Source organism: Lactuca sativa, chromosome 9 (assembly GCF_002870075.4).
Source record: "Lactuca sativa cultivar Salinas chromosome 9, Lsat_Salinas_v11, whole genome shotgun sequence".
Taxonomy (NCBI): Eukaryota; Viridiplantae; Streptophyta; class Magnoliopsida; order Asterales; family Asteraceae; genus Lactuca; species Lactuca sativa.
This window is the reverse complement of record NC_056631.2, coordinates 113509918-113654096: the sequence shown is the minus strand read 5'-3', so window position 1 is coordinate 113654096 and position 144179 is coordinate 113509918. Positions and strand designations below refer to the sequence as shown.

Sequence of the window (144179 nt, the reverse complement as noted above, 5' to 3'; positions counted from 1 at the left end):
AAATGTTTAATCATAGAGTATCATTTGAACTATGCAAAATCTCATTAATAACAAATATACCATTAAAATAAGATTTTTTTTTTCAAACGTGGTGAGGCTGATTATCTACCAATGGGTTATTTACATCAAAAATTTATCAGACACCCCATAGGTTTGATTTTGTGAAGTCGATATTGATCACTGTTGAAAAAAAAAATACCTTTGATTTCGAATTATTTAAGCAAAATCGAAATAGAATGCAGCAGAAAGTGGAAGAGGGAGACAATATACAAATTTAGGGTTCCTGTGAAACCAAAATCAACATACCTATTATCCATAGGATGGCAAGGGATGAGCAAATGCCTCTCAATTCTGTACAATGGAAAATGGCTCAAAAACATCGACAACAATCCCAACATCACCATCCCAATTATCAACAACCTCCCTTCATCTTCAACCCCCATATCTAACGCCCTCATTTGCGACAAATACTGTTGCCTTTCACAAGAAGAATTAATTTGCTTCCTAATTGGATGTCCTGGATCCCTATCCCCTCTTCCTTTCTCCTCAATTTCATCTCTCGGTGCAATTAAACCTAATTACTACTCAATCGACGCATAGGGTTTCCTGTGAAACCAAAATCAACATGCCTCCATTTTCGATCGAAGTACCTGATCAATAGCATTTGATTTCCATTTTCGATGATCGATTTGGTTAACTTGTGATGAGCGGATAGGAAATCGTTGCTTGTGACGAGGGCATTCCATGATTTGCAGAATGTACGACATTGGAGAATGAAATTGAGAGGGGACCACACTTATTTATTTAGGTATACCACGATTATAGGGATTATTTTTGGAAGTTACTAAGCAAATTACTAAATTACCTCTATTTATTTATTTAATTTTTTATTTTATTTTGATTATACCACATTGATGCATACAATAACATAATCTTTACTTTTAATACTTGAACGTAGCTCTCTCTCTCTCTCTCTCTATATATATATATATATATATATATATATATATATATATATATATATATATATATATATATATATATATATATATATATATATATATATATATATATATATATATATATATATATATATTGCTCACAAAAAGATGAAAACTAAAAGATTCTAAATTTCAAAAAAAAAATCCATTATGAAACAACATTACGATTTAGTGAGCGTGGTGCAGTTATTAGCCAAAACCTCATCACTAACCGTAAATGCGGTTAATCCATTTTCAAAATTACTTGGTGCGGTTATTTTTGCGTTGTGGTTTTGTTTTTTCTATGTTTCGGTTATTAACCGCATGAATTTGGTACAATTATTTTGTGTGATTTTTAACTATAGTTTAGAACTCAAACGGTTTTAAGGGTTATATTACGTATAATAAAAATAAAACATAAGGTATAAGACAATTAACTTAAATTACAAACAATTAATATCTTAAAAACGTAAAATCAATAGTAATTAAGACTAAATTTCATAAAATTGTTTAATTTCACCATTTTTCAATGTTATACATATCAAAAAACAAACACTTTTGTCTTATAATATTTTAATCATCTTTCATTCAACAAACTTATCTTTTTTTTATATTTAATATATAAATAATTAATAAAAAAATTGTATATAATATATTCGGAGCGGTGCGGTTTTTTTGCGGTTTTGGAAAACTAATAACGGCACCGCACCTCAAATTTGCGGTTTTTGAAAAACAGAAAACCTCACCATCGATGTATTATTACGGTTGCGGTTTATCGATTGCGGTTTTTACGGTTAATTTTAGTTGCGGTGCGGTTTTTGCTTATCTTTTATGATTACCTTAAACACGGTTATGATTTAAAGGATTTCTAGTAGGCAAATTAAAAAATATAACGATGAGGAAATTATACAAATATCACTACGAGGTCTTTTAACGGGAAACTTGTCAGTACTTATAAAGTTGTAATAACTTTTTATAATTTGTAACGCACAAAATTTGAAGCTATAAAACAATGTATTCTTGAAAAATATTACGTAAATATATTTGTGTATTTTAAATGTGGTAATTATTGGAGTGGGTAAAAATCTTGGGAAAGCAATACATTTAGGTAGTATTCATATTCGACGATAACAGTAAGTATGCAGTATTGGTTGTGTAGTCACTTACTCACATGGATTCCCTGCAGATACCCTCTCACGCTTCCATGTATAACACAGACAACTTTTTTCAACATCTTCCCTACGCTCGCATCCCAAATACATAAACCCCACGTCTTTTGCGGACAACCGTTCAACTTTTCTTTACCCAAATGGTATTAAATGAATCACTTGAAAATATGATTAAGACTTATAAATTCGAACAAAATATGTATTTCAAATATTGAAAATGAAAACAAGCTTTTATGTTGTTGAAATCATCGCAGACTTGGTTGGATTTGTTAAATTATTAGAGTATATTCGAAATAATTTGAAGTTAGGAGATCGTATTTTATTTTAAGTGTGGCTTGCGAACTTAAAAACAATTTTGTCAAAAAGCTCAATGTAGGCATATGATTACTTGCGTTTTTTTAAAAAACGGCAATAGTGATATTATATACAAGACTAGCTGGAGGTTATCAACGCCGATTATAAGGATGGGGAGATTGCCGTCAGAGGGTTCCACTCCCAAAACGTAAGAGGGTTCCACACCCAAGCAAACAGGTTAATAGTCATTTAAAAGAAACACATTAGAGTCCCTAAGTGACATAATCTACTTCTTATCGGTGATGGTGTCACTTCTGGGACGATTAGATTGGAATACAACTTTTGCTAACAAAGATAAATGTGGGCTTAAAACTCTTTGTTCTAGTGGTATGAGGAGTCTGCGGATAGGTGTCTCTCAACCAAAGTTGAGGAGTCTAATCCGGATGTAGATGAAATGTGTAGATTTATAAGTAGAATAAGCTCCATAAAGGCCGAAAAAGCAACGATGTGGGTTTCGATAATATGTATTGCGAAGTCAATGGAAAATTATAATATCCCTTCACGGATCACATTTTATTAGACCGGTGGATCGGTACCAATAGTTTGACGTCCATTTTCCTTCAAATATGTATTTTAGACATGACTCAAAACTATTTTGTGCGTTAAAGAATTCTGTAGCATCCTCAGTTTTGGTATATAATTTTTGCCAATTTTTAATAATAATAGATTTAAACGCAAGTAAAAAATCGATATAGGTCACACCAAAAAATTATAACCATATACCTTCAGTCACATGTTTCTTTTCCAACTCAATTGACCAAGGGTCGATCCTTTCCCTTTTGGATATCATACAACCACATTGACATTTAGTGGCCTTAGCAACCGGAGAATATGGTCGTATCATAAAAATGTGACTAACGTGTACCAATATGCCTTATTGTAATCAAGTATTTTGGACGTTAAGTGTAACTATAAACAATTTCAAGCCATACAAAAGGTTTTTAATAGTTACTGTTGTTCATCAAAGATCCATTCGGATCTTTTTAGTGTGACATTTGCTATTATTTAGTTTCTAAAGGTTTGTGTATTAAGTTTTTAGTCAACATGGATTTGAAAAAACATGGTAAGAGTATTGTTATAGTAAAACATTTTGTCGAAAAAGTTTGGCTATAAATTCCTGCTAAACATACATGTGTTTTTTCTAGTGACTATTGTTCATCTAAATGTCACAATTTTTTTTGTTAGTGTGACATTTACTATTATTTGGTCACAAAAATGAATATTTGTTGAGTGTTCAGTCATATTAATTTAAAAAAAAAAAAAAACTGTGACAAAAATGTTCATTGTTAGCAAACGACCTGTCCTAAATGATGTATATTTTAAGAAACATTTCATATACTTTTATGAACATTTTAATAATAAAAATATGATATAAGGTGCCTAATTGATTTATAGTTATGTTTTGCAACTGAAAATAGAATGTTGATAAATAGAAACTAAAATGGTTCTTTTGGAACATATTTTCGTGAGGTATATAGTAAGAAAAATTGTTGGATATTAGACTAGAAAGAAATTAGACGATTCTAAAGATAATTAAGAAATTTATAATTTGACATGACGATTTACAGCATCCATGGTCCAAAGCACCTGCTCTTGGAAGCGAGTTTCTGAAACCAATTCCAAGTCCCTTGAAACAACTTCAAAATTTGACTTTTATGGGTGACATTCCGATCCACACTTATTCAGATACTCCTGTATCTCCATTTTCGTCCCTTCAAGAGCCTGGAAGAGGATATTAATCCCTGATTCCTATGTTCAAAACAATCACTGTCATATGTCCCGATTCCATGAAATTTCCGCCTCTGATATCCCTAGACTTGAATCAATCTCAAAATGTTCCACTTCTTACAAGAGGCACCGAAGTTTATCTTCCGAACTCAGGCCCTCCAAACAATTGTGTTATTGAGGAAAACATTTATAAGATAGTTGGTCTTGATCTTAAAAAGCCTACTGAAAATGACAATTCAATTTGGGCTTCTCCAAATAGTGATGTAGATGAAGAAATTACGTGTAATAACGACTAATCGTTCGATTCCTCCGTTCGAAACTCTAGAGTTGTTTCAAAGTCTACCTTAGTTTCGATTAATCATTGTTTCAACAATCCATCTGCCAGATAATCTTCTAAGTCAACATCTAACTATAAGAAGAAACCATGGCTGAGGAAGAAGGATATTGTTCATCCGAATGTAGAGGCTAGAAAGGCATTATAAAATGAAACTAGGTCTAGAAAATGCTCTAGCTTCCATGAAAATTCCCACCCAAAATTGTCTCAGAAAGTTGTCAGTCCAACAACTAGGAATCACAATAATCTTGTTCAAGTTAAGAGTCTTAAACAACCATCCATTCCTGCTGGATTGGAGAATCATTGACACTCTGGTCAAAAATAAAGGAAAATCTAGTAATATTGAGACCTCACTTGCGAAATGTAACTATGCTCAAAAAGTACCCTCTCTAGTACTCAGTGCTACCTCGGAAGGCAACATTTTCAAACCAAAACACATTCTGAAACCAAATGTGCCAAGAGTACAATAAGTTAAGGAAAGGACATTGAGAACTCCCGTGGAAGAAATTATTCAAAACGTTCAATTCCTAAGTTTGAATGGAAAATTAAAGGGAATGTCACTAAAAATGAAGCTCAGAAAACAATTGTCCCAATACCTTCTCAAAAAACTATCATTCCGAAGAATGTTGTGTCAATGTCACGAAAAGTAGAGTATGATTTTTGGATCAATGAAAGGACCTTCCCATTCTGTATTTTCCCAAAAGAATATCGAAAAGAGAAATTTGACATCCCAACTGTTCATAAATCCAAAACCAAGTCCGAAGCCCATGCTAAAGTCCTTCGTTCTAACTCGGAGCCTAAAAACTCCAAAACTCATTGATTTTATAGCCTTTTGTGCTACATAACAAGATACAATATGGTATATCGATAGTGCTTGTTCCATGCACACGACTGGGCAGAAGGATTTTTTTCGAGATCACAAGTTAACTCCAAAATTGGTTATGTTACCTATGACAACAATGCAAATTCTCAGATACAAGGTTATGACGTCTTGACCAATGGAAATTCCTTTGTCTTAAATGTGGCTTATGTGGCTGATCTCAAGCTTGATCTGATTAGTATACCCCAACTTACTAATGCAAATCGACAAGTTGAGTTCTACAAAAAGCACATCTATGTTATGGAAAAAGATCGGAAAGAATGTCTCATCAAATCAGATCGGAATAAAAACATGTATGCTTTCGATATTAACATGACTATCGGAAAGTGTAGATATGATTTCTCACAAAGGTACTTCCTAATATTAGTTGGTTATTGCATCATAGACTGGCTGATCTAAATTTTTGATACATGAAGGATCTAGTTTCCAGAGAAATGGCCTGAGGCTTGCCACTCCTTGAGTTTGAAAATAACCATCTTTGTGGTAAATGTGAGTGTAGGAAGCAAGCCAAGAAAGGTCATCCAGTTCTGCTCGAAAACTCCATTTGCAAACCACTTGAACTTCTTCATATCGACTTGTATGGTCCATCTACCGTTGAAATCTTACACCCCAAGAAGTATATTTTTGTTATTGTTGACGATTACATAGGATTTTATTGGGTTTTCTTTTTAAGATTGAAGTTGGAAACAACTTTCGAGCTTATCAAGTTTTCCAAGGGAATCAAAGTTCTCACAAAGTTGCATGTCCGAAGAGTACGTGGTGGCAATGAAACTGAGTTCAAAAATCCCACTCATGAAGTATTCATGGTTGACAAAGGCGTTGAACACAACTTTTCTACTCCCTACATCACACAACAAAAATGTGTCCTTGAAAGAAGGAACCGAACTCTTGTTGAAGTCGCTGGGTCGATGTTGAACTTTTAAAATATACCTCTCTATTTTTGGGATGCAGAAGTTTTAACAACATGCTTTAGTTAAAACCAAAGCAACATCAACTGGCGAATCAACATGACACCTTATGCGGAAATGAATAGTTGGAAGCCCAATATCTCATTCTAGACATCTTCGGATGTAGATGGTTCATTAAAGATAATCATGATCAACTCACCAAGTTTCAAATAAAATCTGATGAAGCTATCTATTTGCGATACTAATCATAGTCTTACTAGGTTCTTAATCGACATATCCATATGATTGAATAAAGATTTGATTTAACCTTTGATGACAAATTCATTCGGAACTAAAAACTAACCTTTGCTACAACCTACATCTTGGATTCTGATGCTCTACCTCCTAGGTCTCTGAATCCTCAAATCATTTATGATGTTGACTTCAAAAGTTTGTTCAGATCAATAGAAACAACTCTTGACTCAAAATGTCAAGCAAGATTGTCTTTAACTCAAAATCCACCTGTTTGTTAACCCATTTCTAGTTAGATTCCAACTTTTCCTCCATTTGATTTTGAAGTCTTCCCATCTCGGGTTTAGGTGGAGAACAACTCCACTTCTATGCATCAAGGGTAAGGATGTAATCCAACTTGCGAATCAAAGTTTGAATGATTTCAAGACGTAGCAGATCAATTTGTCGAAATTGATCCAATTGGTAACAATGAAGATGATGCAAATTTATTTGACCTTTCGAACGATGATGAAGATAACTTCGGTTCAGAAGTTCATGGGGATAATTATCCTTAACTTCAAATTGTTCAGGGGGAGCAACACAACCCCGTCATTGACGTCAGATCATCTGCTACCAACATTCAAGAAAAATGTCACTTCTCTGCTATTATTTCAACTGTTGAAACCAAATTCATAAAATAAGTTTTAAAACATTTAGATTGGATTATAGAAATGCAAGAAGAGTTGGGCAAGTTTGACAAAAATCAATTTTAAAATCTTATCCCTCTTTCTTAGGATCACCTGATAGTTAGAACTCGTTGGGTTTTCGACAACAAGCTCGAAGATGCATTAGTGATTATTTGAAAAAAAAGCAATATTGGTGGCCAAAGGATTCAAACAAGTTGAATCTCTAGATGATGAAGAGACCTTTGCACATGTCACTTGTCTTTAATCCATCCAAAGCTTTCTTGCTTATGTAGCTCGTAAGGGATTCAAGTTTTACTAGATGGATGTCAAAAATGTCTTCCTCAACTATGAACTCGACAGTGAGGTGTATCTCCAACTAGCTTGTGGTTTTGTAAATCTAGCTTATCCAAACTATTTCTACAAACTCCTGAAAGTTGTGTATGGCCTTAAGCAAGCTCCTCATTCCTAGTACGAGACTCTCACTTGTTTTTCTGAAGCGTTCTGCTTTTCATAGTGGAGTTCATGATCCTACACTTTGTTGATGAACCAATGGGAAACATCTCAGGTTCATCTAGATATATTTCGACGATAACATATTTGGGTCAACTGATCGGACAATGGTTGCCGAATTTTCCAAGCTAATGGTTAGTCAATTCCAAATGAGCATGAATCGTGAATTCAACTTCTTCTTTGAATTCCAAGTCAAACAAACAAATCGAGGAATCTTTATTCACAAAGACAAATACATTTGTAAACTTTTGAAGAAATATTCAATGTACTTATGTGCCTTTGCTAAAGTTCCCATGGGATTTAGAGCCAAGATCTTTTCACACCCACCTGGTGAAGCGATTGATTAAAAGAAGCTTAGGGGAATGATCAGATAATTACCATACCTCACTACAAGTCTCTGAGACATCATGTTCTTGACATTCATATGTGTTACATTCCAGGATAATCCGAAAATGTCTCAACTCATGGCTATGAAACAATGTTTTTGGTATCTCAAAGGAACAAAGAGCCTTGTAGTTTGGTATCCTGTAAACAAAAGCTTTCTATTGCAAGCTGATTCAAATTCTATTTATGGTAGCCTAGAACATGATTGGAAGACCATGTCCGATAGTTGTCAATTCCTGGGTGGAAGGTTTGTAAGCTGGCTATCCAAGAAGTAGAATAGTATTCCTATCTCTAGAGTTGCAGCAGAATAATACATCACTGCTGCTATCTATGCATCACAAGTTCTTTAGATGAAATCATAGCTTTTGGATTACGGTTTCCGATTTCAACAAATTCCTATCTCCTGCGACTCACAAAGTGCTATTGGGATTTCTTACAATCTGTCAAATCCCAAAACCGGAACGGCAGAAACGTTCTAGGGCGGAGGACGTCATGTACAGTATCACAACAATGCATAATAGTAAACAAGCAACAACATCATCCATTGCATTAATAATATAATTTTAATAAAAATGTGTGATGTATATAGTTTATAACATAACAAAAATGAATAATCAAAATAAAGATGAGTCTTGAAAGCTCTGTCTTCTTAAAAACCTGGTCATCGGTACCTGTCTACTGGTTACCTAAGAATATAAGTTATTTTGAAAGAGTAGATCAGCATTAAAGCGGATGAGTTCATAAGTATTTTAGTGTCATTGTTTGTATGAAAGTGTTTATAAATGTTTGATGTAAATGTTTGTAAGAGTTTGTAGTAAATGTATGTATATCCTAGAAAATCCTATATTTTCTAATAAAAAATAGCCTTCTACCAAGGCCCGAATGTTCTGTGTGATGTTTGTTTCACGTTTTGGTAATGACTATCATTACCAAAATATAGTTTACATTTCTGTTTATGTGAGAAGATCACAATGTGAATGCAATGGGAAAATAACGATGTACTGTAGTATTGTATATAAGTAACTACCAATGTACTAACTACCTTAAAGCAGTTTGTTTTATTAAGGTAAAATGTGATATGGTCGAAACCATACTTGATTGACTAACAAAAACACGACACTCAAAGACTTTGGAATGGTATGACATTCATCACCCGTAGACCTACAGGTCCCACTGTAGCTAGCAGCAAGGTGTAGGATGGCCAGTCCCGTATAGATCTATACACAAATTTACACTCTCCCTCCAGGAGACTCTGGTAACAAAACATGAAACAATAGTAGATTGTCATGCCATGAAGTAGTGGCTCACATTAATGTTATAGTATTATAGTGTTTCTATAGTATGTTCTAGTGTATAGTATGTTCTCTTTGTATAGTGTAGTGTATGGTCTCTTAGTTTCTCATCATAGTATGCTTCTATTGACTGATTAATGAACTGACTATTGTATGTTTCATTGTACTAGTAGTAGTGAGTAGTAACCTCTAATCTATACCTGTTATAGTTTACTAGTAATGTTGTTTGAATGAACGAGTATGTTGGTAGACGTTTGCTACCCAAAGGTGCATAACTGATGTAAGAAATTTTATATCTATGCATATATACACAATATATAACTAAGATTTAAACGACATTCAGACAAACAACCTGATAACCTAAGTCCACAACCAAACATGGAACAGGAAATAAAGTGAGTTATCAGTCCTAAGTCCCTTAAACCTTAATTATATAACTATATCTATATAGACATGATTTTGACAATATACCTAAGTTTAAAAAAAATTAACATATAAAAGAGTTTTAAACCATTTGAATGGCAACAGACGACTTGATGTCAATTTATAAAATGTTTTGAAGAGTTTGATTGATAAAACAGTTTGAAGTATAAGAAAATCCACTTGTTTGATAGTTATTAATCACATGTGATTGATATTACAGCTATTATATTTCTACTTGTATTCTCCCCCATAAAAGCAATTAAAGTCATTTAAAAGATAGATTATGAACTCACCTGTAGTGAGTGATGCGAATGTAAGATCGATATTGGATGCTAAGTGTCAAGTGAAACCTTGAGCACAAACGGGTCCTAATAAGCATATAATGATACATATATGGATAGAATTAGTGCTTATACAACTAAGCAATAAGAAAACTTCTCTAGGAACTAGGAAACACTTAGATTCAAGTGTTAGAAGTACCAAGGATTGCATAAAATGGGTTTTAAGGCCACACTAGTGTGTGTACGACCAAGGATGTGAGGCCATGTCGTGTACGGTCGTACACTTCTTGAAGAATATGTCAAAAAGGATGGTCTAAGGCTATATCTATCATCCCGTAAGTGTTATTGACCTTTTTTGGAGTATATCATGTGTTTGAGGACAAATATGCACTAAACAAGGGGTGTACGACCATATAAAGGGTGTACGGCTGTAACACCATGATTTCAAAAAACAAAATTTTCATTTAAATAATCAAATTAATATTAAAACACTTGTTTAAAATCTTATTCACATTCAAATTACAAAACATATTTCCATTTTCGTTATAATAGAAGACCAGGATCCTCCAAAACACAACTCTCTCTTCGGTGTGTACAATCGAACCGTTGCCATCCCGCGTTACTGTAAGATCCTGAAACAACATAACATAAACGACGTAAGCACGAAGCTTAGTGAGTTCCCCAATATACCTTACGCACACACGCCTTCCGGCCCGGACCTTTCGATCCACATAATATTGCCTTCCGGCCCGGACCTTTCGGTCCACATAATATTGCCTTCCGGCCCGGACCTTTCGGTCCACATAATATTGCCTTCCGGCCCGGACCTTTCGGTCCACATAATATTGCCTTCCGGCCCGTAACATAATCGCCTTCCGGCCCATAACAGTATAAACATAACACATGTAACATAACGCACATAACACATAAGTCATACATCATACCGTTCTTCCTATCACATGAAGTCTCGCCTTCCGGCCCGTATAAGTATACATCATATATAAGCATACATCACATATAAAGCATCTATCTCTCTAGCCATAGCATAAATATCACACATACGACCTTCCGGTCTCACAATCAAACCCTTCCGGGTAAAGTATAGTGAGAAGACTCACCTCGCGGACACTGGAAGATAGCAACTCCTGAAATCCCTTGCACTTGATCCTCCGAGCTACAAGCTCCCTGAAACATCATATATCCCTTATTAATACTTCTATCTCCCACGTTAACTGACCCTAAGAAATCACATCGGTCAACTCTGGTCAACAGACCATTGTCAGCTCGACTGGACTCGGCGAGTTCCCTGGCGACTCGGCGAGTCTGGTCGTCCTTCAATCCTCTACGAGTCCCCTTCCACTCGTCGAGTATCCTCTTTGACTCGACGAGTTACTCCTGGAGGAAACGCGGGGCCACTCCGACTCTACTCGCCGAGTCTGAAGAACCAACTCGGCGAGTCCCAGTAAATCTTCAAGCTACTCGCCGAGTCTGCTCATCCGACTCGGCGAGTCCACGCCATGCAGTCGATCGAACTGCTTCCTGAGATACATATATTCCCGAATATACAAACATGGGACCTTCTGGACCTCTAAGGGTCCTAATACAAGGTTGTAAACATTGGATAACGACACAACAATCCATCTAATCTCCAAATGGGTTCCATAAGCCCTAAATTCGTGTACACATCAAAATAACAGGAATGATCCGAAACATAACCTGAAAACGTACTCTCTGCGTCCCCAACCTCAGAACTCGATCCCCTTGATCTTCCTTTGGCCAAAATCCTTCCTCTTCTTGCACCACGATTCCTTCAAAGTCAATAATGGCCTTCAAGCTTGCTCTAGATGCCACAGTCGTCTAGGGTTCTTCCCAATCGATCCCAAAGTCGTGAAATGACGGCATAATAACCCTTATATACGACCCCATACCGAACGGCTAGGGTTTTCCACTGAACAACGTCGACTCGCCGAGTCCATACCTGGACTCGTCGAGTCCAGTCGCGAACCCGCGACCCAAGCTGCGACCCCACTCGGCGAGTCTGGCTCCAACTCGCCGAGTCTCCCCTTAAAAACACCCAAAAATGCAATTAGATAATACTTGAGATTTTGGGCTGTTACAATTCTCCCCCACTAGAATTTGACTTCGCCCTCGAAGTCTCACTCTGAAAATAGTTCTGGCTGCTGCTCCCGCATCTCACGATTCGGCTTCCCTAGACACAACCGATCTCTCCCGAGGCCGCTACTGAACCAATACCAGAGGTACCTCCTTGTTCCTCAGAACCTTGATCTTCCGATCTCCGTCGGCCACTGGCCTCTCGACGTAACACAGGCTCGTATCCACCTAATCGTTCTCTAGTAGAACCACTGCTGACTCATCCGCTATACACCTCTTCAATTGCGACACATACAAGTGTCATGGATCCGTCCCAATTCCGTTGACAGCTCCAACGATAGGTCACCCTTCCTACCTTCGTACCTTCACGAAAAGATCCAACATACCGGGGCCCCCCATTTACCCCTCTTCCTAAATTGAAACACCCCGACAGAAATGCGAGGTCGCCGACCGGAATCACATGCTCGTAACGGCGTCTGACTGCATAACCTTCCTGTTAACTCTAGACGATCACTAACTCTCTTTAACCTGTTGAGTCTGCTTGTCAACTAACGTACGAACTCTGAACTGCTCATCACTCTCTGTAATCGGAAATTACCCAAGATGCACTCTGCTCCAAATCTCAACGATCACTCAACCCATAAGGATTAGGAAATCCTAAACCACCAGATCCCCTATCCAAAGCCCACTTTGCCCATTCCGGTTCGACTGAGAGATCCATTCTCCCTCTCAGATCAATTCTCACAAGTTCCCTCTTGCCATCACATACACATACTGAACTAGTCCCAACACCCGCAGGTTGAAAAACCCGATACACTGATGATATCCTCGAACATCTCCCAAAGGGAACCACTAATATCCGTACTATACTCTGATCAGAATCACACTGAGAATTCAAGATTCTCCATTCTCTTGCATCTTCCTGAGTCTCGTCAGTCATCCCAACCCGGATGGTTCCTACTTCATTGCTGCATACACGATGCTCGAAACCGTACTTGAAATACTCCAACCATAACCCTGCTCTGCAGATTTCACTTTCGTGAACTTGCACCCCTTCGGAGTTACACACCTTCCTCTTTTCCTTTTTCCAAGGAACCCTCTTGGCCATAATGCCACTCCAACCGGTGCCACGGTGCTCGCCCCAAGCGACACCACCCTTTTTGCATAACCGCTAACCACATACTCTGGTTCTCATTGCAGGGGCTCTCAATCTCATGCACTCTCTCCACTCATCAAGATCACTGCCTCAGCCAAACAAGTTCACTAACCCGGGGCCAGACCTTCCAATGCAATCACACTGCAACATACGCAATCCGCAATCTCAAACTGATCCAGCAATACCAACAGAGTCTCCAGCATGACTGGACCGACTCTCATAACACATACTAGCCACTCGAGGCTATGTCTCTGTGGGTCCGTACACCCAACTCTGCGAACCCTCGGTTCTAACTCTGGAACCTTCCAGTTCCCGCTCTAGAAACATGCACAACATAATCCCGTGGGATTAATGCAGTACAACCCATCACGTATCTTAAACATACCAATACTCTGATCACATAGCCCCGGTCACTTACTCAAGCTTGATCCTGACCTTCTCTCAGGCCTCCACAATAGAATGCCCTAGGTCTGTATCCCGCTCTGCATACCCGACACTCGCTCTCGTCGGCCTATACTCTGCGCTGACAACCACTGTTGAATCCCAACAGCTAAGCACCCTCACATACTCATCGATCTCCCGGAGAATTTTCTAATTCTCCCCCGCTAAAACACTGACTAACTGCCACCGATCGTCATTAACGACTTTACCGAACAATCCTGTACAAAGAGGACAATTACACACTGACTGCTTCCCACAAGCACAAGCAACCCCCAGCAAAACACACATCCTCCCTGATCAACCCACTCACAAGAATCTAGTCCTTCAATCATCCACTCCACGACTGTAGATGCTACCCGACAATCAACCCAGTGCCGCATCTCCCCTAACAACCCCCACGGACGATAACCAAAGGAATCCGCGACAACAACCCATAACCAAACTCACAATCTGCCCAAAGGATGAACACCACATCGAAAACCGCACAAGACTACTGACACTAAAACACCAATTATAACCATACTCAACCATCAGGGAACAACGAATGCCAAAGCGAAAACCTGAAACACCAATCCATCACCATGCCAGACCCGCGAAACAACGAATACCGCATCGAAATCCATACAAGATACCAGCACAACCAATACGTCAAATCAATGCAAGACAATTAAGACATCATGAAAACATCATACCCGCTGCCTCCGGCACTGCTCCGCCTCCCTCTGTCGTACGCAGATAAACACGACCCTGAGCCCTCTGGGGCTCTGCTCCATCTTGTCCTCCTCAAGTCCCGAATTGGCACTGACTGCCAACAATCCCGTGCACAGTGCCCCTCCTTTCCGCACTTGCGGCATGCACCACCGGACCCGCAAGCTCCGATGTAACCCCTTTTTACTCGATCGACGACACCTTTGGTCTCATGCTTTCCTACTGCATCTCTACACTCCACTTATTACTACTCCTGACAATTCTTGCTTTCTTACATACTGCACCCGGTTCTCCCCCACTAGGGTTCGAACCAACGCCAATTAATATACAATCAACCCACGACTATCCTTCACCAGCGAAATCGTATCTGCTCCAGAAAAGTGCTGTGCAACACCCGGTAGTCCCTCCCCTTATGGAGTCAAACAATCCCCTATACTCTGAACCTCTAGCTGACTCTCCAAGAACTTCTCATCACGGCTGCCTCTAATCGTTCCAAATCCCATACTAATCTAATACCAAGCGCCTGCACTGCTTGATAACATATCTGGCTCGCAGACTGCACCGCAGCATCATCGTTCCTCTCATCTCAGCCCATCAACCCGTATCCAACGCCGGATTTGTCCCAAGGACAGGGACTTACTCTCAACATAGACGACAACTCTCCGCACTGCGAAACTCGTCTGAACTCTTCACTGCTACCACTATAACCCAACCTATTATTCTCAATTAGGTGTGGTGTGGTTCTCGACTACCTCAGCCCCAACTGACTGTCTGTTCATGGTAAATCTCTGTCTCGCGGTACACCCGCTACCTGATGCTCTGAGGGAAGTCATTATCGATAACTACCTGCAGGGTGTACTCCCAAATCCAGAACTGAAACACCAGACCTCTCGCGTCTTGCACACGAGCATAAATGACACTACCCACCCAAAAGGTGACCTCTCCTCTGTCGTCTGATTGCTCAACTCAACTGAAATTTTCCCCTGTCTTTGACTCTTACCCAAAATACTCTGATAAGCACTCGCCTTTCCCCTCGAGGAACGCCTCCCCGTACTCAATCATGGTCTACAGGCTTGAAACCCATAGCGTCCAATCTCCACCTCATCGGTCATAACCAAATAACAAGATAGCCACAAGTATCATCCACTACGAACCATGGTACTCATCCCATGACATCCCTCCTTGACATGCTTCGGTGTAGGGTACCTGAACCCTAGCACCACTCCCAATCTGCTCCAACGTATAGCACTCGGACCACAACATCTATCTCAATCTATTCCGATGTATGGTGCCCGGACCATAACATCACTCTGTATCCGCTCCGATGTATGGTATCCGAACCATAACATCACCCCTCAATCTGTTCCTTAAGACCTTTAGGATGCCCCCTGTATCAAGTATGGGTCCTCTGCTTTCAGTAGTACGGGCCCATACTACCTGCCACATCTACCCATACTTTCCACACGGACCATCCCAGAGTTCCTAAGTAGCTGATAAACCTGCTCTTTTTCACCAATCCCATCTTGCATGCTCGCTCCCCAGTGAAATCCTCTACTCTACCCGCGCACCCATCTTGGCTAGGTTTAATCTCTAGCCCATTCCGCCGTCCTCCCACTTCTTTGCTATCAGCTGCTGAAGAGCTCCTAATGATGCCAAACATCTACCTCCTGAGTATCGTCATACTCACTTAGTAACTGTCTCCCATCATCGAGAACTCCACAAAGCACGAAGCAAGCAGCATTCGAGCATCGAAGCATACATAGGACTCCCTAGCTGTGATAGCTCCACCTTCTCGGCTCATCCTCGGAAGTACCACTGTACTCTGTAGCTCTACCCCTCGTGCGTTCTAACTAGATACTCTCACTCATCACATACACACAAAAACATAACGCACATATAACAGCAAACCCTAGACTAAGGCATCACAAATCAGGCCACTCTAGTCCTAAGATGTGAAATACTTAGCCTGTCTCTAGCATGCGATAATGTCTCATAAAGTGCATAATAGATATTTCATAATACAAAAGTAAAGGTATTTTGGGAAATCACCGTTTGGCTCTGGCTGATTGTACACACTGCTCTTTCTTGCTTTCTCTTTGAACTCTTATTCACTTTAGAAAACTATTTATTTGAAAACTTTTTCTTAATTCCTCAGTTTGAGTCCAGACTCACCTGTAGGCGCGTCCGAATCCCTCAAACCAAGGCTCTGATACCAATTTGTAACACCGTGATTTCAAAAAACAAAATTTTCATTTAAATAATCAAATTAATATTAGAACACTTGTTTAAAATCTTATTCACATTCAAATTACAAAACATATTTCCATTTTCGTTATAATAGAAGACCAGGATCCTCCAAAACACAACTCTCTCTTCGGTGTGTACAATCGAACCGTTGCCATCCCGCGTTACTGTAAGATCCTGAAACAACATAACATAAACAACGTAAGCACGAAGCTTAGTGAGTTCCCCAATATACCTTACGCACACACGCCTTCCGGCCCGGACCTTTCGATCCACATAATATTGCCTTCCGGCCCGGACCTTTCGGTCCACATAATATTGCCTTCCGGCCCGGACCTTTCGGTCCACATAATATTGCCTTCCGGCCCGGACCTTTCGGTCCACATAATATTGCCTTCCGGCCCGTAACATAATCGCCTTCCGGCCCATAACAGTATAAACATAACACATGTAACATAACGCACATAACACATAAGTCATACATCATACCGTTCTTCCTATCACATGAAGTCTCGCCTTCCGGCCCGTATAAGTATACATCATATATAAGCATACATCACATATAAAGCATCTATCTCTCTAGCCATAGCATAAATATCACACATACGACCTTCCGGTCTCACAATCAAACCCTTCCGGGTAAAGTATAGTGAGAAGACTCACCTCGCGGACACTGGAAGATAGCAACTCCTGAAATCCCTTGCACTTGATCCTCCGAGCTACAAGCTCCCTGAAACATCATATATCCCTTATTAATACTTCTATCTCCCACGTTAACTGACCCTAAGAAATCACATCGGTCAACTCTGGTCAACAGACCATTGTCAGCTCGACTGGACTCGGCGAGTTCCCTGGCGACTCGGCGAGTCTGGTCGTCCTTCAATCCTCTACGAGTCCCCTTCCACTCGTCGAGTATCCTCTTTGACTCGACGAGTTACTCCTGGAGGAAACGCGGGGCCACCCCGACTCTACTCGCCGAGTCTGAAGAACCAACTCGGCGAGTCCCAGTAAATCTTCAAGCTACTCGCCGAGTCTGCTCATCCAACTCGGCGAGTCCACGCCATGCAGTCGATCGAACTGCTTCCTGAGATACATATATTCCCGAATATACAAACATGGGACCTTCTGGACCTCTAAGGGTCCTAATACAAGGTTGTAAACATTGGATAACGACACAACAATCCATCTAATCTCCAAATGGGTTCCATAAGCCCTAAATTCGTGTACACATCAAAATAACAGGAATGATCCGAAACATAACCTGAAAACGTACTCTCTGCGTCCCCAACCTCAGAACTCGATCCCCTTGATCTTCCTTTGGCCAAAATCCTTCCTCTTCTTGCACCACGATTCCTTCAAAGTCAATAATGGCCTTCAAGCTTGCTCTAGATGCCACAGTCGTCTAGGGTTCTTCCCAATCGATCCCAAAGTCGTGAAATGACGGCATAATAACCCTTATATACGACCCCATACCGAACGGCTAGGGTTTTCCACTGAACAACGTCGACTCGCCGAGTCCATACCTGGACTCGTCGAGTCCAGTCGCGAACCCGCGACCCAAGCTGCGACCCCACTCGGCGAGTCTGGCTCCAACTCGCCGAGTCTCCCCTTAAAAACACCCAAAAATGCAATTAGATAATACTTGAGATTTTGGGCTGTTACAACGGCCGTACACTCTTTGTGTTCACGAATAATAGGATGTTTTTATGTTAGAAAAGGAGTGACTGATAAGCCTAAAAGAGGATGGAATAGGTAATTACAAATTAGAAGCCTTTAGGGTGTTTAAGGTCTAAGAACTAGTGCGTGTTCTTTGTGTTCTTGGTGTTTCTTGAAGATCTAACCAAAAGAAGTAATTTCATGGATGAAATCATGGATCTTCACTGGATAGTGTAATGGATCAACAAATCAAGGGAAGTAACACTTACATTTTGAAGATCTAGGTGAAAAATCCCATGATAGTTGAGAGAGAATCGATTTCTTGGCTTGATGGAGTGAAAAGTGATTTAAAAACCTGGTCATCGGTACCTGTCTACGGCCGTAGGGGGGGGGGTGTACGGCCACACACCCAAGTGTACGTCTGTACACTCCTCATCAAGGAGTTTGGCCCTTTCGAAAAGTGTTGAACTTAAGGAACTCAATTCTAAACCCTAACTTTGAAGGTACTAGGCTTAGAACACTCAAACAGACTCTAAACAATGCCAAAACATATCAGAAACGAGTCTTAAATTGATTGATTTGAACTGCTGTACAAAATAGAAGTTTCAGGTTGTCACATAATCCGATCCAATACTCTATCACTAAGCATATTGATATTTAGTAGCATTTTATTAAAGATCATGTTCTTAACGGTAACATTGAACTCATTTTTATCCATACTGATAATGAGATAGCTGATATCTTTACCAAGGCATTGGACAAGACCAATTTCAATAGCTTTCTGAACAAAATGGGATGATGCTACATGATCCTCAGTTTTTCCAAGAAGTCTGTACTCTCTGATGGCAACATCAGAAAGTCAAATAATTCTGAATTATATATCAAGTGTTTGTGAATGTTTTTGTTTCTCAGAAATATCTTATGTTTGACTGTTTTTCAAAGTTTATTGAAACCGACGTTATCCATTAAATAGATGCTTATGCTTTTGATCTTTAAAGATTTACATTTAATCTCAAGTTATTGAGTTACTCAAATGTTTTCTCCAACATTTATTTGTTTATCTTTGAGGTCCCAATAAAAATGCTTTCGGCACAGTTAATAAGAAATCGGCTGAATGTTTTCTAAGTCGAATGGACAGTTACTCTTTTTGTATAAACAACATCCTATCATCTTGGGATTCATTGTTAGTTTATGCGGTAATTGAGTACTAAGCATTAAATGTGACCCATTTCAGATTCGGGTGTCATTGTTGGTTCTTTGACCCGACCCAAAAGAAACCTAACTATAAAAGGATTATAAATCCATATTGTTACCTCTTCGAGATTTTATATCTCTTTTCTTAGAACATTTTCTCTATATTATGAATTCCTTCTGTTTTTCAATCTTTCATAAATAGCTTCCAAAATCATTAAGTCTCCATCGAAGAAGATATCCACAAAGGGATCTGCATCATCTTCTTCGACAGAACCAATTTTGAGGTACACAACACAACTTTTCTCTCTTGATACTAACGATTATGATAATTATATTCATGTCATGATTGATTTTATCTCCTACCATCCCATAATAGTTCCACTTACCAAAATTCCAAAACCTAACTTCCCACTCCGTATACGTCACAAAGCATTTTTCTAAATCAAGATTGAAAATGATATGCTGGAATGCATGATCTGTAAAGACAAGAAAGTCCTTTTTACGACAGATTCCTTCCTCAGAGTAATTGGGATTTCCCTAAATCCAGAGGATTTTTCATGTCGTTGAGCCATCTACTGAGTAGTTTCAAGCATTTTAAATCACATTGGGTTCAAAGGCATTTATGAATCAAAGGAATTTAAGAAATATGTTGTACATGTGCAATGGATGATCTTGATGCACTTCGTTATAAAAGGGTTGCCTGGAAAAGATGGAGGATATGAGTCCATAAGTGAGGACCGATTGTATGTCATCTACAACATCTTCACCGCCGAAACAAATGATGCAGATCATCCATATGTGTTATGGCAGGATTTTCAGAAGTTCCTTGTTCGTCAGAAGCCAAATTAGATATCTAGTTTGAGATTCTGGTCTCTCACCCTTCAGTAGATCCACTACGAAAGAGGTGAACTTATTGTTGGGTTTTGCGCATTCTAACACTCCTATGGTGTACATGCAACCCTATAAACCTTGGATCTATGTTTTCTCTATTATACATGCAAATAAGAACTTTCCAAGGCTTTAATCCTAACTAGCATATTATGATGTTCTTAATCTACAAAGTACTAGTTAGAGGACATACCTCTTGATGTAGCTTGATGTCTTCAAGCTTTAAGAGCTTAGCCCCAATAGTGTGGAAGCCTCAATTGGAATCACAAATCACCAAGACACCTTGGAAGACTTTAGAGAATATGAATACTTGGTTCTCTCTTAGTAAAATCGGCTAGCCCTCTTAGTGTATCCACACTAGTGCCAATTTCACCAACCAAAGACATCTTTATATAGTATGGAGGATTAGGGTTAAACCCTAATACCCATGACCTTTCATTTCCTAGGATCCATGGGTTAAACACTCCATGGACTATCCATGAAAGCTTATCCTAACCTAAATGAACTTGGCCCATTCCATATATATATAAGAGTCCATATTTAATTAGTTCCTTTTGATCACTTAATTAATTATAAATTAATTCTTGATCAATGCTAATTAAATAATATGATTCCATATTAATATATTAGAACTTATAATATATTAATATTAATCATAAACATACTATTCTCAAAAGATTATCCGTATAAATTGTGTCGGTGAAGTGCAACCCAAATGGACCATGCCGGGTCGGGTCAAGTACATACCAAATATAGTTATGGACTTAGACATTAATCCAACAGTCTCCCACTTGGATAAGTCTAAAACTATTATTGCATATGACTTCAAACCTAACTGGCAATCGTAGCTCTTAAAGCTGCTGTCGAACTCTGATCTTGTCAACGAACTTGTCCATTAGATAAGGGATCATATATTCCTCCATTCTAGATATCATATGGACTGAGACATGGATTATAATCATTCTCTCTGTCCATTTGTTGTTTCCCGATTTCCGATTTATGACGACTGACTAATTGAACAAATCAAATCAGTCCTGGCCTGGCCGAGCACTTCTATTTGTCATCAACAAATCATCGAGGGGCCCACATATATCGCTTTTATCCCGAAGGTAAAAGGAATGGATAAACTTCGACTCATATGGCTTGTTCTACTACTTATTGAATCATACACAAAGGCACGTTTTATAGCACCGAGTTACCAAATGCGTTTTCGTGCAATCAATGTACAACCAACTCATAGTAACAACTCATATCTCTAGGTTTGAAGAATATAAGATATTATCGTCTCATGATCACTCATGATAAAATCCATGAAGTGATTCCAATGAGCGCGGGTTGAATCCAATCCTCAGAACTTATGAGCACTCATGAGTGTTGTAGCCCTTTGTCCAACACCTTAGACCTCTACAAGCCAACCCATGACAGTCTTAATTCATATCTACTTCCAACATATGACCGACTGTGGATGGTTTGAATAACTTAGTCATTCTGGAAGAATAACCTAGTTTATTCGGAAAGTCAAAACATGCAAAATGAAACACAATAATAATTGAATCCAATATGGTATCAACCCTTTGAACATAAATAAAGCACCTTTTATTTATCACCATATGATTACACATTATTCATTGCATACTGTTTCAGCTATCAAATTTATTCTTGAATTTAAAACAATAGTTGTCCCATGCTCCAAGCAGGTACACTATGTTTTCTTAAACACTAGTCATGCCATACACCAAGTATGCATACTATGTTTGTCTATGATCTTTACTTTGTGAACTAGATCAATTGAACATAACTTCAATGATTCTTTTTTCACAGTCCCAAATCCTTACTGCAAATGCAAGAATTCCAAATTCATGCCATTTACTAAAATCTGTTAGATTCTAAACTTATATGCATTGATCCTCTTGTAATGATTATGCACAAATTCACAAAGACTTGGCAACAATCATTACAGAGTATTCCAAAGGAGATCAACTCCTTGGAAACATCCTTCTTGCATTAAGTTTCCTTAATCTTACACATATTGAAAATTCTAACTTTGAAACATTTCCAGATTCCATTTTGACTATCACTTCTGAACAAGAGTTGCCTCCTTACAGACTATGTCAATATGGTCCTTCCAGAATTATCACTATACTTCCAACTGTCCTTGAGCAACCAATCTTTGGTAAACCTTAGATTGTCCTCGACAATTGTTTAATCCTTTTAGTCATATCCAGTTCTAAACCTTTTCCCTTCTTAATGCCCCAGGCATCTGGAAAATTTTAGAATGGATGAATATAGCACATGTAATCGATCCTATATCCGAAGCATATGGGACACGATTCATGATGTCTCACATAAAGACTAAACCAGTCTTTTGCTATAACATTTCCATTTCTATTTGCCAGGTTCTCATAATTCAGATTATGAAAAGGGATGCCGTAATCATAATCGATTTTTAGAACGCAAATAATGGACCCATATACAGAATTTCCATATGTTGAGCCATTCCAACATGAAATTCATATATATATATATATATATATATATATATATATATATATATATATATATATATATATATATATATATATATATATATATATTTGACTAAATGATTAAAACCTCACGATCTAAGCTTATAGATTTGAGATTAAGTATAATTTCCTCTCCCTTAATTATAGCAAAACAACTCTTTCCCAATTGAAACTTTTGTTTTCTATAATTAACATTGCTAACTTGCAATACTTATCATAATTATCATGCTCCCACTAACATGATGATTATTAGCATAACACTTATGCTCCCACTAGCTTTGACATGTACTCAGAAATCAGCTGACATTCTTACCAAAGTTCAGATTTCTGACACTAGATTATTTTGATAAAACTTTATCAAAATCATACACCTTCCCTTAGATAGCACACTTGTGTGGCTAAACAATTATGAAGAGGTATGCCGTAATCATAATGGTTAGACCTTTTTGCCACTTCTCACAAGTCCAGGTTAGTGTGCCGGTAAACCACACACGCTCCACTAATGACTTTGAGAATGCAAATATCACAATTGCTATCTAGCTAAAATCTACTTAGTGAAAGTGTTTCCTCACCATCATTTTCATGAATCGGAGAGAAACCTTATGACACTTAGATTTAATGGTGTATGTGTTCTTATCCATGTGAATTGTCAAAACCATAGACACAAGACAAGGATAATGACAAATACAAACTCATATGGACTGAACTCAATCTTAATTTCTTGCCACCTGGCAGCTCAAGGGCCTGTCATTGCTTCCAAGAAGTTGTGCAACAAATTGAGAACTCTAAGAACTCATATGCAAAGCCAACTTTAACTGGAATTGGCACAGAATATGTCAACACGATAGGTTATAAACCTCAAGTCGTGTGCTAGTGAAGAACTTCAGGTTTATTCTTGATTAGTTCTTGAGACTTTCAAGACCTTTAAGACTCCCGCTGTCCTCTTGACATATAAGACTCCCTTGTCGAACATCCAAAAGATAGTGCGGATTCTAATCAAGACAAGCACTTCACACAATTGGCCTTAGTTGGTCTTTGTTTTATCCAAAACATCACAACTTACCAATTTCAAATGTACAAGAGTTTTAAACCTTCTTTAAGACATGTCACTCAAGTTACAATCTTAGAGTATTACTCAAAGAATTGTTTTTGGAACGAAGTATGAATCATCTTCTTGATTTAACCACTTCAACAATTCAAGTTCCTCTTCTTAGCTATAAGAAGGCTCTTAGAGGATGAATTGTGATAAGGTCTCTAAATCATCAAGATTATCACAAAACTGATACGAAAGTACTCTCCCATCTTTTCAGATTTGAGAAACTTTTATCCTTCTGCCTAAGTTGATTCTTCTTATTCGCCCTGCCATACATTGGAACCTTTTCCAATGTCTCAGAGTTACACTTAAGCTTGTAAGTATAATCATATTTACTGAGCTTTAGTAAACTATGACAAATAGTCTTATCAATCTTTTGTGGTGGACTTAATCAGTGCACAAGAATGTGTACTCGATCCCTTAGTCCTTTACTTGACTCACACATCCATGTGACCGAGTACGTAGTCTTAATTTTCCAATACTTGAAAGTTCTCATTCATCATGCTATACAACTTGCATGATTCCAAGTTCCGGTCCAATTGAAACTTGGGTGATGAGAATCTTTCCTTATTTGGTAAATCTAGACATTACCACAAATGAAAGAATCAATTTCATATTTCCACTCTTGCTCTTAACAATTTTTGCTTAAATGCCATTGTAAGGATATTTTAAAATAAATAAAATCAAAAAAATTTTCTTTTATTTTAAAACTTTGCGGAAAAACTTATCCTTACAATCCATATGAAAACTTGTTGTTATCTATTCCTAAGCAATATCTCATAACTCCTAAGAAGTAGCTCAAGAATCCGATCTTCAAACTATGCGATAGAAATCCATCTACGCCATCAGATTCAACATATTCTTTCTTTAAGTTTCTTCACTTTTCTTTGATTCTTAAAACATCACCATGTGACCCAGTCACATCATGTATCAGGAATCTCAGAATAGAAACTTAGCAGAGTTAGCTAGTGGAATTTACCTGAAGTAGAGTCAAACTTATTGACTTTAACATCCTTAGGTAAATTTGGCAGCTTCGCAACCAATGCCCCTTCCTTTGGCAATATAAACATATGGAGCCTTTGATAATGGTACACGGGACTATCATAGACTTAGCTTTTCTCTTTACCATTTGGTCAACCGAGTTGACTATGGCCAATCCCTTTCCATTGGGAAGAGAATGCTTTCCTGGATTTCCTGTGTCATCATTGTCAATGCCCATAAAGTTTTAGGAAGTTGATCTTAGCAAATAGATAAGATCATTAAGGGTCTTGTCATAGTCTGTTTCATAGGTGTCCCAAAGGAACTCACTATGTGACTTAGAAAGTGATTAAACCACCAACTTTCTCAGGACTTTGACACCCAACTCTCCCGGCTTGTCAATATGTGACTACATCTCCAAGATGTGATCACACCTAGACCTTGCCTTGCCAATAGGGCTTGAGTAACCTTAAATTTTTCAAGAACTTGTAGGTTGGGGAGAATAATTGGAGGAGGCGAAAGAAGTATGATTTCCATGAGACATCATCTTCATTTAGGAAAGCTTGTTTCAAGAGATTTAGGAAGATCATAAATGTCTAAACCAGACATCTTTTGGGAGATATTCAAGATAGTTGATCTTAAGTCCTTAATATAACACCCAATATGAAATATTAAGGCTAGGACCCAACAAACTATTTTATAACTTAGAAGAGGGATGCCGTAATCCAAGCTATAAAATATTTGAAGGTAGGTGAATGACGATTCACCAATTTCCACCAAGATAAACGAAATGTATTATTAGGTTTTAATTGGTTTTGAAACTCCTAGATCTATTGAGATTCATTGAACTGTTCAAAGGCATGTTTCAATCTCGAGTGTGCCCTTCAGGTTTTGTGACTGGGATGCCGAGGATCACAAAACAAGGTGTGAAGTAACCATGTAAATCACTTGGTACCCTTAATAAATTACCCCTCAATCGATGTGCCGGTTAACCACACACGCTCCATCGATACTATGATAAATATTAAGTCGCCCTTTACCTACCTTGTTAAATACGAGTTAGTGTGCCGGTTAACCACACACGCTCCACTAACCGACTTAAACAAAGTGCAAAGTGTAATTTCATGGATTAGCACCTTATTCACATTTTCCTAAGTAACTAAGATTGGGTATTTATAAGTGTTTAGTTACTTAGTATTTATCATTAATACTTTTAATGAAGGGAGAATTATAGTCCTGTCAAACCCGTTCGGCTAACGACCCTCCACCAGTCAAGCAAGCGGTGGGTGAGAGTGGACACCCATTAAGTTGCCATTTTATAGGCAACAACCTTATACCCACCTTATAGACCGGCTTCGTGAATGAGGCGTACTAGCGGTAAGACTGACTTATAATATTATAAAGTATAAGGGTTGAATTTTAACTCTTAAAATTCTAAGGGCTAACTTGGAATTAAAGTATTCATAAGAGAAAACTTTACAAATTCCAAAACTTGAGGGCAAGTTTTGAAACTATTCAAAACTAATTAATTCCATAACTTATGTGTTTAAAGTAGTTTTAATCCAAAACTCTTCAAGTTCCATAACATGAGGACAAGTTATGGAAGACTTTAAACTAATAAAAGAATTAACTTTTCTTTATTTTATAACTTATGGAATTAATTAAGGTTACACCTTTTTTTTATTTTTTTTATTTTATTAAATGAAGTGACTCTTGGTCCTCCATAACTTGAGGACAAGTTATGGAGTCATAAAACCATTTAATTAGAACTAGACTCTTCATTTTTGTAACCTTTGCCAATTTTTATGAGTTTTATGATTCTTAAACGTGACTTTCATATAACTTGAGGACAAGTTACAAAAACACATTTTAGAATCAATTCTTAGATTAATTTGGATTAAAACCAACTATCACATAATTTTATTCATTAATCTAAATTCACTCATAAAACAAGGTAACACAAAAAACTTTTGGTGATCCATAACTTATTCTTAAGTTATGGAATCCTTTAAAACATTAACACCAAATTTTGTAACTCCATAAAAACTTTGAATCAATTTTTTTAAAAACCTTTTCATATCCATAACTTATGGAGGTTTCAAAAAATAAAACTCTTTAGATCAAACTTTTAAAACTAATAAAATAATCATATCATTTTATCTTTTATTAAATTTGACCTAATTCAACTCATAAAGCAAATTATTCAAATTTTACAAATAATTAGTTTTTCACAAGAACAAGTAATTATCTTAAAATTTGACGAACTTCATGTTTTTTTTTTCTTTTTTTTTTTTTTCAACTTTGAAAATAAAATATTTGCATCAATATAACAGAAAACAACCCGTGGCTCTGATACCACTGTTGGGTTTTGCGCATTCTAACACTCCTATGGTGTACATGCAACCCTATAAACCTTGGATCTATGTTTTCTCTATTATACATGCAAACAAGAACTTTCCAAGGCTTTAATCCTAACTAGCATATTATGATGTTCTTAATCTACAAAGTACTAGTTAGAGGACATACCTCTTGATGTAGCTTGATGTCTTCAAGCTTTAAGAGCTTAGCCCCAATAGTGTGGAAGCCTCAAGTGGAATCACAAATCACCAAGACACCTTGGAAGACTTTAGAGAATATGAATACTTGGTTCTCTCTTAGTAAAATCGGCTAGCCCTCTTAGTGTATCCACACTAGTGCCAATTTCACCAACCGAAGACATCTTTATATAGTATGGAGGATTAGGGTTAAACCCTAATACCCATGACCTTTCATTTCCTAGGATCCATGGGTTAAACACTCCATGGACTATCCATGAAAGCTTAGCCCAACCTAAATGAACTTGGTCCATTCTATATATATATAAGAGTCCGTATTTAATTAGTTCCTTTTGATCACTTAATTAATTATAAATTAATTCTTGATCAATACTAATTAAATAATATGATTCCATATTAATATATTAGAACTTATAATATATTAATATTAATCATAAACATACTATTCTCAAAAGATTATCCATATAAATTGTGTCGGTGAAGTGCAACCCAAATGGACCATGCCGGGTCGGGTCAAGTACATACCAAATATAGTTATGGACTTAGACATTAATCCAACACTTATATCATTGATATCAGACACATCTGAGGGATACTGTACTTTTAAAATCAATAAGTCTTATCATTTACCAAGCTAGACTAGATTTGGTCTCGTCCATAGTTTACCTAAGCATATGGTAAACTCTCTCACTCCCGATTCAGCTTTTAAAGCACATCTTGAGGTTTCAAAATTAGTTAAAACAATTATTCCTACCCATACCATGGATGTGCATCCCTTGGAAGTTGAGAAATCTTCCTAGAAAGGAGGTCGCATCAAGATTAAGTCCAAAAAGTGACCTACCTCCTCCCTTGCCAAAGTTCAAGCCAAAAAGAGAACCAAAGAAGATGAATTCTTTAAACATGATTTACAAATTGCTTTCTGACCTCAATCTAGCTGTTATCCAACCCCACTAGCCTGTTCTTCCGATGAACCCATCAGGGCTTCAATATCACAAGCACACACACTCATGGGGAGTTTGCTCATAATCTGCTTCCATCCTCTAAAAAGAATGGTGTTGGTATTAAACAAAGTTTGTTGCCCCCTAGAACACACACACGATTCATTGTTAAACCTTTCTCTTCATCAAAGGCAAAAATTGTGGCCCTTGCTATAGTTCCTAAGCTTTCCAAACAAGAAGTAGTCCCTCCAACCACGGAAGCCTCAACCAAACGGGTACCCACCATGGGTAAAGGAGGTTTGGGTGATACTAATGAGGAATGTAATGATGTTCTTGACATGGATCAAATTCTTCATCCATATATCAACAAAGAATAGATTAAGTATGTTCTTCTAGGATGCACCACGGAGCACTCTAAAGTAAGATTACAATGGAGTGACTAACTGGTTTCGAAGTTGGAACTTTTCTTCCCGCTTCTAAATAACAAACCATCGATGATGTTCCTAGTAATATAGATGATCCATTGAACAATGATGTAAAGAAAGACCTGAGTCGATATGTAACCAATCCTCCTTAGATCAATGATGTAGAAGCCTATTTTGGATGAGACTCCTTGAACCAATGAAGCTGTCAAAGGAGATGTTCCCGAGTCTAAACATGGATCACATGATCCACCTCATAATGACAATAATGGTTATGGTGTTCAAATTCTCTTTGTCGAAGCTAAAGTTGATCTCGTAAGTATTCTCCCTCCTCAATACAAGTTATAGTTTCTTCAACCATCTTTCTCCAAACTCCAAACTGTCACACCCGAAAACCGATAACGGCGGAATACGTTCTGGGGTGGAGGACGTCATGTACAATATCATAAAAATTGCATAATAGTAAAAACAAGCGACAACAACCATTGCATTTATATAGTAAATTTAATTAAAAACGTGTTCTGTAAAGTTTAATAGACACCAAAAGTATAACAAAATAAAAGATGGGTCTTGTATGTGCTCCATCTTCTCCAAAAGCTGCACCTATACTTGTCTATCTTTGACCTGAGGATACAAGTTATTTTGAAAACGAGTATCAGCATAAAGCTGGTGAGTTCATAAGAATTTAGTGTCGTTTTCGTGTAAAGGCGTTTACAAACTTATAGTATAAAAACTGAAATTTATGTTTATGAGTAGTAGAAATCCCTAGAAAATCCTATATTTTCCAGAAAAGTACATTGATGTAGTGAACCACGATGACCTTCCCAGTCATGCGTAGTGTAGTGATGTAGTGCCACCCCTGGGCCTAGTCGGCTCGGACTGTAGTTACAGTCGGGATGTAATAGTGCCCGCCCCGTATAGATCTATACATGTAGTGTTGCCTTCCTTCCGGAAAGCCCTGGTCACATGGTGTAAGTGCGGTAGAGTGTCTTATAGAGGGATAATCTTTTATACTCTAGATTAGTGTATTCTCTTGTATTATAGTATAGTAATCTTTTTGTATAGTTTATAGAGTGTTCTCTTATACGTGTATTAACTTGTAATAATAGCAGTTATAGTGAGTATAGTAGTAGTAGAGGTAACGAGCAGTAGTCTTAACTATACCTATTATAGTTAACTAGAGTGTATGATTTCATGCCTCTGAATAAAAAAGGTATTGTATAAGACGAAGACTTTCATATCTAACACAAATATATATGATATATAACTAAGAAATCAACAACAGTCAGACGGACAACAGATACCCTAAGACCACATCAAACAAGAACAGGAAATAAGGCGTGCTATCGGTCCTAAGTCCTTCAAGTCTTACTTATATAAATATATTAGTGTAGATATATTTTAAAAGAAAACCAGTTTAAACGCAGTTTTTGAAAATAGTTTATCAACAATTATATCTTAAAAATGCATTTGATAATTAATTAAAATAGTTTCATTGGTAAGTAGCTAAAAGTGTAGAAAAATCCCTTTTTGATGATAAATTGTGAATCACATATGATTTGATAATAAAACTTGTAGCGTGATACTTGTATCCCCACTAAAACATGTAAAAACATTTAAAAAGATTCATTAAGGGGTATGAACTCACCTGCAATGAGTAGATCGGTTGGAAGTATCGGATGAGCGTTTGGTGTCAAGTGAGGATTTGTACACCCTTTAAGACCCTAGTAACATATGAAGACATATGTTTACAAGTAATTAGTGATTTAAACTCTAATTAAACACATTTCAACATCCTAATGTGAATAAAAGTTCTATGGTTGAGTGCTAGAAGGCTAATGGGTTGCTAGGAAGGAGTTTTAGACCTCACTATGGAGTTTACTCCTCACAAACCCATCCTTGATGAGTTTACGGCTGGGAGACCACATCCCCCATGAGTTTACGGCCGTAAACTCATGGGAGGAATGTAAGTGAGTGTTTTCAAGCCTCTTATGGTTCTAGAAGGGATTCTAAGGAAATATACCAAGCTATAGGGGTGTTTAAGGTTAAACGAGGGTACTCCCTTGGAGTTTATGGTCCAAGGACCACTCCTTGGGGGTTTACGGCCGTAAACCCCATGGTTTACGGTAGTAAACTCTTGGACACCTTCCATTCTTTGAATTCAAGGTCCTTGGCTCATTCCTAGCAAGTTCTAGTGAAGATATAACACTTTTTAGGAGGTTAAAGTTTCATTTGGCATGTTTTAGGGGAGTTTACGGTCTAAGCATATGCTTGGGCCGTAAACTCTTCTTTTCCCTTCAAATGATGATGTTTGGGTGTTCCATGTCCGAAATGGTAAGTCCCTAAGCCATATCTTAAGCCTAAATGAGGTTTGGAAGTGTTTTGGGCTTGATTTGCAAGCTTAGAGGGTGTTTATAGTCTAAGCATATGATTGGACCGTAAACCCTATTTCAAGCCCTGAAACTTGTTGATTCAAGGTTCAAACACTTCTAGGTTAAGTCCAAAAGTAGCTTCTAAGCTTAAAGGGGAGAATTTGGGCACTTTTGACATCATTTTAGGGGTTTACGGCCTAAGGAGGTTCTTAGGCCGTAAACTCCTTAATTTCGGCCTTCTTGCACAATTTTTGAGTTAAAACACAAATCAATGATGTCTAGAACAAGTTAGGGTAGGGGAACTTATGTTTTGGAGGCGGAAACTTGCGGTTTTGAGGTGAAATCGGACTTGAAGAGAGAGAGTAGAGAGAGAAAGTGGGTCTAGTGTGGTAAAAGGGTTCTAAGGAGTGTCCACCCTCCCTTTTATAGGGCTTGGGTGTTGTTCCCGGTATACGACTATCCGATACTTATATTTAACGAGGTTTAAAATTTTTACCCGGTTAAATGGTCGTAATTAAAAATAAACTTTTTCCAATGAAATGGAAAGATAATTTACGTGTTTTTATTTATTTTATTACGACGATATTAACATAAAATGAAAATAAAATAAAACATTTATTTATTTGTCGACCCTAAATTAACGGAACTATTATAAAATAGAATATTCCATTAACGGAAACGGGTTATAATGAAGGAATAAATTTTGGTTTGTCACACAAACAGATCTTGATTTTAAATCTTCATTGGAAGACATGGATCTGGGTCATGGTGAAAATGAAGAACCTCCCAAGGCAGCTCTACTCATGGTGAAAATGAAGGTCATCCGGTTCATAGAAATGGTGATAGTGATGACGAGATGAGCAAATCACGAGAAGGATCTGAGTATAATATTTGGTTATCGAACAAACTTATTGTTAATCCCTTTGCGCTTTTGGACATGTAAGAAAGTTTGAGAAATTTGATGCCATGGTTGACACCATCAATCCTCAAGTTGGAGAAATGGATTCCATTATCAAGTATCGTATTGAAGTCAAAGCATCTACTCCTTCTGTCCAACAATGCAAAAATCAAATCGATCGGTTTATTTCCTTATAATTCCAGAATTCCTTGGAAGAATTTGAACTAACGATCACATCCATCAAACCCACATCCGCCATGAGAAGCAAATTCAAATGACTCGACGAATATCATAATCCAACAAGTCCTCATCAAAGTAAATTGATCGGTTCAATATTTTGTGGACATTTCGAATTACAAATTTGATGAAGTTCTTTTGATTAGGGAAGAGAACCTTGATAGTCTTACAGCTCAAGCTCAAACTCCGAATACTAATACGTATGATAAACTCTCCAAGTAGATGAATTAGAGCTTCCAAAAGGTGTTTGAAAAAATTATGGATTTGAAGTCTGATGCATTGTTTGCAGCAGAAGCTAGGCCTTCCTATGCAAGAAGTGGATGAGTGATGACCGAATTGTGACAACCCGAAATTTCCATTATGAACAAACCATTTGAAGCCAATAGAAGTAGAACAGTTATCGTGAAAACTCAGATTTCGAGTATAAGTTTGGCAGTTTTTAGGATTTTATACTTAAGGAGATATTAGGAGAGTGGATGCACTAGGGTTTTGTGCAACACTGTTATTCCAATACTCTAGGACATTAGAATTCGTTTCAGGAATAAAAATATTTCTGCCAAAATATCTCAGGACTATAAATAGAATTCTGAACCAAATTGGTTCATTAGTTTAATTCCAATTAGAGAAAAGCCAAAATTCTCTCTCACGGATCTTCGGGTTTTTATCCCAAATTGTGAGTACTTCGATCTAGTTATGTTATATAGCTTAGATTGTGTTTAGAAACACCAATTACATATCAAATCTGTGAGATTCGGGAGTTTACCGCCCAAGAACATTCTTAGAGAGTAAACTCCGATAAGTGGCTTAAATGCTACCTAGTCGTTTCCCTGTGAATTGTAACTACCTCAGACTTGTATGCTAGTGTGTATGTGACTAGAAAACATCAAAATCGGAACAAGACACCAAGATTTGGGAGTTTACCGCCCAAGAACACTTGGGGAGTAAACTTCATTTTAAGGTCCTAGGGTGTCCCAAAGTCCCTCAAAGCTATAGAACTCGAACTAGAACCCACCATTGCATGTTAAGGACACCAAAAGCAATTAAAATCTATGATGAAAGTGAGTTCACGGCCAAGGAGCTTCTTGGGCCGTGAACTCCATGTTAAGTTCCCAAAATGCCCAAAATGCCTTCATTTAGCCAAGAGACTAGCCTAGCACATTACCTTGATATGTCTAATACCCAAAACAATCAAAATACCAACACCTAGGGGTGTTCACGGCCGCAAACACATGCCCAATTGGTACATGGGCCGAAAACTCTAGTTAGGGATGTTTTGATGCCACAAACACTACCTAAGGCTTAGGCTTCATTTTAGACATGTACCCTAAAGTGTTTAAAGCCTAGAAAACATAAGGAATCACAAGTATTACAGAGTTGATGGCCAAGACAAGGTCTTGGGCCGTAAACCCCTATAAAGGGGTCAAATGACACCCTAACCCCTTCCTTATGCCTAGAACCCAACATAGATCTTAACCTTGAAATGTTAGAGACTTGAAAACACCATAAACACCCTCCCAAGGGAGTTTACGGCCGTAAACTCCAAGGGAATATGATCTCTGGGCCGTAAACTCCTTAAAAGAGTTATTAGGAAGCCCAAACACTTGATTTAGCCTTGAAACAATTCACCACTAGAGTTGTAGTAATTCTAAGCTTCATTTAGTGACCCTAAGGAGAGTTTACGGCCAGGAGTTTACTCCCCTGGGCCGTAAACTCCAAAACATATGGTCATTAGACCTTAAACTCCCGTTAGAGGCATTTCACTCCTTGGTTGCAACCCATTAGCCTCCTAGCACTTGACCAAAAGTGTTTTCCTCGCGTTTAAATGTTTATACTTGTATAATTAGTGTTTTAATCACTAATTATTTATATACATATGTCTTCATATGTAATTAGGATCATTGTGTGTCTCTAAAGTCTTCACTTGACACCAAGCACTTGTCCGATCCTTCCTTACGATACCAGCCCGTTCAATTCCAGTCACTTACTGCAAGTGAGTTCATACCCCTTAAATAATGTTTTAAACTATTTTTAAATGTTTTATGGGGGGGGGGAGGAGGATACAAGTAGGATTATGCTAGTTATTATTTCAATCACATGTGATTAATAAGTAGAATTATGCTAGTTATTATATCAATCACATGTGATTAATATGCAGCATTCAAATGATTTACTACACATTAGCCGTTTTACCAAACAGTTTCCTTCAAATGATTTTTATAAACAGTTTATATGTTTTAAACTCCTTATTACATTGTACATTTTACTCTGTATATCACATTTCAAACTTATTTACAACTGTGTTTCAAACAAATGTTTCCTTATACTTAAAATGTTTTATCAAACCTATGCCTTCAAACTGTTTTATAGGTTGACATCAAGTCGATCTTTTCTGAAAATAATAATTATGTTCAAATGTTTTACAAAACTTATTTATGCTTTTATATTATAAATTGCATGCCTCTATATGTATAGTTATATAAGAAAGATTTAAAAGACTTAGGAAGGCTATCCACCCTATTTCCTTTTCGCGCTTGAGATGTGGTCTGGTGGGATATCGGGTACTCGTCCGAAGGTCGTTTAAATATTAGTTATATATCATGTGTATATATATAGTCATAAAAGGTCCTTCCAGTTCATCCCATGCCCTTGGGTAGCAAGGGTGTACATCCATGTCCATACGTACCAGTTAGATTACTAGTAAACTACCATATGGGTAGTTTAGGAAGATAGTACAACTATTACTAGAACACACTATCATACAATGAGTTAGTTCATTCATGAGTCAATACTTTCTAGAACATTACAGTACATTACTATACTTGCTAGATAGAGAGAGAACACTTATTACAGCTAGCACACGTAGAACATTCCGTACATTACACTTACATTAATACGTTAATAAAATTGTCATCCACTGTATCGGAGCATGCCTTAAATGTCATGGCCCGAGTTGTAGCCAGAGTCTCTTGAAGGGAGAGCATGAGTTTGCATATAGATCTATACTAGATTGACTATCCTACACCTTGCTGCTAGATATAGCGGGACCTGCAGGTCTGCGGGTGCCAAACGTGATACCTTTTTACGACTATACCTTGTGGTTGTTACCAGTCGATAGTATGGTGCAATTAATCACATGATGCCTTAATATAAATCCGGTTTAAGGTAATTAGTACAGCAGTAGTTCTTATAGCGCTATGTTTTAGTACAACATTAATTTTCCCTATACACATATTTAGTGATCTTTTCACTTAAACTAGAAATGTAAAAACTATATTTTGGTAATAATAGTTACACTTGGGAAAATTATACACTTTTACGTGACACGAACATTTAGAACAGTCAAGTCTTGGTAGAAGACTACATTGAGAACAGTTAGGTCTTGGTAGAAGACACCCTTATATAATAGTAGGAATCATAGGGATTTCTAGAGTTTTTCAAACGTTTACAGTTGTTTTACAAACATTTTTAAACTTACAGTTCATTTACATTTTCCATACTTACAGTTCATAAAATTACAAATTCTTACATACAAATTAAGCCACTAAAATACTTATGATCTCACTAGCTTCAAAGCTGATACTCGCTTTCAAAATTACTTGTATCCTCAGGTCATCATAGACAGGTACCGATGCAAGGAGAAAGGAAGATGGAGCTTGTTCAAGACTCATCTTTCATTTTGATTTATGCTTTAGTATTTATCAAAATTTGACAGAACACTTGTATAATAATTATATTATTAATGCAACGGATGATGTTGTTGCTTGTTTACTACTTTTCATTGTTGTGATACTGTACATGACGTCCTCCGCCCCAGAACGTTTCCGCCGTTCTTGGTTTTGGGGTGTGACGGATTGGTATCAGAGCATTGTTTATAGTGAATTATCAACCCATAAAAGATATACTAACTATAAATACATAAGGGATTAAAAATACTCTGACCAAGAGTTTATACTTTAAATAATAAAATATTTAATAAAGTATACGTGCCTACATTCATACTAAAATCAGTGTCACTAGGACAGTACAAAAGAATTACGATTGTTTGGCAACGCAAGTGGGCTTAGAGACATATGGTCAACGCTTGGATGATATAGCCTGATCACCTATATTATCCGAGGGTTGACTAGCATGTGCCTAAGTTTAATTGTGTGGTTGCAACAATGCTAAAATCTTACCAACCCTACCACAATGAGAACAATAGAACATAACATTAAAATTTAAAATACTATAGGAGTATTTGGTGTTACTATAAGTACTTTATACTTGAGAACTAAAATGGGATCTTCATTACTAAGTTGATAGTTGCTAAGTGGATACACTAAGGCTATATGTAATTAGGATGTTATAGACTTAGAATCCGTGGAAATTTTACTTCACCCCTATTCTGTGTGAATACGGAGTTATGGTCACTTATTCGAAGGTCTATCCTGTTTAGATTACACATAGCTGGTATGCACTTCACAAATAGCGATGTAACAAATGAAGGTTTTCTAAATAATTATCTAGATAGTTCGTCTAAAAATTATTCGCTTACCCTAAATTCTCGCATAGAAAACATAGCTGGACTCCATCCCCATGGCAACCAGTATCTTCCGAATGAAGTCATAGCTGGTTGGTTTGGAGAAGAACCAGAGAATGATCATCCTATCCCCTTGAATGATCACCATGATGAAGACCTTTCGTATGATGCTAACTCCGAACCAGAGGTTGAGAACCTACCCCGAGCAGCTCCCTTTCTAATTCCTAACCCTCGTCCGAATTTTCATGGCCCGACCCTAAGTGAGTGGAATGCTTGGAAACATGGAGCCAAGGACAAGATCAACGCATGCCATTTAATAGCGACCGAAGCATTTACAACTTGAGCAATGGGGGCTCAGCAGATAGAGTCTTGCCAATGTTGGTCCGCAGAGTGGCCCGAAATGAGATTCAAGGCAGGACAGCCCTACATCAGGTTACCGAAGTTGTCGCTGATGCGAGAATGCATACCCTCCGCACCATTAGTCTAGAAGATACTCGCAAGAGATCAGAGAGAAACCATGAAACCCTGCTGCAAGCACTAGCTGAATCACGAGCCGAAGTCATAGATCTCTGAGTACGCCAGAGAGTGTACGAAAGACACCTACTTGATGTAGAACGTCAACTGGCTGAACCGAGAGTTCACCTGAGGGATGACCGTCGTCAGTAGTAGATTCCTTACCTTACCTTCCTGGTTAGAAAGTAATTGTTTCCTGTGTTTGCCCGATGTGGCATTTGCTATGAAATATTCTTGTACCGTAGGTACTATGGTTAGGTCCTTATGCTGTCAAGAATTATCTTCTCTGGATATGATGTAAGACCTTTACAAGGTCATTTTCCCGAACTTTTACGTCATGAATATCAAAGATTTTGACAGTCGGCTAACTTCTGTGTCAATCTTCATTCAAGTACTTTCATCATACTTTCATTGGGGTCTATCTAAAACATGCTTTAGTCAAGTCATTGGACTATAGTGATTTATCTCCGGAGACATTTCCAAGTCTCTTTCAGTGGTTGGATCTTGCTATTCACCAACCCATGATACCTCGGCTTGTAGAACAAACGTTTTGAGACCATTCTACGAACTTACTTCTACTCATTACTAGGACTGCATCATAGAGATGTAGGTCAAACCTTCGCGAACATACTTCCATTCTGTACTAGGACTGCATCACAGAGATGTAGGTCAAACCTTCGCGAAGATACTTCCATTCTGTACTAGGACTGCATCATAGGGATGTAGGTCAAACTTTCGAGAACATAGTCGTACTCTTTACATGAACAATCTAAGTACACCTAGGGTCAACTAGAACCACTCACAAAATCATTATCTTTTGTATTACAGAATCATGCCGTCATCCGGAAACAATCAGTCGAGCAACGAAATCCCTATCCTCCATATCGACACCGCTACTTTACAAGCTGCAGTAGCAGCTGCTGTGACAACTTTCCTTACAGACATCAACTCAGGCAACACAAGCAAGACTGACAAAGGGATCGAGAGTTTAGATGGTAGTTCCAAACTGGGAAACCAACAAACAGTAACAGTCACTGGCTCGCAAAGCCGAAAGACAGAGAACAAGAAACGAAAGCATCAAGCCTAGAAAGAACGCAAGAAATCCCAAAGGCTGGCTATGCAACAGCAAAAAGTGGAAACCCCTGCCATCCTAGTACCGAGCAGGCCATACGAGGGAAAACTCCCGAAGTGTGATAAGTGTAGTTTCCATCATCATGGGGCTTGCCATGAGATGCAGTGTTGCAATTGCCTAAATATAGGACACCATGCTTGTGGCTGTGGAGCACCGGCACGAACCATCACTCAAGTCCTTTTCATCGGGACTAACCCTACACACGAGAGTAGTTATAACGCCGAACGCTTTAGGAAGCAATTTTCAAAGTGGAGTAACGAGGAAGGCACTCGTGTCCACATAACATTGGCTAAACACCGCAATCCCGTCACCAAAGCTAGTACTAGCCAGTCATGCCACCAATGCGGGGAAATAGGGCACTTCAAGAAGGATTGCCCTATAGCAAAGAACTCTGGCGCAGACGGGAAGATTCTCAGGATCACAGCTGCAGGAGAGCCTATGCCGGAACCCTTGTTAATGTAACTTAGGCGTGTTGTTGTAATAGATTTATAAACTATCCAGAACTAGTGCAACTAGAGTCTTACCTCTTGCGAGATCCTGCCTGTATCGGGATTCTCGTGCTGCGTATACTTGTCTTTTGTAGTATATCTTATTCGCAGCAATAGTCTAGTGGTAAATCTAAAGTACTGTAACTCTGTTCATGGTTGCACGGTTGTGTTTTGTCTGTAAACGTCTTATGTTCAAATCAAATGTATTTAAGTTTCAGTATGATTCCGACATTATCATACGACTCGATTCAATTTTTTCTTCACGAAAATAGCTTCATACGTACATCTCTTTCTTCTAGATCACTTTTTCAGCAAAGCCGTCATATCAGAACACCGAAGTACTCATGCCAGGAGTACCTCTTAGTTTTTTTCCAAAGAAACCCCCAAGTACCACTCGTGCAGTACGTCAAGTTTAATCCAAGGATCCATGGGACTGATCTATCACTGAAGAAGGTATACATAAGAGTGATATATAATCAAGCTTCTACAGGTTTAGAATTGATGATTCCACTTTGACTTCTTTTCCCCGATGGGATCTGAGCTTAAAGAAGAATCAGTTATTTGACTACCTTTTCAATCTTATTACATATGACTTGTATACCCGAAGTTGTGATTGTGAAACCAAGTATGAATTCTAATATGAACTTCAGGACGGAGAACTGCCTAAGCCTATGAGAAATCGCATTGTCATGTGAACAAACTTAGAACCCAGTACGACTCCCGTAAACGGATCTCCCATTTGCTTAAACACCAACAGAGACACAAGAACAGTACAGAAAACTTAGCGAACTGCACAACGATAGAATAAGAAGACTAGGCTTCTCACCCTGGAGAACCCCCGGTCTTATTCTCCCAGAGATCGACAGATTGCATCGTATGTGTCTCGGATATCGAGGACTTCATCAAGATTTTCATTAGAAATCGTTCTCTCTGCCTCGCATAGATGAAATGGTTGAGCAAACGCAAGGAAAGAATTACTTTCAGAAATGGATCTGAGATTCGAATATCACCAGTTCGAGTGTTAGGGAAGGTTGTCCGGAAGACTATCTTCCGAACTCGATGCGGACACTTCGAGTCCGTAGTCATACCCTTCGGATAGGACCAACACGCCCATAGCTTTCATGAGCTAAACAAATAGGGTACGTCTTTCTTACTTGGATCAGTTCGTCATTTCTCCATGTAATGACTTACTTATCTACCCTCGTAGTAAGAAGAAAACCCATGGAAACATTTCCCATAGAGGAACTTTTAGCGAAGTCCTCTAGGCACGAGTTTTGAAATTGAAGAGTCGAATTTCTATGACACACTGTTAGTAATGTGGGAAGTTTTGAGTACTTTTTCAATTTGTCAAAACTGTTGAGCATTGGTCGGCACCACAGACGCCGACATACATTCGCCAAATTCTAGGTCTTACAGACCTACTGTTATAGTTCGTCCATAACTCCTCGTAAATTACAGAAACCCGTACGACTTTGACCCAAAAAGGGGTGACCTTTGTCTGGGAAGTTAAACAAGAAAAAGAAACCTTGGAGATTCCAAGTGAGTGACCAAGTTCTTTAGGAAGTCTCACTCGGGAACGACTTAATATGCTTCGTAAAGCGTGGAAAGCTAAATCCAAGATAGAAAGGACCTCCGAGACTCTTATCAGAATCGGTCATGTGCCTCGCACAAACTAGACCTACTTCGAGAACTCAGTAACGTACATTATACACTTAGCTTCTCGATCGTGAAACCATACCTTTCTGTTAGGACTCTTGTAAGTCCACTCGTCGAGATCCTCGCTTTCGTATTAGAACAGTAGTGACTCTCGACCGAGAGGTCAAGCGGACGAAGCAACGCCGTCGCCAGTTAGTCAAGGTTAGTTGGATTGCCAACCGAGAACCCGATTTCACTTAAGTGCGCTAGAACCAATCGATTAGGAAGTTTCCTCCTCACGACTCGATCATTCGTACATACTTCCTTGCCTAAATTCTAATTTTGGGACGAAATTCCCTTCAACAGGGGGATTATGTGACAACCCGAAGTTTCCATTCTGAACAAACCATTTGAAGCCAATAGAAGTAGAACAGTTACAGTGAAAACTCAGATTTCGAGTATAAGTTTGGCAGTTTTTAGGATTTTACACTTAAGGAGATATTAGAAGAGCAGATGCACTAGGGTTTTGTGCAACACTGTTATTCCAATACTCTAGGACATTAGAATTCGTTTCAGGAATAAAAATATTTCTGCCAAAATATCTCAGGACTATAAATAGAATTCTGAACCAAATTGGTTCATTAGTTGAATTCCAATTAGAGAAAAGCCAAAATTCTCTCTCACAGATCTTCGGGTTTTTATCCCAAACTGTGAGTACTTCGATCTAGTAATGTTATATAGCTTAGATTGTGTTTAGAAACACCAATTACATATCAAATCTGTGAGATTCGGGAGTTTACCGCCCAAGAACGTTCTTGGAGAGTAAACTCCGATAAGTGGCTTAAATGCTACCTAGTCCTTTCCCCATGAATTGTAAGTACCTCAGACTTGTATGCTAGTGTGTATGTGACTAGAAAACATCAAAATCGGAACAAGACACCAAGATTTGGGAGTTTACCGCCCAAGAACACTTGCGGAGTAAACTCCATTTTAAGGTCCTAGGGTGTCCCAAAGTTCCTCAAAGCTTTAGAACTCAAACTAGAACACACCATTGCATGTTTAGGACATCAAAAGCAATTAAAATCTATGATGAAAGTGAGTTCACGGCCAAGGAGCTTCTTGGGCCGTGAACTCCATGTTAAGTGCCCAAAATGCCCTAAATGCCTTCATTTAGCCAATAGACTAGCCTAGCACATTACCTTGATGTGTCTAATACCCAAAACAATCAAAATACCAACACCTAGGGGTGTTCACGGCCGCAAACACATGGCCAATTGGTACATGGGCCGAAAACTCTAGTTAGGGGTGTTTTGATGCCACAAACACTACCTAAGGCTTAGGCTTGATTTTAGACATGTACCCTAAAGTGTTTAAAGCCTAGAAAACATAAGGAATCACAAGTATTAAGGAGTTTACAGCCAAGACAAGTTCTTCGGCCGTAAACCCGTATAAAGGGGTCAAATGACACCCTAAGTCCTTCCTTATGCCTAGAACCCGACATAGATCTTAACCTTGAAATGTTAGAGACTTGAAAACACCATAAACACCCTCCCTAGCGAGTTTACAGCCGTAAACTCCAAGGGAATATGGTCTCTGGGCCGTAAACTCCTTAAAAGAGTTAGTAGGAAGCCGAAAAACTTGATTTAGCCTTGAAACAATTCACCACTAGAGTTGTAGTAATTCTAAGCTTCATTTAGTGACCCTAAGGAGAGTTTACGGCCAGGAGTTTACTCCCATCGGCCGTAAACTCCAAAACATATGGTCATTAGACCTTAAACTCCCGTTAGAGGCATTTCACTCCTTTGTTGCAACCCATTAGCCTCCTAGCACTTGACCAAAAGTGTTTTCCTCGCGTTTAAATGTTTATACTTGTATAATTAGTGTTCTAATCACTAATTATTTATATACATATGTCTTCATATGTAATTATGATCATTGTGTGTGTCTAAAGTCTTCACTTGACACCAAGCACTTGTCTTCATATGTAATTATATGTTTTAAACTCCTTATTACACTGTACATTTTACTTTGTATATCACATTTCAAACTTATTTACAACTGTGTTGCAAACAAATATTCCCTTATACTTAAACTGTTTTATCTAACCTATGCCTTCAAACTGTTTTATAGGTTGACATCAAGTCGATCTTTTCTGAGAATAATAATTATGTTCAAATGTTTTAGAAAACTTATTTATGCTTTTATATTATAAATTGCATGCCTCTATATGGATAGTTATATAAGAAATGTTTAAAAGACTTAGGAAGGCTATCCACCCTATTTCCATTTTGCGCTTGAGATGTGGTCTGGTGGGATATCGGGTACTCGTCCGAAGGTCGTTTAAATATTAGTTATATATCATGTGTACATATATAGTCATAAAAGGTCTTTCCAGTTCATCCCATGCCCTTGGGTAGCAAGGGTGTACATCCATGTCCATACGTACCAGTTAGATTACTAGTAAACTACCATATGGGTAGTTTAGGAAGATACTAGAACTATTAATAGAACGAAATATCATACAATGAGTCAGTTCATTCATGAGTCAATACTTTCTAGAACATTACAGTACATTACTATACTTGCTAGATAGAGAGAGAACACACATTACAGTTAGCACACGTAGAACATTCCGTACATTACACTTACATTAATACGTTAATAAAATTGTGATCCACTGTATCGGAGCATGCCATAAATGTCATGGCCCGAGTTGTAGCCATAGTCTCTTGAAGGGAGAGCGTGAGTTTGCGTATGGATCTATACTGGATTGACTATCCTACACCTTGCTGCTAGCTACAGCGGGACCTGCAGGTCTACGGGTGCCAAACGTCATACCTTTTTACGACTATACCTTGTCGTTGTTACCAGTCGATAGTATGGTGCAATTAATCACATGATGCCTTAATATAAATCCGGTTTAAGGTAATTAGTACAGCAGTAGTTCTGATAGCGCTACGTTTTAGTACTACATTAATTTTCCCTGTACACATATTTAGTGATCTTTTCACTTAAACTATAAATGTAAAAACTATATTTTGGTAATAATAGTTACACTTGGGAAAATTACACACTTTTATGTGACACGAACATTTAGAACAGTTAAGTCTTGGTAGAAGACTACATTGAGAACAGTTAGGTCTTGGTAGAAGACACCCTTATATAATAGTAGGAATCATAGGGATTTCTACAGTTTTTCGAACGTTTACAGTTGTTTTACAAACATTTTTATACTTACAGTTCATTTACATTTTCCATACTTACAGTTCATAAACTTACAAATTCTTACATACAAATTAAGCCACTAAAATAATTATGATCTCACCAACTTCAAAGCTGATACTCGCTTTCAAAATTACTTGTATCCTCAGGTCATCAAAGACAGGTACCGATGCAAGGAGAAAGGAAGATGGAGCTTGTTCAAGACTCATCTTTCATTTTGATTTATGCTTTAGTGTTTATCAAAATTTGATAGAACACTTGTATAATAATAATATTATTAATGCAATGGATGATGTTGTTGCATGTTTACTACTTTTCATTGTTGTGATACTGTACATGACGTCCTCCGAACCAGAACGTTTCCTCCGTTCTTGGTTTTGGGTGTGACACGAATGGAAACCAAGATTAGATTTCAAACTACAAGATTAGTCCACTTCCAAAGAAGACAATGAGCCGATGATAGAATGTGGGAAAGGAGGTGACAATATAAAATGTGGCAAAGTTGAAGATGATGAAGACATGGCGAGTGAGAAAGTGGTGCTAGACCTTCCATCTGAAAAAGAGCTACCTTTGTTCAGAAAGATCATTTCCAACAAAGAGAAAAAGAAATGTTCCTCATGCGCTTGGCTATCCAATCTAGCCAAGTCTTTCAACATAAGAATGGATGTAGCTAGTGTAATATGTTGTTAGGAAACTGAGTGAGTCTATATTGTAATGTTTTGTCTTATTCTAATTGTATTATGCATGAAGTTGAGCAGGTTAAACCTTTACATGTCAGTTCGAGTGTTAGGGAAGGTTGTCCGGAAGACTATCTTCCGAACTCGATGCGGACACTACGAGTCCGTAGTCATACCCTTCGGATAGGACCAACACGCCCATAGCTTTCATGAGCTAAACAAATAGGGTACGTCTTTCTTACTTGGATCAGTTCGTCATTTCTCCATGTAATGACTTACTTATCTACCCTCGTAGTAAGAAGAAAACCCATGGAAACATTTCCTATAGAGGAACTTTTAGCGAAGTTCTCTAGGCACGAGTTTTGAAATTGAAGAGTCGAATTTCTATAACACACTGTTAGTAATGTGGGAAGTTTTGAGTACTTTTTCAATTTGTCAAAACTGTTGAGCATTGGTCGGCACCAGAGATTCCGACATACATTCGCCAAATTCTAGGTCTTACAGACCTACTGTTATAGTTCGTCCATAACTCCTCGTAAATTACAGAAACCCGTACGACTTTGACCCAAAAAGGGGTGACCTTTGTCTGGGAAGTTAAACAAGAAAAAGAAACCTTGGAGATTCCAAGTGAGTGACCAAGTTCTTTAGGAAGTCTCACTCGGGAACGACTTAATATGCTTTGTAAAGCGTGGAAAGCTAAATCCAAGATAGAAAGGACCTCCGAGACTCTTATCAGAATCGGTCATGTGCCTCGCACAAACTAGACCTACTTCGAGAACTCAGTAACGTACATTATACACTTAGCTTCTCGATCGTGAAACCATACCTTTCTGTTAGGACTCTTGTAAGTCCACTCGTCGAGATCCTCGCTTTCGTATTAGAACAGTAGTGACTCTCGACCGAGAGGTCAAGCGGACGAAGCAACGCCGTCGCCAGTTATTGAAGGTTAGTTGGATTGCCAACCGAGAACCCGATTTCACTTAAGTGCGCTAGAACCAATCGATTAGGAAGTTTCCTCCTCACGACTCGATCATTCGTACATACTTCCTTGCCTAAATTCTAATTTCGGGACGAAATTCCCTTCAACAGGGGGATTATGTGACAACCCGAAGTTTCCATTCTGAACAAACCATTTGAAGCCAATAGAAGTAGAACAGTTACAGTGAAAACTCAGATTTCGAGTATAAGTTTGGCAGCTTTTAGGATTTTACACTTAAGGAGATATTAGAAGAGCAGATGCACTAGGGTTTTGTGCAACACTGTTATTCCAATACTCTAGGACATTAGAATTCGTTTCAGGAATAAAAATATTTCTGCCAAAATATCTCAGGACTATAAATAGAATTCTGAACCAAATTGGTTCATTATTGAATTCCAATTAGAGAAAAGCCAAAATTCTCTCTCACAGATCTTCGGGTTTTTATCCCAAATTGTAAGTACTTCGATCTAGTAATGTTATATGGCTTAGATTGTGTTTAGAATCACCAATTACATATCAAATCTGTGAGATTCGGGAGTTTACCGCCCAGGAACGTTCTTGGAGAGTAAACTCCGATAAGTGGCTTAAATACTACCTAGTCCTTTCCCATGAATTGTAAGTACCTCAGACTTGTATGCTAGTGTGTATGTGACTAGAAAACATCAAAATCGGAACAAGACACCAAGATTTGGGAGTTTACCGCCCAAGAACACTTGGGGAGTAAACTCCATTTTAAGGTCCTAGGGTGTCCCAAAGTCCCTCAAAGCTTTAGAACTCGAACTAGAACCCACCATTGCATGTTTAGGACACCAAAAGCAATTAAAATCTATTATGAAAGTGAGTTCATGGCAAAGGAGCTTCTTGGGCTGTGAACTCCATGTTAAGTGCCCAAAATGCCCTAAATGCCTTCATTTAGCCAATAGAGTAGCCTAGCACCTTACCTTGATGTGTCTAATACCCAAAACAATCAAAATACCAACACCTAGGGGTGTTCACGGCCGCAAACACATGGCCAATTGGTACATGGGCCGAAAACTCTAGTTAGGGGTGTTTTGATGCCACAAACACTACCTAAGGCTTAGGCTTGATTTTAGACATGTACCCTAAAGTGTTTAAAGCCTAGAAAACATAAGGAATCACAAGTATTAAGGAGTTTACGGCCAAGACAAGTTCTTCGGCCGTAAACCCCTATAAAGGGGTCAAATGTCACCCTAACTCCTTCCTTATGCCTAGAATCCGACATAGATCTTAACCTTGAAATGTTAGAGACTTGAAAACACCATAAACACCCTCCCAAGGGAGTTTACAGCCGTAAACTCCAAGGGAATATGGTCTCTGGGCCGTAAACTCCTTAAAAGAGTTAGTAGGAAGCCGAAACACTTGATTTAGCCTTGAAACAATTCACCACTAGAGTTGTAGTAATTCTAAGATTCAGTTAGTGACCTTAAGGAGAGTTTACGGCCAGGAGTTTACTCCCCTGGGCCGTAAACTCCAAAACATATGGTCATTAGAACTTAAACTCCCGTTAGAGGCATTTCACTCCTTCGTTGCAACCCATTAGCCTCCTAGCACTTGACCAAAAGTGTTTTCCTCGCGTTTAAATGTTTATACTTGTATAATTAGTGTTTTAATCACTAATTATTTATATAGATATGTCTTCATATGTAATTATGATCATTGTGTGTGTCTAAAGTTTTCACTTGACACCAAGCACTTGTCTTCACATGTAATTATATGTTTTAAACTCCTTATTACACTATACATTTTACTTTGTATATCACATTTCAAACTTATTTACAACTGTGTTTCAAACAAATGTTCCCTTATACTTCAATTGTTTTATCTAACCTATGCCTTCAAACTATTTTATAGGTTGACATCAAGTCGATCTTTTCTGAGAATAATAATTATGTTCAAATGTTTTAGAAAACTTATTTATGCTTTTATATTACAAATTGCATGCCTCTATATGGATAGTTATATAAGAAATGTTTAAAAGACTTAGGAAGGCTATCCACCCTATTTCCATTTTGCGCTTGAGATGTGGTCTGGTGGGATATCGGGTACTCGTCCGAAGGTCGTTTAAATATTAGTTATATATCATGTGTACATATATAGTCATAAAAGGTCCTTCCAGTTCATCCCATGCCCTTGGGTAGCAAGGGTATACATCCATGTCTATACGTACCAGTTAGATTATTAGTAAACTACCATATGGGTAGTTTAGGAAGATACTAGAACTATTACTAGAACGAAATATCATACAATGAGTCAGTTCATTCATGAGTCAATACTTTCTAGAACATTACAGTACATTACTATACTTGCTAGATAGAGAGAGAACACACATTACAGTTAGCACACGTAGAACATTCCGTACATTACACTTACATTAACACGTTAATAAAATTGTGATCCACTGTATCGGAGCATGCCATAAATGTCATGGCCCGAGTTGTAGCCAGAGTCTCTTGAAGGGAGAGCGTGAGTTTGCGTATGGATCTATACTGGATTGACTATCCTACACCTTGCTGCTAGCTACAGCGGGACCTGCAGGTCTACGGGTGCCAAACGTCATACCTTTTTACGACTATACCTTGTCGTTGTTACCAGTCGATAGTATGGTGCAATTAATCACATGATGCCTTAATATAAATCCGGTTTAAGGTAATTAGTACAGCAGTAGTTCTGATAGCGCTACGTTTTAGTAGTACATTAATTTTCCCTGTACACATATTTAGTGATCTTTTCACTTAAACTATAAATGTAAAAACTATATTTTGGTAATAATAGTTACACTTGGGAAAATTACACACTTTTATGTGACACGAACATTTAGAACAGTTAAGTCTTGGTAGAAGACTACATTGAGAACAGTTAGGTCTTGGTAGAAGACACCCTTATATAATAGTAGGAATCATAGGGATTTCTACAGTTTTTCAAACGTTTACAGTTGTTTTACAAACATTTTTATACTTACAGTTCATTTACATTTTCCATACTTACAGTTCATAAACTTACAAATTCTTACATACAAATTAAGCCACTAAAATAATTATGATCTCACCAGCTTCAAAGCTGATACTCGCTTTCAAAATTACTTGTATCCTCAGGTCATCATAGACAGGTACCGATGCAAGGAGAAAGGAAGATGGAGCTTGTTCAAGACTCATCTTTCATTTTGATTTATGCTTTAGTGTTTATCAAAATTTGATAGAACACTTGTATAATTATTATATTATTAATGCAATGGATGATGTTGTTGCTTGTTTACTACTTTTCATTATTGTGATACTGTACATGACGTCCTCCGCCCCAGAACGTTTCCTCCGTTCTTGGTTTTGGGGTGTGACACGAATGGAAACCAAGATTAGATTTCAAACTACAAGATTAGTCCACTTCCAAAGAAGACAATGAGCCGATGATAAAATGTGGGAAAGGAGGTGACAATATAAAAAGTGGCAAAGTTGAAGATGATGAAGACATGGCGAGTGAGAAAGTGGCGCTAGACCTTCCATCCGAAAAAGAGCTACCTTTGTTCAGAAAGATCATTTCCAACAAAGAGAAAAAGAAACGGTCCTCATGCGCTTGGCTATCCAATCTAGCCAAGTCTTTCAACATAAGAATGGATGTAGCTAGTGTAATATGTTGTCAGGAAACTGAGTGAGTCTATATTGTAATGTTTTGTCTTATTCTAATTGTATTATGCATGAAGTTGATCAGGTTAAACCCTTACATGTCAGTTCGAGTGTTAGGGAAGGATGTCCAGAAGACTATCTTCCGAACTCGATGCGGACACTTCGAGTCCGTAGTGATACCCTTCGGATAGGACCAACACGCCGATAGCTTTCATGAGCTAAACAAATAGGGTACGTCTTTCTTACTTGGATCAGTTCGTCATTTCTCCATGTAATGAATTACTTATCTACCCTCGTAGTAAGAAGAAAACCCATGGAAACATTTCCTATAGAGGAACTTTTAGCGAAGTTCTCTAGGCACGAGTTTTGAAATTGAAGAGTCAAATTTCTATGACACACTGTTAGTAATGTGGGAAGTTTTGAGTACTTTTTCAATTTGTCAAAACTGTTGAGCATTGGTCGGCACCAGAGATGCCGACATACATTCGCCAAATTCTAGGTCTTACAGACCTACTGTTATAGTTCGTCCATAACTCCTCGTAAATTACAAAAACCCGTACGACTTTGACCCAGCAAGGGGTGACCTTTGTCTGGGAAGTTAAACAAGAAAAAGAAACCTTGGAGATTCCAAGTGAGTGACCAAGTTCTTTAGGAAGTCTCACTCGGGAACGGCTTAATATGCTTCGTAAAGCATGGAAAGCTAAATCCAATATAGAAAGGACCTCCGAGACTCTTATCAAAATCGGTCATGTGCCTCGCACAAACTAGACCTACTTCGAGAACTCAGTAACGTACATCATACACTTAGCTTCTCGATCATGAAACCATACCTTTCTGTTAGGACTCGTGTAAGTCCACTCGTCGAGATCCTCGCTTTCGTATTAGAACAGTAGTGACTCTCGACCGAGAGGTCAAGCGGACGAAGCAACGCCGTCGCCAGTTAGTCAAGGTTAGTTGGATTGCCAACCGAGAACCCGATTTCACTTAAGTGCGCTAGAACCAATCGATTAGGAAGTTTCCTCCTCACGACTCGATCATTTGTACATACTTCCTTGCCTAAATTCTAATTTCGGGACGAAATTCCCTTCAACAGGGGGATTATGTGACAACCCGAAGTTTCCATTCTGAACAAACCATTTGAAGCCAATAGAAGTAGAACAGTTACAGTGAAAACTCAGATTTCGAGTATAAGTTTGGCAGTTTTTAGGATTTTACACTTAAGGAGATATTAGAAGAGCGGATGCACTAGGGTTTTGTGCAACACTGTTATTTCAATACTCTAGGACATTAGAATTCGTTTCAGGAATAAAAATATTTCTGCCAAAATATCTCAGGACTATAAATAGAATTCTGAACCAAATTGGTTCATTAGTTGAATTCCAATTAGAGAAAAGCCAAAATTCTCTCTCACAGATCTTCGGGTTTTTATCCCAAATTGTGAGTACTTCGATCTAGTAATGTTATATAGCTTAGATTGTGTTTAGAATCACCAATTACATATCAAATCTGTGAGATTCGGGAGTTTACCGCCCAGGAACGTTCTTGGAGAGTAAACTCCGATAAGTGGCTTAAATGCTACCTAGTCCTTTCCCCATGAATTGTAAGTACCTCAGACTTGTATGCTAGTGTGTATGTGACTAGAAAACATCAAAATCGGAACAAGACACCAAGATTTGGGAGTTTACCGCCCAAGAACACTTGGGGAGTAAACTCCATTTTAAGGTCCTAGGGTGTCCCAAAGTCCCTCAAAGCTTTAGAACTCGAACTAGAACCCACCATTGCATGTTTAGGACACCAAAAGCAATTAAAATCTATTATGAAAGTGAGTTCATGGCAAAGGAGCTTCTTGGGCTGTGAACTCCATGTTAAGTGCCCAAAATGCCCTAAATGCCTTCATTTAGCCAATAGAGTAGCCTAGCACCTTACCTTGATGTGTCTAATACCCAAAACAATCAAAATACCAACACCTAGGGGTGTTCACGGCCGCAAACACATGGCCAATTGGTACATGGGCCGAAAACTCTAGTTAGGGGTGTTTTGATGCCACAAACACTACCTAAGGCTTAGGCTTGATTTTAGACATGTACCCTAAAGTGTTTAAAGCCTAGAAAACATAAGGAATCACAAGTATTAAGGAGTTTACGGCCAAGACAAGTTCTTCGGCCGTAAACCCCTATAAAGGGGTCAAATGTCACCCTAACTCCTTCCTTATGCCTAGAATCCGACATAGATCTTAACCTTGAAATGTTAGAGACTTGAAAACACCATAAACACCCTCCCAAGGGAGTTTACAGCCGTAAACTCCAAGGGAATATGGTCTCTGGGCCGTAAACTCCTTAAAAGAGTTAGTAGGAAGCCGAAACACTTGATTTAGCCTTGAAACAATTCACCACTAGAGTTGTAGTAATTCTAAGATTCATTTAGTGACCTTAAGGAGAGTTTACGGCCAGGAGTTTACTCCCCTGGGCCGTAAACTCCAAAACATATGGTCATTAGAACTTAAACTCCCGTTAGAGGCATTTCACTCCTTCGTTGCAACCCATTAGCCTCCTAGCACTTGACCAAAAGTGTTTTCCTCGCGTTTAAGTGTTTATACTTGTATAATTAGTGTTTTAATCACTAATTATTTATATAGATATGTCTTCATATGTAATTATGATCATTGTGTGTGTCTAAAGTTTTCACTTGACACCAAGCACTTGTCTTCACATGTAATTATATGTTTTAAACTCCTTATTACACTATACATTTTACTTTGTATATCACATTTCAAACTTATTTACAACTGTGTTTCAAACAAATGTTCCCTTATACTTCAATTGTTTTATCTAACCTATGCCTTCAAACTATTTTATAGGTTGACATCAAGTCGATCTTTTCTGAGAATAATAATTATGTTCAAATGTTTTAGAAAACTTATTTATGCTTTTATATTACAAATTGCATGCCTCTATATGGATAGTTATATAAGAAATGTTTAAAAGACTTAGGAAGGCTATCCACCCTATTTCCATTTTGCGCTTGAGATGTGGTCTGGTGGGATATCGGGTACTCGTCCGAAGGTCGTTTAAATATTAGTTATATATCATGTGTACATATATAGTCATAAAAGGTCCTTCCAGTTCATCCCATGCCCTTGGGTAGCAAGGGTATACATCCATGTCTATACGTACCAGTTAGATTATTAGTAAACTACCATATGGGTAGTTTAGGAAGATACTAGAACTATTACTAGAACGAAATATCATACAATGAGTCAGTTCATTCATGAGTCAATACTTTCTAGAACATTACAGTACATTACTATACTTGCTAGATAGAGAGAGAACACACATTACAGTTAGCACACGTAGAACATTCCGTACATTACACTTACATTAACACGTTAATAAAATTGTGATCCACTGTATCGGAGCATGCCATAAATGTCATGGCCCGAGTTGTAGCCAGAGTCTCTTGAAGGGAGAGCGTGAGTTTGCGTATGGATCTATACTGGATTGACTATCCTACACCTTGCTGCTAGCTACAGCGGGACCTGCAGGTCTACGGGTGCCAAACGTCATACCTTTTTACGACTATACCTTGTCGTTGTTACCAGTCGATAGTATGGTGCAATTAATCACATGATGCCTTAATATAAATCCGGTTTAAGGTAATTAGTACAGCAGTAGTTCTGATAGCGCTACGTTTTAGTACTACATTAATTTTCCCTGTACACATATTTAGTGATCTTTTCACTTAAACTATAAATGTAAAAACTATATTTTGGTAATAATAGTTACACTTGGGAAAATTACACACTTTTATGTGACACGAACATTTAGAACAGTTAAGTCTTGGTAGAAGACTACATTGAGAACAGTTAGGTCTTGGTAGAAGACACCCTTATATAATAGTAGGAATCATAGGGATTTCTACAGTTTTTCAAACGTTTACAGTTGTTTTACAAACATTTTTATACTTACAATTCATTTACATTTTCCATACTTACAGTTCATAAACTTACAAATTCTTACATACAAATTAAGCCACTAAAATAATTATGATCTCACCAGCTTCAAAGCTGATACTCGCTTTCAAAATTACTTGTATCCTCAGGTCATCATAGACAGGTACCGATGCAAGGAGAAAGGAAGATGGAGCTTGTTCAAGACTCATCTTTCATTTTGATTTATGCTTTAGTGTTTATCAAAATTTGATAGAACACTTGTATAATTATTATATTATTAATGCAATGGATGATGTTGTTGCTTGTTTACTACTTTTCATTATTGTGATACTGTACATGACGTCCTCCGCCCCAGAACGTTTCCTCCGTTCTTGGTTTTGGGGTGTGACACGAATGGAAACCAAGATTAGATTTCAAACTACAAGATTAGTCCACTTCCAAAGAAGACAATGAGCCGATGATAAAATGTGGGAAAGGAGGTGACAATATAAAAAGTGGCAAAGTTGAAGATGATGAAGACATGGCGAGTGAGAAAGTGGCGCTAGACCTTCCATCCGAAAAAGAGCTACCTTTGTTCAGAAAGATCATTTCCAACAAAGAGAAAAAGAAACGGTCCTCATGCGCTTGGCTATCCAATCTAGCCAAGTCTTTCAACATAAGAATGGATGTAGCTAGTGTAATATGTTGTCAGGAAACTGAGTGAGTCTATATTGTAATGTTTTGTCTTATTCTAATTGTATTATGCATGAAGTTGATCAGGTTAAACCCTTACATGTCAGTTCGAGTGTTAGGGAAGGATGTCCAGAAGACTATCTTCCGAACTCGATGCGGACACTTCGAGTCCGTAGTGATACCCTTCGGATAGGACCAACACGCCGATAGCTTTCATGAGCTAAACAAATAGGGTACGTCTTTCTTACTTGGATCAGTTCGTCATTTCTCCATGTAATGAATTACTTATCTACCCTCGTAGTAAGAAGAAAACCCATGGAAACATTTCCTATAGAGGAACTTTTAGCGAAGTTCTCTAGGCACGAGTTTTGAAATTGAAGAGTCAAATTTCTATGACACACTGTTAGTAATGTGGGAAGTTTTGAGTACTTTTTCAATTTGTCAAAACTGTTGAGCATTGGTCGGCACCAGAGATGCCGACATACATTCGCCAAATTCTAGGTCTTACAGACCTACTGTTATAGTTCGTCCATAACTCCTCGTAAATTACAAAAACCCGTACGACTTTGACCCAGCAAGGGGTGACCTTTGTCTGGGAAGTTAAACAAGAAAAAGAAACCTTGGAGATTCCAAGTGAGTGACCAAGTTCTTTAGGAAGTCTCACTCGGGAACGGCTTAATATGCTTCGTAAAGCATGGAAAGCTAAATCCAAGATAGAAAGGACCTCCGAGACTCTTATCAGAATCGGTCATGTGCCTCGCACAAACTAGACCTACTTCGAGAACTCAGTAACGTACATCATACACTTAGCTTCTCGATCATGAAACCATACCTTTCTGTTAGGACTCGTGTAAGTCCACTCGTCGAGATCCTCGCTTTCGTATTAGAACAGTAGTGACTCTCGACCAAGAGGTCAAGCGGACGAAGCAACGCCGTCGCCAGTTAGTCAAGGTTAGTTGGATTGCCAACCGAGAACCCGATTTCACTTAAGTGCGCTAGAACCAATCGATTAGGAAGTTTCCTCCTCACGACTCGATCATTTGTACATACTTCCTTGCCTAAATTCTAATTTCGGGACGAAATTCCCTTCAACAGGGGGATTATGTGACAACCCGAAGTTTCCATTCTGAACAAACCATTTGAAGCCAATAGAAGTAGAACAGTTACAGTGAAAACTCAGATTTCGAGTATAAGTTTGGCAGTTTTTAGGATTTTACACTTAAGGAGATATTAGAAGAGCGGATGCACTAGGGTTTTGTGCAACACTGTTATTTCAATACTCTAGGACATTAGAATTCGTTTCAGGAATAAAAATATTTCTGCCAAAATATCTCAGGACTATAAATAGAATTCTGAACCAAATTGGTTCATTAGTTGAATTCCAATTAGAGAAAAGCCAAAATTCTCTCTCACAGATCTTCGGGTTTTTATCCCAAATTATGAGTACTTCGATCTAGTAATGTTATATAGCTTAGATTGTGTTTAGAATCACCAATTACATATCAAATCTGTGAGATTCGGGAGTTTACCGCCCAGGAACGTTCTTGGAGAGTAAACTCCGATAAGTGGCTTAAATGCTACCTAGTCCTTTCCCCATGAATTGTAAGTACCTCAGACTTGTATGCTAGTGTGTATGTGACTAGAAAACATCAAAATCGGAACAAGACACCAAGATTTGGGAGTTTACCGCCCAAGAACACTTGGGGAGTAAACTCCATTTTAAGGTCCTAGGGTGTCCCAAAGTCCCTCAAAGCTTTAGAACTCGAACTAGAACCCACCATTGCATGTTTAGGACACCAAAAGCAAATAAAATCTATGATGAAAGTGAGTTCACGGCAAAGGAGCTTCTTGGGCCGTGAACTCCATGTTAAGTGCCCAAAATTCCCTAAATGCCTTCATTTAGCCAATAGACTAGCCTAGCACATTACCTTGATGTGTCTAATACCCAAAACAATCAAAATACCAACACCTAGGGGTGTTCACGGCCGCAAACACATGGCCAATTGGTACATGGGCCGAAAACTCTAGTTAGGGGTGTTTTGATGCCACAAACACTACCTAAGGCTTAGGCTTGATTTTAGACATGTACCCTAAAGTGTTTAAAGCCTAGAAAACATAAGGAATCACAAGTATTAAGGAGTTTATGGCCAAGACAAGTTCTTCGGCTGTAAACCCCTATAAAGGGGTCAAATGTCACCCTAACTCCTTCCTTATGCCTAGAATCCGACATAGATCTTAACCTTGAAATGTTAGAGACTTGAAAACACCATAAACACCCTCCCAAGGGAGTTTACAGCCGTAAACTCCAAGGGAATATGGTCTCTGGGCCGTAAACTCCTTAAAAGAGTTAGTAGGAAGCCGAAACACTTGATTTATCCTTGAAACAATTCACCACTAGAGTTGTAGTAATTCTAAGATTCATTTAGTGACCCTAAGGAGAGTTTACGGCCAGGAGTTTACTCCCCTGGGCCGTAAACTCCAAAACATATGGTCATTAGAACTTAAACTCCCGTTAGAGGCATTTCACTCCTTCGTTGCAACCCATTAGCCTCCTAGCACTTGACCAAAAGTGTTTTCCTCGCGTTTAAATGTTTATACTTGTATAATTAGTGTTTTAATCACTAATTATTTATATACATATGTCTTCATATGTAATTATGATCATTGTGTGTGTCTAAAGTCTTCACTTGACACCAAGCACTTGTCTTCATATGTAATTATATGTTTTAAACTCCTTATTACACTGTACATTTTACTCTGTATATCACATTTCAAACTTATTTACAACTGTCTTTCAAACAAATGTTCCCTTATACTTCAATTGTTTTATCTAACCTATGCCTTCAAACTGTTTTATAGGTTGACATCAAGTCGATCTTTTCTGAGAATAATAATTATGTTCAAATGTTTTAGAAAACTTATTTATGCATTTATATTATAAATTGCATGCCTATATATGGATAGTTATATAAGAAATGTTTAAAAGACTTAGGAAGGCTATCCACCCTATTTCCATTTTACGCTTGAGATGTGGTCTGGTGGGATATCGGGTACTCGTCCGAAGGTCGTTTAAATATTAGTTATATATCATGTGTACATATATAGTAATAAAAGGTCCTTCCAATTCATCCCATGCCCTTGGGTAGCAAGGGTATACATCCATGTCCATACGTACCAGTTAGATTACTAGTAAACTACCATATGGGTAGTTTAGGAAGATACTAGAACTATTACTAGAACGCAATATCATACAATGAGTCAGTTCATTCATGAGTCGATACTTTCTAGAACATTACAATACATTACTATACTTGCTAGATAGAGAGAGAACACGCATTACAGTTAGCACACGTAGAACATTCCGTACATTACACTTACATTAATACGTTAATAAAATTGTGACCCACTGTATCGGAGCATGCCATAAATGTCATGGCCCGAGTTGTAGCCAGAGTCTCTTGAAGGGAGAGCGTGAGTTTGCGTATGGATCTATACTGGATTGACTATCCTACACCTTGCTGCTAGCTACAGCGAGACCTGCAGGTCTACGGGTGCCAAACGTCATACCTTTTTACGACTATACCTTGTCGTTGTTACCAGTCGATAGTATGGTGCAATTAATCACATGATGCCTTAATATAAATTCGGTTTAAGGTAATTAGTACAGCAGTAGTTCTGATAGCGCTACGTTTTAGTACTACATTAATTTTCCCTGTACACATATTTAGTGATCTTTTCACTTAAACTATAAATGTAAAAACTATATTTTGGTAATAATAGTTACACTTGGGAAAATTACACACTTTTACGTGACACGAACATTTAGAACAGTTAAGTCTTGGTAGAAGACTACATTGAGAACAGTTAGGTCTTGGTAGAAGACATCCTTATATAATAGTAGGAATCATAGGGATTTCTAGAGTTTTTCAAACGCTTACAGTTGTTTTACTGTTGGGATTTAAACCCTAATTGAGATTTGATGAACAAGATGCGGAAAATAAGAACAAACACTAATATGAAGATTATGTCGAATGATCACTCGATTTATTCAAATATGAGGAATAAATTACACTTAAAGCATAGACTAAAGAATCTAACACTACATAAGAAACCTCACGTGGCGGCTACATTTTGCCTCACTCTTAACCCTAATTGTGAATAATACATGACTATTTATAGGGAAAAGACAAGTCTTGGGCTTTTAACCTAGAATTCATCAAAGGGGCCCATTGCCATCATCCATGGAGTGCTAATATGAAGATTATGTCAAATGATCACTCGATTTATTCAAATATGAGGAATAAATTACACTTAAAGCATAGACTAAAGAATCTAACACTACACAAGAAACCTCACGTGGCGGCTACATTTTGCCTCACTATTAACCCTAATTGTGAATAATACATGACTATTTATAGGGAAAAGACAAGTCTTGGGCTTTTAACCTAGGATTCATCAAAGGGGCCCATTGCCATCATCCATGGTGTGCTTTGAAACCCTACAATCTCCCCCTCAAAGTATGGAATGGATGACAATGCTTTAACTTCCCAAACAAGCATCTAGCAAATAAAAAGATCTGCAACGAGGAATATATGAAGCAATCCACGAATCTTGATTCTTCAATAGTCTTCAAACACGGGCTCTAGGATAAATAAATCAAGCACTGAAGTAATGTCTTTAAACTTCATTTTCGAATGTAATCCCAAAGAATCTTCATGAAAACCAAACCCGCCATAAAAACTCATTTCAGAACAAAGAAACTGAATCACTTCTTGTCTTTGAAGAGCTCCCCCTCCAAGTCACAATGATCTTCAAATAAGCTAATGATATAAGACATCAAAAAATATCATGTAATAACCCAAACTTTAAGATTCGTAACGCCACTTGATCGAGAAAATACAAGAAGTCGGAGATATAACAAGTCCTTAGCAGAGCTCGATAAAGAACTTCTGTTGTAAAGGATACTTCTCTGTAAAAACTTTAGCAGAGCTCGATGAAGAACTTCCGCTGTAAAAGCTACCTTCATAATTCTACCACAAGCTTTATCAAAAATCTTCAACTTTGAAAAGTCACAAATCCAATTTCGAATGACCATACCAAATTCTCCCCCGATTTATAATCAAAAACATGATTATAAATCCTTCAAATGGTCATGAGAATGATCTTGGATGGATAAAAAAATTACTAAGCTCCCCCGCGACAAAATGATATATACAATGAAGTATAAAATCCGAAAAAGTCGTGAAAAATTGTCGTTATCACGAAAAACGACTTTCCGAACCACCAAGACTTGGTGGAATCATTATTTTCCTGTTCACGAAAAAATATGAGCGTTGAAAAATCCAAAACTGTTCACCAGCCCTTAAAATTACAAATTTTTCGAAAAATGGGCTAAAATTGTCACTTGCTGAAAAACAGGGACTGAAATTGTAATTCTGCATCAATACTCCCCTTTATTTCTGACAAAATCTGGAAATCGTCCATAATCGCCAAGTTGTGAAAACAATAGGGACCAGAAGTGTCATTTCGTTGAAGTTTCAGGGACCATTAATGTAACTTGATATCTTCTTCCCCAATTTAGACGCCTTATAAAAGAAGAAATGATACCACACGATTTGATCATTCGGTCCGAGCACAAGCAACCGAAACCATGTTCGGTCCAAGACTGTTGATACAAAAACGGTGTTCGGTCCGAAATCCAACATTATGACAAGCGAAACCTTAGCCAAACTGAATCACAGGTTCGCTTTCGGTTCATCTCCTCTTTCGATCCAAGCATAAACACGCGAACCCAAGATCGTTCCCGGTTCGTCGATTATACCCCAAAGCGAACGTTCACAGGAAGAGCTTTCAAGGCAATTTTGACTTTTCTGAATGTGCCTTTGACTTTCTATTGCGAATAAGCACACAACTACCCAGATTACACTCCCGATTGTAGTCACGATTCTGATTTCATTCATTCACAGGTAACTCATCATGCTTTCGATTATGATTTACAGGTTTGACTTGGCAATTTCGTACATGGCATCAAGATAATTTTGGATGTATTTTCCATTTGCAAAGACTGGTTCTGTGCAGGTTCCGATAGATTCCAACTATTCTGATTCATATCATAGATGATTCAAGATCCGATCTTTGTTCCAACGAAGTGATTTTGCTGTTCCGATTGTATTGCAAATAAGCCATTTAAGCAGATAAACATTTCCAAATCAAAGGCTTGATTCTGATTGCAAATATAAGTCACAATATCAAATTCAGTTCTAGTTCCTTCCACATCGACTCATTCCGAGCATCAAATACGTCATTCCAAATCCGATCACAAGATCAGTTTCATCACAACAAGATATCCATTCCGGTTAGAAGACGATACACACAAAACCTCAAAATCAAATAGTCCACCAGTCAAGAGAGAAATACTTGAATTCGATAATCGATGAAAAGAAAATGCTTGATTTCGATTCTTGATAATAACTTTTTTTTTTATGGATTCGATTCTGTGAATAAAGGATGCGACGAGGACTAAAGAACAGAAAATAGGAAACAATCGTCAAAGCTTTAGGTCAACGAAAATTGATACACCCAGTAACAGATTGAACAAATGGACAAAATCGATTTCGACCCAAGAAAAAAAAACGATGAACAGTAACAAACTGGACTTAATATCGATTGGAAAATTTGAGTTTCGTATCCTAATACAAGCGGTGAACAGTAGGAACACGTGACTTAGAGTAAAACAAAGATCTATTAAATCAAAAGATTGTGATCAAAAATCATATTAGATCCAACGGAAAATAATGAATTGAAAAGAGAATTGGATCATATTACCACGAAGAACAGTAAGAACTTTGTAAATCTTCATGAACAGTAGCGTTAACATAATTTTGATTCCATACCACCATAACACCAAAAAATCTTCAAAATCTTGTGTAGAAAATCATCAAATCAAGAACCGATACTTCAAAAGTCAATAGATCTTCAAAGACCCGCTCTGATACCACTTGTTGGGATTTAAAACCTAATTGAGATTTGATGAACAAGATGCGGAAAATAAGAACAAACACAAATATGAAGATTATGTCGAATGATCACTCGATTTATTCAAATATGAGGAATAAATTACACTTAAAGCATAGACTAAAGAATCTAACACTACATAAGAAACCTCACGTGGCGGCTACATTTTGCCTCACTCTTAACCCTAATTGTGAATAATACATGACTATTTATAGGGAAAAGACAAGTCTTGGGCTTTTATGTCACACCCCCAAACCAGAACGGCGGAATCGTTCGGGGGCGGAGGACGTCATATTTAGTATCATAACAGTTCATAGAAAGGAAAGTACACACCACCATAATATAAATATGTTTGAAAAGTTTACATGATTGTAGATGTTACATATTTGCAAAAGAAATCAAATATAAAATGGTGATCCAAAATATGTTACTAACGCCAGTGCGTTAGTCTTCAGAAGTAGTTGCTACCTGGCTAGCGGTTTCCTGTGAATACAAGTTATTTCAAAGAAAAAGTGTCAACATTTAAGTTGGTGAATTCATAAGTGGTGTTTTGAGAAGATGTACGCCATTCGAAAGTGTTTGCATGTTTTCTAGAAAAACCCTTATTTTCCTATAAAAGTATGAAATGCATATGAATGTTCGTGATGTAAATTGCAACTAATTGTACCGAGAAAATCCCTTATTTTCCTATTAGTTGTTTGGTTTGTATACAGGAAAAACCCTTATTTTCCTGACATAACTGGCAGTCTTTAAGACCGAAAATCGCAAGCAAGCGACGTGCTTGTAAGTCGTGTCATAGTTTTACATAGTAAAGCTATACGAAAATCGCCCTCATTAAATGAAGAATAGTTTTAATGACTACTTGTTCATAAAAGCATAATACCATAATAATTGTATATCCGATGAGTTTTATAACCATACTAAACATAATATGCCTGTAGCGACGTTCTTCAGGCGTCGTAGCGTTATGACAACTGTCACCCTAAAAGACGGACTGTAGCTAACAGTCAGGGCGCGGGATCATGACTTCCCGTATAGATCTATACACATTTGACACATTCTCCGAACGGGAGACTCTGGTTATAGACAGGACTTGCAGCATTATTTTCTAATAAAGAAAGTAACGTTTGAAGATATACACGACTCATGGATTCTCAACTAAGTCTGTAATAAAGTAGTAGTTTGTATGCAAAGTTTAACCTCTTTTACAATGTTTGACAAAGCATAAATCGTAAGTTCTTTTAAATGCATAAAATGACTTAGTAAAGAATGTTACCCTTGATATGATGTTTTTGTATGTAACGTATAAATAAAACATATTTCTATTTATAAACATATTATATCCCAAGAGGGTAAAGCTGTGTTGTGAGGGGTTTTGTATCATAATAACTTCACAAGATAGTTAAAACAACAGTATGAAAAGTATATCAAAAGGTTAATGTTTCACACGATTTTAGTCATGTGTTTACTTGTATTCCTCCCCAAATAGAGTATAAAACATTTAAAATGTATTTAAAGAGTGTTCGAAGGGGATATGAACTCACTTGATAGTTTGAAGATTGCAAGGTGGAAAACCGGTCAGAGTTTCGACTAGGGAAACTGATTTTTCTCGGGATTCTCGGGAATCTTGGGAGTAGAATCGAGCCTCGGGATTTGAGCAAAAAGACCAGAGCTTCGGGTTTGAGCGGACACGTAAAACGAGGCAAGGCTGTGAGAGAGAGAGAAGAAATGAGCCCTTTTCTTGGAAACCCTCGCATCCTATTTATAGCAAGGCTGGTCTGCCTCGGTACGCGGGGCGTACGCTCGTACGCGTTGCGTACGCGTACGTCATGCATGACCGAAGCCTCGACTGCCTCGGTTCAGATGGGACGGGTTCTTGGGTTCTCGGGTCGGATGGGACGGGTTGCTGGGGAGGTGGGTCGGATGGGACGCCGGGTCGGATGGGACGTCGGGTCGGACGGGTCGGACGGGTCGGCTTCCTCGGATATGGCGACGTGGACGATCCGAGGCCAATCCTCTCGGTTACGCGGGGCGTACAGGAGTACGCAGCGCGTACTTCGGAGAAGGACGCTGACTCCTCTTCGGATAATATCCGAATTTTGAATTAAATAAATAATTAATTTATTTAATAAACTTCAAAAATCCATATCTTCTTCATACGAACTCCGTTTTCGATGGTCTTTATATCCACGCGTAGGTGAGACTACGATCTACAACTTTCGTTTAGACTCCGTTGGCAATTTCCAAAATTATTTTTATTATTTATTTTATAACTAATCGATTTTAAGGAATTTCTTTGAAAAATCATAACTTCCTCATGCGAAGTCAGATTTGGACGTTCTTTTTGTGTACGCTCACGGTTTAATGTTATCCATGACTTTCATTTAGATACCTAAGGCTAAATGTTATCGTATTGAAACTTTGCATTTTTCGTTTGATCGGTGTTGTCGGTTTTGACAGAAATCTTAGAATGGTCATAGCTTCTTCGCCATAACTCAGATTTTAGTGTTCTTTATATATTTGGAACCTTTAAGATGATATCTACCACATAGCGTACTCCAAATCAGAGCTTTTGAATAATTCATTTATCGATGATATTCCCATTACATTCAAAAGGGGTTACAAGACTCGGTTTATAATGCTTGGAAATAACGGGTTGTTACATTTTAACCTAGAATTCATCAAAGGGGCCCATTGCCATCATCCATGGAGTGCTTTGAAACCCTACATTTACAAACATTTTTATACTTACAGTTCATTTACATTTTCCATACTTACAGTTCATAAACTTGCAAATTCTTACATACAAATTAAGCCACTAAAATAATTATGATCTCACCAGCTTCAAAGCTGATACTCGCTTTCAAAATTACTTGTATCCTCAGGTCATCATAGACAGGTACCGATGCAAGGAGAAAGGAAGATGGAACTTGTTCAAGACTCATCTTTCATTTTGATTTATGCTTTAGTGTTTATCAAAATTTGATAGAACACTTGTATAATAATTATATTATTAATGCAATGGATGATGTTGTTGCTTGTTTACTACTTTTCATTGTTGTGATACTATACATGACGTCCTCCGCCCCAGAACGTTTCCTCCGTTCTTGGTTTTGGGGTGTGACACGAATGGAAACCAAGATTAGATTTCAAACTACAAGATTAGTCCACTTCCAAAGAAGACAATGAGCCGATGATAAAATGTGGGAAAGGAGGTGACAATATAAAAAGTGGCAAAGTTGAAGATGATGAAGACATGGCGAGTGAGAAAGTGGTGCTAGACCTTCCATCTGAAAAAGAGCTACCTTTGTTCAGAAAGATCATTTCCAACAAAGAGAAAAAGAAACGGTCCTCATGCGCTTGGCTATCCAATCTAGCCAAGTCTTTCAACATAAGAATGGATGTAGCTAGTGTAATATGTTGTCAGGAAACTGAGTGAGTCTATATTGTAATGTTTTGTCTTATTCTAATTGTATTATGCATGAAGTTGATCAGGTTAAACCTTTACATGTCAGCTTTGAAGTAAAATTGTCCTAGCACTCTATTGGTCTTATGTTCGTCTAAATAGGACCTCCCCATGTAATTCAAAGTACACCTTTTACCTTGAGGAATCTAACTAAAATCATTAAGTTAAATCTTAACATTGTTCTTGTTTTTATTCATTACTGATACTTTATAATTTATCATATTATTGTGAATACTTCGCTGGGTTGTCATCTTTAAGGCTTGGCTAGTTTACCAGACTTGACTGTAAATATTGTTATTAGCAACCATTGTCGTGTTTAACTCAAGGTTTGAGTTTTCAAACCTTGTCTGCGCAATCCTTGTTCTCGCAAAACCTTAAAATGGAGAACGTGATGGAATTAGGAAAGATGGTTAAGAACTTAATGAATTAAATTTTATAGAAACTTAATTCATGGAATGTAAGCTAGTTAGTAATGAAAATGAATCAAGTGATATGGATAAGCTAAATTATGATAGTTTTGTGAATGGAAATGTAATTTAAGCCCTTAGCGGATTAGAATGTAATATAAAAGATATTAATATGATGATTATTAAGTATTAGTCAAGAGATGGAGAAAGAAAATTATAAGAGTAAATACTACAAATTTGTAACTTCAGTTATTCTAATAGAATAACTTAATAATTTAAGTACTTAATTGGTAGTTTGAATTGATGAATTAATCCCTTGGATGTTATGTTATAATATTGAATATCATACAAATTTGATAAAATAAATGTTGCTTGTTAGAATGTGTTATTTCCTAAAAGGATGTTGCTTTCAAGATGTAACATCCCCCTCTGGCGTATAACCTAATATTGTCCACTTTAGACTCCTGAAATGAAAACCTCCTAGGGTCGCCTATCCTGGAATTGCTCTCACCCGGGAACACTTAACTACAAATTTCTTATGGGATTTGTTGCCCTTATGGCTTTAAAACATGATGTGATAGGGAAGGTATCCACATCCCTTACAGGGAATGCTCAGTTCTCCTTCGCAATTGATGTAGTATTAGGTGCAACCAACCTTCACCCTTGGTGTTTGACGTCTGTGTCGAATACATCAACTCATATCCTAACTCTGATAACAATTGTAACATCCCAACGCTAACACATATCATAATATTGTCTGCTTTGGGCTCCCTACATGAAAACCTCATAAGGGTCACCCATCCTGGAATTCCTCTCGCTCAGGCACGCTTAACTATAGATTTCTTATGGGATCTGTTACCCTTACGACTTTCAAACGTGTTGTGACAGGGAAGGTATCCACACCCTATAAAAGGAATGCTTAGTTCCCCTTCCCAACCAATATGGGATCGGGCGGAGGTTGCCACCCACCATGTAACGACCCAAAATGCGACCCAAAAATTTTAGTTTTAATATTACTAAAAACCACAACATCAACTGTTATATAAATAAAACCATGAATCGTATGTCTCAAAATGTCGTAGCAAATGTATCAATTCAAAACTGAAGTTAATTTCATATCAAAATATCTAAATAAAACTCCCAGCAATGAACTGCAACTTTGGTGTGTGCCATGCCATCAACCTGAGCTCTTCCCCCTACTAGCGGCAATACCTGAAACCAAAACTGAAACTATAAGCACAAAGCTTAGTGAGCTCCCCCAAACTACCGTATACCATACCATAACATATAAACAACTATTGGGCCTCTCCCACTGCATCGGACCGAAGTCCAGAAACTGCATCGGACCAAAGTCCAAAACTAACTGGGACCTTGTCCTCTGCATCGGATCGATGTCCGGAGCTAACTGCATCGGACCGAAGTCTGGAATTGACTGGGACCCCGTCCCCTAAATCGGACCGAAGTCCGGAACTGACTGCATCGGACCGATGTCCGGAACTAGCTGGGACCCCATCCCCTGTATCAGACCGAAGTTCAGAAGCTGACTGAACGTAGCATAACATAAACATCTCAACTAGCACGACTACATATACTACATAATGCATCGGACAAGAGTCCGGAACACACAAAACATGCTTGAATCACGAAGACATCAAGCACTCTAACTACTGCATTGGACCGAGGTCCGGAACTACTCCTAACTAAACAGGCCGACATTGTGGCCGTAGACCTGTTCTTACTAGAAGGAAACTCACCCCGGAGAACTGACTACTTAAAACCCTCGTGAAAGATCCCGACTGTTGTCCTGAATGCTCTCCAGCTATCATTACAAATCAAACTCTTAATCAAAATGAGGATCTTTCTATGTGTAAAACGAATATTTTAACCCTGCTATGGTGTGGGTCATAATCATGGCCCAAACCCTTTAATTCCTTCTAAGTTCACCACTGGCCATAAAAGGCCCAATAATGGACCAGTTAATCTATATTGGGCCTACTTATGTCCAAACTTCCCTTGGCTCATAGTCTGACTCCTGTTGGCCCACTAAGGCCCATAGTCCAAAATACAGCCCACACCGAGGCCCAAATACTTAAAGGCCAACTGACTGTGTTACGCTGGGCGTGCTCCAAAGTACGCTTAGCATAACTGCTTGATGGCGAGTATGTTGGGCGTACCTACACATACGCTTAGCGTAATACCCTGATAAGTCCTTCTTCTATTAAGTGCTTAATATTTTAAGTCAGAAGCTACAAATATAGATCCAAGTCTTATTCCTTGCCTTAAACCATAAAGTTGCTTACTTGATGGCTTACATGACTCACACAAGCTCAAAACTAGAAAAACTATAATCTCTTTCCAAGGAAGTGACTAGATCTCATGCATGGCTTCATGAAAGCCCCAAAGATTGAAACTTTATTGCTAAGAAGGTGTTCTGAGCCTTAAGGATGGCAACCCAAGCTCTAAAACGGATTCACAAAATCAAGGTCCAACCTTTGGACCTTAAGAGGTCCAAAACTTCCATAACCCTAGATCTAGAATATAAGGAAGAAAGTTCAGTGCTTTATACCTTCCTTCGATGAAAAAGAGTGATTTTAGCCTAGATCTCTAAGATGAAGCTTCTTCTCCAACCTTTACCTTCCTTCTCCATAACTTCTTTCACAAAAAAGAACACTCACAAAATAAACTTCACAAAAAGGAGAGGGTAAGAGTGATTTAGGGTTTTCTAATGGGTGAGGAGGCTGATAAGAAACCAAGGAGGGAGGCTATATGGGGTTTATATAGCTCTTAAACCCTGAAATTAGGGTTTAGTGTCTGATCATGTACGCTGGGCGTGCCTTATGGTATGCTGCGCATACGCCTCCCACAGCCCGCGCATCCAAAGCCACTACGCCCCGTGTACGATGGGTTACGCCCCGTGTACGGCTTAAAGGTGGCCTACTTCTCGGCCCAAAAAATCTAAATGTCCAATCCAAGATGTCAATTTCAAACATAGCCCAACTTATAACTTAAGAAAATCTAACTAATTATTACCTTGAAAGTCGATCGTTACACACCATCACTTGATTGTACATCGAAAGGAAAAGTGAAGCTTTCCTCATAAAGGATGTTAATACTTTCCCTATCACAATGCGTTTTAAAGCCGTGCGAGAAGCAGGTCCCATAAAAAATTTCATTTAAGCATGCCCAGGCAAGAGCAATCCAGGGATGGGTGACCCCCGAGCGAAGTTTTCATGTCTGGAGCCCAAAGTGGACAATATTGTGATACGTGCCAGAGGGGGCTGTTATAAATTGTATCAGAGCTATGGCATGGGTCGATTTGTTCGACATAAATGTCAAACTCTATAGTTGGGGTAATGGTCGGTGGCAACCAGCAGCTGATCACATATCGGTTAGGAAGGAAACATAAGCATTCCTTATATAGGGTGTGGATACCTTCCATGACCCCCTGTGAAGTTTTTGTGTGGGGAGCCCAAATTGTATAATATTGTGATAAATTACAGAGGGGGATGTTACAAATGGTATCCAAGTTAGGGAACAAGTCAATGTGTTTGATAGGGACATTGGGTGGCAATTTGCACCTATTCCAAATATGATTGGGAATGAGAACTAAACATTCCTTATATAGGGTGTGGATACATTTCCACTGATGACATGTTTTAAATTCGTGAGGGCAACATATCCCATACGAACCATGCAAGTAAGCGTTCTTGGGTGGGATAAATTCCATGATGGGTGACCTCTTGGCAAGTTTTTGTGACGGGAGCCCAAAGGGGACAAAATTATGATATGTTCGAGAGGGGGGTGTTACACAAAAAGGGGTAGTTATTAAAAAGGTTGTTCAAGTTCATTAACTATAGGTAATTTTCTCAATAATAAATGGGTCCTCTTGGGTTGCTTTCAAGGTTCTAATTAAGTAGAATAAACAACAGGAGGAATTAGTTTATTATATATCATGCTTTAACAATTAATTAGAAACTAATTGGAAAGTAGTATCGGAGTTAGTTAATAGTTTAATTAATTATAGAATTTAATATCAAATAATCAACAGTTGATTAATCAACAATATTCCAGAACCCTTCTTGGTAGATAGTGTAGACGAAAATGCTATTGGATAAGTGGAATTTTTGAAAATTGCGTTCCAACCCACATGGGTTGGAGTACAAAACTTAGGAAGATATATAAGGTTATAAACATGACATTAGGGATTCATTCTTCCTTGCTTATTTGGCTTGACTATTTTCTATTCTTATCCCTCCATATTGTGGATGTACTCTTAGTGGGATCTTTCCCTCCTAGTTGTTTTTGATTATGCTCTTTTGAGTTCATTGAGTGTGAACCTAGAGAACGACTCTAGTTTAGGTCATTTTTCATCGAAACAAGGTAGCACGCACGAGGTCTAATGATTGAAGGACTTTGGATGATAAAGGGGTAGTTGAAGTGTATGAAACTTAGATCCTAGGTTGCATGTACACTTCAGTATATCATTGTTTGATTTTTCCGCTACCTAGTTGAAGTGTATTTGATGCATAGAAAACTACACATGGAGACCATAGTTGTAGGTTCATAATTACTAACACCCTTTAATCCATATATTTTGTAAATGCTTGTTTCAAATTGAAATAAAGAGATAAAATTCAAAACTAAAAGAAACCTGATAATCGTATGCATGACACCCCCCACTGGATGAGGGTTTCCTTGTTTCATTTTAAATTTAAAATTAAAAGATTTTGAATCTGGATAATTACCAAATTTAATTGTTTTAAATATGGAAATCACTAAATATTATTTAAATATGATTATTTGAATTTGAATATGTGTATTATTTCTATGGATTTAAATATTTAATATAATTTATAAGTGAAAATTTTGAATTTTAATATTAAACCCATTAGAAATTGTTAATTGTTATATTGCATCATAGTAATTAATTAGAATTAATAATAAACAACCAAATATGAAGAGTTTTAAATATAACCCTTGTGTATATAAATGTTAGCACTTATATATTATATGCATAAAAGATTAACAACATGTGTCCTCATATTTTAAATGTTGGCATTGTTAGTGTTACCATGACTTGGCTTGCCAACTTTAATGTATAGGTTTCATGGGGTCTCTATGATCGCTAATGGGGTTGGTTTTTAATATTCTTCGCATTTACAACCATCACCAACTTAGAAAATGTTGGATTTTTCAACTTTGGTAATAATAAAAAGCGTAAAGTCAAAGGATATGCAAATGTGAAAAATGGGAAATTCATGATGAATCGAGTTGCATCCATTGAAGGATTGAAGCATAATTTGATTAGTTTTTCACAACTTGTGGTTGGAACAATAAATCATGTTCTTTTTTTATAAGGAAGGTACAATCAAGTCAAACAAAGAAAAAAATGAGATTTTGTTAAATTCGAAACGAAAAGGAGATATGTTTACTCTCGACATGAAACCAATAGTAGACATACCCTATGTGTGCTTGCTATCGAAAGCATCTTCGGATCTCAATTGGTTATGGCATCTTCGTCTTTCCCAACTTAACTTCAAGAATTTAAATAAACTTGTTCTTAATGATCTTGTATGTGATTTACCTATTTTGAAATTTTACAATGATTCATTGTGTGCAACATGTGAACAGGGAAAGCAACATTGTCAAGGTCCGTTGATCATAATTAATTAAAAGATCATTGAACCATTAGAACTTCTTTCACATTGACTTGTGTGGACCTCCGACAATTGAGTCACTCAACAAGAAGTACATATTATTTATTTTCAATGATTTTTCAAGGTTTACTCGGGTTTTCTTTCTTTGATAGAAGTCTGAAACTACTCAAGTAACGATTGATTTTATCATGAATATTGAATTGAAATTGAAAAGAAAGGTTCAAAAGATAAAAAGTGACAATTGAACTGAGTTCAAAAATATAATATTAGATTTGTTTTTGATTGAACTTGGAATTTCACATAACTTTTCATCTCCATACACACAACAACAAAATGGTTTTTTCGATTGAAGAAACCGCTCTTTGTATGAAGTAGCAAGAACGACGCTTACATATGCGAAATTGCCTCAATACATCAAGGCAAAAGTGGTTTCGACTGATTACTTTGCACAAAATCATCCGTTCATTCGTTTTTGTTTTAATATCAAACCTTATGGGATAATAAACAAAAGAAAACTAATGTTAAGTTTTTCCTTATTTTTGGCTGTATATGTTTCATTATGAATCTCAACGATAATCTTTCTAAACTTCATACAAAAGTAGATGAAGAAATTTTCTTGGGTTACTCTAACATTTATGTTGCTTATAGGGTGTTCAATAAGGAAACTAGGAAAATTTGAAACACTTAAAATCTTAAATTTTATGTGTGGGATTAGGTGTCCAAGCCCATAACTATTTTGGTATGTACTTGACTTGATTGTGAGCATGGTCCTTTTGGGTTGCCTTCACCATAGCAATTGATAGGATGAACTAAAGAGAAAAAGGATTAATTATGATTTATTAATATATTATATGAATAATATATTAAAAGAGAAATGATATTGTTTAATTAATATTTGTCAATAATTAGTAAGAATTAATTTTGTGGTTAAAATACATTAATTAAATAATGGGGACTAGAACTATCAATTGTGTGATGGTTGAATATTAGGCTAATGGACTCCGTAGAAGTTGGAGTAGACGAAATCTATGGGGAAACCCATTAGAATTCTTCTAAGGCTTCAAAGGAGGGAGTCCATGGGCTGGTTAAGGCCTAAGCAGTCAAATTAGGGTTTCCTAGTTGAAAACCTTAATGCCTACCTATATAAGGAACCCCTAACACCTCAAAAGGATGGCCACCACTTCTAAGAGAACCCTAGAATTTTTTGGAGCCTCTTCCTCCTTCTTCTAAGTTCATCTTGTTGCTCATGGTGTTTGTGACTCTGTTAGAGGTGTAACATTTGAGGCACTAAGTTTTCAAAGGTCAAGATCAAGAGGAATTAATATTGTTATTACAACATAACAATCAAGGTAATATCTAAACTCTTTTATTATGTCAATTTTGATTATTGTATACTAGAATTAGGGTCTATGAGCTTTTTATAATTAATTGATGTATATTAGACAAACTAGATCCAAAGCTTTAGTGTTTGCATGTACACCATAGGATTGATGTAGTTCTCAAAACCCATCAGTGGTATCAGAGCCTAGGTTGTTTGTTTGAAGTATTTGATGCTTGTTTAGTCATTCATCGCCTGAAAATCAAAGTTTTTTGTCCTCTGCCTGACTGAGTCGACGAGTCAGTTGATGAACTCGGCGAGTCTAGTCCCTGACTCGGCGAGTCTGAGGGTTGGACAAAGGAAACTTCGGGATTTTTTTGCGGATTTGGCTTGGAAGGTTACCAAAAATGTTTTTAACACTTAAAATTCGATTTTTTACGTCTAGTATTGATTACCGTAACCCAAATAGAAGATAATTGTTAAATTAGTTAGATAATCATTCCCTTATGTGATAAACTTGATTCATTTGAATTATTTGATGAATTATTTTCCAAGTAATCGAATTAAGTCAAATTTAGATAATCACTAGTTATTTGATTAATTAAATTTATTTGTAGTTTGATCTAGGAAGTTTTGAAATGTTTCAAACTTGCCCTCAAGTTTTGGAATTTAAATTTTTTGATTAAAAGTTTAATTTTAAAATATTTAAATTCTAATCCTTAAGTTTTTGAAAAAGTTTCAAAATTTTTCCTCAAGTTTTGGAATTTAACATTTAATTAAAAGGTATTAATTTTGAAAATATTAAATTCTAAACACTAGTTTTTTTTGGAAGGTTCAAATTACACCTTATGATATTATTAAGTTAATTAAATCTATAATTAAAATAGAGTTAATAAATTCATAATGGTAAGGTTTGTATGTAATTAAATTAAAAGTATAATTTTACTAAATTAAACCACATAGTGTTTTAAACGTGTAAAACACCCTTATACTATATAAAATTAAATTCTAATATTATATATGTATAAGTAAAATATCAGGCGTACCGCTAGTAGGCCTCATTCACGAAGCTGATCGATAAGGGGTGTTTAAGGAAACGGCCTGTAAAATGACCGCCATTAGGTATCGATTCTTACGCACTGCACTATTGACTATTGGAGGGTCGTTAGGCAAACGGGTAGGATGGGAAACAACCTTCCATTATAATTATAATGAATAAAAAGTAACTAAGATGTTAGTGGAGCATGTGTGGTTAACCGACACACTAATTGGGCTCTAAGCAAAGGTGGAAAAGGGTGACTCGATGTTTGTCATAGATCGACGGAGCGTGTGTGGTCCTCGGCATCCCAGTCACAAACGAAGAGCACACTCGAGATTTAAACATGTCATTGAAAAGTTCAATGAATCTCAAAAGATCTTGGAGTACCAATTCATTTAAAACTTAATTTTCAATTTTCCTTTTTCATGGTGGAAATTGGTAAATCGTCATTTACCTACCTTCAAATGTTCTACAATATGGATTACGGAATCCCTCTTCAATATTGTAGGATATTGTGTCGGTTCCTAGCCTTGATATTTGATTTGGGTGTTATATCAAGGATTCCAATCGACTAACTTGAATTTCTCCCGTTTTGTAGATGTCAAAGTCTGACAACTACAGTCTTCCTGAATCCGTTGGAAAATAGTTTTCCACAAGAAGATGGTGTTCCACAATTGGATTGTGGAAATGGAAATCACTCTTCACTTCCTCCACCTCCTCCAATAATTCTCCCTGGTCCACGTGTTCGAAGACTTGAATAGTTCAAGGTCACTCCAGCCCTATTGGCGAAAAGACACAAATATGGAAAGTCAGTATGCGCTCATATCTTGGATATGAAGTTGCATATTGATAGATTAGGAATGTTGGGTGTCGATGTCCCAAGGAAGTTGTCTATTGACTTGGTTCTTCAGTCACTTCCCGAATCATATAGTAACCCTTAGTGATTTGACTTATTTGCTTATTGCTGGTGAATCAACAATGATTTGGTGCACTGGTCGAGAAAATTTGTTTGGTAAATCAATGTCCCAACGTTCTATGGGAAATGGAAACATTGGAAGTCCAGAAAAGTTTTCTCTACGCAAGAGAAAGGCTGATTCTGAGATAGTCCTGTGTAGCATTCCATAAGAATCCATATGTTTCTACTGCCAAAAGAGAGGGCATTGGTTATGAAGTTTCTCTGACTACCTGAGAGATCTAAGAGATTGGAGAGAGTCAAGATCTATGACTCTTCTTCAAGTAAAATCCATTATCTAACTCTATTAATTTTTCTATTTTAGGTTCTTAATACATGATGAAGTAAGCTGAGTTTAATCGCGAATAAATGGATTTCGATCGCATGATTCGATGATTGGATTTTTGGAGCTGCTACTTTTAGAGTTATGATAAATTGTTTAAGAATATGAAATAGCATTGTTTTCTTTTTAATTTGCATTGTAAGGACAAGTTTTTCCACACCTTTTATAAATAAAATAAAATTTGAGTTTTGTTTTATTTATATATCCTTGCAATGTTATGAAAATTGATGCTCGTGTGTTTCTATTGTAAGAAATATTAAATGGATGTCATTCTTAGTTATGTTATTTATGGTAATGTCATAATTTTTCTAAGTAAGAAAAGATTCCCATCGCCCAATTTTCAATTGGACAAAAGCTTGGAATCACATAATTTGAATCATGTGATGTATGGAAATCTTGGTACTTGAGAAATTAAGACTAATTCCTTGATCACACAATTACGTGAGTAAAGTGAACACATAATGTTGTGCACTGGTCTAGTGCACCATGAATAACAATAAAACTATTTGTCATGATTTACTAAAAGTCTAGTAAATATGGTTATGCTAACCAGATTAAGTATAATTCTGAATTATTGAAAAGTTTCAATAATAGCATAACAAATAAGAAGAATCAACTAGGCAGAAAGATAAAAGTTTCTTCAATCTTAAATGATGGGAGAGTACCTTTGTATCATATTTTATGATTGTCTCATTGATTGAGAAACCATATCACAATTGATCCTCTAGGTAAACCTTAGTGCAGTGGTATGGATAAGAAGAGGAATCGGAAATTGTTGAAATGGTTAAATCAATAGGTGAATCATACTTTGTTCCAAAATCAAGTCTTAGAGTTATACTCCAAGATTGTGACTTGGGTGACATATCTTAAGAAGTTTTAACACACTCATCAAATGTAGAGTAGAAAAATTGTTTTTCTTACTCTTGGACATTTGAAATTTGTAGGTTATGATGTCTTGGATAAGACAAAGACCGACTAAGACCAATTGTGTGTAGTAGTTTGTATTGATAAGAACCCACACTAACTCTTGAATATTTGTTTTCATGAAATGTTTCTTGACAAGATTTTCTTATATTTCAAGAGGTCAGTGGGAGTCGAAATGATCTTGAAAAGGATCAAGAACTAATCAAGAGTAAAACATTAGACACTAGAACACGACTTGAGGTTTGTAACCTATCGTGTTGACAAAATTTTATTTCTATGCTATTCCAGTAAAGTTACTTATGCATATGAGTTGTACGAGTTCTCAATGGACTGCATAAGGGCAAGCACCTTGTTCAATGGAAGTATGTTGACTAGTATAGGTGAGCTGCTAAGTAACTTGGAAGTAATGGTGGGACCCTTGATGGCAAGAAATTAAGAATGAACACGTTCTATCCATAAGAGTTTGGATTTGTCACAAACATTATCTTATGATTATGGTTATGACAAATTCACATGGATAGGAACACATACACCATAAAATTTAAGTGTCATAAGGTTTCTCTCCTTCATGAAAATGACTATGAGGAAAAGCTTTCACTAGGAAGATTTTAAGGAGTTAGATGTTGTGTAAATTGCATTCTCAAATTCGATTATGATTACAACATACCTCTTCATAGTTCGAATTGTGAGATTTGGCAGTTTATTTAAACATTTAAGACTTATTGCTATAAGTGATGAAATTGTTTAGACCCATAGATAAGCTATCTAAGGAAAGGTATATGAGGTTGAGAAGCTTAGATAAAGGCTTATCGAAGCATATCGTATTAGAAATATGAACTTTAGAATTCAATAAGTATTGGTTTCTATAAGTCCAAGTGTTTTATGAATACGTGTCAAAGCTAGTGGGAGCATAAATGTTATGCTGGCATGGATATATTTATCATGTTAGCGGGAGCATGATTATTATTTAAAGTGTTGCAAGTTAGTATATTAATTAAAGAAAACAAAGTTTCGATTCGCAAAGTTGCAAAGGTTGAATAGTTTTTTTTACTATAATTAAGGGAGAGCATATTATACTTCGTTTCGAAATCTAAAAGATTGGATCGAGAAATTTTAATTGTATTTAGTCAAAGGACATATATGTATGTTATGTTGAAAAGATTCAACATAAAGGAATTTTATATATGGAAATATTACAGCAAGGAATTGGTAAAGTATCACGTTTTTCACTACGAATTGTGTTCCATACACTTCGGGTATAGGATTGATTGCATATGTTTTAATATTCAACTGTTCTATAATTTTTCCAAATGCCTAGGGCATTATGTGGGAAAAGTGACCAGAACCGGATTGTGAAAACCCGAAATTTTCTATCCTGTTCAATCAAACACTTCATTCAAAGTCAAACTCATTCCTGCTATCATTTAGGACAATTTGGAGTCTGTTTGGGTGTTCTGAGCCTTGTACACTTCAGGGATAAGTGTCAGGGTTTATCTGTTGAAGCTATAGTAAAAACCACAAGCCTGAAACACCATGACCATGACTTCACGACCACCACAATGGAGTTTACGGCCATAAACTCCATGTGGGCCGTAAACTCACCCTATATGATCAAGGGTGGCCATTTGTTTCATTCCTTTCCTTTCCTTAGCTGATTCTCTTTCAAATCCTCTCAAGTATCATCCACATTCCATCATTAAATCTTCAAAACTTGTATGTATTCTTCCTTGACTTGTTGATAAAACTCTTAAACTAGCATTCTCTCATGATTCTATCCATGAAAATCATGTTTTCATAGATCTTCAAGTTTCAACAAGAACACTAAGAACACACACTAGTGTTCTTGGCCAAAACGACCAGTTCAAGCTCCTATATCGTAAGCACTCTTGTTCGAACTTGTTGTAGACTAAATTAAACATGTTTAGGCCATAGAAACATTAAGAATCAAGGGTTGTATGAGAGTTTACGGCCAAGGATCTCCCAAGGCCATAAAATCCCTTTTATGGTGCAAAGTTGCCCTAATCTCCTTCCTTATGCTTAGAACTTGGATTAGAACCCTCCAGTAATGAAGTAGGGACATTAAACTTCGATTTAGTGCATCATACCATGAGTTTACGGCCATAAACTCATGGAGAATTGGTCCCCAGGCCGTAAACTCATGTTAAGGTCAATTTTTGGACCATAAACTCACATAGCCTCTTGTTTAACCTTGGAACACTTAACCACTTAAGACGTCATAACTTTAAGCCTCCAAATAAGACCCTTTAGAGAGGTTACGACCAGGAGTAAACTCCCCTTGGCCGCAAACTCCATTAACTATGGTCCTTGGGCCATAAACTCAATAACAATGCCTTACACTCCTTTGTCGCAACCTAATGGCCCCCTCACACTTAGACCAAAGTGTTTTCCATGTTTTAGGGTGTTTTTACTTGTCTAATTAGTGTCATAGTAACTAATTGTATACATACATACATACATATATATATATATATATATATAAATATATATATATATATATATATATATATATATATATATATATATATAAGTATGTCTTTATATCTTATTGGGATCATTGTGTGTGTTCAAGTCTTCACTTGACACCTAGCACTTGTCTGACACTTCCATACGATCCAATCACTACAGGTGAGTTTATACCCCTTAATTAACCTTTTAAATGTTTTTAAATGCTTTTATGGGGGGATACAAGTTCAATCATACTAGTTATTATATCAATCACATGTGATTAATAACTAGTACACTAATGGATTTACTACACTTTTGGCTGTTTTACCAAGCATACTACTTCAAAATGACTTTCTCAAATGTTTTTACATGTTTATACACTTTATCAAAATGTCTTACATATTGTATCTTTCCTTTCAAACTCTGTTACAACTGTGTTTCAAACAAAGGTTTTCATGTATTTCAAACTGTGTTTCAGACAAAAGATTTTTTATACTTTAAACTGTTTATATCAATTAAACTGCTTTTAAACTTATTTATGATTTGACACCAAGTCATCAATTCTTATTATTAATCTGTTCAAATGTTTTACAAAACTTCTTTTCAACGGTTATATTGTCAAATGCATGTCTATATATGTATAGTTATATACGTAATGTTTAAAGGACTTAGGACTGCTAGCTCGCTTTAATTCCTTTTCCTTGTTTGGATGTGGCCTTAGGGTATCGGTTAATTGTCTGAATGTCTTCTAAATATTAGTTATATATTATGTATACATATATAGACATAAAGGTTGTATCAGTCAATTCAGTACCTTTGGGTAGCAAACGCATACTTTCAGTTATACTCGTACGTTAGTTGTAACTATAATAGGTATAGTTAGGAGATACTAATTTCTATTCCTAGTACAATGAATCACACTATGAGTCAGTTCATACATGATTCAATACATACACTACACTAATACATACATTACACTAATACATACACTACTCTAATAAACACTAAATGAAGAGATACTAATACACAGTAAATGAGGAGATACTAATACATACTGTAGGAAGAGACACTAATACATATTGTAGGAAGAGACACTAATACATACTATAGGAAGAGACACTAATACATACTATACGATGAAATACTACTAAACACTCATGGACTGACCATCATACACTTGGCTACTCGCAACAGAAGGTGTTTCATCTACAGATGTTCTCGGTTGTACTGTTTGGCGAGTTACCATGCCGTATTTATCCTATACAAATGGATACATTCATAAGGATTATACAATTTTCTTTATTACCTTTACTTTATGACGCATTCACATAAACGATGAGGTAGGATATATTTTGATATAAATATATTATTTTCCTTGTTACCTTTACTTTGTGACGCATTCACTTAAACGATGAGGTAGGATATATTTTGATATAAATATATTATTTTCCTTATTACCTTTATTTTTTGACACATTCACATAAACGAAGAGGTAGACTATATTTTTATAATAATAGTTATATAGGGGAAGAACTGTCATTTTTACAATGATGCATACTTACAAAACAGTCGGGTCTTTGTAGAAGACTACTTTTTATACTAGTAGGAAATATGGGATATTCTAGGATTTTTATACTTATACAAACTTTTCCTAAAAACAATTACAAGTATTTCATTACAAGTTTTTACAAATCAATGACACTAAAATACTTATGAATTCACCAGCTTTATGTTGATACTCGCTTTCAAAATAACTTGTATTCTCAGGTCACCAATAGACTGGTACGATGACCAGGTTTTCTGAAGACGGAGCAGTCAAGACTCATCTTATATTATGATTATTCATTATGTTTTCTTATTCTATGAATGAACACACTTGTATTTAAAATTATACCATTCATGCAATGGATGATGTTGTTGCTTGTTTACTACTTTACACTATTGTGATACTTTACGTGACGTCCTCCGCCCCAGAACGTTTCCGCCATTCTTGGTTTTGGGGTGTGACACGGATTTAGTAAAATAATTGAACAATTGTCAACGACAATCTAAGGTTCACTAAGGATCGGTCGCTTGTGAGCAGTTGAAAGCATAGTAATGAATGGACCTTAATGACATTACTATGATTCGATATTATTCTATTATTAATGAGTTGTCATACGGAAAATACGGAAATGTTTCCATATTGGGAGTTGGACACTAAGAATTTATGTCTAGATTAGAAACTTTTATGCAAAAAGGATGTTTAAAGGAATGTAGTTTGAATATGAGACTTCATATCTACGGAATTTCCTTGTAGCAATCTCCAATAGAGAACTTTGTGATTTCATTGGGGAACTCTTGGTGACTTTTGTGCAATAAGATTACAAAAGGATCTTTGCTTAAAATGATTGAATCTAACATATTCTAGTAGTGGCAAGCACTTTGTGTTCTTACACTAACGATAAGGATTAGGATTGTGAAATGAGCATCATTGGAAACGTTTTCAGTTGATCTATTTCACAAGGTATGGACCATAGGTAAACAATGTGTGCATGCTTGGTGCATGGCACAACTGGTGTTATAATTCAAGTAATAAGTTGATTACCCGAAACAATGAATAATGAGTAATCAATATGGTGATTAAATAAAGGTGTCTTATTTATAGTCAAAAGTTTGGGGCCATATGGGATTAGTATTATTCTTGTGTTTCACTTTGCATGTTTTGACTTCCTTAATAATAAGATTATTCAAACCATCCACAGTCGATCATACTTTAGAAGTAGGTATGAAAGAAGATTGTCATGAATCTTACTGTAGATTGTCTAAAGTGTTTTAGACATAGCAAAAGTTTGCTACAGGGTTCTTGAGTGCTCCTATAATATTAGAGTATTGGATTAATCCCACTCTCACTTGAATTGCTTCATGGATTTTATCATGAGTGATTGGTGAGACGATAATATCTTATATTCTTGAAACCGAGACATGTGAGTTGTATTCTGCAAGTTGGTTGCACATTGATAATATGTAAACGCACCAGTAACTTGGTGTTATAAAACAGATTGTTGTGTGTGATTTGATGAGTAGGTACAAGCGAGCATTGAGTCAAAGTTGATCCATTCCTTTTACTCAAAGTGGGATTAAAAGAGATATATGTGGGGCCTCGATGATTTAGTGATGACACCCTAAGCTCTTGGCCAAGCCGGGACTGAGTTGATGTGTTCAATTATAGTCTGTTGTCAGTCGTCATAAACCGGAAATCGGGAAACAACACATAGACTGAGAGAATGATTATAATCCATGTCTCATGTCTACGTGACATCTAGAATGGAGGAATATATGAACCCTTATCTAAAGGAAACATTTCTGATATGATTAGAGTTTGACATCGACTTTTGAAAACAATGATTGCTGATCAGGTTCCGAAGTCATACACAATATAATTATTAGAATTATCCAAGTGGGTGATTGTTGGATTAGGTGTCTAAGCCCATAACTATTTTGGTATGTACTTGACCTGATTGTGAGCATGGTGCTTTTAGGTTACCTTCACCATAGCAACTGATAGGATGAACTAAGGAGAAGAAGGATTAATTATGATTTATTAATATACTAGGTGTAAAACCCTTGTATTACACGGGTTGAATAAAGAAAATAAAATATTAAAATGAAAATAATAAGTAATTTTAAAATAAAATGTTGAAATAAGGAATGAATAAACATATTAATTGCAGTTTATTATAATATTAATTACATTTGATACTTCTCATATATAAGTATAAGATTATGAGACTTTATAATTTTAAAAATTGAAAAAAACCATAAATTGACATGTGGATATTATTTATTTAAAAAATATAAAAAAAATGACAAGTGTCAAAACTAATTAGAGATTGACATGTGGCCAAAAAAAACCTTCATTTATTAGAGAGGATTATATGAATAATATATTTAAAGATAAATCTTATTGTTTAATTAATATTAGTCAAGAATTAATAAGAATTAATTTTGTGGCTAAAAGAAATTAATTAAATAAAGGGGACTAGAAGTATCAATTGTGTGATAGTTGAATATTGAGCTAATGGACTCCATAGAAGTTGGAGTGGACGAAATCTATGGGGAAACCCATAAGAATTCGTCCAAGGCTTCTAAGGAGGGAGTCAATGGGCTGCTTAGGGACTAAGTAATCAAATTAGGATTTCCTAATTGTAAACCCTAATAGCCTACCTATATAAGGAACCCCTAACCCCCCAAAAACATGGCCAACACTTCTAAGAGAACCCTGGACGTTTTTGGAGCCTCCTCCCACTTCTTTTAAGTTCATCTTGTTGCTCATGGTGCTTGTGACTCCATTGGAGGTGCAATATTCGAACCACTAAGCTTTCAAAGGTCAAGATCAAGAGGAATTGAGATTGTTATTACTACATAACAATCAAGGTAATATCTAAACCCTTTAATTATGTCAATTTCGATTATTGTATACCAGAATTAGGGTTTATGAGCTTTGGATGACTATTGCATGTATGTTAGACAAACTAGATTCAAAGTTTTAGAGTTTGCATGTACACCATAGGATTGATGTAGTGATCGAAACCAATCATGATGATCATTATGTCAAGAGAATTGAACAAATATTCATACTGAAATCAATAATTTCTGAATCAAATAATGAATTTGAACAAATGCTTATATTTGATGTTGATGTTGATTTTATTTTTGTTATTCCTGATAGGGCGATTGATGTGGAGATCATTGTTGAAAACAATAAAATTCTCGAGGCATCGAAACATCTCATGATTCAACACTTATAAATGAAGAAAATGATGTTCAATCTTCATCAACCTCAGGAGTCAATGTCGGTAGATGGCATGTTTCGACTGATGATCAAGTGGAGGGGGAGCATTTGACTTCTGTGTCTCATAACAAAAGACAAGATTCACATGTTGAGAGGGACCATATTCCAAGTCTAGCAGATGTTGAGGGGGAACACATGCATAACCAAGCTGATGTCGAGGGGGGAGCATAACACTACTAATCTATTGGTTGAGGGGGAGCCAAGTGGATTGACTCATGATGAGGGTAATGATAGAGAAAATATTTTTCATGATTTTGGTAATAATATGTCAATTACAGGAGAAGTACCATCTATTGATGAAATATTTGAAGACGAACGGTTGGAATTTGATCGTGCATATCCACTGATGGACAAATGGATAAGAATTTATCCAAAGGAACAAATTCTTGGTGATCCAAATTTAGATGTTTTGACACGAGCCTTGCTTCGAGCAGAAAACGAAGTATTAAATGTTCATCATTAATTATTTATGTTCAATGTTTTTATTTCATAAATTGAACCAAAAACAGTCAAGACTAAATTAGAACATCCTGATCGTTTTGTTGTTATGCAATATGAATTTGTTGAATTTGAACGAAACAAGGTTTAGAGATTAATTCCTAAACCTGATGATATTTTGATTATTGGGATAAAATGGATTTTTAAGAATAAAACTAACAAAGAAGGAAATATTGTTAAAAATTAAGTTAGGCTAGTCGTAAAAGGTTATTCTCAACAAGAAGGTGTTGATTATGAGGAAACCTTTATCCCTGTCGCAAGACTCGATGCATTAGGAATTTTTCTTTCTTATGTAGCTCAAAAGGATTATCATGGTACCAGATGGACGTAAAGTGTGCATTCCTCAATTGTGTTCTTGATGAAACAGTGTATGTCGAACAACCACCCGGTGTCATTAAGAATAAGTATCGTAATCACTGTTATATTTTAGACAAGCCAGTTTAGGCGTTGAAACAAGCACCTCATGACTGATATACAATTATTAACAATTTTTTAAAAATTTCTGAATTTGAAAATGGATCAGTTGATCCTACTTTATTTCGTAAGAAGTTAGGGGATTATCTGATGCTCGTTCAAATTTATGTTGATAATATTATATTTGGTTTGACTGACCTTTCTTTGTCTAAGAAACTTGAGGAGTTAATGAAGAGTAAATTTGAAATGAGCATGATGGGTAATATAAATCACTTTTTGGGTTCAAATATTTTTCAAAGCATGGAAGGAATATTTATCTATCAAGAGAATTACTCTCGAAACCTGTTTGAAAGATTTGGAATGATGAATTGTATGAAAGTCAAAGTACCCATGGTTGTTGAGACGCACATAAGTCTTTTATTGGATAAGCATGTTGTCAATCTCAAGACATATAGGAACATGATTGTTTTGCTTTTTATATTTAGCTGCAAACCGACCTGATATTATGTTTTTTATATGATGCGGATCTACAGGTTGTTAACTGGATTGAATGAGCACTACAAGAGGATGTCAATTTTTGGACGGGAAGCTTGAGAGTTGGCAATAAAAAAAGCAGACTTTTGTATCAATTTCGATAGTCGAGGCGGAATACATTGCTGTTGCGGTTTGTACATCTCAAGTGATCTGGATCTAGATTCAATTACGTGACTATGCAATTAACATGAAGAAAATTCCTTTATACTGCGATTCTCAAAGCCCAATATATCCAATATCAGTTTAGTTTGTAGAGTTAGTCAGTTTTGTGTGTGTGGAAATAGTCTTTCGATGGGAAGCACATATCATTACATAAGCGTTCAACTATGAGTCATTTATTTGGAGAAAAGCAAACATTGGTTTGTGTATGGTGTATTTGTTATCTCTAACAACTGTCCAGTGTTTGTCATACCCTTTTTCTTACTTTTCACTTTAGTTTATAAAATCGAAAAATTCAATAAGATTTACTTATTTTTCTTTTTTGTTTATACAACTCAAAAATCCAAAAAGATTTTCATATTTTTGTTCTTCCCATATAAAATTCAAAAATTCAAAAAGATTTTTCTTATTTTTTTTTCATTTATAAAATTCAAAAAATGAAAAAGATTTTCTTATTTTTGTCTTTCGTTTCTAAAAATCAAAAATCCAAAACGTTTTTTCGGTATATTTGAAGTTTTATTTTTTTTAATTTGAAAAATGAAAGAATATTTTCCTTATTTTGGAAGCTCATTGTAACAACATTTTGTTCTTTCACATCACAAATGAAACATTCCAAGGGAACATATATGAAACAAATTTTTTTTCCTAGTTAGGAGTCCCTGAAGCATGCCGCAACATGTTGTCCACAAGCCTAGTAGACTCTTCGCGTTAAAAGTTTCTTCCCAATTAGGTTGTGTTCATGTTATTCGATGAGGTACTATTCTCTTCTCATGATGAATAAAGAGATTTCTACTATGTCCAAATTTTATGAAGAGGTACAACGAGTTCTTATCATGAATCTTTTTCACCCAAATTTCATTCACACTCACAAACAATGATACATACCCAAAGCATCTTTGGTCGAAACGTACAAGGATATAGGTAGGTCAATAATTGTGACAACCCGAAAATTTTCATTTGTATAATTTCCACATTCAAACACTCCAAATATTAGTCAAAAATATTTCAATACATTTTTGGCCGGGTTTAAGTCTGTTTGGTGTTTTATTTTATTTTTTCGTAGAGCGACTAAATAAAAAGAAGTGTCGTTGCTAGTGAAGTGTATCGAGCAAAACATTCCAACACCTTAGCTAGGTGTTTACGGCCAAACAAGGGGTGTTTGGTCCATAAACACCATTCCTCCCATGGCTAATGCATATAGCATGAGTTTACACTCTTGTCCTCATGTTTACACTTCCCACTAAAGAACACCAAACTTTTCTCTCAACTATCATAAGTTCATCCTTCAAAATCCACCAAAAATGTAAGTTTTCATCCCTAAATTCGTTCATACAACACTAAATCTAGTGTTTATACATCATTTCATCCATGGATTTTTTATTTTTACTTAGATCTTCAAGCATCTTCAGAACACCAAGAACACACTAGTGTTTTTGGGTCCTAAAACACTCTTGTAAGCTTCCTATAAGTAAATATACTCTTAATAGCTCGTTATCTACTTAGTGTGCTTGAGAATCCTTGGAATGAACACCAAAAACCCCCAAGAACATGGGTTTATGGTTTGAGAATCTCCCAAAACCGTAAACACCTCTAAAAGGGGTTTTAATGCCCCAAACTCCTTCCAATGCTTGGCTAATGAACTAGGAACTTGCATGAATGATCTAAGAACCGCAAAACACGAAATGGATGAGGTAACCATGAGTTTACGGTAGTAAACTCATGGGTTTACGGTAGTAAACTCACAAACATGGTCCAAGGAGTGTGAACTCCAAGAAGTGTGCCATTTCAAGCCCTAACCACTTCCTAAGCCTTTGATTCAACCCTAGGACCCTTCTTTGTGAAGCATAAGACCTTGAGGCACTCAAACATACCATTCCCATGATAGTTATATATACAACCCGTGGCACTACTAGCACTTGAAGCAATGTGTGAAGTCCATAATGAGGCCATACACTCCTTAGATACAAACCGTAGCACTACTAGCACTTAAAGCAAAGTGTTTTCATGCACTAGAGTGTATTTAATTACTAAATTAGTGATTAAATAACTAATTGGATACAATTATGTATCACTACATGTTACATAGGATTCGTGTGTGTGTCTAAGTCCTCACTTGACACCTAGCATCCTACCCGGCACTTCCATCCGCTCCACTCACAGCAGGTGAGTTCATACTCCTTAATCAACCTTTTAAATGTTTTTGAATGCTTTTATGGGGGGGGGATACAAGTTGAATCAAACAAGTTATAGTATCAATCACATGTGATTTATAACTTGCAACTAAAAGGATTTTCTATACTTTTACTACTTTACCAACAAAACTGTTTTAAATGTTTATCAAAGTCATTTTCATGTTAATTTGTTATTAAACTATTTCCAACACTTTTAAACTTCTTTTGTTTCCAAATCATATCTACAATAATATATTTATATAAGTAAGACTTAAAGGACTTAGAACTGATAGCTCACCCTACTTCATGTTCTTGTTTGATTGTGGACTTAGGGTATTCTGTTATCTGTCCGATTGTTGTTGAATTCTTAGTTATATATTATATATATTCATGTTAGATATAAAAGTATTCACTTCAGTTCAATACCTTTGTGTATCAAAGGCATGCATCTAACATTTATACTTAACTATAATGGGTATAGTTAAGGATTACCGCTCGTTACTATTATTACCATGACACTTACTATAGTTAGTATAGTTATGAGTCTATACATGCTAAATACTATACGAAGAGAATACTATAAACTATACAAGAGAACACTCAAATACATTATACTAAGAAATACATTATACTCTAATACAAGAGAATATACTAAAATGGAATGTGACATACTTCTTCTCGATACGACACTTCACTATGCGATTACCGTGTAACCAGAGTCTCCTGGAGGGAGAGCGGGCGTTATGTGTATAGATATATACGGGACAGACACTCCCACATCCCGACTGCTAGCTACAGTCTGAGCCGACTAGGCCCAGGGCTGACAAAATGTCACCATACTACGTGTGACCTGGAGGGTCATCAGTTATTCGATCGTCAATCAGCATGGTTACATATGAGTTCACATTAAGATCTTTAAGTAACACATTAAGAATTAAAGGCAAAACAGACTCCCCGAGGTGTATTGTACATTTAATACTACCTGAAGTCTTCATTTTTATCTCATTCAGCCGACAGTGAGACTGCTGGGGTACAACATTATTTTCCCATTTACTTTACATGAACGAAGTCTAAAACTATACTTTTATAACTGATAGTTTCGTTGGGAAAACTTTTACACTCTCAAAGGATCAAACTTACAAATAACCGAGTCTTGGTAGAAGACTACTTTTACTAGAAAATATAGGATTTTCTAGGGATCATACTATGTTCAAACTTTGATAACAGCTTCTATATTACATGATTGTAAACACTTTTATACAAGCAATGAGACTAAATACTTATGAACTCACCAACTTTATGCTGATACTCATTTTCAAAATAACTTGTATTCTCAGGTCATCAGTAGACAGGTATAGATGCAGCTTTTCAGATGATGGAGCACATACAAGACTCCTTTTTGTTTTGGTTATAGTTTTGGTGTCTAACAAACTGTGTAGAACTTGCTTGTATAACAATTATTACATTAATGCAATGGATGTTGTTGCTTCTCTTTACTATTATGCATTGTTATGATACTGTACATGACGTCCTCCACCCCAGAACGTATTCCACCGTTCTCGGTTTTGGGGTGTGACAGATTGGTATCAGAGTATTGTTTATAGTGAATCAAGTATATGTTGGGTTTTGAGCATTCTAACACTTCCTAAGTGTACATGCAACCCTAAATACCTTGGATCTATGTTTTCTCTATTATACATGCAAATAAGAACATCCAAGGTATTATCCTAATCTAGCATACAAAGACTATGAATGTAACAAGATAGAATACATACCTCTTGATGTAGCTTGATGTCTTCAAGCTTTAGGAGCTTAGCCCCAATAGTGTGGAAGCCTCAAGTGGAATCACAAATCACCAAGACACCTTGGAATACTTTAGAGAATACGATTACTTGGTTCCCTCTAGTGAAATTGGCTAGCCCTTCTTTAGTGTATCCACACTAGTGCCAATTTCACCAACCAAAGACATCTTTATATAGTATGGAGGATTAGGGTTAAACCCTAATACCCATGACCTTTCATTTCCTAGGATCCATGGGTTAAACACTCCATGGACTATCCATGAAAGCTTAGCCCAACCTAAATGAACTTGGCCCATTCCATATATATAAGAGTCCATATTTAATTAGTTCCTTTTGATCACTTAATTAATTATAAATTAATTCTTGATCAATACTAATTAAATAATATGATTCCATATTAATATATTAGAACTTATAATATATTAATATTAATCATAAACATACTATTCTCAAAAGATTATCCATATAAATTGTGTCGGTGCAGTGCAACCCAAATGGACCATGCCGGGTCGGGTCAAGTACATACCAAATATAGTTATGGACTTAGACATTAATTCAACAGTCTCCCACTTGGATAAGTCTAAAACTATTATTGCGTATGACTTCAAACCTAACTGGCAATCGTAGCTCTTAAAGCTGTTGTCGAACTCTGATCTTGTCAACGAACTTGTCCATTAGATAAGGGATCATATATTCCTCCATTCTAGATATCATATGGACTGAGACATGGATTATAATCATTCTCTCTGTCCATTTGTTGTTTCCCGATTTGCGATTTATGAAGACTGACTAATTGAACAAATCAAATCAGTCCTGGCCCGGCCGAGCACTTCCATTTGTCATCATCAAATCATCGAGGGTCCCACATATATCGCTTTTATCCCGAAGGTAAAAGGAATGGATAAACTTCGACTCATATGGCTTGTTCTACTACTTGTTGAATCATACACAAAGGCACGTTTTATAGCACCGAGTTACCGTATGCGTTTTCGTGCAATCAATGTACTATCAACTCATAGTAACAACTCATATCTCTAGGTTTGAAGAATATAAGATATTATCGTCTCATGATCACTCGTGATAAAATCCATGAAGTGATTCCAATGAGCGCGGGTTGAATCCAATACTCAGAACTTATGAGCACTCATGAGTGTTGTAGCCTTTTGTCCAACACCTTAGCCCTCTACAAGCCAACCCATGACAGTCTTAATTCATATCTACTTCCAACATATGACCGACTGTGGATGGTTTGAATAACTTAGTCATTCCGGAAGAATAACCTAGTTTATTCGGGAAGTCAAAACATGCAAAATGAAACACAATAATAATTGAATCCAATATGGTATCAACTCTTTGAACATAAATAAAACACCTTTTATTTATCACCATATGATTACACATTATTCATTGTATACTGTTTCAGCTATCAACTTTATTCTTGAATTTAAAACAATAGTTGTCCCATGCTCCAAGCATGCACACTATGTTTTCTAAACACTAGTCATGCCATACACCAAGTATGCATACTATGTTTGTCTATGATCTTTACTTTGTGAACTAGATCAATTGAACATAACTTAAATGATTCTCTTTTCACACTCCCAAATCCTTACTGCAAATGCAAGAATTCCAAATTCATGCCATTTACTGAAATCTGTTAGATTCTAAACTTATATGCATTGATCCTCTTGTAATGATTATGCACAAACTCACAAAGACTTGGCAACAATCATTACAGAGTATTCCAAAGGAGATCAACTCCTTGGAAATATCCTTCTTGCATTAAGTTTCCTTAATCTTACACAGATTGAATAATTTCTAACTTTAAAACATTTCCAGATTCCGTTTTGACTATCGCTTCTGAACAAGAGTTGCCTCCTTACAGATTATGTCAATATGGTCCTTCCAGAATTATCACTATACTTCCAATTGTCCTTGAGTAAACAATCTTTGGTAAACCTTAGATTGTCCTCGACAATTGTTTAATCCTTTTAGTCATATCCAGTTCTAAACCTTTTCCCTTCTTAATGCCCCAGGCATTTGGAAAATTTTAGAACGGATGATTATAGCACATCTAATCGATCCTATATCCGAAGCATATGGGACACGATTCATGATGTCTCACATAAAGACTAAACCAATCTTTTGCTATAACATTTCCATTTCTATTTGCCAAGTTCTCATAATTCAGATTATGAAAAGGGATGTCGTAATCATAATCGAATTTTAGAACGCAAATAATGGACCCATATACAGAATTTCCTTATGTTGAGCCATTCCAACATGAAATTCATATATATCCTTGACTAAATGATTAAAACCTCACGATCTAAGCTTATAGATTTGAGATGAAGTATAATTTCCTCTCCCTTAATTATAGCAAAACAACTTTTCCCAATTGAAACCTTTTGTTTTCTATAATTAACATTGCTAACTTGCGATATTTATCATAATTATCATGCTCCCACTAACATGATGATTATTAGCATAACACTTATGCTCCCACTAGCTTTGACATGTTCTCAGAAATCAGCTGACATTCTTACCAAAGTTCTGATTTCTGACACTAGATTGTTTTGATAAAACTTTATCAAAATCATACACCTTCCCTTAGATAACACACTTGTGTGTCTAAACAATTATGAAGAGGGATGCCGTAATCATAATGGTTAGACCTTTTGCCACTTCTCACAAGTCCAGGTTAGTGTGCCGGTAAACCACACACGCTCCACTAACGACTTTGAGAATGCAAATATCACAATTGCTATCTAGCTAAAATCTACTTAGTGAAAGTGTTTCCTCACCATCATTTTCATGAATCGGAGAGAAACCTTATGACACTTAGATTTAATGGTGTATGTGTTCTTATCCATGTGAATTGTCAAAATCATAGTCACAAGACAAGGATAATGACAAACCCAAACTCATATGGACTGAACTCAATCTTAATTTCTTGCCACCTGGCAGCTCACGGGCCTGCCATTGCTTCCAAGTTGTTGTGCAACAAATTGAGAACTGTAAGAACTCATATGCAAAGCCAACTTTAACTGGAATGGGCACAGAATATGTCAACACGATAGGTTATGAACCTCAAGTTGTGTGCTAGTGAAGAACTTCAGGTTTATTCTTGATTAGTTCTTGAGACTTTCAAGACCTTTAAGACTCCCACTGTCCTCTTGACATATAAGACGCCCTTGTCAAACATCCAAGAGATAGTGCGGATTCTAATCAAGACAAACACTTCACACAATTGGCCTTAGTTGGTCTTTGTTTTATCCAAAACATCACAACTTACCAATTTCAAATGTACTAGAGTAGAAAACTTTTACTCTTACATTTGACAAGTGTTTTAAACCTTCTTTTGAGACATGTCACTCAAGTTACAATCTTGGAGTATGACTCTAAGACTTGTATTGGAACGAAGTATGACTCATCTTCTTGATTTAACCATTTCAACAATTCAAGATCCCTCTTCTTAGTCATAAGAATGCACTAAGATTTCCTTAGAGAACTAATTGTGCTATGGTTTCTTAATCATTAAGACGATCACAAAACTGATACTAAAGTACTCTCCCATCTTTTCAGATTTGAGAAACTTTTATCCTTCTGCCTAAGTTGATTCTTCTTATTCGCTTTGCCATACATTGGGACCTTTTCCAATGTCTCAGATTTACACTTAAGCTTGTAAGTATAATCATATTTACTGAGCTTTAGTAAACTATGACAAATAGTCTTATCAATCTTTTGTGGTGGACTTAATCAGTGCACAAGAATGTGTACTCGATCCCTTAGTCCTTTACTTGACTCACACATCCATGTGACCGAGTAATTAGTCTTAATTTTCCAATACTTGAAAGTTCTCATTCATCATGCTATACAACTTGCATGATTCCAAGTTCTGGTCCAATTGAAACTTGGGTGATGAGAATCTTTCCTTATTTGGTAAATCTAGACATTACCACAAATGAAAGAATCAATTTCATATTTCCACTCTTGCTCTTAATGGAATCATATAAGAAACAATTTTTCCTTAAATGCCACTGTAAGGATATTTTAAAATAAATAAAATCAAAAAAATTTTCTTTTATTTTAAAACTTTGCGGAAAAACTTATCCTTACAATCCATATGAAAACTTGTTGTTATCTATTCCTAAGCAATATCTCATAACTCCTAAGAAGTAGTTGAAGAATCCGATTTTTCAAACTATGCGATAGAAATCCATCTATGCGATCAGAGTCAGCATATTCTTTCTTTAGGTTTCTTCACTTTTCTTTGATTCTTAAAACATCACCATGTGACCCAGTCACATCATGTATCAAGAATCTCAGAATAGAAACTTAACAGAGTTAGATAGTGGACTTTACCTGAAGTAGAGTCAAACTTATTGACTTTAACATCCTTAGGTAAATCTGGCAGCTTCGCAACCAATGCCCCTTCCTTTGGCAATATAAACATGTGGACCCTTTGATAAAGGTACACGGGACTATCACAGACTTAGCTTTTCTCTTTACCATTTGGTCAACCGAGTTGACTATGGCCGATCCCTTTCCACTGGGAAGAGAGAGCTTTACTAGATATCCAATGTTATCATTGTCAATGTCCATAAAGATTTAGGAAGTTGATCTTAGCAAATAGATAAGATCATTAAGGGTCTTGTCATAGTCTGTTTCATAGGTGTCCCAAAGGAACTCACTATGTGACTTAGAAACTGATTGAACCACCAACTTTCTCAAGACTTTGACACCCAACTCTCCCGGCTTGTCAATATGTGACTACATCTCCAAGATGTGATCACACCTAGACCTTGCCTTGCCAATAGGGCTTGAGTGACCTTAAACTTTTCAAGAACTTGTGGGTTAGGGAGAATAGTTGGAGGAGGAGAAAGAAGTATGATATCCATGGGGCATCATCTTCATTAGGAAACCTTGTTTCAAGAGATTTGGAAAGATCATATATGTCTAAACCAGACATCTTTTGGGAGATATTCAAGATAGTTGATTTTAAAGTCCTTAATATGACACCCAATATGAAATATTAAGGCTAGGACCCAACAAACTATTTTATAACTTAGAAGAGGTATGCCGTAATCCAAGCTATATAATATTTGAAGGTAGGTGAATGACGATTCACCAATTTCCACCAAGATAAACGAAATGTATTATTAGGTTTTAATTGGTTTTGAAACTCCTAGATCTTTGAGATTCATTGAACTGTTCAAAGGCATGTTTCAATCTCGAGTGTGCCCTTCAGGTTTTGTGACTGGGATGCCGAGGATCACAAAACAAGGTGTGAAGTAACCATGCAAATCACTTGGTACCCTTAATAAATTACCCCTCAATCGATGTGCCGGTTAACCACACACGCTCCATCGATACTATGATAAATATTAAGTCACCCTTTACCTACCTTGTTAAGTCCAAGTTAGTGTGCCGGTTAACCACACACGCTCCACTAACGACTTAGACAAAGTGTAAAGTGTAATTTCATGGGTTAGCACCTTATTCACATTTTTCCTAAGTAACTAAGATTGGGTATTATTAAGATTTTAGTTACTTAGTATTATCATTAATACTTTTAATGAATGAGAATTATAGTCTTGTCAAACCCGTTCGGCTAACGACCCTCCACCGGTCAAGCAAGCGGTGGGTGAGAGTGGACACCCATTAAGTTGCCATTTTATAGGCAACAACCTTATACCCACCTTATAGACCGGCTTCGTGAATGAGGCGTACTAGCGGTAAGACTGACTTTACTGTTATACATATATATATTATTAACTTATAATATTATAAAGTATAAGGGTTTAATTTTAACTTTTAAAATTCTAAGGGCTAACTTGGAATTAAAGTATTCATAAGAGAAAACTTTACAAATTCCAAAACTTGAGGGCAAGTTTTGAAACTATTCAAAACTAATTAATTCCATAACTTATGTGTTTAAAGTAGTTTTAATCCAAAAACTCTTCAAGTTCCATAACTTGAGGACAAGTTATGGAAGACTTTAAACTAATAAAAGAATTAACTTTTCTTTATTTTATAACTTATGGAATTAATTAAGGTTACACCTTTTTTTATTTTATTTTATTTTATTAAATGAAGAGACTCTTGGTCCTCCATAACTTGAGGACAAGTTATGGAGTCATAAAACCATTTAATTAGAACTAGACTCTTCATTTTTGTAACCTTTGCCAATTTTTATGAGTTTTATGATTCTTAAATGTGACTTTTCATATAACTTGAGGACAAGTTACAAAAACACATTTTAGAATCAATTCTTAGATTAATTTGGATTAAAACCAACTATCACATAATATATTCATTAATCTAAATTCACTCATAAAACAAGGTAATACAAAAAACTTTTGGTGATCCATAACTTATTCTTAAGTTATGGAATCCTTTAAAACATTAACACCAAATTTTGTAACTCCATAAAAACTTTGAATCAATTTTTTTTTAAAACCTTTTCATATCCATAACTTATGGAGGTTTCAAAAAATAAAACTCTTTAAATCAAACTTTTAAAACTAATAAAATAATCATATCATTTTATCTTTTATTAAATTTGACCTAATTCAACTCATAAAGCAAATTATTCAAATTTTACAAATAATTAGTTTTTCACAAGAACAAGTAATTATCTTAAAATTTGACGAACTTCATGTTTTATTTTTCTTTTTTTTTTCAACTTTGAAAATAAAATATTTGCATCAATATAACAGAAAACAACCCGTGGCTCTGATACCACTGTTGGGTTTTGAGCATTCTAACACTTCCTAAGTGTACATGCAACCCTAAATACCTTAGATCTATGTTTTCTCTATTATACATTGAAATAAGAACATCCAAGGTATTATCCTAATCTAGCATACAAAAACTATGAATGTAACAAGATAGAATACATACCTCTTGATGTAGCTTGATGTCTTCAAGCTTTAAGAGCTTAGCCCCAATAGTGTGGAAGCCTCAAGTGGAATCACAAATCACCAAGACACCTTGGAATACTTTAGAGAATACGATTACTTGGTTCTCTCTAGTGAAATTGGCTAGCCCTTCTTTAGTGTATCCACACTAGTGCCAATTTCACCAACCAAAGACATCTTTATATAGTATGGAGGATTAGGGTTAAACCCTAATACCCATGACCTTTCATTTCCTAGGATCCATGGGTTAAACACTCCATGGACTATCCACGAAAGCTTAGCCCAACCTAAATGAACTTGGCCCATTCCATATATATAAGAGTCCATATTTAATTAGTTCCTTTTGATCACTTAATTAATTATAAATTAATTCTTGATCAATACTAATTAAATAATATGATTCCATATTAATATATTAGAACTTATAATATATTAATATTAATCATAAACATACTATTCTCAAAAGATTATCCATATAAATTGTGTCGGTGAAGTGCAACCCAAATGGACCATGCCGGGTCAAGTACATACCAAATATAGTTATGGACTTAGACATTAATCCAACAGTATATCAACCCATAAAAGATATACGAACTATAAACACATCGGGATTAAAACACTCTAACCAGGAATATATACTTTTAAATAAGAAAACATTTAACTAAGTATATATATACATCCATTCATACAAAGGGTCAGTATCATATTAGAACATAACAAAAAGTATTAAGATTGTTGAACAACACGATTAGACTTAGAGACATATAGTCAAATCTGGGTGGATGTGGCCTGATCAACTACAATCTCCTAGGAGTGACTAGAATGTGCCTAAGAATGCTTGGGGTGTAGCAACAAGTCTAAAAACTTACAAACACTACCACAAGAACATTAGAACAAGAATACTATAGGAGTATTACATTTTTGTAAATTACATATGTGAGAACTAAAAGGGTCGTTACTAGTGGGGCGATAGTTGCTAAGTGGATACTCTACGGTTACATGTGATTAAGACGCTATAGACTTAGAATCTATAATCTTTGCTTTACTTCCTGTTCCTTTTTTGGTTGTGGATTTAGAGTTAGGGTCACTTATTCGAAGGGCTTTCCTGTCTCGATTACATGTAATTAGTATGCATTATGCAATTATTGGGTTGAATAATAACGATCATCTTCTAAGTATCTTAGATTAGAACGTCTATTAACTATTCTTTCCCCATTCTCGCGTAGATAACATGCTGGTTTCCACCTTCCCAGCGATCCATACTATCCAAAGCAAGGCAATGGAGGATGCCTCAATGAGGAGTCAGAAGATGATCACCTGATCCCTTTGGATGATCACCATGCAGAAGGCTTTTCGGATAGCTCCGACTCCGAGCCAGAAGTCAACAACTTACCCCTAGTGCCTCCAAACCCCAACCCCCGTCCAACATTTCAAGGTCCCACTCCCATGTGGGCAACAACCTTGAATCGATGGAGCAATGAACAGGGTCAGCCTTTACCTTTCAACGGAGACTAAAGCTTCTACAACATAAGCGAGGGTGGTTCGGCTGATCGAGCCCTACCCGTCATGGTCCGTAGGATTGCAAGGAACGTCGAACAAAGTCATGCAGCCATCGGCAAAGTTGTGGAAATTGATGCCAACACTAACCTTAACGCTGTCTGTATCCGCCAACTGGAAGAAGCCACATATAGGACTAAGAGGACCAATGAGGCTCTGCAGCAACAGCTAGCTGCATCCCGAGCCGAAGTCAGGGAACTCTGAGTGCGTCAAAGGGCTCAGGAACGACATCTTCAAGAAGTTTTACGCCAACTGGCTGATCTTAGAGTTCGCCCTAGAGATACCTGTCGCCAGTAGAAGATGTCAATGCATCTTCCCCTTTTGTTTAAGGAATAGCCTTTTCTTTTCTATGCTCAGTAGAGCACTTGTCTGTAAACATTCCTAAACTTGAAAGTATTCTAACTAGACTTCTAAGCTGTCAACATTTTCCTTATGGTTTTATGTAAGACCTATCGTTAGGTCGTCTTTCCCGAACTTATTTACATCAGTAATAGCAATAATATTGGCAGTTATCTAATCTGTTGGAAAGTCTATACTCTTATGTTTCCCTACTCTGTTGCTATAACTCTATCTGATTGTTGGACTTTGGCGATTTAATATGTGAAACATTTTTATCATGCTTACAATTTTTTCTCACTATTGTCATCATATTTATAAATTTTCAGTAAAAGATGCCTCCACGCAAGCGTCCGAACAGGGGCAGATCTGCAACTTAAACTCCACCACCACCTCCTCCTCCGCAGTTTGATGCGGTGATGTTTCAGACAGCTGTGACCACAACGGTAGTAGTAGCTATGGCCCAAATAAATTCTGGCGATGCAAGTGGAGCCGGAATGGGCACCAACTCTAGACATGGTGACATCCACCAACATACATAGGGGTGTACCTATAAGGATTTCATGAGATGCAAACCCACATGCTTCAATGAAACCGGAGGGATCATTATACTGTCCCAGTGGATCGAAAGAACTAAAGCCATCTTCAAGATGTGCTCGTGCCCTGAGGAAACCAAGATTAAGTTCGCTGCTTGCACCTACACTGAAAGGGCCCTGACGTGGTGGAATGGCCATGTCAAATCACTCTCCTTGGTAACAGCCAATGTCATGGGCTGGGACACACTGAAAGACCTTCTGACAAGGGAGTACTGCCCTAGGGGCGAAGTTCAGAAACTCGAGGAGGAACTCTGGAAGCTCAAGATGAAGGGGACCGACATAATGGCTTACACAACCAGGTTCTGCGACCTGGTAACTCTATGTCCTAACCTGGTCCCTATTGAGAGTAAGAAAATCAAACGATACATCTGGGGTTTAGTGCCCCCGTATCGAGGGAGCGTTTTAGCATCACATTCTATGACCTTTGACAGTGCCAAGGAATTGGCCCAGAGGTTGATTAATCATGAAGTTCCTTCCATTCGATCAACAACCACAATGGTTGCCACTCCACCAACCAAGACATCCGACAACAAGAGGAAGCGGTGGGACCGAAAGAAGGGCAAGTCAACTCAATCCTCTTCCAAGAATCTACAGACGGTGGCTGTCCATGCTGCCACTACTCCTGCTGCCCCAGTACAAGCCAAAACATATGCTGGAAACCTACCCAAGTGCACCAAGTGCTCTTTCCATCATAACGGCCCCTGCCGTGAAATGCGCTGCACTAACTGTGACCGGAAGGGCCATACCGCCCGATTTTCCAGATCTCAGCCCAAACCCATCAATCAAGTTCCCAGCATTGGAGTGATCCAAGCCTGCTATGGTTGTGGCCAGACATGGCACTTCAAAAGAAACTGTCCGAAAGTTGGGAATATGGGAGGAACAGGAAGACTACTTGCTGTTGGCCACAATGAAGCAGTAGCAGACCCCACAGTTGTCATGGGTACGTTCCTTCTTGATAACTCTTATGCTTGTATCCTATTCGATAGTGGGGTAGAAAGAAGCTTCGTAAACCAAAACTTTTAACACTTACTTAAGAAATCCCCGCAACCATTAAAAGAAACCTTCGTCGTAGAAATGGCTAACGGAAAGACAGAGAGTTCTAACGAGATCTACATAGGTTGTACCCTCACACTAGATAATCACTCATTCCCAATGGACCTCATACCAATATCGATCAAGAGTTTCGATGTCATTGTGGGCATGGACTGGGTGAGTCTCCATCGTATCGATATCCTGTGTTTCGACAAAGCCATCCGCCTAAACCTACCGAATAACGAAACCTTGCTGATCTACGGAGACAAACCCAGTACGAGCCTTCGTATCATCTCAAGTATCCAAGTCCAGAAGTACTTGCGTATGGAATATCGTGCATTCCTTGCACACGCCATCGATACGACCCGGAAAACAAAGGACCTAAAAGACTTCCCCGTAGTACGCGATCTCCCGGATGTTATTCTGAAAGGGCTGCCATGTTTACCTCCCCAACATTAGGTCGAGTTCGGGATCTACTTAATTCTAGGAGCCACCCCCATAGCCAAATTGCCCTATCGTTTAGCGCCTGCTGAGATGCAAGAACTGTCCGGTCAACTTAATGAGCTGCTCAGCAAGGGCTTTATAAGACCAAGCTTCTCACCCTGGGGAGCATCGGTCTTGTTCGTAAAGAAAAACGACGGATCGTTTCGTATGTGCATCGATTACAGAGAACTCAACAAGCTGACGGTCAAAAATCGTTACCCTCTTCCTCGTATAGACGATTTATTCGACCAACTGCAAGGGGCGAGTGACTTTTCCAAGATTGATCTGAGGTCTGGGTATCAGCAGTTACGAGTGCTTGAGGAGGATGTCTTGAAAACAGCCTTCCGAACTCGTTATAGACACTACGAGTTCGTAGTGATGCCGTTCGGACCGACCAACGCGCCCGTAGTATTCGTGGACTTAATGAATAGGGTGTGTCGCCCTTACATGGATCTGTTCGTGATTGTTTTCATTGATGACATACTTATCTACTCTCGAAGTAAGGAGGAGCATAGTGATGATCTTCGACAAGTCCTGGAAACCCTACGATTAGAGAAGCTATACGCGAAGTTCTCTAAGTGCGAATTTTGGATTCGATGAGTCGAATTCTTAGGACACGTGGTTAGCGAAGAAGGAATCCATGTGGACCCATCCAAGATTAAAAATATTGAGAACTAGTCAGCACCAAAGACGCCTACAGAATTTCGCCAATTTCTAGGCCTCGCTGGCTACTACTGCAGATTCATACAGAAGTTCTCTCGAATCGTGGAACCCCTTACAACATTCACCCAGAAAGGCGTGGCATTTGACTGGGGAGAGAAACAAGAGAAGGCATTCCGAACCCTAAAACGAGCCTGTGCACCGCACCGATACTATCCCTCCCCAAAGGGACGTAAGATTTCGTGGTATACTACGATGCATCCAATCAGGGGCTCGGTTGTGTTCTGATGCAACGAGGTAAGGTCATCGCCTAAGCCTCAAGACAGCTAAAGACACACGAAGTTAACTACACCACACACGACCTCAAATTAGGAGCGGTTGTGTTCGCCCTAAAGATCTAGAGACACTACCTGTACGGTACGAAGAGCACGATATACACCGACCACAAAAGTCTACAACACTTATTCAACCCGAAGGAGCTCAATATGAGGCAACGACGGTCGGTCAAGCTACTCAATGACTACGAATGCGAAATTCGTTATCATCCGGCTAAAGAGAATGTAGTAGCAAACGCCCTAAGTCGGAAAGAATATTCTGGTCGAAGAGTCAGGTCATTAACAATGACTATCCACTCACATATATCCGCATAGATTAAGGAAGCTCAGCTCGAAGCCTTGAAACCTGAAAATGTGGCGGGAGAATCCCTGTGACGAATGGATAAGAACTTGGAAGTCAAGGGTGACAGAGCCTAATATTTCATGGACCGAATGTGACACCCCAAAACCATGAATGGCGGAAACATTCTGGGGCGGAGGACGTCATGTACAGTATCACAAACAATGAATAATAGTAAACAAGCAACAACATCATCCATTGCATTAATAGTATAATTTCATACATGTGTGTTTTGTCAAATTTCTAGACACCAAAAATATACATAACAAAAAGAACAGATGAGTCTTTGAACCAATTCTGACTATCATTAACAAAATGTAGTTTCTACATTACCGTGCATCGTGTGAATATTCACGAAGTGAATGTAAAGGGGAAAATGTTATCGTACCGTAGTATTTGTAATAAGTGACTATTGTGGTACTAACTACCTTAAAACAAAAGGTGTTCCAAATAACATGTGATCGACCTGTATCCTACTACCAACTCTAGTAAAACGATGATGTAAGACGCCATAAGAAATGACATTTGGCACCCGTGGACCTGCAAGTCCCACTGTAGCGAGCAGCATGGTGTAGGATAGTCAATCCAGTATAGATCTATACGCAAACTCATACGCTCCCCAATTAAGGAGATTCGGGATACAAGAGAGGTCAAGGCAGGAAGTGCCATGACCCGCTCAACGGTTCACATAACTGGATGAATGTATATGTAATGAATGTGCTTACTGAAAGTGTAATCTTTCTCTGTCTAGCCTGTATGTACTTAAATGTTCTGCGTGTGCTAGCTGTAATGTATGTTCTCACTATCTAGCATGTATAGTAATGTACTGTGCATACTAACTGTAATGTATTGTATGTATTTCCCATACTGACTCATGAATGAACCGACTCACTGTATGTTTCATTGTTCTAGTTATAGTAATAGTATCCTCTTGTGCTACCCCTATGGTCACTTACTAGTGATGTAAATGGTACGTATGGACATGGATGTATACCCTTGCTACCCAAGGGCATTGGATGAACTGGAAGGACCTTTATGACTTTATATGTACATATGATATATAATTAATATTTAAACAACCATCGGATGGATACCCGATGTCCCACCAGACCACATCTCAAGCGTGAAAAGGAAATAAGGTGGATAGCCTTCGTAAGTCCTTTAAACATTTCTGATATAACTATACATACCTAGACATGCATTTGATAATAAGTAAAACAGAGTTGAAGCAAATGTATTTGATAAGTATAAGAACTTGTAAAACAGTTTGAAGCAAAACAGTTTGATAAACAATTTGAACAATAAGGAAATCACTGGTTTTGTAGTTATTAATCACATGTGATTGATGTAATAACTATAAGTATTTGACTTGTATTCCCCCCCCCCCACCATATAAGCATTTAAAAACATTTAAACCATTGATTAAGGGGTATGAACTCACATGTGGTGAGTGGATTGGATTGGAGTGTCGGGTACGGTGCTAGGTGACAAATGGAGAGTTGTTCACACGCACCAGCCTAGTTATCATATAATGAACATATATATAACTAATTAGCCAATTAATAACTAAATAAATTAATTTGGGACACTCTAGAACATGCAAACACTTTGTTTCAAGTGTTAAAGATCACAAGGATTGCATCCAAGTATTGGTAGGTCAAAGCTAGGGTGTTTGGAGTTTAAGGGTAAACTCTCTTGGAGTTTGCGGTTTTGATGGTCATAACCCAAGGAGTTTACGACAGTAAACTCTAGAGTTTATGGTCGTAAACTCTAGTCCTATTGACCATGTGTTGTTTTGTGGTTTAACAAGCCTTTTGAAGCATTTCTACTAAGTGGTTTGGCCTTTGGAATGGACTAGGGCAACAAAAACACTCCTTGGAGGAGTTTACGGCCTCATGGACATTTCCCTTTGGGTTTACTACCGTAAAACCTTATGGAAAAGGGTATTGCCATGTTTTCAAGTCCTTAACACAACTAGGTAATAGTCTAAGTTAGTTTTTTATGCCTAAGTAAGGAAAATGACCCATTTAAACACACTTTAGGGTGTTTACGATTTTGGGAGATCCCCAAACCATAAACACTTATAAATGTTGGTCTTTGGTGTTTTTCAAGGCTTAAACACAATAAGGGAAGGTTTAACCTTGTCAAGGATGGCTTAAACATCAAACTAGGACTTAGATTAGGGACTTAGGCACCATTTGTGCCTTTCTTGGTGTTCACGGCCCAAGAACATTCTTGGACCGTGAACACCTTTAACCTTGTGTTCTTGGCACCTTTTCTTGATGTTCAAATGTAATACTCGCTTAATAACACTCAAGGATGGAAGAACTTACTATTAGGAGGCTTGATTTGAGCTAATAATCCAAGAACACTTAGTGTGTGTTCTTGGTGTTTTGGAAATCTACACAAAGTACATAAATGTGTGGATGATTAGATGTACTAACGCTAGATTAAGTGTTTTGCTAACTTGAAATGGTTAGAACACTTACAACTTTGAAGATTTGGAATCAAATCTAGGATGATACTTGAAAGCCTTTTTGTAGTTTACTCTTTTGGGTATTTGAGGAGTAAAAACATAATGGTTAGTTTTAGGGAGTAAAATCATACATAGGTAAGACGCGAGGTGTTTGCGGTTTCTAAAAATCAAAACCCGAGAGGACACTTTCATTCACCCGATCGTTTAAAAATAATATTAAAATAATCAAACGAACTTTATATTTCTTAAAAATAAGAAATAATGACATTAACTTATGATACGAAGTGGTTGACATTTAGGGTTTGACTGAATGAAAATTTTGGGTTGTCACACCGAATCTGGACACCGCGAAACGGTGGCTTCAGAGACTTGGTCATGAAGGAAACCGACAACACCCGATACTCCGTTCACCCAGGTTCATATAAGATGTATCTGGATCTTAAAAAGTCATACTGGTGGCCTAATATGAAAGCAGAGATTGTTACCTCCGATACCTAAGACAATGGGTGGGCTTGATACCATATGGGTCATCATCGACAGATTGACCAAGTCCACGCACATCCTACTTGTCACACCCCGACCATCGGCGGAAACACCGGGTAGTGTAACGTCAATTTTTGTATCACAGTTATATAACATACATTGAACAATACTTACAAAATACATACCTTTATTGATGATTGAAAGTTACATTATTGTTTTCCTAGTATTTATTATATAATATCTGACTACGACATACTTCTTAATGAACAAAAAGATAATAGTAAAACTTCTCCTATTCGAATACTGTAACAACCCGAAGTTGTTCATCTCTGAAAACCCATTCTACCTTGTATAACTCGCCGTATATCAATTCGTTCCGATGTCGTTTTTGGGTTAAATTAATTAAACTTATATGTTTAATTGATGCTAATGAGTGTCCAAACCTGTTAGGAACTCACAAAATTAGTCCAAAATGCTTATTCCAAAAATTTTAGAAACGTCCTTGCCGAGTTACGGAAACTTAATCGGGTGCGACCAAAAGCCCCGTTTAGTGTCGGTATCGGGTAGAATTCCATCGTGTCCAAGTTTTGAGACCTATTTAAACGTGTTCAAGCTTTCATATGAAGCTTTTGCTTCATCTCTCTACTCTCTCTCTAACCTCTCTCCTAAATCCAAGTTTAAGGGTCCAAATCTCAAGTTTAAGGCTTCTAATCACCAAGGTACCTTCCTTAACTCATTGTGTATCATATTTGACCTTCAAATTCGAGATTAAAGCATGAAATAGGACCTTGTATATGAGTTTACGGCCTTGGAAGGTGCCTAGGCCGTAAACACTAATTTAAAATGGTTTTAAGCCCTTAAACCCTTCCTAGACACACACAAGACTTAGATATGACTTCTAGAATATTGGTATTTGCCTTAGAACCTCATGAACATAAATTTTGAAGAGTAAATGGGAGTTTATGGACAAGGCATATTCTTGGGCCGTAAACCCCTCAAACATGGGGAGTAAACACCTTTTAACATGTCCAAATGCCTTGAAACTCAACCAATAGCCTTGTGGTAAATCCTAGGACCATCTAAAAATAGTTTGGGGGTCTTAAACATATCAAAATCCAACATGTAAGAGTTTACGGCCATAGCTCATACCCTTAGGCCGTAAACTCCCAAATATGTGTTAAATGATGCCCTAAAATCACCTCAAGGCTTGGAAAAATTATTCGAATCACATGTGATTGTCCTAAGTGCCTTAAATCAATTATTCAAGACCATGGGAGAGTTTACGGCTGTAAACTCCAAGTTTACAGCCGTGAACTCCCTTAAACATGGTATAAGTCCCCTTAATTTAATCCAAGGCATTTTAGAAGTCCATTCCAACATTTCCCAAGTCCAAACAAGCCATTAAACACTCAAAATCACACCAACATGAGTTCACGGCCGTGAAATCATGTATGTATGTGTTTTATGGTTGTAAACTCCTTAAAATGTTTACTCTTGGGGAGTAAACTCAAATCCCAAGTCCCTAGTACCATTTCACGTCCGTAGATGTCACCCGGGTCACTCCAAACACTCATTTTGAGGTGTTTAATCTCATTGGAGTATAATGTTCCATATAATTAGTGATTGTAAATCTAATTAGATATATATGGACATTATTTCATTTTATATAGGGACATCGCGAGTAATCAGGCCCCGAACTGACGTTTAGTGTTCGAAATCGTCGCATTTCCGAGTCCGGTGAGTTCATACCCCTACCCTTTTTCCGTGTTTTCAATGGTTTTTCAATGTTTTCAGGGAGGGAATACAAGCAAAAAGTACAAGTGTATTTTGTACTTAAACTGATTTTCAACTCAATAGTTTTACTTACTAAATGTCTTGATTTCCAAAGATTTGTGATAACTGACGTTTCGAATTGCAGGTTAAATATAGATTTCTTTTAAAAGTGTTATAACTATATTCTCTTTGAATAAGAAATCATACTAATCATATTTAATACGAATACGAATACGAATATGAATACGAATACGAATGTAACCTAGTACCAATACGAATACGAAGACGAATACGAATACGAATGTAACCTAGTACGAATACGACTATGAATGTAACCTAGTACGAATACGAATACGAAGAAGAATACGAATATGAATGTAACCTAGTACGAATAAGAATACGAATACGATTACGAATATGAATACGAATACGAATGTAACCTAGTACGAATACAAATACGACTACGAATACGAGTACGACTACGAATACGAATATGACTACGAATGCGAAATGACGCCTTTGGTTGACACTATGACTGCGAATATACAGTTAGTGTACCCCTTGAGTGTCAGCAGAGTTTCGAATTGAATGCGAAAATATGCCTCTGGACCTCTACTGAGTTTCGAATATATCCGCCTCAGAATGTCGACAGAGCTTCGAATATACAACTAATGTACTCTTTTGGAACTCAACAGAACATCAAAAATACTGTAATGTACGCTTCTGTGTGATTCCGAATATTCGAAAGTAGAACTAAGTTAGTATATAATAGTCATTCGAATGTAGAATAACTAAGGGTTTAGAACACGTAACTAATACTACTCACATGGTAATTACTAGTACTTCAAAATCAGACCTAAGAACCAACTCAACACATAGGAAAATATGAGATTTTCCTGGGTAGCACATCAACTCATAAACGGATAAAGTAACAAATGAATAACTAAAACTATAAGGAAAATATGCGATTTTCCTGGAATGACATAACCAACCGTTTTCAAAATTGTAACAAAGGATAACCAAACCATTTTCATAACAAAAATATGGGATTTTCTTGAACAACAACTTTTTCAGAAAGCAAAGGAAACTCGTTCTTTTCAAAACTAAACCGCTTATGAACTCACCAACTTTATGCTGATTTTCAAACTGCTTGTATTCTCAGGTCAGCGATAGACAGGTACATCGCAACCTTTTGAAGAAGATGGAGTGTTCCGAAGACTCGTCTTTACTTTTGTTCATATTACATATGTAAAACACTTGTACAACTTTACTTTCAAACATATGTAAACAATATTATGTAATGTAATGTTTTGTGATTACTGCTTTACTATGTGCATTGGATTTGATACTCAACGTGGGGTCAACCCCGGAAATGTTTCCGCCTTTGGTTTTTGGGGTGTGACAGATTGGTATCAGAGCCCTTGTTTATAGTGAACTGGTATACCAAAGCTTACATGGTATAAGACTATAAACATTAAAGGGCCTAAGTGCTCTGAACTAAAAGTATACTCTACGAATATAAGTATTTTCTAAAGTATACAAGTATACCGACCGTCGAAATCTGTAACTACAAGTAGAACAAAATATAAGTAAATGAGTGTTGTACACTGCGGTTAAACCTGGGCAGTTATGTAGTCATGTTTAGGATCAATATAGCCTGGCAAACTATATTCATTCGAGACACGGCCAACAGGTGCTTGGGAGTGACTGTGGTACGCAGCATACCTAAATCTTACCTAATATCCCAAACAACGAGTCGTCGCTGCAGCGAACCATGAAATACTATGGGAGTATTTCTCGAGCCGATCCTTTGTAGAAATCCTCATAATACGTGTTGTTCCTTGATGATTCCTCTAGCAATAAAATTTTCTGCCATGATCACTCTTTCCTGCTTTATCACTTAATATGGTGCTATATCTGTATTGATGAGATATCCCCTGAGCCATATCTCTTGATTCAATTCAGAGGACTTATGATCCACTCCTTCCTGATCTTTTTAGATCAAGATGCCTCCGAGGAAAAGACCCAGCTCAAAGACCAACAACCCTCCACCGCCACCACCTCCTATTCAAATCGATCTGGAAACAATTCTGGCAACCATTACTGCCACAATATCAGCCATCCTGCCTCAACTAAACCCTAGTGGTTCAGGGGGTGGTACCCAAACCCAAAACCCGGAAGGTAATCAAGGACACCGGAAGGAGTGTTCCTATAAAGACTTTATGAATGCAAAACCCACATTCTTCGAAGGCACATGGGGTGTCATTTCTCTAACTCGGTGGTTAGAGAAAATCGAATCTATCTTCGAGATTTGTGCCTGTTCGGAATCCGATAAGGTGAAATTTGCCGCCTGTACGCTCACCGATAAGGCTTTGACTTGGTGGAACGGCCGAGTCAAATCCCTGACTTTACCTATAGCCAATGCTATGGGATGGGAAGTTATGAAGGGACTACTACGTGCGGAGTATTGCCCTCGGGGTGAAATCCAGAAGCTGGAACATGAGCTATGGAACCTGAAGATGAAAGGTTCCGATATCACCTTTTACACTTCAAGGTTTGATGACTTGGCACTACTTTGTCTGGGAATGGTTACCTCGGAAAGCAAAAAGGTAGAAAGGTTCATACGGGGATTAACTCAGCCGACCAAAGGGAACGTTATAGCAACAAAGCCAGATACCTATGACAACGCCAAGTGTCTGGCACAAACTTTGATCGATCACAATGATGACCAAGAAGAAGCAGACACCACTCCCGAGCCAACAGAAAAGAGTGGCGAGAAAAGAAAGTTTTGGAAAAAGAAGAAGAAGAGTCAGTCTTCCCCATAACCCTCGAAGAAACAGCAAATAGTGGCAGTCCATGCTGCCACTATTCCTGCTGTTGTTTCTGTTGTCAATTCCACATCTCAAGTACCTGTTATCGGATATGTTGGTACCCTCCCATGGTGTGACCGATGTAACTACCACCATCGCATCGTTGGCCCTTGTCGTGCAAAGTTCTGTAGAAGTTGTGGCCAGGAAGGTCACCTCGCACGAACCTGCAAAACCCCAACCCCATCAACTAGTCAAGTTTCCGGAGCTGGTATCGGTGAACTGCTACAGCTGTGGAGAGGTCGGGCACTATAAGCGAAACTGTCCAAAGACAGTAACGTATGGCAACACCGGGAGAGTCCTAACTATGGGGCAAGAAAGGACAGCCGCCGATCCCACCGTTGCCATAGGTATACTTCTTTTCGATAAATCTTGTGCCCGTAATCCTTTTTCGATTCTAATGATGAAAGGATTTTCTAACCATTTATTCAAATATCTTTCTAAATTAAATCCTTATTTAATAATCGAAACGTGCACCGTCGAGATGATCAACCAGTGAGAAAGAAAGTATTAATGTCATACGCTTAGATCGTATCCTCAATTCGGATGGTTATCCCTTTCCATTTGATCTAAAGGTAAACCTTTCATGGAAAGATTTGATGCAAACTCGGTATGGAATGACTTAGTCTCATTCATACGGTTAGTCTTGTCTTCGAAAGGGTCGTCTGTTCGTATCTTTCCTTTGAACCAACTCTCATATTCTTCGAGCATCAAAGCTTAGAAATTTTTTCCATCCATTCCCCGTCCGTATGATATTCGGGAAAACGGGAAGTCTGTAACTTTTTCCCTGATGCCTTTCCATGAATCCTTGACAATTCTTTTCCGAACGTCTAGTCAAGTCTCGTATCAATCTAGTTCCTGGAGCTACCTCGTAGCCGAACCTCCGGAAGATGATGTATCCAATACAGCGACCAGGACCTGATGTAATCACCACGAGTTCATAGTGGTACCCTTCGGTCAAATCATTTTCATTGATCTTGTAGTAAACAAAGCAACCATACCCATGGGCCCATATCCCACAGGTCCCAGAATTCTCTTTCAGGATCATCAAATCCTTAGTTACTCTGCCACATGAAGATGTACCTTCTTATTGGAGTTTGTTTCTGTTGGAAGCCTTATCCTAGGGAAAACATGGAATGCTTTGGAAAAGCGAAATACTTCCCTCATGATACATTAGACCCTTCGCGACCCTTGTGAAATCGATTCCGTAACCTTCAAACTTCGATTGCCCTCGGAACTTAGTAGCACCGATATGATACTTCACGTCTCGGTCTTTGAGAGGTATCTACCCATCGAAATCAAGACGCGTCCCGATAGTGAGGGTTCGCTGAGACGTCAAGCGGAGGCCCGATGTTACTTAGGAGCGCAAAAACCCGAAGTAGCAAATCCATCCATATCTCATTGAAATTCATGTCTTGTATCGTAATCATTGAATTTCGGGACGAAATTCCCTCTAACGGGGGGATAATGTAACAACAAGAAGTTGTTCATCGCCGAAAACCTTTTCTACCTGTATAACTTGTCGTATCTCAATTCGTTCCGATCTTGTTGTTGGGTTAAATTAATTATACTTATATGTTTAATTGATGCTAATGAGTGTCCAAACTTGTTAGGAACTCACGAAATTAGTCCAAAATGCTTATTCCAAAAATTTTAGAAACGTCTTCGCCGAGTTACGGAAACTTAATCGGGTGCGACCAAAAGCCCCGTTTAGTGCCGGTATCGGGTAGAATTCCATCGTGTCCAAGTTCTGGGACCTATTTAAACGTGTTCAAGCTTTCATTTGAAGCTTTTGCTTCATCTCTCTACTCTCTCTCTAACCTCTCTCCTAAATCCAAGTTTAAGGGTCCAAATCTCAAGTTTAAGGCTTCTAATCACCAAGGTACCTTCCTTAACTCATTGTGTATCATATTTGACCTTCAAATTCGAGATTAAAGCATGAAATAGGACCTTGTATATGAGTTTACGGCCCTGGAAGGTGCCTAGTCCGTAAACACTAATTTAAAAGGGTTTTAAGCCCTTAAACCCTTCCTAGACACAAACAAGACTTAGATATGACTTCTAGAATATTGGAATTTGTCTTAGAACCTCATGAACATAAATTTTGAAGAGTAAATGGGAGTTTACGGCCAAGGCATATTCTTGGGCCGTAAACCCCTCAAACATGGGGAGTAAACACCTTTTAACATGTCCAAATGCCTTGAAACTCAACCAATAGCCTTGTGGTAAATCCTAGGACCATCTAAAAATAGTTTGGGGGTCTTAAACATATCAAAATGCAACATGTAAGAGTTTATGGCCATAGCTCATACCCTTAGGCCATAAACTCCCAAATATGTGTTAAATGATGCCCTAAAATCAGCTCAAGGCTTGGAAAAATTATTCGAATCACATGTGATTGTCCTAAGTGCCTTAAATCAATTATTCAAGACCATGGGAGAGTTTATGGCCATAAACTCCAAGTTTACAGCCGTGAACTCCCTTAAATATGGTATATGTCCCCTTAATTTAATCCAAGGCATTTTAGAAGTCCATTCCAACATTTCCCAAGTCCAAACAAGCCATTAAACACTGAAAATCAAACCAACATGAGTTCATGGCCGTGAACTCATGTATGTATGTTTTTTACGGTTTTAAACTCCTTAAAATGTTTACTCTTGGGGAGTAATCTCAAATCCCAAGTCCCTAGTACCATTTCACGTCCGTAGATGTCACCCGGGTCACTCCAAACACTCGTTTTGAGGTGATTGTAAATCCAATTAGATATATATGGACATTATTTCATTTTACATAGGGACATCGTGAGTAATCAGGCCCCGAACCGACGTTTAGTGTCCGAAATCGTCGCATTTCCGAGTCCGATGAGTTCATAACCCTACCCTTTTTCCGTGTTTTCAATGGTTTTTCAATGTTTTCAGGGGGGGGGGGGAATACAAGAAAAAAGTACAAGTGTATTTTGTACTTAAACCGATTATCAACTCAATGGTTTTACTTACTAAATGTCTTGATTTCCAAAGATTTATGATAACTGACGTTTCGAATTGCAGGTTAAATATAGATTTCTTTTAAAAGTGTTATAACTATATTCTCTTTGACTAAGAAATCATACTAATCATATTTAAGACGAATACGAATACGAATACGAATACAAATACGAATACGAATGTAACCTAGTACGAATACGAATACGAATGTAACCTAGTACGAATACGAATACGAAGACGAATACGATTATGAATGTAACCTAGTATGAATATGAATACGAATGTAACCTAGTATGAATACGAATACGAAGACGAATACGAATACGAATGTAACCTAGTACGAATACGAATACGAATACGAATGTAACCTAGTACGAATACGAATATGACTACGAATACGAGTACGACTACGACTACGAATACGACTACGTATGCGAAATGATGCCTTTGGTTGACACTAAGACTTCGAATATACAGTTAGTGTACCCCTTGAGTGTCACCAGAGTTTCGAATTGAATGCGAAAATACGCCTCTGGACCTCTACTGAGTTTCGAATATATCCGCCTCAGAATGTCGACAGAGCTTCGAATATACAACTAATGTACTCTTTTGGTACTCAACAAAACTTCAAAAATACTGTAATGTACGCTTCTGTGTGATTCCTGTAATAGCCCGGTTTTCCAGGTATCTTTTATGCTTATGTTTTTGGTGTTTTGTGAGGGGACTCGGCGAGTTGGAGCTCAAACTCGCCGAGTAGGATCGCGGTTCTGGACGCGGGTTCGCGCCTAGACTCGGCGAGTCCAAGGTATGGACTCGGCGAGTCTGCGTTGTTTAATGAAACCCTAATTTCTCGGGTTTGGGACCTATTTAAAGGGCCTTAAGGCCGTCATTTGTGCTCACCAAACCCCTGAGTGAAACCCTAGCGAGTTTGAGCGTTTGGAGCAAAGCAAGGAGCCATTATTGACCTTGGAGGTGTTATATTGCATGGGAAAGGAAGCAATAGCTAAGGGGGAATCAAGAGGAGCCACTTCTGAAGATTTAAGGTCCAGAACATCACATTTGAGGTACTACCTTCGAGCTATTCTCTGTTATGTTGATGTTTATATTGATTTAGGGCTTATTGAGCCCTTTTGTGGCTAGATCTAGTGCTTCCTCGGTCCCTTAAGTGAGTTAGGTTCTAGATCTGGACCTTTGGAGGTCCAGAGTGTCCCTTTGCCCAAGCTTTTTATGAATCTATGGGGGTTTTGGATTGGGGTCTTTGTGCTTAAGGTCAAAACAGCATTTATGAGTCATGGGGTGTGTTATGAGCACCAACATGTGGACTTTACGTGATAAATAAGCTTAAGAGGGCCAGATCTATGAGTTGTTGGAGTGGATCTGACCTCAGAAGCAAGTTTGAGTTGATGCATGGCATGGACTTGCCGAGTCTGAAGAACAGACTCGGCGAGTAGCATGAAGATTGACCTTAACCACTCAGTGAGTGGTCTAGCTGAGTTATGAGTTGACTCAGTGAGTCAGGGAGAGTTAGAGAGGGTTGACAGGTGGATTGAGTCGAACTGGAACTCGCCGAGTTGTTCTTGAGACTCGGCGAGTTGAGTCGGGGTGGCCCCGCGATTCATACCAGGTGGAACTCGTCCAGTCAGGGGAATACTCGACGTGTCAAAAAGGGAATCCTAGAGAGTTGGTGAAAACGCCTAGACTCGCCGAGTCGCCCTAGTGCACTCGCCGAGTCCGGTCACCGTTGACCGTTGACCGTTGACCGTTGACCAGAGTTGACCACTGTTGACTTAATAGGGGTAGTCAACCTTAGTGGTAAAAGTGTTAATTAAGAGATATATGATGTTATAGGAGGATTATAGCTCGGAGGATCGAGCACGAGTGATTTCCAGGATTCGCGAGTTATCGAGATACCCGAGGTGAGTCTTCTCACTATACTTTACCTTGAGTAGGTAATCCGAGTTATGTGTCAGAGTATGTGTATGTTATGTGTATGCTGTATGCTATGTGTTGTACTGCATGATGTCTATGTGATTTATGTTGTGCATGTTTATAGAGTTGGAACCGGAAGGTTCCCAGAGTTAGAACCTGAGGGTTCACAGAGCTTGGGTGCACGGACCCATAGAGTTATAGCCTCGAGTGGCTAATATATGTTTATGTGGTATTTTGGGGAACTCACTAAGCTTTGTGCTTACAGTGTTAGTGTTGTTTGTTTCAGGTACTAGTGATGATCGTGGGAAGGCGCCGGCTTGATCTGTACACACACATGGGATTTTATATATATATATATATATATATATATATATATATATATATATATATATATATATATATATATATATATGATCTTGGGATTTGTATGATGTGAATTGGGATTTTAACTTAATGTTTTGATGAAAATTAAATGAGAAATGTTTTTATAATTTGTGAAAAATTATTTTGAAATTCACGGTGTTACAAGTTGGTATTAGAGCCTTGGTTTGAGGGATTCGAGAACACCTTCGGGCGTATTTGAACTCAAACTGAGGATTTGAGAAGTATTTTCAAAAAGAATAAAAGATTTTGAAAAATGCAAAGCAGAGTTGTGTGTACGATCAGTCCGCGCCCGAACGGTGATTTCCCAAAATACCCTTATGTTATGTGATATTGATATTGATATGATGTATCCGCATGCTAGCGTAGGCTAGGTATTCCTATTAGGACTAGAGTGGCCTGATTTGTGATGCCTTAGCCTAGGAAGAGGTGAGCTGCTATGAGATGCTTGAGAGTGAGTAGGTAGCAGCGAGGGGCTTGTGAGAGATCTAATAGAGGGAGGTCTATGCATGATAGAGTACTTGGAATTTGGGATCCGAAAAGGAGGACTTGGGGTGTATTCTGATACAGTGTGGACAGTAGTTTGGGGCCTGTACTACTGAAAGCACTAGAGCGGTGTACAGCCCAAGTAAGAATCTTTGGAATACCAAGGATCAATGAGGAAAGAGTTGACGAGTGTGAGTATGCTCGTATGGGTTCTAATTTATCCTATGTTGTATTTCAGAGGTAGATCATGGTGAGGACACGCTTGATGCCTGAGAGCAGTGGTACCAGTGATGAGGAGATCCGCCAGATCATCCATGAGGAGGTGGCTGCAGCCATCAGGGCAAAGATACCGGAGATGTTTGGGTCTATAAAGACCACGCTGATTGAGACCTTTGACGATGGTTATGCCACTCTTTCTGAGGCTGCTGTTGCAGCGGCCACCGCAGCGATTGCTGCCGCGAGGCCGCAAGGTGGTGATGCGTTGCTGTTCCGGGAGTTCAGCAACACAAAACCACCAGAGTTTGATGCGACCCAGGATCCGGTGGCAGCTATGAGGTGGATATCTGATATAGAGGGGTGTTTCTTCACTTGCTCATATCCTGAGCATTTGAAGGTTCGGTTCGCGCTGAACCAGCTTCGCTTGGGAGCGAAGGACTGGTGGAAGTTTTTGACGGCGCATTTTACGCCTGCTGAGCTTGCGGCAGTGACCTGGGAGAGGTTCACTGCCATTTTTCGAGATGAGTACGTTCCCCAGGTGGAGAGGGATCGTTTGGCCCAGGAGTTTCTGACCCTCAAGCAGGGTACTGAGTCTGTTACGGTGATTAACAGGATGTTCCATGAGAGGGCGTTGTTCTGCCCTGAGCACGTGTCTACGGAGCAGGCACGTATGAGCCGTTATTTGAGCATTTTGAGGCGGGATATTCGGGAGTTCACGGCGAACTCCTCGTACCGGACATTTGCGGAGCTTCAGGCAAATGCCCGGAAGAGGGAGATTGAGCTAGAGACTCAGGCCAGGGAGGAGGCGGAGTCTCAGGGGAGGGATCGGCGACCGGCACAGTCTCAACCGGCAGCTAAGCGGGCCAAGCCCGCTGATCCCAAACCAGGGAGCCAGAAGGGCCGCACTTGTGGGAAGTGTGGCAAGGGTCATGATGGAGTCTGCAGAGCGGGATCTTGCTACAAGTGTGGCAAGGAGGGGCATATGGCCAAGGACTGCCCCAAGGGGTTTGCAGTGTGTTTTCACTGCAACCAGACCGGAAACCGGAAGGCGGAGTGTCCGCAGTTGCGGGGATTAGCTCAGGGATCCGCCCCTGCCGCCATCAGAGCTACAGAGAGTCGGCCGGTGAAGGCCGAGGCGCCGAGGGCACGAGGGAGAGCTTTTCAGCTGACCGCGGAGGAGGTCCGCGCAGCGCCCGATGTCGTGGCTGGTATGTATTCTTTCATGTATTTATTTTGATGATGAGATATTATGCTTATGTTATGTTGTGTGTAGGTACTTTTGTTGTGCATTTTGTACCTGTCTTGGTGTTATTTGACTCGGGTGCGAGTCGGTCTTTTGTATCTTTGGCTTTTAGTCAGCATATCAGTGTTAGTCGTGAGGCGTTGAGTCGGTTTCTGAGAGTTTCCATAGCTAATGAGAGAGTGATATATGCCACGGAGGTTCTCCGAGGTTGCGTATTCGAGATGTTCGGTGTTGAGTTCCCGATTGATCTGTTTCCTATTACGATGGGTGATGTTTGTGTCATTGTGGGCATGGACTGGTTGAGCAGATTCGGTGCGGTTATCGACTGCGAGCGTCAGCTGGTGACCATACGAGACCCTAGTGGGGGAGTTCTTTCGGTGTACGGCGAGGGTACACGTTCAGGATCAGCGTTTTGTTCGGCCGCTAGGGCGAGGCAGTGTCTACAGCAGGGCTGTAAGGCTTTTGTGGCGTATGTGATGGATACACGGGTGGTTTCCGGGAGGCCGAGTTCAGTTGAGGAGGTTCCGGTGGTGCGTGAGTTCTCGGATGTTTTTCCCGAGGAGTTGTTGGGTGTGCCTACTGTGAGGCAAGTGGAGTTCAATAACGATTTGGTTTCGGGGGCGGCGCCTATCGCTAAGGTGCCTTATCGCGTTGCACCTCCAGAGATGCAAGAGTTATCCTCACAGCTCCAGGTGCTGCTGGGGAAGGGGTTTATTCGGCCAAGCAGCTCGCCGTGGGGAGCGCCTATCTTGTTTGTCAAGAAAAAGGATGGTTCACACCGGATGTGCATTGATTACCGGGAGTTGAACAAGCTGACGGTGAAGAACCGTTACCCGTTGCCGAGGATCGACGATTTGTTCGATCAGTTACAGGGAGCATCTTGGTTTTCCAAGATCGATTTGAGGTCTGGATATCGTCAGGTGAGGGTGCGGGATGACGACGTCCAGAAGACAGCGTTCAGGATGCATTATGGGCATTATGAGTTTGTGGTGATGCCTTTTGGGCTCACCAATGCCCCGGCGGTGTTCATGGATCTCGTGAACCGAGTGTGTAGGTACTAGTGATGACCGTGGGAAGGCGCCGGCTTGATCTATACACACGCATGGGATTTTTGATATATATATATATATATATATATATATATATGATCTTGAGATTTGTATGATGTGAATTGGGATTTTAACTTAATGTTTTTATGAAAATTAAATGAGAAATGTTTTTATAATTTGTGAAAAATTATTTTGAAATTCATGGTGTTACAATTCCAAATATTCGAAAGTACAACTAAGTTAGTAGATAAAAGTCATCCGAATGTAGAATAACTAAGGGTTTAGAACACGTAACTAATACTACTCACATGGTAATTACTAGTACTTCGAAATCAGACCTAAGAAATGACTCAACACATAGGAAAATATGGGATTTTCCTAGGTAGCACATCAACTCATAAACGGATAAAGTAACAAACGAATAACTAAAACTATAAGGAAAATATGGGATTATCCTGGAATGACATAACCAACCGTTTTCAAAATTGTAACAAAGGATAAAAAAAATGTTTTCATAAGAAAATATGGGATTTTCTTGAACAAAAACTTTTTCAGAAAGCAAAGGAAACTTGTTCTTTTCAAAACTAAACCGCTTATGAACTCACCAACTTTATGCTGATTTTCAAACTACTTGTAATCTCAGGTCAGCGATAGACAGGTACATCGCAACCTTTTGAAGAAGACGGAGCGTTCCGAAGACTAGTCTTTACTTTTGTTCATATTACATATGTAAAACACTTGTACAACTTTACTTTCAAACAGATGTAAACAATATTATTTAATGTAATGTTTTGTGATTACTGCTTTACTATGTGCATTGGATTTGATACTCAACGTGGGTTCAACCCCGGAAATGTTTCCGCCTTTGGTTTTCGAGGTGTGACAAATACATACCAGCTTTTCAAGTTCCTGAAAACACATGCATTTTAAAATACGTCAACATAAAGTTGGTGAGTTCACAGGTTTTGACTCCATAAAATAATACATTTTTACACATTCAAAATTATATTTTTGAAAGTATCATATTGACTCTCCAACATTAGGTATAATGGTATACTTATCAATTAAGTGTTATACCTAAACATTTCTTAATCTTAAGGTATAAGTAAGGGAAAACTTATACTTAAAATTAATACTTGTATACGACAAGGTATAATGTTTCTAACAATTTGCTACCATGAGCCTGTAACCGCTACTATAACATAATACCTCTGATAGAACAATACACTCATGATTTACCATGAGAACAAATACACTCATGATTTAACATGAGAAACAACACCGTACGCTTCATCGACGCCGGAATAATAACAAATAAAAGGATTGTTCATCACTTGTTTTTGGTTGACTGTAGCTAATATTCACAAGTGGGGTGGTCAGTTTGTATACTAATTATACACGACTTTCTCGCTCACACGGGATTAACGGTTATAGTTCAGAGGATTTTCGCTAAGATCCCAAATCTTAGTTGATGAATACAATTGCTCATGTACACTTTGACGGCTCCCTATAGGTCTAACAACAAAGCATTTTCATGTCTAAAACCTTAAGTTACTAGACTATGCTTTTAAACATTACTCCTAACTTCATAATATTTACGCAGTATAAAAGCTATATCTTGAAGTAAAAACTAGGTTTTATCTTGACCTAAAACCAATAATAACAACATATAATGTTTCTAGTTTTATCTTGACATAAAACTATCAATAACAATACCAAATTTTATCTTGACATAAAACTAACAATAACAACATATAACATATCCAGTTTTATCTTGACATAAAACTAATAATAACAACATACTATAAAACTTAACATTTAGAACTTTCGAATATTACTTCGGTATTATGTCGCACACAACATATATGTAGAATCCTAAGTCAAACTCAAGATCTACATTAGTAAATTAACATACTGATAAGCTAATAATAGTTGTATGTATTCACAATGTTATATTTAGAACAATCATATCTCGATTATCATAACTGTATACTATCATATAGACATAATATTAACATATATACAACAACTACCATGCGTTTCCCTCGAAATATTAGAAAGTGGGGCCGTGAAAGTCACCCTAGTAGCGTGATTTTATGTTATCTAAGCAAAACGGTTAGCGTGCGAGATCGTCGGGGCTCGGGATGCAAGATGACTTCAGCAAGGGAGAGAGGAGATAAGGCAATGGTGTAAGGAATAGCTGAAGTCAGACCTGCTATTTATAGTAAAAATTTAGGACTCTCACGTTGTGATTGTCATACGGCCAACGTCGCGAGTCTTGCATCATCACCCCGTAGATTTGCCATTTGCATCCCTAGCTTCGGAAGGTGGTCATGTGACTCTTCACGTCGTGAAAAATACTTTGTTCATGTCGTGAGTTTGGATCCTATCCCCTCGCAGCCTCGTCACACCTCGAAATGTGGCAAAATGACTCCTCACGCCGTGAGTGTCATAAAGCTCACTCCGTGAATTTAGTTAGCTTAGGGTTTCTGAAAGCTGAATCTTCGAAAGTCCATAACTTTTGCATACGAACTCTGTTTTTGACGTTCTTTATATGCACATGTAGGTATTTATGATTACTACAACTCTCTTTTAGACTTAAATAGCTAATTCTAAGTCTATTTTAAATTTCTCTTATTATAGAGATTTATAGTGTTTGGTTATCATAACTTCTTCATGCGAAGTCAGATTCAGACATTCTCTATATTTTTGGAATCGTATGGTCGTATTCTTTGAGTTGCATCATAAAGAAAGTTCATATTTGTATTAGAATTTATCATGAACTACATAACATTCTTAACACATTACTAGGTTAACATAATCACATTACATGATTGGCATAATCACATGTGATTGTCTATTGACCTATTTTGACTAGTGTTCCATTCTCCCCCCGTTAGAACAATTTCGTCCCGAATTTTATCTTGTGGATAGGGTTTTGTCAACCAATTGGGGGTATTTTTCTTTCATTTGATCTTCACGTTCCCAAGTAAATTCAAGTCCTCGCAAAGAGTTCCATCGAACTATGACTATGGGAATACGACTTTGCTTTAATCGTTTGACTTCTCGATCCATGATCTCAACAGGTTCTTCTTCAGAGTTGAGTTTGGTATTGACTTGTATCTCATCGAGAGGTACCACAAGAGTGTCATCGTATAGACATATTTTGAGATTTGATACGTGAAAAACATCGTGTACATTACTTAGCTCTTGAGGCAACTTGAGTTGGTATGCGACAGAACCAATTCTAGCTAGAATTTCAAAAGGTCCTATATACCGTGGGTTTAGTTTGCCTCGCTTACCGAATCGAAGTACACCTTTCCAAGGAGAGACCTTCAACATTACTTTATCTTCAACTTGGAATTCTAAAGGCTTACGTCTTACGTCAACAAAGCTCTTTTGACGATCACGTGCCGCCTTTAATCGATCCTTAATTTGCACGATCTTTTCAGTTGTCTCATGGATTATTAATGGTCCAGTACATAAGGTATCGCCTGTATGTTCTCTGGCCATCTGTGTATCTCCAACTTCTGCCCAACATACTGGGGAACGACATTTTCGTCTATAAAGAGCCTCAAACGGTGAAGCCTTGATGTTGGTGTGATGACTATTGTTGTAGGAAAACTCAATTAACGGTAAATGAGTATCCTACGCATTTCCAAAGTCTATTACATAGGCTCAGTGCATATCTTCTAAAGTCTGAATGGTTCTCTCACTCTGACCATCAGTCTGTGGATGGTAAGTTGTACTCATGTCTAGACGTGTTCCTAAGGATTTTTGTAGAGAATGCCAAAATCGTGAAATGAATCTACTATCTCGGTCAGAAATAATAGATCTTGGAACTCCATGAAATCTAACAATTTCCTTAAGATAAACTCTAGTTAGCTTCTCCATCTTGTCGTTCTCCTTAATTGGTAAGAAATGGGCGGACTTAGTCAATCTATCGACTATTACCCAAATAGTGTCGAACCCTCTAAGAGTTTTCGGTAAATTAGTGATGAACTCCATTGAAATCTGCTCCTATTTCCATTCAGGTATTTCCGGTTGTTGAAGTAACCTGAAGGCTTTTGACGTTCCCCCTTCACTCTAGAACAAGTCAAACATTTGCTCACATAAGTACCAATTTCTGCCTTCATGTTTGGCCACCAATAATGTACTTTTAAATCTATGTACATTTTTTCAGAACCTGGATGCATGAAATATCTGGACTTATGGGCTTCTTCTAAGACCAAGTCCCTGATTCCACCGAACTTAGGATTCCAAATTCGGTTCATAAAGTGTCGCGTTCCGTCATCTTTTTGTATAAGTTGCTTTCCCATTGCTCGCAAAGCTTCGTTCTTGATGTTTTCTTCTTTTATAGCCTCAAGTTGAGCTTCTCTAATTTGTGTGGTAAAGTTAGAATGGATCATTATAGTTAATGCTCGTACCCGACGGGGTTTAATATATTCTTTCCGGCTCAAGGCATCTGCTACCACGTTTGCCTTTCCAGGATGATAACGAATCTCACATTCTTAGTCATTCAACAATTTTACCCATCTTTTTTGTCTCATATTAAGATCTTTTTGGTCGAATATGTGTTGGAGACTCTTGTGGTCAGTAAAAATAGTACACTTAGTACCGTATAGGTAATGTCTCTAGATTTTTAGTGCAAAAACTATAGCTCCCAATTCAAGATCATGGGTAGTGTAATTATTCTCATGCACCTTAAGTTGTCATGATGCATAGGCGATAACTTTTCCTCTTTTGCATCAACACACATCCCAATCCTTGATTTGATGCATCGCAGTATACGACGAAATTTTATGTCCCCTCTGGAAGGGATAGGATTTGTGCACTACACAACATTTGCTTCAGTTTCTGAAAAGAAGCTTCTTGTTTGTCTTCCCAGTTGAACTTCGTATCCTTCTGGGTTAGTGTTGTAAGCGGCTTGGCTATTTTGGAAAAATTCTCTATGAATCTGTGGTAATAGCTAGCAGGTCCTAGGAATTGACGCAGCTCTGCTGGCGTCTTTGGTGCTTCCCAATTCCTGATTACTTTAACTTTGGATGGGTCAACATGAATTCCTTCGTTGCTAACTACATGAACTAAAAATTGTACTTCTCTAATCCAAAACTCACATTTGGAGAATTTAGCATACAACTTTTCTTTTCTTAGTAGTTCCAAGATTATTTGCAGGTGTTGACCATGTTCTTCCTTGATTCGTGAATATATCAATATATCATCGATAAATACTATCATGAATTTATCCAAGTATGGTTTGCAAACACGATTCATGAGAACCATAAACACTGCTGGGGCGTTGGTCAATCCAAAAGACATAACTAAGAACCCATAATGACCATAACGAGTTCTAAATGTTGTTTTTGGAATGTCGTCTTCTTGTACTCTGAGTTGATGGTACCCTGATCTAAGATCTATTTTTGAGTAGTAGCTAGATCCTTGCAGTTGATCAAATAAATCATCAATTCTTGGAAGTGGATAACGATTATAGATCGTTAGCCTGTTCAGCTCCCGATAATCAATACACATTCGAAAGGATCCGTCTTTCTTCTTGACAAAAAAGATTGGTGCTCCCCAAGGTGAAAAAGTTGGTCTGATAAAGCCTTTGTCAAGAAGTTCTTGTACCTGGCTAGATAATTCTTTCATTTCGGATGGAGCCAACCGATAAGGAGATTTCGCTACTGTTGCTACTCCTGGTATTAAGTCGATTCGAAACTCGACTTGTCGGACGGGAGGTATTCTAGGTAGATCTTCAGGAAACAAGTCAGGGAAATCACATACCTGAGGTATGTCCTTGATTTCTTTTGTCTTTCTCTTCCTATCTACAATGTGAGCTAAGAATGCACTACATTTCTTATATAGATATTTCTGGGTATAGTACAAGAGATGACTTTGAGGTTCTTCCCAGATTTATCGCCATAGATAATCAGAGCTTTGACGTTTGGTAAGGGTAGTCGTATGGCTTTCTCATGACATAGAATTTCGGCGCGGTGTGAAGATAACCAATCCATGCCAATTATAACATTAAAAGTACCGATAGGCGTTGGCATGAGGTTGACGTGAAAAAGGTAGTTATTAAGAGTTAACAGACAGTTTTCTAGGATTTCATGTGTTTTCTTAGTTTGACCGTTAGCGATTTCTACTTCATAGATTTCTTTTAATATGCTAGACTTATGACTTAACAATTTCTAAATGTCGGCGTTATAAAACTTTGATCTACTCCAGAGTCAAAGAGTATGTTAGCGTATAAATTATCTATGAGAAACATACCAGATACAACCAAAGGGTCCTGGATAGCCTCTCTGCTTCCAATCACAAATGCCCTTCCATGCCCTATGCCTCCTTGATTCTTTAACTTTGGACATTCTTTCTTGATGTGTCCAACCTCTCCACACTCATAACACTTTCTTTCTTCACCATGACCTGTTCTAGTATTTGTTTACTGATTGACTGTTGTAGGTTTTGTGCTCCTTTAGTAACTAGAAGTATGCCCCTTCTTTTTGCGTTTCGTGAAAACAAAACAGTCACCTGGGTGATGACGGTTGCAGTGGTTGCACCATGCAGACTTAGGTTGAGTAGGTACTGCTGTTGTGGCTGCGTAGTTGGTTGCCACTTCTTGTCTTTTCTCAGATGATTGTTTGGGATTCTTCTTATTAAACTTGTGCTTGTTTGTTTTAGCTTTGGGAGACTCAGCGTTTGAGAGCACTTCTATTCCTCGGATCTCTGTGAGGGTTAGCTGATGAGCTATCCTCTTGGTGCATTCATAAGTCGTAGGCTTTGATGCGATCACCATGCATTTGATTTGCGATGCTAAACCCCAGAAATATCACTCAATCTTATTATATTCAGGGGTCAAAAGTGTTGGACACATTACAGCAAGATCATTAAATCTAGCGGTATAAGCTTTTATCTCTGAACCCATCATGGTTAGGGTCCACAGTTCTTGTTCCAGTTTATGTATTTCCTCCTTAGCAAAATACTCCTCTACTAGCATCATTTTTAGCTCCTCCCATTTCATGGAATTTGCAATATCAATTCCCATTGTATTCACATGGATATTCCACCATGTAAGTGTTGCGGCAGCGAAAGTACATCCTGAAAATCATACTTTACAATCATCTGGACAAAAGCTTATTTGAAAGACGAATTCTGTCTTTTCTATCCACCTTGTCAAATTCACTACCCATTCATATCCATGAAAGATTTTTGGCCTACAATTCATAAAATCTTTGTAGGTACATGTTTTAGCGGTCCCTACATGGCCTTCATTTCTAACTCCATCTCTTGTGACATTAGATAGAGCCGCAACAATTCTTTGAGCTAGGATTTCTTCAAGTTGCACTGTACTTATTGACGGGTTTATTTATGACAGTGGTTGTGGTTGTTGTTGTGGTGCTGATGGTCGGTTAGGGTTTAGCCAATTACTCCTTCTAGGCATTTTGTTTTAGTTCCTATTATAAATAATAAGAATTTTTATGACTTTTGTTGATCATTTAATACACATAATGATTACTATAGTTATTATTCACAGCGTAAAACATACTAGACAACATAATGATTACTACAACGTATGCTTCACATTATTACCAGTGGTTACATCAGTTTATTTATGTTTATAAGAGAAAAGTTTCTATAAACATTGCAAATTTTGCAAGGTTTTCTACATCCTTGCTATAAAGTTTCCTCTTTTTGCTTTAACTAGTCCGATTCTCTCTATTTACATAGCCACTAGTTGTAGCTTATCTACCAGAACCCTAAGTGATGACCCAGCACGTCAATGACATTAACCATTTGCTCTTCAAGTGCTTGAGTTCTCTGCTCAAGACTTCCCGTACGTTCTTCATTTCTTGAGGTTTGATTGTAGAGCTCTAAATCTGCAATCCTGGCATCGTGAGTAATCATGTCATTATAAGAAAAAATTATACGATGATGGACATCCATCACTGATTCCTGATCTCGTGTCCTTTGTCCTTCTAGCCTTCGCACTCTTCCAGAGAGATGAGTAGCCCTCCCTTCGACAATTTCCATCTTATCTTCAATTTTCACACTTTTCTCAAATAATTGAGATAAAGTGTTATCTTCAGAAGAATGTGATAGATGTGGTCGAGATAACTGACCAATCTCATACATCTTGGCAACTATTTCTTTCGCCACCCATCTATCAACTGTTTGTGCGATTTGTGCAGGTTCATCTTGAACTCTATGACTTCCTGAAGATGTTGCCTTCTGACTCTTCTTAAGCTTCTGCCATATCGGTATAGATTTATGTGCAATGCGTTTCATTTTTACTCCTCCTAGAACTTTACGGTAAAGAGTGTTCAGTGGTGGTAGAGATGATGCCACCGACTCTGTATCCTCCATGGATTCGTTTTCTTCCATTGGTTCACTCTCTTCCCATTCGTTGGAGGGTAAACGTGCTCCATCGTCAGAAGGTATTGCATGAAAGGTAGTTGGAGTTACAGGAAAGTAAGGATCACCTAACATCATAGGGAATGAAAGTTCCTCTTCTTTATCTGTATCCTGGATGATTATCCATTCTCATGAATGTGCCATTTTGAATTCCTATACATTTTGGATCACCAAGAGTTTAGTCTATCAAATATTTCTCCCAAATTAAATAGCTCATATGATCTAATCATAATAAAATGTAGTTGTGCACCTACACCTAGTTGTGATAGGATCTATGCACATATAAATTTTAGTTGGAATATTTGATCTAAATCCTTGAGATCAAAAACATTTTGGGTATTAAGGTGTATTCTCATTGCGGGTTTGAGTCTTTATATATGACTCTATATTCTTATTTGTTGTATTCACGCTTTTACTATTGTTTGTTACTTCAGGTCTATCTGATAAGGCTCCTGCCAGTCAGGACTATCGAAAGCGTAGGATCATTTTAGCTTATAGCCGTTCTGAAATTCAGCAACCAAAATCGACATGTCTATCCTTGTCACCGCTCCCGTAAGTAGTCCTTCTGTGACGACCCAAAGTTTATTTCGTTGCATTACCCCGTTTCCGTTAACGGAATAGTCCATGTTATAAAAGTTCCGTTAATTTGAGGTTGTAAAATAAATAAGTGTTTTATTTATTTATATTCTATGTCGTTATAGTTGTAATAAAGTAAATAAAAACACTTAAATTACACTTCCATATTATTTTGGGAAAAAGTTAAATTTTATTACGACCACTAAATCGGGTGCGACCAAAAGCCCCGTTTAACGGCAGTATTGGGTAGATTTCCGTTGAGCTTCAACTCCAACCCCTATATAAGGGAGAGTAAACTCCATTTCAACCTTTTTACTCTCTCTCTAAACTCTCTCTACAACTTTTTCCCGAGCCAAAAATTGTCCGTTTCGAGCCCCAAACGAGTAGGTAAACTATCCTAACTTGTTATATAGCTTATCTAGCCTGCAAATTCGAGTTTAAAACATAAATTAGGGACAAAATGATGTGTTTACAGCCCAAGAACACTCTTGGACCATAAACACCATTTAATGGGGTTTTTAAGCCCCAAAACCCCTCCAAATTGCCCCTAAGGCTTAGATATGACTTGTAGGCTTACATATTCGGACTTAGAACACCTTGAAACGAGTTTTTGGAGAGTAAACTTGAGTTTACTACCCAAGAACTTGCTTGGGCCGTAAACTCCCCTTCATGGGGAGTAAACTCAACTCCATGTGTTAGAAATGCCCTCAACACCCCCTATGGCCTTGGAAAAATAGCTTGAATGAAATACCATCATTGTAAAAGCCTTAAACATAAATAAAACTAAGGATGTAGGAGTTCACGACCATGAACTCCGATAGATGTGGTTCATGGGCCGTAAACTCCCATTTAGTGCCCAAATGGTGCCCAAACTCCTTCATTTGACTTGGAAAAATGCATGGGATTTTATCCTCCACCATTTAAGCCCTTAAAACACCAAAAGATATATACATAGGAGCTTACGGCCATAAAATCCCTAGTTTATGGACGTAAACTCCCATTTGGTCCATATAAGTGCCTTAAATCCATTCAAACTCATTAGATTTGGACCTAGCAAAATTCCACAATTGATATAAGGCCTTAAAGCATCCTAGAACACCCTCACCAGGAGTTTACAGCCGTAAATTCATGTGGAGTTGTCCCAGGGCCGTGAACACTATGTATAGAGTTTACTCTTGAAGAGTAAACTCCATTCCTAAGCCATTCAAGCACTTAGATGTTACCCGGGACACCCCAAACACTTAACCAAAGTGTTTTCCGCTCCTTAGAGTGCGTATACTTGTTTAATTAGTATTATATATACTATCTGTATGTGAACATATGTTATCATATGTTAAATAGGTCACTAAGTGTGTCCAAGTCTTTACTTGACACCGAGCACCCAACCGATACCTTCGTCAAATCCACTTACATCAGGTGAGTTCATACCCCTGAATGAACCTTTTAAATGTTTTTTTACATGTTTTATAGGGGGAGGAATACAAGTTAAACATGCCAGTTATCATATCAATCACATGTGATTGATAACCTGCATGCACAAGGATTTACCACACCATAAACTGTTTTATCGGGTATGACACTATAAATGGTTTTTCTAAAATGCTTTCACTTGTTCAAATCTTTTACTTATGTTGTTTTATCAATGTTTCATTTAAAACTGATTTATGAGAGTTTTCCAAAGGTTTTCACACTTATTTTACAAAAGAATGCCCTGTCATGATTTTCTTAAGTATAAAGTTTTCTTCCATGTCTTGATACCCCACTCGTTATATACCACTGCCTTGTTATCCTTTTACTTAGTTGATACTTCTACTTAGTTAAACGCCTATACTTGTTTACACTCTTACTTAGCGATATGCTTCTATTTCACTTATACTTGATATCGCTTCTACTTCACTTATACTCGATACGCTCCTACTTTACTTGTTGTCGTTTCTACCTCGTGATACGCTTATACCTGTTAGACGCTCTTACTTCACCTGTTGTCGCTTCCACTTCGTGATACACATATATTTGGTACGCTTATACTTCACGATTCGGTTATTCCACACGATTCGGTTATACATCACAATTTGGTTATACTTTACGATATGTTTCCACTTGTTACACACTCAACCATAGTTAGATGTATGCCCGTGCTTGTATAGATGCATATAAATAATGATTGAAGGACTTAGGAAGGTTTGTCCGCCCTCTTTCCTTTTCTTCGTTGAGATGTGGTCTGGTGGGATCGGATGTCCGTCCGAAGGTCGTTTGATTCATTAGTTATATATTATGTATACGAGCATAGCCATATAGGTTAACTCTAGTCAGTTCGGTTATGAGTCTCTACCTCTAGTTCAGCACTTATATTGGAAACCCACTACCCACTATTTGGGATGCATCTTCGGGACACGGTCTTCTCCGTTGTCTAGTTGGTAACCAGAGTCTCCTGTAGGTAGAGCGGACATTGTGTGTATAGATCTATACGGGATTGTCACCCCCGCACCCTGACTGCTAGCTACAGTCCACGGCCTACCAAGCCAAGGGGTGACAAATGTCACATTTTATAGACGCTTGCAGGGCGTCAGGTACTCTAGTGTCGGTTAGTATGGTTACAAGTATCCCAGGTTACCTTATAATTCATGGCCTTAACGTAACGATATTTCACACTGTATTTTACACTGTACTTTAGACTGTATGCTGAAAACCCACTCTCAGAGTCACACTGTTTTTAGACCTTGCTAGCTGTATCTTTTATTTGATATTGTATAGGGTCTGTATTCCTTTTTTTAGACCTTGCTAGTTGTATCTTTCATTTGATACTGTCTGGGGTCTGTATTCCTTGTTTTAGACCTTAGTAGCTGTATCTTTCATTTGATACTGTCTGGGGTCTGTATTCTCTGTTTATAGACCTTGCTAGCTGTACCTTTCATTTGGTACCGTCTGGGGTCTGTGTCTTCCTTGGTTAGACTGAGCCAGGTGTGTCATTCGTTCGATACTCTCCTGGAGTCTATGATTCCTTTTGCCTTAGTCAGTAGTGTTCACTGCTGAGGGATATGTTATTTCCCTGATTTCTCTTGCTTTCTTTAAATAATCAAATTATGTATTTTGATAACGATAGCGATTAAGGGAAAACTACTTTTTACCACATAACTCCGTCCAGTCTTGGTAGAAGACTGCTTTTATTAAAGAAAATATAGGATTTTCTAGAAAAGGACTCTAACTTAATGGATACTCTAGAACTACCACTTTTATTAAAGTTATTTGAATAAAATGACACTAAATACTTATGAACTCACCAGCATTTGTAAAAATGCTGATACTCGCTTTTCAAATAACTTGTATTCTCAGGTCAGCATTAGACAGGTACATCCCCGGAGCTTTTGATGAAGACAGTTTAGTACCAAGCGGTACCTATATTATTACTTGTATTACTTTGATGTATTGTATGTAAACCATGTAAAACTATTACTATTAATGCAATATTTTGTTGTACTTTGAATACTATAATGCATGTGTTGTGATACTTGACATGACGTCATCCACCCCATAACGTTTCTGCCGTTCCGGTTTTGGGGTGTGATAGATTGGTATCAGAGCATTGTTTATAGTGAGCTAAGTATATCAATTCATAAAAGATATATAGCCTATAAATACAAAGGAATAAAACACTCTGACCAAGAATTATACTTTAAAATATAGCCATATTTTACCAAAGTATAAGAACATTCAAAACCTAAACACTCGAACACAAGTATCACAAGAAGAACAATAATAAAAGTCTTCGGATGTTGAGCATTGCCGTCAAACCTGGGCAGCTATGTAATCGTAAGCTGGAATAAATGTAACCTGATCAACTACATTTATTCAAGATGCGATGAACATGTGCTTGGAAGTGATAGTGGTGTGCAACAGGTATGAAACTTACCAACTAGGAATGCTAGAGCCAAACATAAAGTCAAAATACTATAGGAGTATTTTGGATCACTAAAAGATTCACACTAATCCCAGAACCCTATTCGGAAGATAAGAGCCAAACAAGAAGTTAAAATACCATAAGGGTGTTTTAGGATCCATAACTAACCTTGTGTGAAGAGCTAAAAAAGATCCTTCTTGATATAACTACAATTACAGAGAGTGTACTCCCAAGGTTATATATAATAAGGATCCCATAGGCTAAGAATGTGTGGTTTCTCTCTACTTCCTTTTCCTTGTTTGGATGTGGATACCGAGTAGTATCATATACTCGAAGTCCTATCGCATCTAAGCTATATATGATTTGTATACCCTGTGTAATCGTAGTAGGACTTGATATGGATCACCCCGTGAAATGTTAATAATCTCTTAGGATTGTTTAGAAATATCCCTTCTCGCACCAACCCTGTAGACAACCCTATCCACTTCAGTGCTTGACAGAAGAGTCGATGCATACCCAAAAGAGGTTCACTGAGAAGATTTCCTGTTCGGAAATAAATGAACTGGGTCGAGACTGTTGAATTCACCAAGTGCCTATATCTTTTTAGGGACATCAGTGAGAAATTCGCCTAAACTTCCGAAATCCCCAGTCATCCATCATGAAGTGTTGACACCTGGAGCCGGATTCGGGAGTAAGGTGGAGTAGAAATTCAATGTGTTTTCATGAGAAAAGAATCCTAGGTAACTACCCGATGGAAACCAACGCCGATTCCAATCAAAGATACGAGGCAAACAGAGGGAGCCAGTACATGGAACCCAAGAAGTGTCTTTTCCTCGTGTTCATTACGCTAATACACCCATAAAATATAACAATTTAGTGAGTTAGTGGTTACCCTACTTACGTTATGTGTTAGGTAAATTGTCGTTTCCCATTGCCAGCTACACGATTAGAGCGGATCCCCACACCTCTATTGAGAGTGTTTAGCCATCAGCTTTCATGATGCCTCTCTTTCCGCGATTTTCGTTCCGAACCGTTCTCAAATTTCTCCACGCCGGAGAGTGAAACCTTTCCCAGTATAAAAGGTAACTTAGTAGGAATGACACCCATCTTATGGCCTTTTTCTGATACTCACACTCCTACCTTGATTACCAGGACTACATCATAGGGATGTAGCTCGACACTCAGACAACCAGTACCCGAGGCATGGGAAAATTTTATGCCTAATGCATTTAGGACAGATATGTCCAGGGTTAGCCATCGTCTCTCATTATCTTGTACTCCTTTCCATGTAGGAAAAACCATGCCTCCAAAGAAGCGTAACCAGTCCACAAGCAAGAAACCTACTCTCTTATTCGATGAAGCTACGTTCCAAGCTACAGTCACGGCAGCCATAGCAGCTGTCAAGGCTCACCTGAATGCTAACAACGCCAATGTTATCAAGGGCCTTATCGGGAATTCTGATCCTAGCAATGGACAGCAGCAACCAACCCCTGCATACCCACCCACCCAAGGACCTCAACCGATCCCACTAAAGAGAAAACTCAAGATCGATGAGGGAGGTACCTGTTGGATTAATGTCTAAGTCCATAACTATATTTGGTATGTACTTGACCCGACCCGGCATGGTCCATTTGGGTTGCACTTCACTGACACAATTTATATGGATAATCTTTTGAGAATAGTATGTTTATGATTAATATTAATATATTATAAGTTCTAATATATTAATATGGAATCATATTATTTAATTAGTAATGATCAAGAATTAATTTATAATTAATTAAGTGATCAAAAGGAACTAATTAAATATGGACTCTTATATATATGGAATGGGCCAAGTTCATTTAGGTTGGGCTAAGCTTTCATGGATAGTCCATGGAGTGTTTAACCCATGGATCCTAGGAAATGAAAGGTCATGGGTGTTAGGGTTTAACCCTAATCCTCCATACTATATAAAGATGTCTTTGGTTGGTGAAATTGGCACTAGTGTGCATACACTAAGAGGGCTAGCCGATTTTACTAAGAGAGAACCAAGTATTCATATTCTCTAAAGTCTTCCAAGGTGTCTTGGTGATTTGTGATTCCACTTGAGGCTTCCACACTATTGGGGCTAAGCTCTTAAAGCTTGAAGACATCAAGCTACATCAAGAGGTATGTATTCTATCTTGTTACATTCATAGTTTTTGTATGCTAGATTAGGATAATACCTTGGATGTTCTTATTTGCATGTATAATAGAGAAAACATAGATCCAAGGTTTATAGGGTTGCATGTACACCATAGGAGTGTTAGAATGCTCAAAACCCAACAGTGGTATCAGAGCCACGGGTTGTTTTCTGTTATATTGATGCAAATATTTTATTTTCAAAGTTGAAAAAAAAAAAAAAACATGAAGTTCGTCAAATTTTAAGATAATTACTTGTTCTTGTGAAAAACTAATTATTTGTAAAATTTGAATAATTTGCTTTATGAGTTGAATTAGGTCAAATTTAATAAAAGATAAAATGATATGATTATTTTATTAGTTTTAAAAGTTTGATCTAAAGAGTTTTATTTTTTGAAACCTCCATTTGTTATGGATATGAAAAGGTTTTAAAAAAAAATTGATTCAAAGTTTTTATGGAGTTACAAAATTTGGTGTTAATGTTTTAAAGGATTCCATAACTTAAGAATAAGTTATGGATCACCAAAAGTTTTTTGTATTACCTTGTTTTATGAGTGAATTTAGATTAATGAATATATTATGTGATAGTTGGTTTTAATCCAAATTAATCTGAGAATTGATTCTAAAATGTGTTTTTGTAACTTGTCCTCAAGTTATATGAAAAGTCACATTTAAGAATCATAAAACTCATAAAAATTGGCAAAGGTTACAAAAATGAAGTGTCTAGTTCTAATTAAATGGTTTATGACTCCATAACTTGTCCTCAAGTTATGGAGGACCAAGAGTCTCTTCATTTAATAAACTAAAATAAAATAAAAAAAAGGTGTAACATTAATTAATTCCATAAGTTATAAAATAAAGAAAAGTTAATTCTTTTATTAGTTTAAAGTCTTCCATAACTTGTCCTCAAGTTATGGAACTTGAAGAGTTTTTGGATTAAAACTACTTTAAACACATAAGTTATGGAATTAATTAGTTTTGAATAGTTTCAAAACTTGCCCTCAAGTTTTGGAATTTGTAAAGTTTTCTCTTATGAATACTTTAATTCCAAGTTAGCCCTTAGAATTTTAAGAGTTAAAATTCAACCCTTATACTTTATAATATTATAAGTTAATAATATATATATATATATATATATATATATATATATATATATATATATATATATATATATATATGTATAAGAGTAAAGTCAGTCTTACCGCTAGTACGCCTCATTCACGAAGCCGGTCTATAAGGTGGGTATAAGGTTGTTGCCTATAAAATGGCAACTTAATGGGTGTCCACTCTCACCCACCGCTTGCTAGACCGGTGGAGGGTCGTTAGCCGAACGGGTTTGACAAGACTATAATTCTCCTTCATTAAAAGTATTAATGATAATACTAAGTAACTAAACTCTTAATAATACCCAATCTTAGTTACTTAGGAAAAATGTGAATAAGGTGCTAACCCATGAAATTACACTTTACACTTTGTCTAAGTCGTTAGTGGAGCGTGTGTGGTTAACCGGCACACTAACTTGGACTTAACAAGGTAGGTAAAGGGTGACTTAATATTTATCATAGTATCGATGGAGTGTGTGTGGTTAACCGGCACATCGATTGAGGGGTAATTTATTAAGGGTACCAAGTGATTTTCATGGTTACTTCACACCTTGTTTTGTGATCCTCGACATCCCAGTCACAAAACCTGAAGGGCACACTCGAGATTGAAACATGCCTTTGAACAGTTCAATGAATCTCAAAGATCTAGGAGTTTCAAAACCAATTAAAACCTAATAATACATTTCGTTTATCTTGGTGGAAATTGGTGAATCGTCATTCACCTACCTTCAAATATTTTATAGCTTTGATTACGGCATACCTCTTCTAAGTTATAAAATAGTTTGTTGGGTCCTAGCCTTAATATTTCATATTGGGTGTCATCTTAAGGACTTTAAATCAACTATCTTGAATATCTCCCAAAAGTTGTCTGGTTTAGGCACCTATGATCTTCCCAAATCTTTTGAAACAAGGTTTCCTAATGAAGATAATGCCCCATGGATATCATACTTCTTTCTCCTCCTCCAACTATTCTCCCTAACCCACAAGTTCTTGAAAAGTTTAAGGTCACTCAAGCCCTATTGGCAAGGCAAGGTCTAGGTGTGATCACATCTTGAAGATGTAGTCACATATTGACAAGCCGGGAGAGTTGGGTGTCAAAGTCTTGAGAAAGTTGGTGGTTCAATCACTTTCTAAGTCACATAGTGAGTTCCTTTGGGACACCTATGAAACAGACTATGACAAGACCCTTAATGATCTTATCTATTTGCTAAGATCAACTTCCTAAATCTTTATGGACATTGACAATGATGACATTGGATATCTAGTAAAGCTCTCTCTTCCCAGTGGAAAGGGATCGGCCATAGTCAACTCGGTTGACCCAATGGTAAAGAGAAAAGCTAAGTCTGTGATAGTCCTGTGTACCTTTATCAAAGGGTCCATATGTTTATATTGCCAAAGGAAGGGGCATTGGTTGCGAAGCTGCCAGATTTACCTAAGGATGTTAAAGTCAATAAGTTTGACTCTACTTCAGGTAAAGTCCACTATCTAACTCTGTTAAGTTTCTATTCTGAGATTCTTGATACATGATGTGACTGGGTCACATGGTGATGTTTTAAGAATCAAAGAAAAGTGAAGAAACCTAAAGAAAGAATATGCTAAATCTGATCGCATAGATGGATTTCTATCGCATAGTTTGAAAAATCGGATTCTTCAGCTACTTCTTAGGAGTTATGAGATATTGGTTAGGAATAGATAACAACAAGTTTTCATATGGATTGTAAGGATAAGTTTTTCCGCAAAGTTTTAAAATAAAAGAAATTTTTTTTTGATTTTATTTATTTTAAAATATCCTTACAATGGCATTTAAGGAAAATATTGTTGCTTATATGATTCCATTAAGAGCAAGAGTGGAAATATGAAATTGATTCTTTCATTTGTGGTAATGTCTAGATTTACCAAATAAGGAAAGATTCTCATCACCCAAGTTTCAATTGGACCGGAACTTGGAATCATGCAAGTTGTATAGCATGATGAATGAGAACTTTCAAGTATTGGAAAATTAAGACTAATTACTCGATCACATGGATGTGTGAGTCAAGTAATGGACTAAGGGATCGAGTACATAGTCTTGTGCACTGGTCAAGTCCACCACAAAATATTGATAAGACTATTCGTCATAGTTTACTAAAGCTCAGTAAATATGATTATACTTACAAGCTTAAGTGTAACTCTAAGACATTGGAAAAGGTTCCAATGTATGGCAGAGCGAATAAGAAGATTCAAATAAGGCAGAAGGATAAAAGTTTCTCAAATCTGAAAAGATGGGAGAGTACTTTAGTATCAGTTTTGTGATCATCTTAATGATTAAGAAACCATAGCACAATTAGTTCTCTAAGGAAGTCTTAGTGCATTCTTATGACTAAGAAGAGGGATCTTGAATTGTTGAAGTGGTTAAATCAAGAAGATGAGTCATACTTCGTTCCAATACAAGTCTTAGAGTCATACTCCAAGATTGTAACTTGAGTGACATGTCTTAAAGAAGGTTTAAAACTCTTGTACATTTGAAATTGGTAAGTTGTGATGTTTTGGATAAAACAAAGACCAACTAAGGCCAATTGTGTGAAGTGTTTATCTTGATTAGAATCCGCACTATCTCTTGGATGTTTGACAAGGGCGTCTTATATGTCAAGAGGACAGTGGGAGTCTTAAAGGTCTTGAAAGTCTCAAGAACTAATCAAGAATAAACCTGAAGTTCTTCACTAGCACACGACTTGAGGTTTATAACCTATGGTGTTGACATATTCTGTGCCCATTCCAGTTAAAGTTGGCTTTGCATATGAGTTCTTAGAGTTCTCAATTTGTTGCACAACAACTTGGAAGCAATGGCATGCCCTTGAGCTGCCAGGTGGCAAGAAATTAAGATTGAGTTCAGTCCATATGAGTTTGGATTTGTCATTATCCTTGTCTTGTGACTATGATTTTGACAATTCACCTGGATAAGAACACATACACCATTAAATCTAAGTGTCATAAGGATTCTCTCCGATTCATGAAAATGATGGTGAGGAAACACTTTCACTAAGTAGACTTTAGCTAGATAGCAATTGTGATATTTGCATTCTCAAAGTCGTTAGTGGAGCGTGTGTGGTTTACCGGCACACTAACCTGGACTTGTGAGAAGTGGCAAAAGGTCTAACCATTATGATTACGGCATCCCTCTTCATAATTGTTTAGACACACAAGTGTGTTATCTAAGGGAAGGTGTATGATTTTGATAAAGCTTTATCAAAACAATCTAGTGTCAGAAATCTGAACTTTGGTAAGAATGTCAGCTAATTTCTGAGTACATGTCAAAGCTAGTGGGAGCATAAGTGTTATGCTAATAATCATCATGTTAGTGGGAGCATGATAATTATGATAAGTATTGCAAGTTAGCAATGTTAATTATAGAAAACAAAAGTTTCAATTGGGAAAGAGTTGTTTTGCTATAATTAACGGAGAGGAAATTATACTTAATCTCAAATCTATAAGCTTAGATCGTGAGGTTTTAATCATTTAGTCAAGGATATATATATATATATATATATATATATATATATATATATATATATATATATATATATATATATATATATATATATATATATATATATATATATATATATGAATTTCATGTTGGAATGGCTCAACATAAGGAAATTCTGTATATGGGTCCATTATTTGCGTTCTAAAATTCGATTATGATTACGGCATCCCTTTTCATAATCTGAATTATGAGAACTTGGCAAATAGAAATGGAAATGTTATAGCAAAAGACTGGTTTAGTCTTTATGTGAGACATCATGAATTGTGTCCCATATGCTTCGGATATAGGATCGATTACATGTGCTATATTCATCCATTCTAAAATTTTCCAGATGCCTGGGGCATTAAGAAGGGAAAAGGTTTAGAACTGGATATGACTAAAAGGATTAAACAATTGTCGAGGACAATCTAAGGTTTACCAAAGATTGGTTGCTCAAGGACAGTTGGAAGTATAGTGATAATTAACTGTTGTTCAGAAGTGATAGTCAAAATGGAATCTGGAAATGTTTCAAAGTTAGAATTTTCAATCTGTGTAAGAATAAGGAAACTTAATGCAAGAAGGATATTTCCAAGGAGTTGATCTCCTTTGGAATACTCTGTAATGGTTATTGTCAAGTCTTTATGACTTTGTACATAATTATTACAAGAGGATCAATGCATATAAGTTTAGAATCTAACAGATTTCAGTAAATGGCATGAATTTGGAATTCTTGCATTTGCAGTAAGGATTTGGGAGTGTGAAAAGAGAATCATTGAAGTTATGTTCAATTGATCTAGTTCACAAAGTAAAGATCATAGACAAACATAGTATGCATACTTGGTGTATGGCATGACTAGTGTTTAGAAAACATAGTGTACATGCTTGGAGCATGGGACAACTATTGTTTTAAATTCAAGAATAAAGTTGATAGTTGAAACAGTATACAATGAATAATGTGTAATCATATGGTGATAAATAAAAGGTGTTTTATTTATGTTCAAAGGGTTGATACCATATTGGATTCAATTATTATTGTGTTTCATTTTGCATGTTTTGACTTCCCGAATAAACTGGGTTATTCTTCCGGAATGACTAAGTTATTCAAGCCATCCACAGTCGGTCATATGTTGGAAGTAGATATGAATTAAGACTGTCATGGGTTGGCTTGTAGAGGTCTAAGGTGTTGGACAAAGGGCTACAACACTCATGAGTGCTCATAAGTTCTGAGTATTGGATTCAACCCGCGCTCATTGGAATCATTTCATGGATTTTATCACGAGTGATCATGAGATGATAATATCTTATATTCTTCCAACCTAGAGATATGAGTTGTTACTATGAGTTGATAGTACATTGATTGCACGAAAACGCATACGGTAACTCGGTGATATAAAACGTGCCTTTGTGTATGATTCAACAAGTAGTAGAACAAGCCATATGAGTCGAAGTTTATCCATTCCTTTTACCTTCGGGATAAAAGCGATATCTGTGGGCCCCTCGATGATTTGATGATGACAAATGGAAGTGCTCGGCCGGGCCAGGACTGATTTGATTTGTTCAATTAGTCAGTCGTCATAAATCGGAAATCGGGAAACAACAAATGGACAGAGAGAATGATTATAATCCATGTCTCAGTCCATATGATATCTAGAATGGAGGAATATATGATCCCTTATCTAATGGACAAGTCATTGACAAATGTCAGAGTTCATCTACAAGGTCAGAGTTCGACAGCGGCTTTAAGAGCTATGATTGCCAGTTAGGTTTGAAGTCATACGCAATAATAGTTTTAGACTTATCCAAGTGGGAGACTGTTGGATTAATGTCTAAGTCCATAACTATATTTGGTATGTACTTGACCCGACCCGGCATGGTCCATTTGGGTTGCACTTCACCGACACAATTTATATGGATAATCTTTTGAGAATAGTATGTTTATGATTAATATTAATATATTATAAGTTCTAATATATTAATATGGAATCATATTATTTAATTAGTATTGATCAAGAATTAATTTATAATTAATTAAGTGATCAAAAGGAACTAATTAAATATGGACTCTTATATATATGGAATGGGCCAAGTTCATTTAGGTTGGGCTAAGCTTTCATGGATAGTCCATGGAGTGTTTAACCCATGGATCCTAGGAAATGAAAGGTCATGGGTGTTAGGGTTTAACCCTAATCCTCCATACTATATAAAGATGTCTTTGGTTGGTGAAATTGGCACTAGTGTGGATACACTAAGAGGGCTAGCCGATTTTACTAAGAGAGAACCAAGTATTCATATTCTCTAAAGTCTTCCAAGGTGTCTTGGTGATTTGTGATTCCACTTGAGGCTTCCACACTATTGGGGCTAAGCTCTTAAAGCTTGAAGACATCAACCTACATCAAGAGGTATGTATTCTATCTTGTTACATTCATAGTTTTTGTATGCTAGATTAGGATAATACCTTGGATGTTCCTATTTGCATGTATAATAGAGAAAACATAGATCCAAGGTTTATAGGGTTGCATGTACACCATAGGAGTGTTAGAATGCTCAAAACCCAACAGTACCTTGGCTCAAGGGCCTTCCGAAGGGCAACGAGCTGAGGCAGTCGATACCCCTATCAATCCTTCACTCCTGACTTCAAGAAGACCATACCTGGGAAACCTTCCCCACTGTGGCAAGTGTAGCTACCATCATCATGGTATATGCCAGGAACTCTATTGTGCTAGGTGCCACATGAAGGGGCATACTGCCCGTGTATGCAGAATTCCGGTGGAGCGTATTGCATCAATCACCAATGTGACGACCAATCCAGTTTGCCATCTATGTGGTGAGATTGGACACTTCAAAAGGGATTGCCCAACTGAAGGAAACCACAAAGACACAGGAGGAGCTTAACTCTACTGCTTAAGGAGAAGCATCAAGGAACCCGATAGATTTTTGGTACGTCTCTCAGTCTCAGATAACTAACGCAAAATATTAAAAGGCTAAATCAAATGTAAATACTTCCCCATTAAGGCAAAAGTCGCAGCACTGTTATAAAATTTAAAATTCATTAGGTAAAACTAAAATGGGTAAACGTATGCGTTACGGCCATGTATAATTAAGATGGATAGACCTAGAGTGAGTGAATGCTGCCTCATTTCTTGTTCCTCGTTTGGTTGTGGATTTAGGGCGGAGTCGCTCAGTCAACAATCCTCCCCACCTTAATTATACATGACTAGTATATGTTAGGCGATTATAGAAATGCCTCGGGAGAATCCATTCATGAAAAGGTACTCTACTCGGAAACACTTAGGACTGTCTACAGTTCCGCGTCGACTCTATCGATCCAAGTATCCGCGGCAGTGATACACAGGAGGAAACCCGAGAAGCCTAGAACTTGTGTGCTTGTTCGGCGCATGACTCTATCAACCCTCACTTTATGTCATGTCGGAGTATGCAAATTTCGATGACTCTATCGATCATGGTTTGACGTAGTGCAACCATGTGTACATCCCTAATGTTGTGTAAAAAGAACTTTCCCCGTAGCCATGTCGGCAAATAAAGGTTCTTCCGAACCTAAAACATAACACAAATGATTAAACCTAATTCGATCCGTCAGTCGTCTCTCTTATCTCAAATCTTCCGAAGTACCCAGGAGAAGGGTACCGCGCGTTGTTGACCGACCCCTCTTGGTCATATGGAAACCGAAGTGAAAGACACTGCAGGATACTCCAGAAGACAATGACCATCCGAAGCATACTTCGTAGATTTCCCAGAAAGACCCTTCGCACCTCGCACATCAGGTTCGTGAACCTAGAGGATAGAACTCATGGGACTGACCACTATAACTGGGTATACGCATGAAGGTGGTATATAGTTGAGATCGAAAAGATTTAAGATGTGTGCTTCCTCCATACTCCCTGTTCCTCGTTGGGTTGTGGGTCTGGGGTGGAGTCGCACGACTGAACATCCTGCCGACTTCAATTATATACGGCCTGCATACACCAAGTATTAGTGGTTAAGCCACGTGTGAGCCCTACCACGAACCTCATAGTAAAGCCCTTCATCCTATTCCATAAAATAGGAGCTGGAGTAAAGAGAACCACTGCGGGTTGAGCTACTATAATGACAACAAATCCGAAATTGTTGTCATACCGGTTAAGCTCACATGAAAACTAACACCGTCAGTTAGTAAAGAGATTAAAGTTCCAAGTGATGGGGGCCTATACTCACTAGATTTGACCTAGACCAGGAAAACTCAGAACCTTCGGAAGAGTAGTTGCAATAGATGCTCGCACTACTCAAGCACTTCGTGCACCCTGTTACAGACTAGTAGTGCCTAAGATCCTCCGCCCTCTCACATGGAGGAAGTCACCATCACCTTGTAGACGATAGACTACATTCTCCGAAGTGAACACTAGGATACCGAGAACCACAGGATAACCTCTGCAGCCAAGAATACTTGATGAAAGTGCGAATGTAGTTGCGTTAAGCCTCATGACCCAGATCCCGAAGAGATTATAGACTTGACATCAGCCTTGGTGTTTGTCGAGGGGTTATGCAGGAGCATGCGCTTTACGCACTAGAATGAACCAAAGTCTTAGAGATTCATTGGACTACTAGGTGTTCCACGAATACTATCACACGCAGAAATAGTAAAACCACCTCTCGAGATAGTCCAACACTCGTCTGGTGAAACCCTATCTCCCCGACCCAGAGGGTTTCCGTACCTCAAGATTCGTTAGTGCAGGTTCATTTTGCACGAGCTTGAGATAGACACTCTACAGAAAACAGTACCATAGACACGTAACCCATCCAATGATCCAGAAAGCCTCTAAAAGCCAATTGACAGGAAACGCGAAACCAAAGATAACCCGAGCTTCCTGAGAACCAACATGAAGGACTACACTCCCAGTATGAGAGAACGTTAGGAACTTCGGAATGGCGGTCACGCCAGTGATGATCTTGCCATAGAAGTACACTATGTTCTAAGCACTGAAAAGCTCTACCCTTCCTAGAGCTTAGGACCATCTGAGAATCCTCATGGAGATTTGGCCCAACCTACGTGTCACACCCCAAAACCAAGAACGGCGGAAACACTCTGGGGCGGAGGACATCATGTACAGTATCACAACAATGTAAAGTAGTAAACAAGCAACTACATCATCCATTGCATAAATAATAGAATTATTATACATATGTGTTCTGTCAAATTTTGATAAACACTAAAGCATAAATCAAAATGAAAGATGAGTCTTGAACAAGCTCCATCTTCCTTTCTCCTTGCATCGGTACCTGTCTATGATGACCTGAGGATACAAGTAATTTTGAAAGCGAGTATCAGCTTTGAAGCTCGTGAGATCATAAGTATTTAGTGTCTTAATTTGTATGTAAGAATTTGTAAGTAAATGAATTGTAAGTATTGAAAATGTATGTAAACCGTAAGTATTGAAAATGCATATGAACTGTAAGTATGAAAATGTTTGTAAAACAACTGTAAACGTTTGAAAAACCCTAGAAATCCCTATGATTCCTACTATTATATAAAGTGCGTCTTCTACCAAGACCTAACTGTTCTCGATGTAGTCTTCTACCAAGACTTAACTGTTCTAAATGTTCGTTTCTTGTAAAAGTGTGTAATTTTCCCAAGTATAACTATCATTTATAAAATATAGTTTTTACATTAAATGTTTAACTGAAAAGATCACTAAATATATGTAAAGGGAAAATAAATGTAGTACTGTAGTGTTGTATTATAGGAACTACTGTTGTACTAAATACCTTAAACCGGATTTATATTAAGGCATCATGTGATTAATTGTACCATACTACTGACTGGTAACAACGAGATAAGAATGGTCGTAATAACGAAATGACGTTTGGCACCCGCAAACCTGCAGCTCTGGGTGTAGCTAGCAGCAAGGTGTAGGATAGTCAATCCAGTATAGATCTATATGCAAACTCACGCTCTCCCTCCAAGAGATTTCTGGCTACAACTCGGTCCATGACATTTAAGGCATGCTCCGATACAGTGGATCACAATTATTAACGTATTCATGTATATGTAATGTAATGAACTGTTCTAGCTGTAATGTACATGCTCTCTACCTAGCAAGGATAGTAATGTAATCGTTCTAGTATCGTTGTATATGTTCTCTTTATAGTATAGTGTATAGGTTCTTCTCTAGTATAGTTGTATATGTTCTTCTCTAGTATAGTTGTATATGTTCTTCTCTAGTATAGTTGTATATGTTCTTCTCTAGTATAGTTGTATGTTTTCTTCTAGTAGTAAGTATTGACTCATGAATGAACTGACTCATAGTATGATATCGTGTGTTAGTAATAGTTCTAGTATCTTCCTAAACTACCCATATGGTACATTACTAGTAATCTAACTGGTACGTATGGACATGGATGTATACCCTTGCTACCCAAGGCATGGGATGAATTGGAAGGGCCTTTATGACTATATATGTACATATGTTATATAACTAATATTTAAACGACCTTCGGACGAGTACCCGATATCCCACCATACCACCTCTCAAGCGTGAAAAGGAAATAGGGTGGATAGCCTTCCTAAGTCTTTTAAACATTTCTTATATAACTATACATATAGAGGCATGCAACTTATAATATAAAAGCATAAATAAGTTTTGTAAAACAATTGAACATAATTATTATCTTCAGGAAAGATCGACTTGATGTCAACCTGTAAAACAGTTTTGAAGACATAGGTTTGATAAAACAGTTTAAGTATAAGGAAACATTTGTTTGAAACACAATTGTAAAGAAGTTTGAAATGTGATACATTGAGTAAAATGTATAGTGTAATAAGGAGTTTAAAACATATAAAATGTTTATAAAAATCATTTGAAGGAAACTGTTTGGTAAAACGGCTAATGTGTAGTAAATCATTTGAATGCTGCATATTAATCACATGTGATTGATATAATAACTAGCATAATTCTACTTATTAATCACATGTGATTGATATAATAAATAGCATAATTCTACTTGTATCCCCCCCCATAAAACATTTAAAAATAGTTTAAAACATTATTTAAGGGGTATGAACCCACCTACAGTATGTGACTGGAATTGAACGGACTATTATCGTAAGGAAGGATCGGACAAGTGCTTGGTGTCAAGTGAAGACTTTAGACACACATAATGATCCTAATTACATATGAAGACACATGTATATAAATAATTAGTGATTAAAACACTAATTATACAAGTATAAACATTTAAACGTGAGGAAAACACTTTTGGTCAAGTGCTAGGAGGCTAAAGGGTTGCAACAAAGGAGTGCAAGGCCTCTAATGGGAGTTTAAGGTCTAATGACCATATGATTTGGAGTTTATGTCCCAGGGAAGTAAACTCCTAGCCGTAAACTCTGCTTAGGGTCACTAAATGAAGCTTACAATTACTACAACTCTAGTGGTGAATTGTTTCAAGGCTAAATCAAGTGTTTGGGCTTCCTATTAATTCCTTTAAGGAGTTTACGTCCCTGGGACCATATTCCCTTGGAGTTTACGGCCGTAAACTCCTTTGGGAGGGTGTTTATGGTGTTTTCATGTCTCTAACATTTCAAGGTTATGATCTATGTTGGGTTCTAGGCATAAGGAAGGAGTTAGGGCATCATTTGACCCCTTTATAGGGGTTTACGGCCCAAGAACTTGTCTTGGCCGTAAACTCCTCAACACTTGTGATTCCTTATGTTTTCTAGGCTTTAAACACTTTAGGGTACATGTCTAAAATAAAGTCTTGGGTGCCTTACAAGCACCATTTTGCGCATTCTTTTTGGAGTTTACGGCCTAAGATATTCTTGGGCCGTGAACTCCCAAAATTGGGTGATTCTTGGTTGATTTCATGTCCCTAATACACTCCTATACAAGTCCAAGGCAGTAGTATATCACGGGGGACAATCTAGGCTTGGTTTCGGGAGTTTACCGCCCAAGAACACCTTGGGTAGTAAACACCTAAATCGGATGATTTAGCTATGTAATCTATTTTATGAACACATTTAAAGCTTTCTAACACTACTAGATAGAGTTACTCACAATTTGGGATAAAAACCCGAAGATCCGTGAGAGAGAATTTTGGCTTTTCTCTAATTGGAATTCAACTACTGAACGAATTTGGCTCACAATTCTATTTATAGTCCTGCGATATTTTGGAAGAAATTATTTTTATTCCTGAAATAAATTCTAATGTCCTAGAGTATTGCAATAACAATGTTGCACAAAACCCTAGTGCATCCACTCTCCTAATATCTCCGTAAGTGTAAAATCCTTAAAACTGCCAAACTTATACTCGAAATCTGAGTTTTCACTGTAACTGTTCTACTTCTATTGGCTTCAAATGGTTTGTTCAGAATGGAAATTTCGGGTTGTCACATCATCCCCCTGTTGAA

The 144179-nt window shown here is 37.5% G+C and overlaps 1 long non-coding RNA gene across 1 annotated transcript in view; it reads right to left on the bottom strand.

Annotated features, from left to right (window-relative positions):
• The window catches only part of LOC111920271 (uncharacterized), a 1433-nt gene extending 655 nt beyond the window's left edge, over positions 1 to 778 (bottom strand). Inside the window, exon 1 of the long non-coding RNA XR_002859795.3 lies at positions 307 to 778. This is a non-coding gene — a long non-coding RNA (uncharacterized LOC111920271). The remainder of the gene's footprint in view (positions 1 to 306) is intronic.
• Positions 779 to 144179: the final 143401 nt, after the last annotated feature.